This window comes from Eublepharis macularius, chromosome 9 (genome assembly GCF_028583425.1).
Source record: "Eublepharis macularius isolate TG4126 chromosome 9, MPM_Emac_v1.0, whole genome shotgun sequence".
In the NCBI taxonomy this organism is placed as follows: domain Eukaryota; kingdom Metazoa; phylum Chordata; class Lepidosauria; order Squamata; family Eublepharidae; genus Eublepharis; species Eublepharis macularius.
This window is the reverse complement of record NC_072798.1, coordinates 2,844,141-2,985,997: the sequence shown is the minus strand read 5'-3', so window position 1 is coordinate 2,985,997 and position 141,857 is coordinate 2,844,141. Positions and strand designations below refer to the sequence as shown.

Here is a 141,857-nt window from a genome sequence, read left to right as displayed (position 1 = left end):
TGTGCCAGCCTGTGGCCCACACACAGGCCTGCTGCTCTGGCTTTGGTAACCCTTTTTGGTTGCTGGCCTGGCACTCACAGTTTTGCTTCACAAACTGGAATGGTGTGGGCTTTTTTCCTGTGTCTGGTCCCCTGCTTCCAAGGCTTCCCAAGTGGGAGCAGGCTGAGCCTTGTTGGGGGGGTGGGAGGAAGGGTGGGAGAAGGGCCCCAGAGGGTTGGGGGGGATTTTGTTGCAGTGGTTCCCCCCCATTAAGTCATGTTATGGAGGGAGTGTTGTATTAGGCTGGTAGTTATGATCATCTTGTCTAGTGTGGGCTTCTGTTTCCATGCCCTGTTGTGCCCGCTTACTATGTAACCTGTGGAAATGTTCAAAACTTTACTGTTTGTCCATTTCAAAAGAAAAATTGTTTTTAAGATTCTCTGATGTGTAGTTAATTGTGTTGTGTTGTGCTGTGGGGGACAATAAGTGTAATATGTTGTGATTTGTTGACCACTTGTAATTTGAAAACTATAAAATAAAGTTTTTTTAAACTTAATCATTGTGTGTGTGTTCCCTTCTTTGATGGGAGGTTGGTTCCCAGCATAGGGAACAATGGGGCAGGCTGGCCAGCCTTCTCTGCAGGTGGGGGGGGGGGTCAGGGGGGTGGTTGTCTGTGTGCCAGGGCAGGTGCTCTTTCCCAGGGACGATTTGGCACTGCCACCATTGTGGCACCCCTTGTCTGTGCGGAATTGCCCTGGGGAAGAGAGTTTAGGGGTTCCCAAAAGGGGAGGGCAGGCCAGCCTGTTCCTGGGGTTATGGTGGGTGTGGGGCAGGTGGGGGTTGATTTGGGTCTGTGAGGGGCTACTGGGGGGATTTGGGTCTGTGTGTGGCAGCTGGGGGGGAATTGGGTTTGTGTGGGGCTGTGAGGGGTGGACTTTGGGGGCTGAGAGCACCTACTTGGGGAGGCCATGAAATGGCCCCCCAAGTGGGAGCAGTCTGAGCCTTGGTGGGGGGTGGGAGGAAAGGTGGGAGAAGGGCCCCAGAGGGTAGGGGGGCATTTTGCATGCAAAATGCCACCCCTGGCAAGACAAGCCTCCCCCAGCTGTCAGTGGTAGAGATGAGAGCACCTACTTGGGGAGGCCATGAAATGGCCCCCCCAAGTGGGAGCAGGCTGAGCCTTGGTGGGGGGTGGGAGGAAGGGTGGGAGAAGGGCCCCTGAGGGTAAGGGGGCATTTTGCATGCAAAATGCCACCCCTGGCAAAGGAAGCCTGCTTTTTCATTTTTTCCCCATAGGGTCCAATCTGTCCAATCTGTCTGAAACTTGGGTGGTTGTTAGAGAAGGGTTAGAGGAAGGTCCCCACCAATTTTGGGCTTATTCGGTGGGAAAATGCCTCCTCCAGGCGTCCTGGAAGACGGAGGCATTTTCCCATAGAAAAAGCCGAAAGAAAGCCGAAAGAAAGCCGAAAGAAAGCCGAAAGCCGAAAGAGATTCTTGTTTCGGCTTTCGGCTTTAACGATAGAGATTCTTGTTTCGGCTAATGCCGAAACAAGAAAGCTGAAAGTTTTTTCCTTGCACACCCCTAGACAGAACTAAAGAACCTCGAGCTATTACATTTTGGAGCTTTTTATAACCAAAAGACCAGGCACAAAAATCCGGAGTCAGCACAATTCAATAGTTGCCACTGATTATTTTTTTTTAAAAAAGGTTACTTCTCTTTACTGAATTACAGGGATCACTTGCTTAACTTGCTTCTAGAATCTCCTACTTTTTGCCTTTCGAAGCCACTGTAAATTCTGGAGTTGATTAGTATGAAGTTCATCCAGGAAAGTTTAAAATACTGGATTAGAATTGTTACAAAAGCCACCAAACTCACTGCCTGCGGATGCAGCGATGGCGTCAAGCTCAGATGGCTTCAAAGAAGAAGGCTTCGTCAGGTTCAAGGAGGATAGGGCCCCCAGTTGCCGGCCACTAGCCGTGGTAACTAAAGGGATCCTCCACATTTAGGTGCAGTCAGTCTTTGAATGCCAGGAGGCAGCATCAGAGGAAGAACTTGGCCTCTGTTCCTCGTTTGAGGGTCTCCCAGGGTGACTGGTTGGCCACTGTGAGAAACAGCATCCTAGATGGTCACATCCAGCAGGGCTCTTCTTACATTCCTATGTTCTGGCAGTGACGGTAGTCACTTCTCCTGCCAACGGAGCCAATGTGAGCCTCCGTTAAGGTGACCAACCCTGGAAATCTCCCAAAATTACAACTGATCTCCAGGCAACAGAGATCTGTTCCCCTGGAGAAATGGCTGCTTTGGAGGGTGGACTCTAAGGCCCCCCCCCGTGAAGGGGGGGTTAAACCATCACCCCTATGCAAACACAGAGGCATGTATGAACCACTATGCAGCATGAATTGTTATATTTAATGTTTTTAAATGTTTTTAAATGTATTATTTAATGTTTTTAAATGTTTTTAAACGTTTGTATTTGTTATCCGCCCTGAGCCTGCGAAAGTGGGGAGGGCGGAATATAAATATAATAAATTAAATTAAATTAAAATTAAATACCCAACTGAGGTCCCTCCCCTCCCCAAACTCCACCCCCAAAGCTCCAGGAACTTCACAACCTGGAGTTGGCAACTGTAGCCTCTGCGCTGCTCCAAACAGTCGCTTGACTGTCTTGGATTAGAACTGCCAGCTTTGGGCTGGGAAATTCCTGGAGATGTGGGGGAGAAACGGGGGGGGGCGGGTAGTGGGGTTTGGAGAGGGGAGGGTGTTCAGCAAGGATACGATGCCCTACAGCCCACCTCCCCCAAAGCTGCCAATTTTTTTAGGGGAATGTACTTCTGCAATCTGGAAATCAGTAGTAATTCTAGGAGAGCTCCGTGCCCCACCTCGAAGCTGGCAACCTAGCAAAGAACGGGCCTTTCTCGGCAACAGTCGGATCCAGCCATAGGGACAAATCTGGGCCCAAGAAATCTGCCGGGCATGTAGAACAAGGTGCAGACAGGACAGGAGGAGACTTCTAGAGCATGGCTAGAAATCCCCCCCCTCCCTCCACATTTACTATCCAGTCCGATGAACCATTCTGGGCAGAAACTGAAAGCCTGCCTAGTTCTGTCATCTCGGTTTTGTTTCCAGATTTTGGCTCCAGCCGGCAGAGAGAGCATCTGTCTGGCCTCCTGGAAGTTTCACTTTCCTTTCCCAAGTCAAAGGTTGAGGCAGGGAGATAAAGAGGGGCTGCAGCAGGCAAAGGAGACCCTGCCGAAAGAAGCCAGAATGGGGTGAGCAGAAGGTCCTTTTCCAGGCTGGTTTGGGGGTGCTGAGAGGGTGAACCCCGCTTTTCACATTCCAGATGGTTGCACCTCCAATGTACAAGAGGAGGAGGACACCATCACCAGACACAAAGGTGGCCAGCAGGACTTCTTCTGTGGAGAACTGGGGCAGGCATTGGGAAGGGGGGGGATAACATACACCTGCTGAAATTCTTCTGTCCCCCTTGGCATCAGGTTCACCCCTGTACTGAACTTCTCATTCATAACCATTTGCTCACTTGTTGCCGATCTGTGGGAGGTGCAGGAGTCCAACCAGGAAAAGAAGGAGCGCGGGCAGGACTCTAATCTGGAGAACTGGGTTTGATTCCCCACTCCTATGCCAGCTGGGTGACCTTGGGCCAGTCACAGCTCTCTCAGAGCTCTCTCAGCCCCACCCACCACACAGGGTGACTGTCGTGAGGATAATAGCAACACACTTTGTAAACCGCTCTGAGTGGGTGTTATGTTGTCCTGAAGGGCAGTATATAAATCAGATATTATTATGACGAGATGGCAATTCAGTGGTTCACAGTAGAGTTAGGGTTGCCATCCTCCAGGTTTGGCCTGGAGATCTAGAATTAGAAATCTCCCAAGTAGAGTTCAGTTCCCCTGGAAAATATGGCTGCTTTGGGAGGTGGATGCTATACCCCACTGAGGTCCCTCCTCTTCCCAAACCCAAATTTTGCAGGTTCCACCCCCCAAATCTCCAGGAATTTCCCAATGTGGGAGTTGGCAACCCTAATACAGCATGCATCTTGAAAAGCAACAGTTCATCTCGGCCTTATGAATTGCTGCCAGCATTTTAGAAGCCTGCGGGGAAACTAACTTATCTTCTCAGTGTCAGATTGGCAGGCGAGGATAGGAGTTTTTTTTTTTTAAAATGAAGAAGGGCTGCAGCAAGTTCCTTCCCAGCCAAACTGGTTCCCATCCTAGCATCTCTGAAGTTCATGTTTACTCAGAAGTAAGGCCCATTGTTTTAATGAGATTTACTGCTAGGTAAGCATGCATGCTTTGTTTACCCGCCTTTTGTATGGGTTCTGTGGGGCTTAGAAAGCAAACTTTCACACAAATGAAAGTTAAGAAAAAAAACTTCAAACCTTTTAACAATTAGCACAGTACATCTATTTTTTTTCTCTTTAAATAAACTCAAAAGTGCAACCATACAGAAACTTTCAACCAACAATGTCTTTGGAAACTACTCAAGGTGAACAGTTCAATTTGTCGGATCCCACCAAACGCTGGAGTCCTTTGCCACAACCCTTCCAGTTTGAATCAACTAGCCCAGGCTTCGGTCCTCTTCTTGGGGAATTACAGCCCTGCAAAAATAATATAATTCTAATAACGCCAACTACTTATAACACATATACACAGCTTTTAGTAGAGTCTGGCTTTTGCAAACCTCTGTGACCTGGGCCTTCATGTTTGGTTGTTTGGTTGTTTGGTTGTTTGTTTGCCACCTTTTCTCCAAAGGCAATCCAAGTGACTTACAATGTAAACACAAATCAAAACCAACCGTTTAAAACATAGTTAAAACAGAGATAGAAACAGAGTTAAAATCCAGCCCCCGTTTAAAAATGTTGCACACCCTTTGCCCCCTCAAATCCACGTCAGCCCCAGTGCTGTCTGTATTAGCCACAGAAAAGAAGCTCTCAGTTGCCTTCTCATGGGTATTAGGACCCCCCCCCCAAAAAAAACCCTGCCGTCTTCAATAATCCCAGCTCTGGGGATGGGGTGGGTCAGAGCAGAATACAGCCAAGAATTGTTGAGGTTCAAATAATCACCCTTGGAGACAAACTATGGTTAAGGGAAAAAATGCCATTGAGAGCTGTTGGGGAAACAAAGCTGAAACTTTAAGAAATGTGAATGTCCGACACACTTACTAGATGCCATCCATCAGTTATGTTAGCTAGGGCTCCTGTGTGTTGTGTGTGCGGAAAGGGAAACTTGCTCGCTCCTTATCTGTCTCTTGCTGTTTTGTTTATTCATGCCTCCCTGCCATGTCCAAGAAGGGATGGCCTTGAAGAACTCTTCTCACGGGACAGACTAACAATTCTCCCTCCTAGAAGCTTTGTGCCAAAACTAACAGCCCCGGCTGAGGAAAGGGGGGGGGAGAGGGGGAAAAGGGGAGTATAACTAGGGCTTTTTTTCTGGGGAAAGGGGCGGTGGAACTCAGGGGGTCGCCAGCACAGGGGGCAAATCCTGGCGGGAGGTGGTGCTCCTGGTATCACATGTGCATGCGCAAAGTGCACGCACGCTTCTGGGACCGCGCAATGACGTCACTTTGGGTCAGCTGGAACAAGGGGGGAGTTTTTAAAAGTTTAAATCGTCCTCAGTTGTTGGGACTGACCCCTGGCATTATTTACTATCCAGTCTGATGAAGAATTCTGGGCAGAAATTGAAAGCCTGCCTAGTTCTTCTGTGTGATCTCGGTTTTGTTCCCTGGTTTTGGCTCCAGCCGGCAGAGAGAACATCTCTCTCCGGCCTTCTTTGGAGTTTCACTTTCCATCTCCAAGTCAGGTTAAGGCAGGGATATGACGAGGGGCTGCAGCAGGCTTCGCCCAGCAGCTGCAGAGCCACAAGCCAAGCAAGGAGACCCCGCCCAAAGGACCCAGAATGGGGTGAGCAGAAGGTCCTTCTCCAGGCTGGTTTTGGGGGGTGGGTGGGGTGGGGGGGTGAACCCCACTTTTCACATTCCAGATTGTTGCACCTCCAGTATGCAAGGTAAGGAAGACACCATCCCCAGACACAAAGGTGGCCAGCAGGACTTCTTCTGTGGAGAATTGGGGCAGGCCTTTGGGGGGGGGCGGGGGTAACGTGCACCTGCTGAAATTCTCCCTTCTGTCCCCCTTTGCATCAGGTTTACCCCTATACGGAACTTCTCGCTCATAACCATTCGCTTGCTTGTCGCCCAGCTGTGGGAGGTGCAGGAGCCCTACTAGGAAAAGAGTTGGCAGTTCAGTGGTTTACGGTGCACTTGGGGTTACCAACCTCTTGGTGGGGCCTGGAGATCTCCTAGAATTAGCAATATCTCGAGTACAGAGATCAGTTGGCCCCGGAGACTGGCTGCTTTGGAGGGTGGACTGTATACCCCGCTGAGGTCCCTCCCCCCTCCAAGCCCTACTTTTTGCAGGTACCATCCTCAAAATCTCAAGGAATTTCCCATCCTGGAGTTGGCAATCCTAAATACAGCATGCACCTTGGGAAACAACAGTTCATTTCCATCTCAGTCCATCAATCTTTATTAAAATGGTTCTAGATCAGCATAAAATGTAACAACTTTCAGGTGTTCAAAGGTAAAAATTACAGTACACAAAACTGAGAAATGCGATGACGTTATTTATATACTTTCCTTAACTGACGAATTTTATAAGCTGTCATGAATAACGTTGCACTACGCGATGTAACCATTGGGTTTCATCCATCAGCGACATTCTGGTATACACTAATTCCAAATTCATTTTAGCCTCATGAATTGCTACAAGTATTTTAGAAGACTGTACTAAACGTGTTCGTACTTCCAGTGTCAGATTGCTGAGGGTGAGCAAGAGGGGGGGGGGTGTATGTGTGTGTGTGTGTGAAAAAAGGGCTACAGCAACTGCCTTCCCAGTCAAACTAGTTACTATCCTAGCATCTCTCAAGTGCATGTTTACTCAGAAGTAAGTCCCATTGTGTTGAGATCTCTCACTAAGTAAGCATGCATGCTTGTGTGTTTGTTGGCTAGTAAACAGGTGCTGTTCAGTCCAGAACATGGAAGGACCATAGAAAGCCGCCATAATTTATTTCACAGTGGGGAAATCATCAAAGTCCCTGGCAAGACCCACATTTCCAGAATCGATGGAGACATCTTCGTCTTGTAAATCAGCTTCACAGGAAATTAAGTCTTTCCTCCGAGAATTTCCTCCTTTTAGGATTTTTCTATTGTGATTTAGGAAAGCTTTTCTGTCTCGCACGCAATTAGAGGTTTTCATCAACTTCTCATCTTGGACAGCAGAATTTGAGTCCAGTTGCGCCTTAGAGATGCACAAGGTTTTCAGGGTATAAGCTTCTGAGAGTCAATGCTCCCTTCTTCAGATATGAAAGCTTATACCCTGAAAATCTTGTGCCATCTCTAAGGGGCATTCACTATCCTGCAAAGATTGCCAACTGACCTGGAGAAATCTGCTCTTGTGCCTTTAACAGCACCTTCATCTGCAGGAACCCGCCCCTGAATTTTTCTGTTGCATGGGGGTAGGGGTAGCCAGTTTGTAATGTCTCTGTACTGAATGGCTATGCAAAGCACAGGAGCAATCACCAAGGGGAACACTGGCGGCCTTGTTGTATGCCTGCCCTCCGTTGGGGTGTTTGCGGACAATGTAGGCTGTGCATTGCGCTTTACATTTAGGGCTGGCCTTGGAGGGGTCTGTCTTGCAAATAAAAGTTTGCTTGCTTGCTGCCTTTTCTACAAAGGCACTCGAGGCGGCTTAGGATGTAAGCACAAATAACAAACAACAGTTAAAGTTAAAACACTGTTAAAAACAGAGTTAAAATCCAGCCCACGTTTAAAAGTGCCCTGATGAGATGTTGCATACCTTTTGCCCCCTCAAATCCAGACCAGCCCCAGTGCTGTCTGCGTCAGCCTGATATAAAGAAGCTCTCAGTTGCCTTCTCATGGGTATTAGACGCTCCCCCCCACAAAAAAAACCCCTGCAGTCTTCAATAATCCTGACTGTTGGGATGGGGTGGGTCAGAGCAGAATACAGCCAAGAATGGTCTGTTCTCCAGTTCTGAGGTTCAAAAACTCCCCCTCCAAGGCAAATCATGGTTAAGGAAAGAAAAGGCCATTGAGAGCAATTGGGGAAACAAAGCTGAAACTTTAAGAAATGTGAACCTAACTGGAATCCACTTAAGACCGCCACCTCTGTTTCCTGGCATACAAAACTACAGTCGTGCTCATTCCTGATGCCAGCCCACCATAGGCATCTCTGGGCTTCCTAACTGTGCCCACAGTACCCCAGTGAGCAGAGCAGTAGGCATCTTGCTGTCTGTGAGTTTCTCATTCCGGATAGACGCTCAGTTCCAGATCGGATTTCTTCCCCACTCTGCCCCTCCAGGTGGGCCCAGACACCTAGTAGTAACGTCCCTCTTCCTCAGCTAAGGGGAGGATCCTGGGTAGCTCCTCCGTTCCTGACCCACTGGGAGTATGGAGGGGGGCTCCGTACTCCTCTGGGCTTGTTAAAGATTATTTGAGCTTTATATTCAGGGTCTTTGTCTGGGTCTCTCTTCCCTCCCCAGCACCAAACCCTTGTGGGAGAAGCTCCAGGCCCTGCAGTGCCATTTCACCTGGTGCCTCCTGGTCACGGATGAAGTGAACGTTGGTCACATCCTGCAGACACTGACTCTCAAGGAGGAGCACACGGCCTATCATAACCGCAGCATCTACGTTGCCATGAGGGCACATCTGCAGCAGCTGCAAGGGACTTACACAGAGGCTCTGGGCAGCCTCCGAGAAGCAGAGACGGTGCTCAGGCAAGAGCTTCCCACCCACTTCTCCCGCCATGCCCTGCTGATTTATGGGAACTATGCCTGGATTTATTATCACCTGGCCAATTATGAGATGGTGGAGCTCTACCTGGCCCGCATTCATGAGATCTGTCGATCCCTGTCCAGCCCCAAGCCGTACTCTGCCCAGATCCCTGAGATCCACGCACAGAAAGGCTGGTCCCTTCTGGCCTTGGGATTCCGCAACGGGGAAGAGGCCAAGAAGTGCTTCCAAATGGCACTCCGAGGGGACGAGTCCAACCAAGATTTCCAGGCAGGTCTGGCCATCTCTGTCTTTGCTTCCTGGACTCGCTCCTGGCGGACTGACCTTTGGAAAGAGGCAAAACATTTGATGGAAGCGTTTCTCTGTAGCCAGCCCCAAAACTATGAAGTCAAAGTGCATCTGGCTTCTCTCCTAGAGAAAAGAGACTGGTGGAGATCAAAAGTCCTCACAATGGAAGTTGTCCAGAACAGCCTCAGCCCCGAAGATCTGAGAAATGCTGCCAAGCTTTGCAAGAAAAACTTCCTCTCTAAGGCAATCAGCATCTTGCAACAAGCGATAGCCCTGGCTCCCAGCTACCACCTCCTGCATTATGACCTTGGCCTCTGCTACAAGCAGCAGATGGAGGGAGCCTCGCGAGAAAGGAAAGACGAAATAGTGGCAGCTGCTATTGAGAGCTTCAAAAGGGCTCTGAATGAAAACCCTCAGTCTGTCTTTTCCAGGCTGGCGTTGGCTCAAATGTATGGTGAAAAGACCCCGCTTTATGCAGAGGAGATGTACCAGAACCTGTGGGAGGAGCTGCCGAGGGTCAGCCGGCGCTGCCAGCAAGCCATCTATCTGCACTGGGGGGACTTCCTCCTCCACAAGAAGGGGCTGAAGCAGGGGGCGCTGGAGATGTACGAGGCAGGGTACTTGATCCTTGGTGGCCACTGCAAAGAGTGGCAGCAGCTGAGCGGGAGGCTGATGAAGCTGGCTGAGATGTTTGAGGAAGACTCGGACAGGAACCAAGCTGAGGCGGTCTTTGAGATCCTTCGGCTCAGACACCACTTCCAGTGAGAAGGGACTGTCTCTCCGTTTCCACCCTCCAAATGTCTCCATCATCAGTTGTTGTTTTCCTTTTGTCGTTTGGGGTTTGCTAGTAGGTGTTTGTGTGAACTTGGGGATAAGCTGAACCATCCAGTTGGCTTTTAGTGCCTGAGGAGCCTCTCCATCCGGCTCGAGATATCGGGTGTTTTGCAATGGAGAGGCTGTTGCTGTGGCTTCGTTCTCCACACTGGAAGGTGGAAGGAAGGGTGGCGAGAGGCCGGATCCTTTTCTTGAGCCCCTTGAGTGATTGTGGAGGCGAGGAGACAACGTGATGACTTCTTGACACAGGGGAATGCAGACTGATGGTCTCCTTGACCTGTATGACGGTGAGCACCAAAGGCCACACTTCACAGCATCCTTTTAGCGCAACAGAGCATCCCTGCACAGGCAGGACTGAAAGGAGATGGGTGTTTTTGTGTGTGATGGATTGGGGGTGGTTAGTCCCTTCCCTATTCTGGAAAGAGTGGGAGGGGCGGGGGAGATTGGATTGAGAAGATGTTATGTTAACAATAAATACATTTATTTTCTTCTTTAGAACCGACTCTTTTGTCTTCCTTCTTTTGACCATTTAAGGATGTATGAGGTGTCCCTATTTAGAATCCTATCTGCAGGTCTGATCTCCCCAAATATTAAAAGAAGGTGGAAGAAAAGGCAACTGCGGCGATCAAAGGTTGGAGCATTTTCATTTGGACAAAAGACAAAGTTGTAGCTTTTAAAAAAAAAATTACAAAAAAAAAGGAAGAAAAAGAAAATATGGTTGAGAGAGAGGGTAAGAGGTTTATAAAATTACCAGTAAACTTAGCTTGCATTTGCAAATGCATAGAGTCATATTCCTGCTAGCTGGACTCTTCCAAAGGGAAATTCATGTGTGTGCAGCCCCTGTGTTTGATCCTGTATGTGCTTGGGTGGCTTTTTGTGGCCTGTGGTTAAAAAGTCCCATTTGCTTCCAGACTGTCACACTTCTCCAGTGGCAGCACCAGAGACAGATCCAAAGGAACTTGGGCTTGTCACGGCCTCATGAAACGGGAACTCTTGATGGTCTGGATCCCTTGGACCCTTTTCTGTTTGCATCTCTTCCAATGCACGAGGATTATGGGTTTACTCTGGAGAAGGGAAACTAGGGGGGAGGGGGAGGGTACGGAGAAAAGGATCCTTGCCGTGAGCCACGGCCAGCCTTGCAGGCGGGTGACAAGATGGCAGCAAGGGAGCAATTTCCCCCAGGCCCGTTTGGCTGGGGACCCTGAGGGTGTTTTGCCATCTTCTGGGCATGGGTCAGGGGTCACGGGGGGTGTGGAGAGGAAGGGGAGGTAGTTGTGAATTTCCTGCATTGTGCAGGGGGTTGGACTAGATGACCCTGGAGGACCCTTCCAACCCTATGATTCTAAGGGCCCGGAGCCCCCTGCCCTCATTGTCCATCCCCCTGACTTGGCCATGCCAATTTTTTCAAAAGTCCGTAGGGACCTGATCCTGCTGGGGATTGCAGCACAGGGGGATGTGAGGCTCCCCCCCCGCCTCTGTGCCATTTCCAAGAGCCACACCAGCTGTTGGACACGGCGTCCGCTAGTTTGGCCCTTAGACCCTAGTACTCTTGACGGCTACACAACAGAGGCTCTACTGGGTCAGGGAAGTTGTTGAGCCCTTTGCTTTGTAACAGAAGGCAGATTTCCCTGCCCTCCCCATCTGTGCTGCCTGCACCTTCCTGGCTTCTCGAGAGCAAGTCTTTGCCTCCATTGCAAACAGCCGAGGGATATTCTCAGATCTAATCTGGGCCAGGCTGTTCCACGTCCCTTCTTTTTTGGCTCTGCAAGTCCCGTCCTCACCCTGAAGCCGGCAGTCGGGACTGACCCTCCTAGCCCTGTTTTCTGATAAAGGTTTCTGGGGAGCACCTGAAAGCCTGCCTAGTTCTGTGTGATCTCGGTTTTGTTCCCTGGTTTTGGCTCCAGCCGGCAGAGAGAACATCTCTCTCCGGCCTTCTTTGGAGTTTCACTTTCCATCTCCAAGTCAGGTTAAGGCAGGGATATGAAGAGGGGCTGCAGCAGGCTTCGCCCAGCAGCTGCAGAGCCACAAGCCAAGCAAGGAGACCCCGCCCAAAGGACCCAGAATGGGGTGAGCAGAAGGTCCTTCTCCAGGCTGGTTTTGGGGGGTGGGGGGTGAACCCCACTTTTCACATTCCAGATTGTTGCACCTCCAGTATGCAAGGTAAGGAAGACACCATCCCCAGACACAAAGGTGGCCAGCAGGACTTCTTCTGTGGAGAATTGGGGCAGGCCTTTGGGGGGACGGGGGTAATGTGCACCTGCTGAAATTCTCCCTTCTGTCCCCCTTTGCATCAGGTTTACCCCTATACTGAACTTCTCACTCATAACCATTCGCTTGCTTGTCGCCCAGCTGTGGCAGGTGCAGGAGCCCTACCAGGAAAAGAGTTGGCAGTTCAGTGGTTTACGGTGCACTTGGGGTTGCCATCCTGCAAGTGGGGCCTGGAGATCTCCTAGAATTAGCAATATCTCGGGTACAGAGATCAGTTGGCCCCGGAGACTGGCTGCTTTGGAGGGTGGACTGTATACCCTGCTGAGGTCCCTCCCCCCTCCAAGCCCTACTTTTTGCAGGTACCATCCTCAAAATCTCAAGGAATTTCCCATCCTGGAGTTGGCAATCCTAAATACAGCATGCGCCTTGGGAAACAGCAGTTCATTTCCGTCTCAGTCTATCAATCGTTATTAAAATGGTTCTAGATCAGCATAAAATGTAACAACTTTCAGGAATTCAAAGGTAAAAATTACAGTAAACAAAACAGAAATGCGATGACGTTATTTATATACCTTCCTTAACTGACGAATTTTATAAGCTGTCATGAAAAACGTTGCACTACGCAATGTAACCATTGGGTTTCATCCATCAGCGACATTCTGGTATACACTAATATATATAAAGAAGGGCTACAGCAAGTGCCTTCCCAGTCAAACTAGTTACTATCCTAGCATCTCTCAAGTGCATGTTTACTCAGAAGTAAGTCCCATTGTCAGCGGGAGGCTGATGAAGCTGGCCGAGATGTCTGAGGAAGACTTGGACAGGAGCCAACCTTAGGCGGTCTTTGAGATCCTTCAGCTCAGACCCCACTTCCAGTGAGGAGGGACTGTCTCTCCATTTCCACCCTCCAAATGTCTCCATCATCAGGAATTTTTTCCCTTTTGTAGTTTGGGGTTTGCTAGTTTGTGTTTGTGTGAACTTGTGGATAAGCTGCCCCATCCAGTTGGCTTTGAGTGTCTGAGGAGCCTCTCCACCCGGCTCGAGATGTCGGGTCTTTTGCATTGGAGGGGCTGTTGCTGTGGCTTCGTTCTCGATAAGCTTTTAGCCGATAAGGACCATGAAATTACATTAAAGGTGGCAAATTTTGCTGTGCAAGCCATACGGATTAGGAAGTATTTTACAGGGGGAAATATTTAAATATTTTATAATGTTAAGGATTTTAATATTTAATAATTTGGTCTTAGGCACTCAGGTTTTAAGGTTTTAAATATTTAAGACTCTGTACCCTGAAATTTTAGTGAATAGATTTGTAAATAATATGACTTACGATGTATTGTCGAAGGCTTTCACGGCCGGAGAACGATGGTTGTTGGGGGTTTTCCGGGCTGTATTGCCGTGGTCTTGGCATTGTAGTTCCTGACGTTTCGCCAGCAGCTGTGGCTGGCATCTTCAGAGGTGTAGCACCAAAAGACAGAGATCTCTCAGTGTCACAGTGTGGAAAAGATGTAGGTCATTTGTATCTACTCAGGAGGGGTGGGGTTGAGCTGAGTCATTCTGTAAGAGTTTCCCAGGGTGTGGAATGCTAATGGCGGGAGGCTTCACTGTAACCTGAGGAGGTTCTTTTGCATATGGATTGGTGCTTGATGTGCTAATCTTCTCTGCAGGGCTATTGTCGGGTGTGGAGTGTTTTGTTGGCCTGGTGTTTTTCAGAACTGGAGCCCATGCTCTGTTCATTCTTAAGGTTTCTTCTTTCCTGTTGAAGTTTTGCTTATGCTTGTGAATTTCAATGGCTTCCCTGTGCAGTCTGACAAAGTAGTTGGAAGTGTTGTCCAGTATTTTGGTGTCCTGGAATAAGATACTGTGCCCTGTTTGAGTTAGGCTATGTTCAGCCACAGCTGATTTTTCAGGCTGTCCAAGTCTGCAGTGTCTTTCATGTTCTTTTATTCTTGTCTGGATGCTACGCTTTGTGGTCCCGATGTAAACTTGTCCACAGCTGCAGGGTATACGGTATACTCCTGCAGAGGTGAGGGGGTCTCTGCTGTCTTTTGCTGATCGTAGCATCTGTTGTATTTTTCGGGTGGGTCTGAATACTGCTTGAAGGTTATGCTTTTCCATAAGCTTTCCCATCTGATCAGTAATTCCTTTGATATATGGCAAAAACACTTTTCCTGTAGGTGACTGTTTTTCCTTGGTTGTTTGATTCATCCTGGGTTTGATTGCTCTTCGGATTTCATTTCTGGAGTAGCCATTTGCCTGAAGTGCGTGGTTTAGATGATTAATTTCCTCATTGAGAAAGCGCGGCTCACATATCCGTCTTGCACGATCCACTAATGTTTTCATTATGTCTCTTTTCTGTCGGGGGTGGTGACAGAAAAGAGAAAAAGAGAATAACCAAGTTATTCAAAAAGGCTTTTTACTCAAATCGGAGGATTGTATTGTAGGGAGGGGGGTCTCAGATGCTTCGCTAATGAATTAGGGACCGTAGACTTCATCACTATATTGCTTTACATAATATCTGCTGCTTTAAATATGTGCTCCTATGTACCACCAGTGCTCCATGTTGTCTGTTAGTCCTAGAATTGGTTATGTTCTGCTTCAGTATTTTTTCTGCTCTGTATTGCATTCTTGCTAATATTATGTCTTTTAAACTTGTCTCTATTTACCCCATGGCATTGTTTATGAAACTGTCCTTGATACTGCACTGAAATGTACTTGATACTGATTGTACTAATCTCATACTGTGTAATCCGCCTTGAGTCTCAGTGAGAAAGGTGGACTATAAATATAAATAAATAAATAAATTCCTGTCAATGACCTGTTGGAGTCATCATGAACTGGCGACCCTCTAATAAATCGCTTTAACCCCTACAGCCTGGTCTGATGCAGTGAAGTATCTGGGGCGGGTGAGGGGGGGGGGCACCTGGCCAGAACCTGACAATTACAGATTCACTCTTTTAAAAAGCAGTGGCAAGTTTGTGTGGCAAGTGTCCTGCCTAAAGAAGGTTCGGCATTCTTTGGGCAAGGAAAATTATCGTGGGGAGGGGGGCAATGCCAGCCTTTCTCCGTAATCCACATATGAGCATCACTGCCAACCTTTCTTCTTCTTCACCTTCTCCGAGCAGAGGGAAAGTATTTTCTTCCACTCACGGAGAGGGGAGGGAGCTTTGTTCTGCCTATGAATCTTTCTCTCCAGGCTTTCCCCCTTAACAGAAAAGGGTGTCTTGTGGGCCTGATTCTGAATTATAGGAGCAATGGAATCGGTGCTCGACTCCGTTGGGGTCTGGCAGCCATCAAATGCCTCCCTTTTTCGAATAATCCTTTCCTCTCTGGGAAAGAAGAAAGATTGACAGGTCTGGTCAATGGCTTCTTATAGATGCGTTCCTCAGAGCCAAACTACAAGTGACGCCTGACACAGGTTGGGCACTAGTCGGCTTCCCTCAAGTTTTGATGGGATATGTAGGCACATCCTGGTCTTGCAGCTGTAATGGAGAGCCAAGCTGTAAAACCAGGGCGCCTACATTTCCCATCAAAACTTGAGGGAAGCCGACTAGTGCCCAACCTGTGTCAGGCGTCACTTGTAGTTTGGCTCTCAGTCAGCTCGCCCTCTCCAGTGAATGACTCCTACACTGTAATGGTGTCGATGGGCCTGCTTTAAACTGGAAAAATGAAACAAACCACATCCTTCTGCCTCCACAGGGACAGCGTGGCTTGCTTGCAAAGCACAGACGGACTTTGCTGCTGCCCTGCCCCCCTGTGGAATGTCTGTAGCAGCGCCAGCCGCCTGGAGAAGAAAGTCTCTTATCCCGCTCGCTGAAGTTTAGGCTGTTTCCACACCGCCGGTCCTTCCCACCCTTTTCTCGCTTTAGGCGTGTGTTTTGCTGAGTTGCTCTGACCGTTCATCGTCTTCGCTTGCTTTGCGCCGTGGGGTCGCAGGACAGCCTCGAAAGTTCCAAGCAGTCCCTAACAAAAGCGGTTTTGGAGGGGAGGTTTTGTCATTGCAGCTTGAAATCGCTCGTCTCCCTTGAATTTTTTTTAAAATTTAACTTGACACATGCATGATTGAATTCAGCTCATTTTGCAAGAAGGCGTCCCTCCCTGGCCCATTGGCAACTTGTCTGCAGCCTACCTGGTGCAAACAGTGCAGGGGGAGGGAACTTGGGGGGCACCTTGAAGCACCCCAGTTTAAGCAGAGACCCTACCCTAACAGCCAGAACAAGGGCATGTGCCCAGTACACTTAGGAGGCAGAAATCAACACGGATGCTCAAGCAGGGACCGAAGCTTGCTAATGCTATGTCTTTTGAACTTGTATCTGTTTACCTTATGGTGTTGTATTGAAATGTACTTGATACTGATTGTATTAACCTCACACTGTGTAATCCGCCTTGAGTCTCAGTGAGAAAAGTGGACTATAAATGATGCAAATAAATAAATAAATAAATAAATAAATAAATAAATAAATAAATAAATAAATAAAGCACCCAGGTCAATTGTTAAGCCCAGCTGTATTATTAGGAAAGCAGGAGACTGTGCTATCTCAGCGGCATGGAGCTCAAAAGCTTTCCTTGTAATTGTAGATGACCAATTTGGCTGCACGGATCCCTGCTACTGCAACCCAGGGGCTCCTCCATTCATATATTATTATTTATTTCATGTATACCCTGCGGTTCTCTCTAAAGGGAACCCAAAGGGGCTTACGCTGTTGTTTTTCCGCCATTTTATCTACACAACAACCTTGTGAGGTAGGTTAGGCAAAGAGCATGTGATTGTCCAAGGTCGCTCAGCGAGTTTCCGTGGCAGAGAAGGGATTTGAACCTGGGTCTTTCAGCGCCTAGTCTGAGGGCCAAGCTACAAGTGACGAATGACACTTGAATGGCAAGTGGATTGTGTGGAGGGCAAGTGAACAGGGAGAAATACACTTGCCGTTCAAGTGTCATTTGTCACTTGTAGCTTGGCCCTGACTCTAACCACTACACCACACTGGCTCTCTCGTTGCCATAACATGCTCTGTGTAGGCTGCTCTTCTCGGAAGCTGCAACTGGCACAGAATGTGGTAGCCAGCTCGCAATCAGCAGCTAACTATTGGGGAGCGTCCCCTGTTTTGCTGTCTCATCATCGGTTGCTAAGATATTCCTGGGCCTAGTCCGTCTGCTTCAAGCCTTTCATGTTTTGCCCCCTTTAATAGGGGTTTAATGTGGGGAAATGGACAGGTTTTTCACAACAAGGAGGTAAATAACATCCTCTTAAGCCTCTATTAAAGGTACAGGACATTTTTTGCCTCCAGGCACCTCTAGATGGGGCCTGGAGTCCTTTTGGAATTACAACTGATCTCTGGACTAAAGAGACCGTTTCCCTTTAGAAAATGACTGCTTCGGAGGGTGGCGTTTACAGCATCACACGCCTGATAAGCCTTCCCCGAGCTAACTCAGGCAGCATCTGCAAATCTCTAGTAGCAAAATAGAAAAGAGTCCAGTAGCACCTTTAAGACTAACCAACTTTATTGTAGCATAAGCTTTCAAGAACCACAGTTCTCTTCATGCATCTGACAAAAGAGAGCTGTGGTTCTCGAAAGCTTATGCTTCAGTAAAGTTGGTTAGTCTTAAAGGTGCTACTGGACTCCTTTCTATTTTGCAAATCTCTAGCAACTGCACAGGCTGTAGTTGGCAACCCTCACCTGAAGAATTTCTTCCCAACTGGATGGGTGCATGGGGGTTATTCGTGGAAAGCTGCTGTTTCTTCTATTATCTCTGGAAGAGGGCCGCTTTCTCCTGTCTGCCTGAAATGTCCTTGGGTGAGAGGTATGGGCCCTGGCCATTTTCTTCAAGTTGCTTTGGGGCCTAAAGAGTTACAAATGGGAATATGTTTCCTGTTGGAACCAATGTAAACAGGATCGGAATAAAATGATGGTCCCAAACCATGTGACATAAGATCACCAAAGGAAAGAGGAGAACATTTATAATCAACAAAGTAAGCGGAGCATTAAGAGAACAAACCTCTGTGCTCATCCTTTGCACCTGCCGTGTACAGCCCCTCGCCTCGGGGTGCCAGTCTGGCCTGGCCAGTGGGTTCCTACTCTTTATTGCCAGCTCTGGATTAGGAAATTCCTGGAGATTTCGGACATGGCATCTGGAGTGGGCGAGGGTGGGGCTTGGGGAGGAGAAAGATCTTAATGGGGTATAATGGCACAGGGTCCACCCTCTAGGGTGACAGATCTCCGTACTTCCGGGAGATCTCCAACCACCACCTGGAGGTTGGCAACCCTACTTCATTGTGTGGCTGTTGCAGATAAGGCATGCCCAATGCACACTGCCCAGCAGTGTTTCCCTGTCCAATGAGCTGAACTGAACGTGGGTTCTTCTTTAAAAATATATATATATATTGGATTTTTATAATATATAGGGAGGGATTACTACAGGCCATAAGCATTTATGAGATTCATATACAAGACACATAACCATCCATCTAGATATAAAAAGCCATTATATATGTTAATAGTGCCCCATATACCTTCAAGATTCCCTTTTATTAATTTCTATACTTTTTAATCCACTTACTCTGTACCTTATATTTCTAATAATTTTTTTTCTTTTGTGCATGTTACAGATAGATCACATTTCACCTCTTTTACCTTTTAATCAGGGATCTTAGATCCATAATCGTTCTAGGAGTGGGAGGTGGATATAGCAAAACATACAATATCAGCAGGACAGTAATATACATCAACATAAAGATAAGAGCAATTTTTATATTAATTTCCTCTCTTTCTTGTTTCTGTTTTGGCCATGCCTTCCAAACTTGTCTGCTTGTATTTTCATAATAATAAGGGTATAGAGGCCAAATCAATATTTAGTTTGAAAACAATTTTATATTAAATATATATATATATATCATCTATTTTGTTCTAGCCAAACTTATTTACTTGGGTTTTCATATTGATAAGATTAGGGTGATCACATAACTATATAGTTAAAACATAATTTTACCTTTTAAAAATAGTAACTCCTTCATCTCTTTTATTTTGACCATCTGGACTTATTTACTTGGGTTTTCATACTCGTAAGGTTAAGAAGAGCAGGTGGTCATTTAGCTTAGCCAGTATTTTATATTTTGAGAAGGAGTACAGTCTTAAGTACAATTAACAAACTCCAAAGACCTATTAACATATACTATATAGTGTTATATAAAAAAGATAAAATAAGGAAATAAGGGAAAAGCTATTTAAGTAAGAGGTTAAGTCTGCATTAATGAGTTCTGATGTGCCCTAAGATTTTTTCTTCTCTCTTCATAAAAAGTGGTACATCCAGTCCTTAATCCCTCTTTCCCCTTTCAGTGTTGGCATGCTTGATTCTTTCCATGCAGATCTGCTTTTTTCTTCTTCTTTCTTTGTGAAACGTAGTACATCCAATCCCTAATCCATCTCTGCCAACAAGGGTAGATTCCCTTGTCTTCCAGCCATTTCCGAAGGGGGTCAGTATGGATGTAGTTATTCCTCTGCTTGTTTTTCTGTTTTAAGATCCACAGCATTCTTTTCTCCCCTTTCTGTGTCGGGATGCCTGCTTCTCTCCGTGCAGGTCTGTTTCGTGGCCCCGCCTTTTCTTTACTAAAGTTTTGTGCCTTGAAGGGGACGTCCTGATAAGATTGTCCATTTTGCAAAGTGTGTCACAGACTGTTTTTCCCCTCATTTGGATCCATTTTTCTTTCAGTTAAGTCTGTCCCTCCAGAAATTTTTTCTGGATTGTGATTTCTTGTAATCGTTTTATCCTTTTCCACTCCAAATATCCCATCTGCTTTAATTAGTAACTCAGTCATTATTTTAGACATTTCTTGCAAATTAGCAAGTACCTCTTCTTCCCAATTAGCCATTTCAGAAGGTGGCAAAAAGCTTTGTTTTGGTTAATTATATTCAAAGATTTATAGCATTCCAACAATTGCTGAATCTCTTTAAAATTCATCTCCCGTCTCTGCCCCTCCCAGCTCGCTCGGGCAGCCGTGCGTAGTTAAGCTGGATTGCCTCCGTAAAACCATGAATTTGTCCACTTACTTGATGGAAGGCTCTGGGGTCAGTTAAGCTCTTTTAGAATTATTTTTTTACCTGTCTTGTTAAGAATCTGCTTGATTTGCTGTGGTTTCTTTCGGCCTGTTGGGCTCCTGGTTTCACAGCTAAGTAGCCATGTTGGCTCCTTCTTTGTTCCTCGCTTCAGAACCGGTATCTGGGCTTCTGGAGGTTCGCCAGTCCCCCTAAGCTCTTCCACCTTGTTCCAGCCTGCCTCCCCTCTCTGGGGGGAGGGCTTGGGGGTCCGATCTCTGGGCTTCCAAGGAACCAGGAAGGTCACTGCAGGGAGCTCATAAAACTCCCCTGTTGTGCTTTCACTGTCTCATTCCGGAAGTCCTGAACGTGGGTTCTTCTCAGGGCTTGGGTGCTGAAGGCACAAGGACAGGGGAATAGGGGTGCCATTCCCCCACTGGGGGTGAGGAACCCCCACTTCCACCCTCCCCACCCCCACTTCCTTGGCTGGTGGGGGAAAAGGTTGGGGAACAAGCCTCCTGGGATACACTCCCAGGTGGCAGGGCGTGCACCGCGCTCCACAGTGGGCCAACTTAGGCCCCAAATGGGCCTGATTCATCCCATTTGGGGCCCAAATTGGCCCTCCTGGCAGCACTCTCATGCTTCACAGCGGGCTGAATCGGGCCCATTTGTGGCTGAAATCAGCCTGCTGCAAAGCGCAAGAGCACTCCAGGGCCCATCGTGCCGCCCCCCGCAATGCTCCTGCACTCTGCAGAGGGCCAGTTGGGTCCTGATTTAGCCCACTGTGGACCGTGGGAGTGCTGCCAGGAGGGCCCTGGAGCACTCCTGCACTTTACAGTGGGCCCATTTAGCCCCTAAATGGGCCCAATTCGGCCCCAAACTGGCCTGCTGTAGAGTATGGGAGAGCTCCCAGGGGTGGCACGCCCAGTGCAATGATGTCACTGCCTGGAAGTGATGTCATCGTGCCCCCCGCATGGAGGGAGAATGCATTGAGTGTTTACGAAGGCCTCCACAAAGATGATTACCAGGCCTCCAGTGTCCCGCCCGGTGGGTGAGGGAACCTGACAACCCTACAGGGAAGAGAGGTTCGGGCCCAGTCGAGGACAGAAGGTTACCAAGACAAAAGTCCCAAATTTTCCTAGGCACTAGAATGAGGAAAAGACTAGTACAGAGAGTCACACTTTGTCCTTTCTAGCCCTCCAAGGAGCTACTGTAGCAGGAAGGAATGCAGCCTGTTTTGGAGTCTTCCTCAAACACCTCGGCCAACGCCTTCAGCCTGCTCCGCAGCTGCTGCCACTCCTTGTGGTGGCCGCCGGGAAGGGTGAAGCCTGCCTCGTACATCTCCAGCGCCTCCTGCCTCAGCCCCCTCCTTTGGAGGAGGAAGTCCCCACAGTGGAGATAGATGGCCAGCTGGCAGCGATCGCTGAATCTCGGGAGTTCGCTCTTCAGGGTGTAATAAATCTCTTCAGCATAAACTGGGTCCTTTTCAATATACAGTTGAGCCAGTTCCAGCCTGGAAAATACAGACTCAGGATCCATTTCCACAGCCCGCTTGAAGCTCTCCTTAGCAGCTGCCAAGATCTCTTCTCTCTCCCCCGGTGGTGCCTCCGCCGCCTGCTCCTTGTAGTAGACGCCCAGGTCGTACTGCAGGAGGTGGTAGCTGGGAGCTAAGGTGAGGCCATACTGCAAAACGGAGATGGCTCGAGAGACGGAGCTCTGCCCACACACCTGGGCAGCCTTCCTCAGGACCTCGGGGTCAAGGCTGCTCCGAACAACTTCCTCCACAAGTCTTTCTGCCCTCTGCCAGTCTATTTTCTCGAGCAAGCTTGCCAAATGGACTTTGAGTTCATCGTTTAGGGGATGGCGACGGTGATTTTTCTCAATCAACCTTTTCGCCTCTTCCCAGTGGTCGCTTCTCTGAGAATGTGTCCAGGTGGCAAAAATGGAGATCGCCAGACCGGCTTGGAAATCCCGGTTGGACTTGTCTCCTTGGAGTGCCATTTGAAAACACTTCTTGGCTTCTTCTCCATACTGGAAACTCACAGCCAGAAGGGACCAGCCTTTTTGAGCATAGATTTCAGGGATCTGCACAGAGTACGGCTCAGGGCTGGACAGGGATCGGCAGATCTCGTGGATCCGGCCCAGGTAGAGCTCCACCATCTCAAAATTGGACAGGTGATAATAAATCCAGGCGTAGTTCCCATAAATCAACAGGGCATGGCGGGAGAAGTTGGTGGGATGCTCTTCTCTGAGCACCGTCTCTGCTTCTCGGAGACTGCCCAGAGCCTCTGTGTAAGTCCCTTGCAGCTGCTGCAGATGTGCCCTCATGGCGAGGTAGATGCTCCGATTCCGGTATCCCGTGTGCTGCACCTTGGCATCCAGAGTCTGCAGGAAGCATGCCGCACTCATCTCCTCCTTATCCTGAATACACCAGGTGAAATGACATTGCAGCATCAGGAGTGTCTCCTCTATGGTGTGGGAGCTGCAAAGGGTAGACAGAAAAGGTGAGTGTGGCAGGAGCCCATCTGGAAAGGGGGGAGAAGGAATCAGTGCCAGGATTGAGCCATCCTGTACTTGGAGTGCATGCACACAAGAGGGAATTTGGGCTGGAGGGGGATGCATAAACTCCACCTACTGCAGTTCCTCCTCTTGCCCAAATTATTCCAAGCTCCTGAGTGCATTAGTCACCCAAGAAATCACCCACAAGAATGGCCACCCTGCCTGCCTGATCCTTCCTGTTTGGCTTAAACCTGTCTTTGGCATGCAAGCCAAGAGGTGGGGTGACCAAATACCTTGAAGTAGCCCTGCCCATTTCATGGCTCATGACATGCCAGCGCAACCGGGAAATGGCAGGGCATTACCAGCCCAACCACTCCTTTTGCCAGGTGTGTTAGGAGGAGCACTTTTCTAATTCTACTTTAGTGCTGCAGTTCGTAAAAATCACCACAAATGCTGTCTGAAAAGAGATGGGAAAACAACAGGGGAAACAACGTATCACAACACTTGGTGGAAGGAATTCAAATAAAAATAAATGTTTTATGGTGGGGGTACCAGGTGCACCCCAGGGCTCCTCGGCATGTCGTACAATGCAAAACTGAATTATTCAAAAAGGCCTTTTTTCTCAGGTATTGTAGGAAAGGGATCCCAAATGTTTCACTAATGAGTTAGAAACCATAGATTTCACCATTATGTTGCCCTACATATTATCTGTTGCTTTAAATATGTACTCCTATATCCTACCTGTGCCTTATGTTGTTCAATGTTAAGTCCTAGAATTGATTATGTTCTGTTTCAGCAATTCCTCAACCCTATACTGGATCCTTGCTAATACTATATCTTTGTAAACTTATATTCTTTTACCCTATGACATTGTTTATGGAAATGTTCTTGAAACTATATTCATTTACCCTGTGGCATTGTTTATGGAAATGCTCTTGATACTGTATGGGAATGCCTGCCCTTGTCCTTGCCACTGATTGTACTAATCTCACACTATGTAATCCGCCTTGAGTCTCAGTGAAAAAGGCGGAATATAAATAACATAAATCAATATAAATAAATAAATACCCATGTGGAAGAGAGAATACCAACAGAGTTTTTCCCCATCAAGTGCTGCTCAATCTCCCTCTTCCCCAAAAGAGGCATCTGTGTTGCCAAGAGGCAACAATTCTTTTGGATTTGCTGACTATAAACACACAAGTTTTGCAGAAAAATAGCTATTAAATGGCACACGTGGCACGGCTTTTAATACTGTGTGCATGTGTATGGTGCATGCATAAGTTGCAATTGACTTATGGCGACCCCAGCGAGGGGCTTTCAAGGCAAGTGAGCAGGGGTGGTCTGCCCGTGCCTTCCTCTGCAGAGTCTTCCTCGGTGGTCTCTCATCCAATTTCCAACCCTGCTTAGCTTCCAAGATCTGATGAGATCCAGCTATACCATGCTGCCTTCCTTCCCTATTAATAATAGAGTTATTAATTATATTAGTTATAACTAATAATAGTATTAGTTATAATAATGTGGTGAGGGAGAGTGCTGTCAAGTCATAGCTGACTTACGGCAATTTTCTGGCAAGAGACTAGCAGAGGCGGCTTGCCATTGCCTGCCTCTGCAACCTTGCTCTTCGTTGGAGGCCTCCCATCCAGTTACGAACCAAGGCTGACCCTGCTTAGCTTCTGAGATCTGATGAGATTGGACTTGCCTGGGCAGGTGAGGGCACTGTTGTAGGAATTATCCAGGTGAGGGCAGTGTCGTGGGAATTATGGAGTTGGGTTCCGAAAATCCCAGGCCATTAACAGTATTCAATCCAGACTTATGAGAAAAAACGTTTTCAAACTCCTAAAGCGGAGGCTCTTCCCCTCTGCCCTCCCTTTCTCTTAACTTACGTTTCCGCTGGCTCCCCCACAAGCAAGCTAGTGAAAGAATGTAGCACACTGGGGCCTCGTGACATCCCCCCCCCCCGCAAGGTCCTTTAGCTTCTGCCCGCAGAGCACATCAGGTCCTTTCCAGCCTGAAGCCTTTCGTTTTTTGCTGAGCACGCTAGGACGAGTGCCAAAGGCCTCTGCCCCGCAGTTAAAACTGACAAGCAGGAAGTTGGGATTCACGAAGTCCTTGGCCCGAGAACATTCTGCCAGTGACGACACAAGCGCCCGAAAGACACCTTTAAAAGAAGGTGCCTGCCATTAGAACTCGGCTGATGCCCTGGCCAAGCGGCTAGAGGGGTCCCAGCTTGGAAGCCCCTCTGCCTGGCAGAGCTCAGTCCAAGGGGACTTAGGTTAAGTATTATAGCTTTAAGTGTGCCTTAGATTCATAAGTTTAAAGTGTTAAGCTGTATTCTGACTAAGAGTATAATGTTAAGTATTCATCTTTGTATAGAACTGCTTTGTGGTCTTAGCCCCTGTCGAGAATAAACTCTGTCCTTTAAGCATCATATTAAGTGTATAATTTTAACTTTCTTAAGGGAAGGAGTGTGAAGTGCTCCCGTCCAGGGGTTGCCCGGCTGGGAAGCCACGGAACGAGCCAAGAACTGGCAAGATGCGGTTGGGAACTAGGCTATGTTCTTTTGCCCAATAGTGGTGTGGGAATCAACACTTGCCCTCAATAAAATTCATCCCAACCCGGTGGAAAAGCCTATACAAATTCCACCAACAGGCAGTTATAATATTAGTTATTAATAATATGAAATGGTTCATGCGGCACAGCGTGCCCCCCCGCCCATGTCTCTGCCCTCAACTCTCCCGCTGGTTTCCAAGCTCAGCCTGAAAACCCAACTTCTTTTGCGTTTGGTCCTTTGCATTGCCTGCTTAATGGATCTTGTAAAAAAATCTGGCATTAGAAGATCTTGCTCGGTGACATGGGACTCTCCCTCCCCCCACCCCCTAACCAGTAGCAGAGCTTGGAAGTCTGGCTCACCTCATTCTGCTTCCTTCCAAGGCCTTCTCCGAGGCTCTTGATCACAAACGGTGGCTTCTTTCCCTGGAGGCAGCCTTGTCTGATATATCATCCGGCTGCAAACCAGAATATAAGCCAGGATTTGGTTTGTGCAGTTTCATTATGTAATGGTCTTAAAGGGAAACTGAAAGTGGTCCCTGTTTCCTCCTCTCATCCAAGCCAGAAGAAACACCAACTACCCATCATTTTAGAGGCCCTTTTCAGTAATTTCTCCCTGCTCTACAGAGTCTTTTAAAAATATATACATGGAGAGACCAGAAATTCAGACAGGAATGCAAACGGCCCCCGCCCCAAATGGTGAGGTGAAAGACAAGCCACTTCTGGTCAAAGTAGACAGTCCCGGGTAGGTGAACAGGTGGTGTAATGTATGCAGTAGGGGCGCCATCCCCTTACCGAAGGTGGGCAATCGCCTGCCTCTTGCCTTCATTCAATTGGTGGGTGGGAGGGGATCATTGGTCATTCATAGAAAACGGGGGCAGAAGATTAGTATTAACAGTGAATAAAAATACGGCTAGAATATTTGCAACCAGGCTGAGACATCCTATGAATGTTGCCGTGGAAGTAAGTCCAACTGAACTGAACGAGACATATTTCCAAGAAAGAGTTCATAGGTTTTGTATCCTTAATGCAGGACTTAGGAATAACGAGGCAGCTGGAATTTTCAAGGCAAGAGACTCAGATCTGGGCTACCCAAATCAGTGTAAACTTAAGTGTTCGGGGGATATTTTTAGTAACCCCCCCCCACGGGGCAGCTTGTAGCTTCACATCTCTGGTGTGAAGAGACAGTGTGTGCACTTCAGGCACCTGGGGGGAGGCACATGCCTGAAAATATCCCCCGAACACTTAAGTTTACACTGATTTGGGTAGCCCAGATCTGCTCAGATCTTGGAGGTAAACAGGGTCAGCTTTGGTTAGTAATTGGATGGGAGGCCTCCAAGGAGAACCAGGCGAAGGCAAACCACCTCAGTTAGGGCCAAGCGACAAGTGACGAATGACACTTGAACGGCAAGTGGATCGACTGGAGGGCAAGTGAACAGGGAGAAATACACTTGCCGTTCAAGTGTCATTCGTCACTTGTAGCTTGGCTCCGAGTCTCTTGCCTTGAAAATTCCGGCTGCCTCGTTATTCCTAAGTCCTGCATTAAGGATACAAAACCTATGAACTCTTTCTTGGAAATATGTCTCGTTCAGTTCAGTTGGACTTACTTCCATGGCAACATTCATAGGATGTCTCAGCCTGGTTGCAAATATTCTAGCTGTATTTTTATTCACTGTTAATACTAATCTTCTGCCCCCGTTTTCTATGAATGACCAATGATCCCCTCTTTGAACGTTGCTCCGTCTTTGGTTCTCATACTTCCTGACATCTCTGTCAAGTGCCATCTTACCCCACCGTTCCTCCAAAGAGCTCAGGGCAGCTCTCCCAATTTTCTCCTTACTACAACCTGTGAAGTTGGTTAGGCTTAGAGAGAGTGTCTATCCCGAGGATATTTATTTTAATCAATTTCTATTCTGCTCACAAGCGGGCTCAGAGATGGTTCACAAAATGCAATAAATAAAAACGTGGTAGCATAAATTAAAACTTCAGCCAATCACTAAAATCTGTTTAAGAGAGTCATGCACATATTGCACGCCCACCATTAAAAAGATCTGTGTGGCAGTGTGGCCTGCTGCCAGAGGAAAACAGTCTGGGGGGGGGGAACACAACATATCCCCCCTGGCAGGAGGCCAGTTTGCAGGCCTGCCCGCTTCAACCACCATACACACAGCAAACATCAGGACCGAGTAGGGATTTGAACTTGGCTCTCACCGATCCTAATCTGAAGCTTCAACCATTAAAACACACCAGCCAGACACCTTTCAACGTCTTGACCCACGCGCATTGTAAGTGGAGAGAATGCAACTGGTCCAAGGTAAGCTTCATGGCAGAATAGCAGTGAGCCCAGATGCCCCATCCTAGGCTGGCGCTCTAAGCACTACTTCACATTGGTCTTAGATCCAGAGTAGTTAGCCATGTTTGTCTGTAGTTGCAAAATAGTAAAGAGTCCAGTAGCACTTTAAAAAACTAACCAATTTTATTGTAGCATAAGCTTTTGAGAACCACAGCTCTCTTTGTCAGATGCATGGCCAGCTTTCGAGAACCACAGTTCTCTTTGTCAGATGCATGGCCAGCTTTCGAGAACCACAGCTCTCTTCGTCAGATGCATCTGATGAAGAGAGCTGTGGTTCTCAAAAGCTTATGCTACAAGTAAGTTGGTTAGTCTTAAAGGTGCTACTGGACTCTTTACTACTTCACATTGGCTTTCTAATCTCGTGATCCCCTTCCCCCCAGACCAGCCCCTTGTAAAGTAGGTAGGGCTTGAAAAGAAAAAAAAATGTAAAAGCTGCAATTTCCCCTTGGTCTCTTGAACCTTGTTTTGGGCAAGCCGAAACAGGCTGTGTGTGAATTTTAAGGCCTACGAATTGTTTGAAATACATATGATAAATGAACAGATTTCAAGTTCAGTCACTTTTACCTTAATTTTCTAATATAGACACTGTGCAAAAAGCGGAAAGTTAGGTGGGTAGCCGAGCTGGTCTGCAGTAGAACAGCAGGATTGGAATCTGGTGGCAGCTTAGAGACCAACAAGATTTTCAGAGTGTGAGCTTTCGAGAGTCACAGCTCCCTTCTTCAGGCAAAAAGGGGAAAGGTATAGACGAGTTTATGTGGGCTAGATGTGAGAGTCGAGAGTAACGGCAACAGAAAATGAATGATGAACACCTTGAACTAAATGATAGAGTTTGATTTCTTTATAATTAGGGTTGCCAATGGACTTGGAGAAAATTTGCTGTCTCTACCAGTGACAGCCCCAAGTCAGTAGGGTTGAGGAAGCAGGATGAGGTGTGTATATGGAGTCATTTGACCAAAAATGCCCCCCATCTCAGAACCTCCTTCCATTTCTACTTCCGTTAGACGCCTCCTCCCCCTTGCTTCTTTGCTACGTTGTCTGATTTGCTCATATCTTCTTACACCATAGTCATCTCTTCTTTTTGCAAATTTAAAGAAGCCACAACTTTTTAATTTTGTCAAAATGAAGAGGCCTCCACCTCTGATCATCATCGTCACACCATTTCTTCTTCAACTATATCTTTTTGTTGTTGTTTAAAAAGGGGGGGGTGATACCAAAGCTGCAGGTATGATTTTAAATGTGAATAAATCATATATAGATTTAGTTTGGGGTGAAGAGAAGGGCAACAAATGGACCACTCCAAACAACTGCAGCAACCCAAATGCATTTATTAACAGAAGAACTTTCCAACCCAGTAGAAATCCAACAAGCAAAACCATGCCGGTTACCCTACATGGCTTCATTTTCTTCAAAAGTCCCAGAGGTGGGAGGACAGCTCATTCCCCCATTCTTGGGCTTCCAGATTAGGGAAGGGCCTGGCTGTCCCCAGTCCATGAGACACAGGCACACCCATCGCCTTTCAGTTCTGCCCGTGCAGGGATGCTCTGTGGTACTAAGTGGATGGAGTGAAGTGTGGCCTTTATTGCCCACCACAAGAGGCCAAGGAGACCCCCAAGATGGCAAGTCCCGGGTGTTCTGCATTCCTCTGTGAGTCAAGAAGTCAGGTCACATTGTCTCCTCGCCTCCACAATCATTCAAGGGACTCGGAAAGAAGAAAGGGGCTTCTCACCAGGGCGAAGAACCAAGCCACAGCAACAGCCTCTCCATTGCAAAAGCCCCGATATCTTGAGCCGGATGGAGAGGCTCCTCGGACACTCAAAGCCAGCTGAACAGGGCGGCTTCTCCCCACGTTCATGCAAACACAAACCAGCAAACTACAAACTACAAAGAAAAAACAGCTGCTGCAGATGGAGAAATCTGGACGGTTGAAATTTGGAGACTCTTCCTGCAGGGCTTGTCCCCCTTCCCATTGCTCATCACTTGAAAGCTTCCAACTACTTCTCAGATTTGGGTTGCAGGTGAAGAATCTCATGCACAGCGTCTGCTAGATCCCTTTCAGAGTCTTCCTCGCACATCTGGGCCAGCGCTTCCAGCCTCCCCCTGAGCTGCTGCCGCTCCTTCTCATGGCCACTGGGGATGGCGAGGCCTGCTTCGTACATCTCCAGCGCCTCCTGCCTCAGCCCCTTCTTGTAGAGGAGGAGGTCCCCCCAGTGCAGATAGATGGCCTGCTGGCCACGTTTACTGACCCTCTGCGGCTCCTCCAGCAGGTTCTGATAAATCTCTTCGGTGTAAAGTGGGGCCTTTTCTCTGTAGATTTTAGCCAGCTCCAACTTGGGAGAGACAGACTGAGGGTCCATTTCCACAGCTCGCTTGAAGCTCTTGACAGCAGCTGCCAGGATTTCTTCTTTCTCCTCTGGAGGTGCCTCTTCGGCCTGCTTCTTGTAGCAGACGCCCAGGTCGCAGTGCAACAGGTGGTAGCTGGGAGCCAGGGTGAGGCCGTGCTGCAAAACGGAGATGGCTCGAGAGAGGGAGCTCGGCTCACACACCTTAGCAGCCTTTCTCAGGACTTCGGGGTCAAGGCTGCCCTGGACAACTTCCTCCACCAGGCTCTTTGCTCTTTGCTCGTCTGTTTTCTGAAGCAGAATGGCCAAATACACTTTGGCATCACAGTTTTGAGGCTGGGCATGGAGAGTTTTTTCCATCAGTCTTACAGCCTCTTTCCAAAGGTCGCTTCTCTGAGCGTGAGCCCAGGAGGCGAAGACAGAGATGGCCAGACCTGCCTGGAAATCTTGGTTGGACTCGTCCCCTCGGAGTGCCATTTGGAAGCACTTCTTGGCCTCTTCCCCGTTGCGGAATCCCAAGGCCAGAAGGGACCAGCCTTTCTGTGCGTGGATCTCAGGGATCTGGGCAGAGTACGGCTCGGGGCTGGACAGGGATCGGCAGATCTCGTGGATCCGGCCCAGGTAGAGCTCCACCATCTCATAATTGGCCAGGTGATAATAAATCCAGGCGTAGTTCCCATAAATCAGCAGGGCATGGCGGGAGAAGTTGGTCAGGTGATCCTGTTTCAGAGTATCTTCTGCATCCCAGAGTTCATGCAAAGCCTCTTTGGGGGACCCTTGTAGGTGGTGCAAATACCCCTTCATGGCAATGTAAGTGCTACGAGCGTGGTACAAGGTGTGCTCCGCCTTGAGAGCCAGCGTCTTCAGGTGGTGGGCGACTTCTGCCTTCTCCATCACCTCGAGGTGCCAGGTGAAGTGGCACGGCAGGGCCTGCAGCTTCTCCCACAAGGGTTTGGTGCTGGAAAAAGAAAGAGACGTGGCTGAGCGATGGAAGGAGGGAACAGCATTCCTAACTCGATTGGGCCACGTGGGTCAGACCCCTTTGCATTCAGTCTCCAGCATCTCCAATTACAAGGATCAGATGGTGGGTCATGGGAAACCTTGGGGAGCCACTGCTAGTTAGAGGAGACAAGACTGACCCCATGAGGCCAACAGTCATATTCAAGAGTCTCTGTACACATTACTAAGTACCTCCGGACGCTCATGTGAACCTCATTTCATGTGTACCCCTTCCAACTTTCCATGCACTCGCTTGCACAGTTGCACTTCAGTTTGCTCTGCATGAATTCGTTTGCACTTTTGATATCCACTGATAAAAGTATCCCAGTTTCCCCCACAGCCATTCATTGAAATGCAGATCTTGACACTTTTTTACACCTTAAATAAATGCAAATTAGCAAGTCAAAGGAGCCCCCAGTACTTGTTCTTGCAGCAAAAACAGAGCAGAATTGGTATTTGTACCCTCCGGAATCACTTGCAGATGCAGTCGCACAAAGGGAGCTCCCATTCAAGCGGCATTCACACGTGCAGAGCAACAACAGCCCGTATGTCAATTGAGGATGACACATATAACCCTGCACTTGAGTGTCCCAAGTACTTAGTGATGTTCAGAGAGACTCTCTGACGAAAAGGACAGGGAGCTTGAATGTGAACCTGCAGCAAGGGCTTGCAGGGCAGAAGTGGGATGGGAGGTTGAAGGAGCAAGGGGGGGGGTTTAGGGAGGGAGCAGGTCATAAGGCCTTCGGGCACGCTTGGGAAGCTTGCTTACAATGTGAGAGAGACTGTCCAATGATATACCTTTAGGCATTGTCCTCATTTGAATGTTCGTTAAGGACGCTCTCATCTGGACTCAACCCTCCCAGTCCCTACTGGGGAACTCGTCATTATACTCTGCAAAGTTTATAATGTATAGAACAGTGTTTCATGAATTATTGTCTGTATGCAACATTGTATGATTGAATAATTGAAGATAATTGCTTTTGGAAAAGGTTTCATCCTGTATTGATTGATTAGGTTTTCACACCTGTATATTTATCATAGAGCTTGTGGTGGGTTTGTCAACCCCCCCCCCCCGTTTTCAGATCGCTATACCACGGCTGCCCCCCCTTTTTTGGTAGTACCTGAAGGTTGGCAGCCTTATTCTGGGAGACCCCCGGTCCCCACCTGTGGCTTGGCAACCATATCCCTTGGACTCTTTCCTTTTTAAAAATTCTCCTGCCTCCAAACATAGTACAGACAGGCTACTTATTTACTTAGGCGGGTAAATGTTTTGTACAGTTTTATGAAGCTGAAATGAATGGTAGCTCCCCAGATGCACCCTGAAAAGGACTGGATTGCCAACTTTTTTTTCTGACCAGGCTGCTGTGCCTTGTACAGATGGGTGGCAAGCAGCTGTTTTCTCAAGAGATTCTGTAGACCAGCTGTACTCCCTGGAGGACTCCAGCCATGGCCTGGAGGTTGGCAACCCTGTGCAGGTGACTGGCAATAAAGGAGGGCAGAAGGAAGCATTTCAACGGGTGCAACCTGCCCAAATATCCCACAGGAGAAGTCTAGGTCTCCTTTCCTGGTACAGCGAGGGTGGCCTGTAAAGAATATGGCATCTGGCATTGCTTGGGGGAGCTCTCCCAAAACAGAAACCAGACACTGGGCTGAATCCCCCTCCAGTTTTTACTCACCTCATTCTGCTTCTTTCCTGGGTCTCCTCCAAGGAGGACCTTGCCTGGTCTGTAATTTGGCAGCTTCTAGACGGAGGGTGGCGGGCTGGCGTCTCTGCAGAGGCTGTGGCAGCATTCCCCTCCTTTTATCTTGCACGAACTAAGAAATGGAAACGGAAACTGATTCCCCTTCCCCTCCTCACCTCCTTGTATCTCAGCCATACTTATGAATCTCATCACTTTTTATTTTATTTTTAAAAATTTGATCCAAGGAAGAAAACTTCCACAGGAACTGGCGGCCTGAAAATGTTGATCTAGAAGAAGTATACGAAAGTTAATTCTATTCTTTAAAATCTGGTCTCCAGCAAGACTGGAGACCAGGAAAGCTGGGTAGACCTCATTATCACCAGTTGCTGTTGTTATAGATATAGGGTTGCCAGCCTCCAGGTAGTGGCTGGAGATCTCCTGGAATGACAACTGGTCTCCAGGCCACAGAGATCAGTTCACCTGGAGAAAATGGCTACTTTGAGGGGTGGACTCCATGGAATTCTGCCATGCCAAGGTCCTTTCCCTCCCCAAACCCCACTTTCTCCAGGTTTCACCCCACCCCAGATCTCCAGGAATTTCCTGCCTTGGAGCTGGCAACCCTATATAGATAGCAGGCCATTTCTCTTGTACAAATGTGAGCTTGAACCTCTTATGCCAAGCTCAAAGCTATACAAGGTAAAAGCTGCTATTTGGAAGCTCCACACCGTGCCCAAACGTCCCTTTCATGGCCTTTTGTTTGCAATCTGTTGTGTTCGCTTCAGTAAATGAACCCCTTTGACATCTCATTGCATTGGTGAGGAGGACCTCTGAATACCACCAGAATGGGTGGGAAATGGAAAGTTCACCTGACAGAGAAGGTTGCCAGTTCTGGGGTGGGACATTCCTGGAGATTTTGAGGGAGGGGTGGAGCCTGGGGAGGGGAGGGTTTGGGGAGGGGAGAGACCTCAGCAGAGTATAATGCCAGAGTCCACCTTCCAAGGCAGCCATTTTCTCCAGGGAAACTGGCCTCTGTGGTAGGGCTGCCAGCCTCCAGGTAGTGGCTGGAGATCTCCCGGAATTACAACTGGTCTCCAGGCCACAGAGATCAGTTCACCTGGAGAAAATGGCTACAGGGGGGGGGGACTCTATGATATTATGCCATGCCAAGGTCCTTTCCCTCCCCAAACCCCACTTTCTCCAGGTTTCTCTCTCTCTCTCTCTCTCTCTCTCTCTCTCTCTCTCTCTCTCTCTCTCACACACACACACACACACACACACACACACACACACACACACACACACACACCCCCGATCTCCAGGAATTTCCCATCTTGGAGCTGGCAACCCTACTCTGCGGCCTGATGAGTTGTAATTCCAGGAGATCTCCAGCCACCGCCTGGAGACTGGAAACCCTAGAGTGCATAACAAATGCCAAGCCTTTTAATAATGAAAAGCAGCCTTCGGAGGCTGCCATTAGAAGCAGAGGTCTCTGGGGACGGGGAGTAAGGGGCTTCACATGCTTTCACTGAATACATTTGACTAGCTTGATCTTCAAGATGGGTAGCCGTGTTGGTCTGTCTGTAGCAGTGGAAAAGAGCAAGAGTCCAGTAGCAGTTAGAAGACTCACAAAATTAGTGGTAGGGTATGAGCTTTTGTGGGCCATAACTCACTTTTTCAGATACAGAGCTGTGCCTCACGAAAGCTCATACCCTACCACAAATTTAGTTAGTCTTCTAGGTGCCACTGGACTCTTGCTCTTTTCTAGCCTGATCTTGTCAAGAGCTTGAGAGCTAAGCAGAGTTGCCTGTGGTTAGTCCTTGCATGACCGGGTTGCTACTGGAAGAAGGCAATGGCAACCCGCCACTGCTCGTCTTTTGCCTGGAACGACCTGTGGATGGGGTCGCCTTGTTGTGACTCAATGGCACCTTCCTTTTCTACTTTCACTCGGATATCCTAATGCATGTCTCCAGGGCTTTTTTTTCTGGGAAAAGAGGTGGTGGAAGTGGGTTGCCAGCACAGGGGGCAACTCCTGGCAGGAGGTGGTGCCCCTGGTACCACATGCGCACACACAAAGTGTGAGCATGTTCCTGGGACTACGCACTCACGTCACTTTGAGTCAGCTGGAACAAGGGGGGAGGTTTTAAAAAAATTAAATCACCCTTGGCGAAAATGGTTGCATGGCCGGTGGCCCCACCCCCTGATCTCCAGACAGAGGGGAGTTTAGATCGCCCTCTGAACTCCCCTCTGTCTGGAGATCAGGGGGCGGGGCCACCGGCCATGTGACCGTTTTCAAGAGGGGCCGGGAACTCCGTTCCGCCACGTTCCAGCTGAAAAAAACCCCTGCATGTCTCCCGCATGATAACGCCTTTCCTGAACTTTGGTGGTGCAGGAGAAAAACAGTCTCTGCTGACCAGTTCCATTCACAGGTTTCTTTCTTCAGTGACCCCTTATGCAACCCAAGGCAGCGTGCTGCTAACTGGGCCTGGGGGCACGCAGGGAACTGAAGCTGCTGTATGGTGAGCTGCCTGGGGCTGGGCTTGCATACTTTAGCAGGTCAGAAGAGAAATGGTTGTTGGTGGTTTTCCGGGCTGTATTGCCGTGGTCTTGGCATTGTAGTTCCTGACGTTTCGCCAGCAGCTGTGGCTGGCATCTTCAGAGGTGTAGCACCAAAAGACAGAGATCTCTCAGTGTCACAGTGTGGAAAAGATGTAGGTCATTTTCCACACTGTGACACTGAGAGATCTCTGTCTTTTGGTGCTACACCTCTGAAGATGCCAGCCACAGCTGCTGGCGAAACGTCAGGAACTACAATGCCAAGACCACGGCAATACAGCCCGGAAAACCCCCAACAACCATCGTTCTCCGGCCGTGAAAGCCTTCGACAATACATCAGAAGAGAAAGTCTTTTGTCTCGTGCTCAGCAGAGCGCCACAGAGCAAACAGCATCTCCCGCTGAGAACGTCGCTCAACAGGCATCCTGAGAGAGTCGAGGTTGGGGCCCAGGGAACAACTGCAGATTCAGAAGATGGACTTTATGTCATCACATCCCGACCGTTCTCTCTCTGCTCCCATCTCTCTGCCCTCCTCAGAATCATAGAATCACAGGGTTGGAAGGGAACTCCAGGGTCATCTAGTCCAACCCCCCGGACAAGAGGACCCCTGGACAGGCTCTGCCCCAGCAACCCGAGCCCCTTGCGATGAATTCTTGCATGGCAGGAGATCAGAGTTCGTCACTGGCAGCCCCTTTAACATTTCATGTGGTCGGTGGTTTCGCTGGTGTTATAAATACATAAAAGTGTGGTTATCAAGTACCTGCCCTTGAAGAAGAGGCAGCGTGGTGCAATGGTTACAGTGTTGGACTAGCATCTGGGGGGCCAGATTCAAATACAAAATGGGTGCCTCTTCAGGAAGAATTAGTTGTAAAGAGAGGAGAGGTTGGAATAATCAGCCCCAGGGAGAATGGCTTACATGATGCTGTATAAACCCAGAGGAGATAGCCGTGTTAGCCTATAGTAACAAAATTGAAAAGAGTCCAGTAGCACCTTTAAGCATAAGCTTTCGAGAATCACAGTTCTCTTCATCAGATGCTGTATCTGACGAAGAGAGCTGTGGTTCTTGAAAGCTTATGCTACAGTAAAGTTGGTTAGTCTTAAAGGTGCTACTGGACTCTTTTCAATGATGCTGTATGTCTTCTGAAAAGTCCATTGGCTCATGGCTGTGTCAGTCAGTAGTGGGATGTGTAAGAGCACTAGTATGGTGGGGCTGTGCAGCGGCAGGTCAGTAGACGCAGATGCCACTGGGGAAGGGAGTCACTGTTTAGGGTTCATAGCCCCAACCAAGTCTTTTATAAACATCTTAAAGATATAAATTTTCTGTTCACCTAATCAGATGTGCTCTCAGAGAAAAGGGGCCAGTTGACATTTCAGGGCCCAGAGGGAGTGTTTAGATTCTTGGCCCAAAGAGAGAGAAGACACAAAGAGACACAAAGAGACACAAAGAGAGATCAAGACACACTCCAGCTTTGCAGGCAGATCGAATGATTATGCATTGCATACATTTACTTTGTTTTGTATAATTTATTCTGGCTTCATGGTTCGAGCTTTTGGCTCGTCTTGGACTTCCTTTGGCACCAAAAGAAGTGGTTTCCATATTTTCTCCCCATTCAAGAGGACTAGAACCACATTTTAAAAAGAAAGCCGAGATTCTCCGGGATGGCAAATTCCATGCCAGCGCACAACTGCTGGCCTTCCCTCAATAGAAAGGAAGAGTGTGTGTGTTTGGCAATATATAGTTCCTCCAGGAAAGAACCAAAGACGCCTCCAAAGTTCCAGGCTCCCGGGGATGACGTCAAGACTCTCTGGGGCCATTCCAGTCCGACCCTGGCTCAGAGGGAGCCATAGATGATGCGAGGACAGGCCTCGGGCAGGATACAGTGGGCTTCGTGTTCCACCAGCCCTGCCGGGCACTGGCAGCCCGCCACACAGGGCTTGAAGCAGTGGGACTCCATCACCCCCAGAGGCACGGCGTGGTTGAAGCAGGTCTTGGGGCAGGGCGGTCCGCATTCGTCGAACACATAGCCCCTGTCTTGGGGGCAGCCCACAGCTGAGGGGAGAGAAAGAAGAAGACCAAATGAGGGAGGAGAGGCAGAAAAGTTGGGGACGGAGGCGCAGCTCTTGTCGAGAGCTTGACTCTCTGTGATGTCGGAGCTCCTGATATGTTTTTTGACCCGAGAGAACAATTTGGGTGGAGGTTAGATCAGGGCTATGGCACTGGACAATGAGGGGTTAACTTATCCCCCACCCTGTGCCTGATCTAAAGCCGTAATGTGCCCCAGGAGGGAAAGAAGACCGACACCCTTTCTTTGCCTGCCTTACTTCTCTACTGGGGCTTAGAGCCGCCATGGGGGGCCTGTGGTTTGGGGAAATTGCATGGGAGGGAAAGAAGTAATCCCCTTCCCCCCCCCCCCCCCCCGCAAGTGTTGTGGCCTTGATCTGAATCTCAGGTAGGTAGCCGTGCTGGTCAGTAGTAGAAGAGCAAGATTCAGTCCCAGTAGCCCCTTAAAGACCAACTACATTTCCAGACTAGGAGTAAGGAAGCTCCAACTCTAGAAAGCTCTAGTGGATCTTTAAGGAGCTGCTGGACCCAAAGCTTGCTCTCCCTCCCTAAGCTTGGCCCTCAGCTTGGGCTGTACCACTTCCTAGATGGGGGTTTAGATGAGTACAACTTGTTAATGCACACACACACAAAAAACCCTGTCTCTCCCCCCACCCCCACGCCCAGATATAGAAAACTGGCTTGTCAGGGGGAAGATCGTAGAGCCATCTAGGAGCTTAATTTCATTGTCAGAACAGTCACTTGGACTCCAACTCTCGGAGCCTGTTCTGCGACGACAAGGACAAAGTAAGGGGGCAGTGTACAGACTTGGGAGGAGCAAAGAGCCCAGGGCGGGGGTGCTGCCCATTCTAGCCCTGGCAACGCAGCCGGCATTTCCCTGCAGCCCTCGAAGCCCTTCCGTGCAGCCCCTGCGTTGTCAGAATGGCTTTATCCAGCAGCAAAAAAATGTTTTCACAGAACTCTTTAAACTTTGGGTGGGTCCCTTGAGCCTGTCCCACTGATGGCAAAGTCCTCCTCCAGTGCAAGGAGCCAGAAGAGTGGAATGGATTCAACGGATCCAGACCACCACAAATTGCTTTGCATTTTTTTTGTGCAGCACCTAGCACCCCGTCAGCACTAGGGAATGACAATGTTATAGCAAAATTGTAGAAATGGGAATGATCGGTCTATGTGCAGCTAAGAGCAGGGGAAACTCATTTCTTCCCTGGGGGGCGGACACACACACCCCACTCCAGCATCTTCAAAACTCCCTGCCCCCTCTGCTCTGTAGCCATCTTTTCCTGCTGCTTCTTCCTTGCTCTGCCACACCATGATTTTCCACCTACCCTTCTCGCTTGAGCATTTTCTGTTTGGCCTATGAAGCTACTTTCAGCTCCGTTCAGCAGGCCCTAAGACAGAAGGGCCGTGGTCGATGGCAAGGAAGGATCCCACGGCTCATTTGCCCCTCTTCCTCCTTGCTTTGCCTCTCCACCCGAGGCCTTTCACATCTCCGCAGAATTCCCCTGTCCTCACCGCACAAAGTGGGCGACCGCCACTGCAGCACCAGCCCAGCGTGGCGGCACTGAGCGGCATAGGCTTCCAAGGCCTCGCAGAGGCAATCGTCACTGCTGGCTGTTCCACAGGCACACAGGTCGTACACGCAGGAGGCGAAGAACGGCTCCGGGGGGACGGCCGCATGGCAGCGCTCGAAGGGCTGCGACTTCAGAACCTTGCAACGGGCATTGGCATCTTTGCGAGAACGGTAGCCGGTCTCTTTGCAGGGGTCGACATCCAGCACATCGGCACAGCTGCCTCGTTCTGTGGTGTTGGCCCCGACCACCTGCCAAAGAAACAAGCATATTTTTGTATATTTTTTAAAAAAATATTTCTTGTTATGTGAAGCGCAAAGTGCTGAAATGTGCAATGTAATAATCAATGAACAGGAATACCTCTAAATATAATAACGTAATCTTATATGAGAAGACTATGTCACAATCCTTCCTGTCATCACATACAATCAATGTTACAATATTACAACAACACTACCATGAAATATATAGTCCACAAGTCCAATAGGTGAAATCTTGCAGGTAAGTATTCTTCAGCATCTTCTTATTAGTAATTTATATTCCTTCTCTTTACTGGGACAGTCACCATGCGTCAACCAGATGTTCCCACTGGAATGATATTCCAGCTCCAGAATGTAAAAATCCTGTTGCAGGGCAGAGCCTGACGGGGCTTGCTCGCATATCAACTTTCCCGTTTCATGTTTAAAACTTTTTCAGAGCTAACATATGGCGACCCCTGGTGGGGTTTTCATGGCAAGAGACTAACAGAAGTGGCTTGCCATTGCCTGCCTCTGCAACCCTGGTCTTCGCTGGAGGTCTCCCATCCAATTACTAACCAAGGCCGACCCTGCTTAGCTTCTGAAATCTGCTGAGATCAGGCTCACCTGGGCTATCCAGGTCAGGGCGGTCCCTCCCTTAAGCACCGTTCAGTCACAGAGACACACTGAGAGCCAGAGTTGTACAGTGGTTAGAGTGCTGGGCTAGCATACGGGAGACACGGGTTTGAATCTCTGCTCTGCCATGCAAGTTTACTAGGTGATTTCGGACCCGTCATACTCTGTAAGCCTAACCTACCTCTCAGGGCTGTTGTGAGAATAAAATGCAGGCGAGAAGAATGGTGTAAGCTGCTTTGGGTCCCCGCTGGGGAGAAAGGTGGGGTATAAGTGAGTTAATAAATAAATAAATATATTCCTGTCATCACATCAAGCTCTCTCCTTTCTTTCTATGTGGAAGAGGTGCTTGCTTATAGAAATGGGCTCATCATAATCATCTTTGGTATCTCTATGGGGCATTTACACTCACAGTGGAGTAATGGTTTGAGTGCCAGACTAGGAAGTGAAAGACCTTGATTCAAATCTCCACTCAGCCACAAAGCTCCCTGCGTGACCTTGGTCCGACTGCTCTCCTTCGGCCTAGCCTACCTCGCAAGGTTCTTGTGAGGATGAAATGGAGGAGAGATGAAATATGTCCACTATCCTGAGCTCCTTGGAAGAAGCGGCAAATAAACAGACAAACTGTTCCAAGGGCTTCACGTATCCTAATAAATAACAATTGTAATGTTATTATTTACCACCAGGGCTTTTTTTTCTGGGAAAAGAGGTGGTGGAACTCAGCACAAGGGGCAACTCCAGGTGGAAGGTGGTGCCCCTGGTACCACATGCACGTGCGCAAAGTGCGCGCACGCTCCCAGGACCACACAATGACGTCACTTTGGGACAGCTGGAACAAGGGGCGAGTTTTTTAAAGTTTAAATCGCCCTCGGCAAAAATGGTCACATGGCCGGTGGCCCCGCCCCCTGATCTCCAGACAGAGGGGAGCTTAGATTGCCCTCCGTGCAGTAACCATGTGACCATTTTCAAGAGGTGCCAGAACTCCGTTCCACTGCGTTCCAGCTGAAAAAAAGCCCTGCTTACCACTAACATTTAGTAATTATTTCTTTCATCAGCCCTGCAAAAGAGGCCGAAATGAATATCCTTGCCCTCCTGCAATGGCACAGCAGAAGATTAGAGATTATGGTTTCCTAAAGTGACAAGTGGTGATGTCCTATGCAAAGAAGTAACTCTGTTTGGGATGGGATGGAAGGGAGTCTGTGGCTACGTTACGTGGCTTGGCTACTTCGGCCCCAGAGGGGCTTCCTCCATTTCTCTGCCGCATGGCTGGAGAGGTAAAAGCGAGCCCTGTCACTTGCCCTGCACCTCTTTCTTTCCCCTTCCCATTGGAGGGAGACGCGCTTGAGTCCCGGTTCTGGGCTGCCGCATGCCACCTCCCTCCCTTCCAGCTTTACCTTCCAGCTGTTGCCAAAGGTAGCCTCGGACAAAGTGAGGTGCCCGGACCTGAGCCGCAGGTCATCCTGGGGGTAGCTGTTGAAGTTGCCACAGAGACCACAAGTACGGCCTTTGTATGTGCCAGGCACGCTGACCTCCAGGTGTGAGCGGCCGTTCCAGAGCACCTGGGAGAGGCAGAGAACGAGATGGACAGAAATGGGTCCCTGGTGCCCGGTTGCTTTGTTTGGGGCAGTTGCCCAAAGTGCCCCCCTATTCCTGCAGTGGCTCTACCATGGGTCAGGGTGAGGTCGCTTCTCCAAGAAGCAAACTGTGGTGAATTTTGGCAAAGTGAGAGATAGACTAACCGTAAAATCCTAAGCAGAGTTATTCTAGTCTAAGCCCATTGAAATCAATGAGCTTAGGCTGGAAATCCTCTGCTTAGGATTTCATTGTAAGTGGCAAACAGCACCAGGTGGGGGGCGGAATGACAACTATTGTGCTCCCCTGCAACTCTCACTTGTTTCAATCAGGGCTGTTTGGGAGAACTTCTCAGTGGATAATGCCCCATGTTATCTCCCCCAATTTTCTTTGTGGGACTTTGCAAGGGTGTTGCTTCTCTCAGAGGCTAGAAAAGGGGTGCCCCACTTCCCGCCAGCCCACGGTTGGCTATCCCTAGATAATTCTAGAGGGGTGGCCATGACAGTCTGGGCTAGCAAAGCAAAACAGGTCCCGTTGCACCTTTTATCCCCAGGGCCCCCCCCGCAAGCGATCCCGCCCACCTGTACCTTCAAGCCAATGTTGGTGTTCAGCAGGAGGGTGTTGGCCTTGAGCTCCACATACAGGAGAGGTTCCCTCAGGAAGGGGAGGGTTACAGTCCGGGAGTCCACCTAGGGAATGGCCAGAAGGCATTCAGACTGCTGGTTTCTGACATGCACTGGTGCCCTTCCTGCCCAGACTCCATGGAGGGGTGGAGGAGTAGGCCCCGGGAGGTCAAGCAGGGCCTTGGCCCAGGCCCTCTGCATCCCCGAGATGGTGGCCAGGTAGGGTATCCAACAGGGAGGACAAGGGGTACAAAAGGGCTGCAGATAACAGAAATGGTGAACTGACAAAGTGCCCCCAGATGATATCAGCAGCATGCCTGCTCATGCCAAGCGGCTTTCGTGCGTGCTTCAGCTCGGAAGGGGGCCCAAATAATAATAAAATAATAATAACATACCACTCTTCTAGGCAGAGCAGTGTCCCACTCAGAGCGGTGAACCAAGTCAGTGTTGTTATTATCCCCACAATACCAGCTGGGGAGCTGGGCTGACAGGAGGGGCTGACCCAAGAGGCCACTTGCTGAGCTCAGGGCAGTCGTGGGGTTCGAACAAGCAGAGTACTGATTCACAGTCCAACCACTTAGTCAGCCCAGAAGGAATCATTGCCTGGGGTAGCTCTCAGCACCTCTTCCAGGAAGCCACCCATGCCTGGGACCCCCACTCGAATCTTCCCTTGGGCAGAACCGCCGCTCCGAGTCCCCCCCCCACTCTCCTCACCATGACCACTCGGTCCTGCAGCAGCTGCACCGTGGTGTTGCCAACCAACACCGTCACTTCCTTGGTCCAGGACACGCCCTGGCGCCCACGGTCGTCATTGGTCACGTGGATGCTGCGTAGGAACAAAAGTGAGTGGAGGCGCTCAGTGGTGCTGTGCAGGGGGGCTGTGTTTGGCGAACCAAGTGGCAGTCCGGGCTCTCCGTCTCCCCACGTTCTGTGCCAATTTTGGCAAGAGGCAGACAGACAAAACCACGTGCCCCACTCTCCAAATGGTGGGACATCCCAGGCTCCTCTTAAGTTTCAGAAGAACCCAGAAGACACAGGCCCCCCTAACCCTAACCCATGAAGCCCCCTCCCTCTTCCCAAGCTGAAGTGGAGCCCAAAAGAGCTGGTTCTCTGTTTTCGCCTACTACAGCCCCCTTTTCTCCAGTCTCCACAGTGCCGCCACAGCGCCAAGATGAGCTGGGAGTGAATGGAGCTCACCTGAAGTCTCCTCCGTCACAGTCCTGGGCCATAATGTAGGTGCAGCTGCCCTGGAAGTGGATCATCTTACCGTCAAACGTGCGGTAGTGTGGGTCACCGAAGGCCACACAAGTGGCAGGGCGGGGCACACAGTGTGGGCAGCACATGCCAGGGATCAAAGCTGGCGTTTCATCCTGCCAAGCATTGGGAAGGGACAAGAGTATCAGGACGGCTTTCCTGTCCCACCTGGCTCTAGTTTCTCTCGGCTAGAGTTAGCAGAGAAGGGTTTCCCCACACAGAGAATTCAAACTTGAAAGATTCATGACAGAATTCACAGCGACCTCTCTGCCTTAACTCCTCCCCCATTTTAAATCTTTCCTATAAGGAGTCTCAGTTTGATCTCCTCATATCTGAGGAAGTGAGTGGAAATTCATAAAAACGCATCTGGAAATGCCACCTGACATCTGTTTCATCCTGCTACAAAAGATTAATGTGGCTACCCCTTTGCCAGGAATTGAACCCAAGACCTTCTGCATGCGAAGTAAATATTCCACCCCCGAGCCACAATGCTTCTAAAACAGTTGCAGCCGCTGTCTCTTGTAGCATGGCTGAGGCAGGCCTTGCTAAGAAAAACCCAAGACTACCTGAGGGCTTCTGCTGTTTGTCTCCAGGTGCCTCTGGAGGCAGGTTCCCACCGTCGAGAATGCCCCAAGAGAGGTACGTCCGCAAGGCAGAGCTGCTGCGATATAGAGGGCAATGCAGCCATGGGGGTCCTTCTCACAGTGCCTGCCCCACGGACATGGCTCAGGTGGCCTTCTGCACCTGGCCGCACCCTGGGCCTCACTTCCCGCTCCCTGCCCAGCTCCCTGCCTTCTACTCACCGCAGCGCAGGCAGCCGGAGGGCATCGCTTGCTATGGCAGTGCACCTCTCCAGAGATACAGGTGCAGGCTGTGCACTCGTCCACCTGCCAGCGCTCATTGGACTGGAAGGTGTGCCCCTGGTGGGAGCAGCTGCTGCCAGGATCTGGGAATGAGGGGAGGACACTGGGTTACCGGCGGCTCAAACACGCTACGCGGGTCTTCTCGTTGGGATTTTTGCGAGTGTCCTACATTCAGTCATGAATGAGTTAAGTTGTTTAGTTAGATATCTAGTTAGTACAGAACCACTTAGGCCTCTAGTAAAAGTTCCCGCCATAGAAAGGGAACTTAATGAAGGATTCTGGGATTTTCTACTGGAGGAACCAGTTTATGGGAGGGGGGAATTAACTAGCAACATATACTAAGGCTTTATTGCTTTGTTCAGTCTGCTGTCTAAGTCTAACCATCACAATGTAGCCACTTAGTTAGCTGTTCTTTATTTTCTTACCAAATGTGCCCTTTTTCCTGATATGTAGTAAAAGTATTTTTATAGAGATAAAACCACAGAAGTCTATCTACTTATTTCCGGGCCGTTTCCAGATGGCTTACCTTCTGCCTCTCCATGCCACAACACCACAGCTCGTGCTGTGGTGAACGCGAAATATCGCGTTTTCTTGCGCTAGTTTTGCGCAATGTTGTGCAAAACTCACGCGAGAAAACATGCTATTCCGCGTTTTCTCCGGCATGAGCCGCGACGTTGCGGCACGGAGCGGCAGAAGGTAAGCCGTCTGGAAACGGCCCTGTTGTGCTAATATTAAACTTTGCAGCTCTTTCAATCCCCCAATACGTTTGCAATGGAAGAATTGCTGGGTGGTGGGAATAAGGATACCTTTGGTACGCATTTATTTAAGAAAGAGAGAACTCAGTAGGTTGCGATTGTCCAGAAGTCACCCTCCTTCTCTGGAGAGTTCAGGAAGGGCTTTGCCAAGCAACCTGCAAGCTCCCTCTCCCACAGCCTTGAAGATGAAATTAACAAACCCTCTGAGGAGTGATCTCCCCCAGGTCTGTCATTTTAGACTACGCATCCCGGCTAACATTGCATCTCCCTACACTTGAGCGTCCCCGTGTAAGATGTCTCGTGTAGACAGACTCTGTCTCTCTTGCCATGAAAACGCCACTAGGAGTCGTCATAAGTCAACTATGACTTGATGGCATTCTCCAAACAGATAACTAAACACACATCAATTTAGCTCATGTCTGGTTCATGGCAGTGAAACCAAATCCTATTAATTGTGTTGTGGGGTAAAATGAAGCTGGAGAGGAGAATTACTCATTGGAGCCTACCAACTTGGGTCCTGTCTCCATTGGAGGAGATTCCACATCCCCTTGTGGTGAAACGAGGTGTTGGGGGGCGGATTTGCCACAATATTCAGCCCTATAACTTCCCCCACCTCCATGACAAGAAAATGACAAACATTCAATTAAAGCTGAGCACGGAAAGTGGGGAAAGTAAAAAGAGTTGTAAAAATCCATGAATTATAAAAGCAGGAACCTGCAAAAATCACATGCATCCATTTGGAATTTGGTTGCCAACAGGCCTGGAGGGAGGAAATGTCCTGTCGCTTTAATAGAGAGTTTTAATGACACATTAGTTGCCAGGTGATGTTGATAACCTTGATGCTACGAAAAGCTTTAGGTGCTGGTTTCTACACAAGAAGCTTCATGAAAAGGTGAGATGTTTTTCTCCAGACCTGTTGGCCACTGTTCTTGGAACACAGTTATCAAATCTGGAATGAGCAGCAGGTAAAATAGGAAGTCTATCTGCCTAATGCATTCTTACCCCGTCCTTCCTCCAAAGAGTTCATGGCAGCTTTCCCCTCTTCCATTTTATTTATTTATTATTTATTTATTTCATTGGGCTTCTATTCTGCCCTCCCCACGAGCAGGCTCAGGGCGGATCACATCATTTAAAAAATAATAACACGACTACACGCATTTTCCATAAAATCAATAAGAAACATCATAAAAATCCAGTCAACTTTCGTAGAAAAATATAAGATAGAATTTTCAAGATGGCAACAGTCAACGCTCAGCTAATTAAAAAACGGATGATGGACAAACCTGGTAGAGGAGGTTTGGATCATTCATCTCCTCCTCTTCTCCACCCACCAGGCCAGCGGTGGCCTGGCCCAGCCTCAACCATAGGCCTGGTGGAACATCTCTGTCTTACAGGCTTGGTAGAAAGATAACAGGTCCTGCTGGGCCCTGGTCTCAACGGTCAGTGAATTCCACCAGGTTGGGGCCAAGACTGAAAAGGCCCTGGCTCTGGTTGAGGCCATGCGTGCCTCCCTGGGGCCAGGGGCCACCATTTTATCCTCACAACAACATTGTGAGGTAGGTCAGGTTGAGAGACAACCTTGGAACTTGAACCTGGGCCTCATCGGTCCTCATCCAGCGCTTTGGCCATGAGGTGGGTGGGCCACACAACAGAGAAACTGCTTCTCCTGTCCTTTATGCCCAGATAGGTTTGTGTCATGTGGCCAGCAGAGTGACTGGGTTTCTGCTCCTACCTTGGCATTCAGCACAGCAGCGTCCTGGAGTCTGAACTTTTAGTAGCCCATCCTGGCACACCACCGGCACGCATTCCTCGATGTGGCACTCAATGTGGCCCAACTGAGACAGAGAGGGAGACGTCAGAACTGGGCTGTGTGTTAATGGAACCAGAGGACTGGGCTGGGCCAGTCACCCCCTCTTCCTTTCCTTCTACCTGGTAGTCCCAAACTACAAGAAACAAATTTGTACACCCTCTTCCACCATTTCATTTTTTCCGTTTGTTGTGGGCAGAAGTGAAGAGCAGATCTGTAAAGTGTCGTCTACAAAAGGAATTGATACCCCACTAACCTATTTCTATACAAGCATAACCTGTGGAGTCAACGCACATTCTTGTACATTAAAATTAGACCTAATCCTTGCAATGCCAGAATTTTCCTGCAAACAACCACCTTTCAGCTTCAGACATCTGCAAAACGGCATCAGCAGGCACCACCAGTGACCCCATATGGACTAGAAGCTTTGTAAAACAGAGAAAGGTACAGTCCTGCAGACAATGGCTCCTTCCCTATTGCTCAGCTACCAGGGAAACGTCCCTCTTCTGGCATGGGGCAGGTGTGAGCAGCTGACCCGGCCTCCGCCATGTTTAATAGCCATTTAATATAGCTACTTGTGATATAAAAATCACAAGGCCCTTGGATTAAATGCAGTTTGAATTGCAAACAGGGGAATTCCACCTAGCAGTTGCTGAGCCCTGCCCGGAAGATCCAGGCATGAATGGAATGCTGAATGTAAAGGGAGAGTGACCAGCGGTGATTAGTTTACAGTCCTTCTCAGCTCCGGGTGGAGCCACAGCGAGAAAGGCCTCGCAATGTCATCCCACTTATGACATTCCTTTCCCCTTCTTCTTCCCCAGGCCATGATTGAGAAGAACTCAATTAGCACCCATAAGTTCTTATAATTAATTCCTGGGAAAGGTACATTCCCCAACTAAATTAATCAATTTAACTTGGATCCAAAGCATGGTTCCCTTGGGGTCACCTTCCCTAAGCCTCTCTATCTCAGCCGAGAACGCTGGCATTTGAAGCTTTTCCTCCATGGACTTCCCTGCTCTCTGGATAGGTAATTATCCCCCTGCAATTATCCTGCAATTATCCCCCTCCACTTTCATAACTGCTTTTCCTAGGCATCTTGTGTGCTTGTATGCAATCTTGTGTGTGTGTATTTTCCCCTGAAATAAAATCACTCTTTGATTAAGAACACCAGCTTCGTTGGTCTCCTTAATAATAATAATAAATAACAATAACAACAACATTTGATTTATATACCGCCCTTCAGGACAACTTAATGCCCACTCTGAGCGGTTTACAAAGAATGTTATTATTATCCCCACAACAACATTACCCTGTGAGGTGGGTGGGGCTGAGAGAGCTCTGAGAGAACTGTGACTCGCCCAAGGTCACCCAGCTGGCTTCTTGGAGGAGTGGGGAATCAAAGTGGGCTCTCCAGATTAGAGTCCCGTGCTCTTAACCACTACACCAAACTGGCTCTCTTGGGAAAGGACTCCGTAAAAATTGGTGTAAGATCCCGTTGTTACCCCTCTCGCATAGCCGTCTTCCTTGCCGCTAATTCCCCCACACTCTCTTACTTGCAAGGAGACCCATTCCTGGTAACAAAAGGGGGCCTGATAGGCAATACCACCAAGCCTTACACTGCACGAGCAGGTGACGCAGTCATCAACGCTGTCCCTCCAGGTTTCCCCGTCAGACACACGCCGCCCCTCAACTTCGATCACACATTCTGCAAGAAGGAACATACAAGTTCATTAGTTCATCAGTACTATGGAAAAAATGCTTCTGGGGAAAGATCTCCCCCTTCTCTTAAGATGGCAATCCAATTCACATTGACTTGGGAGTGCGTGGAATGGGATCTACTTCCACGTAAACATGACCGGAACTGGGCTGCAGTGGTGAAGTTGACTGGACATGAAGCAGAGAGAGTCTCCGGACTGGAAAGAGCAGGCTGGAGGGTGGTCTTTGGGGAGCGAAGGCCGGGGGGGGGGGGCGTGTCCGAGGAGTTTGCTGCTTGAAACTGCAGGCTAGTCTGAGATGATTGACGAGCCAGTCAGCTGTCTAACCAGGCATTTCAAGCGGCAAGGTAGTGTTGGTGGAAAGTGCCGTCAAAGCATAGCTGATTTAATGCCGACCCCTTTTGGGGTTTTCGAGGCAGGAGACTAACAGAGGTGGCTTGCCATTGCCTGCCTCTGCGATCCTGGTCTTTGCTGGAGGCCTCCCATCCAATTGCTAACCAAGGCTGACCCTGCTTAGCTTCCGAGATCTGACGAGATCGGGCTTGCCTGGCTCAGAGTGGCAAACTGTTGCTGGGGTAATATTGCATGGATAGTGAGTTCCTCTTTCTCCTGGCTGCTGCTCTCGCATGTACGGGCTGCTCTGTGGGGACTTATGGATGGACAGTCCTGTCTGCCTCATGGCAACGGGACGGAGTTGGAGTAGATGGCCTCTGTGGTCCCTTCTGAACCAGGGACGATTCTGTATGACCGGGCCACGTCTATCTAGCCATTCTGGAGTGATATTTGCAAAAAAAAGGAACGTATGAAAACAGTAGGTAGAGTTTACTGGCTTGGTGCATGGGTGCAGGAAGATATTCTCATCTGAAGATTTAACAGCAGCAGGAGCTACCCTCTCTGTTAAAGGGTGTCTCAACCACTGCTTAGATCCAGAGGAATTAGCCATGTTAGTCTGTAGTTGCAAAATAATAAAGAATCCAGTAGCACCTTTAAGACGAACCAACTTCATTGGAGCAAAAGCTTTCGAGAACCACAGCTCTCTTCGTCAGATGCATTGTCAGCTTTCGAGAACCACAGCTCTCTTTGTCAGATGCATTGTCAGCTTTCGAGATCCACAGCTCTCTTTGTCAGATGCATTGTCAGCTTTCGAGAACCACAGCTCTCTTCGTCAGATGCACCGTCAGCTTTCGAGAACCACAGCTCTCTTCGTCAGATGCATCTGACAGTTCTCGAATGCTTACGCTCCAATAAAGTTGGTTCGTCTTAAAGGTGCTACTGGACTCTCAACCAGTGCAGAATTGGGTGGTCTGCTGGGAGTCTTTGTTCCTGCTTGGGAGTGTGAGGAAAGCCTGGCCTTCTTTGGGAGCCTGCCATGGTACAGAGGCAGGGCACTTGCCGCGCATCCCAAAATCCAGCTCTGGGCTCTCAGATGCCAGGAAAGACCCTTGTGTGCCAACGACCCCCAAATTGCTGCTGGACTTTGCTGAGCTCGAATGGACACAAGTGGCTGCCGAAGGAAGTAGAAAGAGCAATAAAGGGCAGAGGGGCAGGATACATCACCGTCACAGATTGGGCAGCAGGCGCCGTGAGGGGTGAACTGCTCGGCAATGGGGCAACTCAAGAGCGGGCATCCTTGGTGCACACAAACCCAGGTCAGATCCTGCAAGGAAACAGATGTGTCTGGGCTGGGACAGCCTTGGAAGAGGGTGGGAGGAGGAAGCGCATCCCAGGGGAACTTTCCTTTGAGGCTGCAATTCACCGGCTCCGCTTGCAGCCCACTGAGGCTGGCAGGGTGTGTGTGTGTGTTTGTGTGTGTGTGTTCCTTCTGACCTTGAAAGGGAGATGGGGGAGGTTGGAATTTGGAGTGTTTTGCTGGGCAAATGTTAATACCATGGAAAGAGAGGGCTTGGAGTGGCAGCTGAGCACTTTGGTGCCTCAAGCAGGTTCTCCGGAGAGGCGGCACAGATAACTTTCTAAATCATAGGATCATAGGGTTGGAAGGGACAACCAGGGTCATCTAGTCCAACCCCATCAATCAATCAAAATCAATTAATCAATCCATCAAATAAATTTTGCCAACCCGTGCCTTTTCAGGACGATAACAAGGGGACTTGAGGCACGGATTCAGAGAGGGTACTCCACAAATCAGGGGTAACCAAGACTGAGGTCTGGGTTCTGGAGAAGGCTAGACAGGCAAAATGAGGGGAAGGAACGGCCCGCAGGGCATTTGGGCAGGCCTAGGAAGGTGCGAGCAGGGCTGGTGGCAGGAAAGGTGGGCCTTAACTCACACCTCTTGCAGCACGGGAAGAAGAGATGGCAGCAGGAATTAGTCATCGGCCTCACCCCCTGCCAGGCGTGGCTTGCTGGGCAGGGGGAGGCACTAGGGTTGCCAACTCTGTTTGGGAAATTCCTGGAGATTTGAAGGCAGTCCTGGGGAGGGAACTTCCATTCCACCTAGACTCTCCGGATTCTACGGAGTCCACCCCCTGAAGCTGCCGTGTTCTCCAGGGGAACTCACCTCCGTTACCTGGAGATCGGTTGTAATCCCAGAAGAACTCCAGCCCCCACCTGGAAGCTGCCAGCCCTAGGGGAAGCTCACCTTGCATTGGCAAGTGTAGCACGGCTCGTCTGTAGCGTGGACCTCGTTGCCCACCAGGCCGGATGTGCAGTTGCTCAGGGCTTCTGCAAGAAGAGATCAGCAGGTCTTTAGATGGCCACGGAAGAGTACGAGGCACAGGGGAATGGTGGTGCCTCCCTGCCTCACTTTGGCTGGCATTTGGCCGGCTACTGTTGGAAAGAGCATCTTTGGTGTGATCCACAGGACTTCTGTTCTTTAAAGTTTCAAGGGGCCCCAGACCATTCACTGGTCCCAAATGCAGGGGCACGGCTGTGCTGCTAAACCTCTCACCCACAGAACTTGGAAGGGCGAGTTTGTGCCTTCATTTTCCATTAGGGACTGCAAACCGCCAACTTACAACTGTGTGCAAATACTTCTGGGGACTGAATTTGTACACTGGAGCAAAAGGTGAGAGAGTCCCAGGTGCAGCCGTGGTATCAGGCGGGACTCTGTGCGTTGAGCCTTCCCAGGGCGTGCCGGGTGAGGGGGGGGTGGGCAACTCACGAGCGCAGGTGGGGCAGCAGTGCCCGGGGCCAGGCGGCTGGATCAGTTCCCGGGGGCAGTCCACCAGGCTGGGACACTGCTTCCGGTAGCACTGCAGGTGCTGTTCACCATCCAACATCAGCTGGGAAAGGAAACGCAGGACAGTCCGTCAGGTTTCACCCTCCTTTCCATTGGTGACTGCCCCGAACCACTTAGCTGGGGTGGGGTTGAGATACCAAGATGAGGTCTTAGATCCAGAGGAGTTACCTCGGTAAGTCTGCAGTTGCAAAACTGTAAAAAGTCCAGTAATACTTCAAGACTCACCAACTTTATTGGGGCATATGCTTTCGAGAACCACAGCTCTCTTCATCAGATGCATTGTCAGCTTTCGAGAACCACCGCTCTCTTCGTCAGATGCATTGTCAGCTTTCGAGAACCACAGCTCTCTTCATCAGATGCATTGTCAGCTTTCGAGAACCACAGCTCTCTTCATCAGATGCATTGTCAGCTTTCGAGAACCACAGCTCTCTTTGTCAGATGCATTGTCAGCTTTCGAGAACCACAGCTCTCTTCATCAGATGCGTCTGACGAAGAGATCTGTGGTTCTCAAAAGCTGTTGATGCATCTGACAAAGAGAACTGGGGTTCTTGAAAGCTGTCGATGCATCTGAGGAAGAGAGCTGTGGTTCTCGAAAGCTTATGCCTCAATAAAGTTGGTTAATCTTAAAGGTGCTATTGGACTTTTTACTAAAATGAGGTCTGTGATGGAATAATTGGACCCAAATGCCCAAACCCCTGGATCCCGCTTCCTTTCCTTTTTCTCTCAGGCACAGCTGCCCCCCCCGCTTACTCTCAAGTCCCCCACCCTTGTGCCTTTCCGTGCACCGCCCGTTTCTTTTCCTAGAAGAGGAGGGAGAAACTATCGGTCCCAATTCCATTCACCCCCAAAATCTGGCTGCTGGTCTTTGTGATGTGCTTTTTCCATCAGCATCTGCAAAGAGCTACAGCACAGTCACTAGAGAGCTTACTCGTGAGGTGGGGTAGGATCCAGCCAGCTGCTTTTGTAACAGCACAGCTGCTTGGGACTTTCAGGCCCAGTTCAGCGAGAAAAACAAAGTTCCTTACTAACAAAGGACCCGTTGTTTAGAAGAGCCTCCTTAATGAGAAACGAAACTCACTGCCTGGGTGATTCACGCTGGAGGAACGGAATTGCCAGACTGGGGAAACAGAAAGCTTGACCGCTGCTTAGAGCGTTGCTGTTGATTCTAACAATGGCACGTCGCTTTGGGATTTTTTCTGTGACTCAATGTGGTATTTTGGAGAGCACTGAAAGTAGTCATTCAAGAATAGGGGTGGGAGGGATCCCAGATCTGGAGGAATGTGGCCTTCTTCAGGTATCTAATGACAACACCTGGGGAAGGTGTGTGTTATGTGCCGTCAAATCCCCTCCGACCTATGGCGACCTATGAAGGAAGGGCCTCCAAAACGTCCCATCATTAACAGACTTGGGGTCAAGCTACAAGTGACGAATGACACTTGCCTGGCAAGTGAACAGACTCACGTGTATTCCTCCCTGGTCACTTGCCGTTCACTGCAAGTGGAGAGCAAGTGAACAGCAACTGACCAGGGAGGAATACACGTGAGTCTGTTCACTTGCCAGGCAAGTGTCATTTGTCACTTGTAGCTTGACCCTTGCTCAGAGCCAAGCTACAAGTGACGCCTGACACAGGTTGGACACTTGTCAGCTTCCCTCAAGTTCTGATGGGAAATGTAGGCATCCTGGTCTTGCAGCTTGGCTCTCCATTTAATTGAAGTTTACAGAGCAGCAGTCTATGGGAGGGAGAACATGTGTTTGAGAGGGGAGTGCAGATGTCGGGCTCTCGCCGGGCGCCCCCCTTCCCTTCCGCTGGGTGGGGGGGGAGGGGGTTCTGTAAACTTCAATTAAATGGAGACCCAAGCTGTAAGACCAGGATGCCTACATTTCCCATCAAAACCTGAGGTAAACGGACAAGTGTCCAACCTGTGTCAGGCGTCACTTGTAGCTTGGCTCTCAGATCCTGCAAACTAGAGGACGTGGCTTCTTTTATTGTGTCCAGCCATCTCGTTTTAGGTCTTCCTCTTTTCCTAGCAGCAGGGGAAGGTGGCAATACTACTCCTCTTAAGTCTATACTTCCTGCACTGTCTAAAAATTAATTTGCAGCTTTTCCAAGATCAGAGCTGCCACTCTTTAAAAAAACAACAACAACCTTCTGCTCCTTGTTGCACAAGGGAGTTGTGTGTTCTGATGAGCATCAAAGGCAGGTCCAAGTCCGTGGCTCCTGGGTGCAACTGCTGAGTTTGCTAGCCTGCAAAGAGCTTGCAGAGTTGCCCTCTCGAGACCCCCACACATTGCATGCAGGCCTCCCTCATGACTAATTTCGGAAGCTTCCTTCTCTCTTCTCTCCGTCCATCCCCTCCACATTTTATTTAACTTCCAGCTTCAGGTAGAAGCCTGTGGAACTCAAGAGGCTGTTCACTGTCAGCTGACTGTCAGCTGAGCGTAAGAAAGAGACTTAAACTCCCCTTTCTGCCTAGTGCTTCGCATGAAGACTTGCACCTTTGTCTTTTTTGCTGCAGGTTTCCCTAGAGCCGGGGAGGTGTTGTCATCCCCCAGCCCCCCAAGCTTTCCCAATGAGGATTCCCTTGCAACGGTCCTGGCTGCAGCTAGGAATGCCAAAATGCCTGGAGGAAAACATTCCGTCCTGTTGACAGGGGCTTAATTCTTTTCTTCACTTATAGCCCACCTTCCCCCCCCCCCCGCAGTGGGAACTCTTCTTAAGGTTGCCAACCTCTAGCTGCAGAGGGGTTAGCCATGTTAGTCTGTAGTGGCAAAATAGTAAAGAGCCCAGTAGCACCTTAAAGACTAACCAACTGCATCTGACAAAGAGAGTGGTGGTTCTCGAAAGCTTATGCTACAATAAAGTTGGTTAGTCTTAAAGGTGCTACTGGACTCTAACCTGTAGATGGAGCCTGGAGGTCTCCTGGAATTATAACTGATCTCCAGTCTGCAAAGATCAGTTCCCCCGGAGAAAATGGCTGCTTTGAAGGGTGGGGTCTATGACATTACATTCCACTAAGTTCCCTCCCCTCCCCAAGATTCACCCCCAAATCTCCAGGAATTTCCCAAACTGGAATTGGCAACCCTACTTCTCCTCTCCTCCATCCCCCCCCCTCTCATATTAACTCTGCGAAGTAAGTTAAGGTGTCTAGACAACTAGCTCAAGGTCACCAACTGAGTTTTCACAGCAGAGTGAAGATTCGAACCTGGGTGTCACAGATCCTAGTTTGACATTCTAACACTAGTTCTCAATAGATGGAGGGTTAACGTGTGGAAATGGGAACTTGGAGTTTGCATTGAGATAAATAACATGCCCTGGTAAATAATATCTAGGCTCCTATTAACTGCAAAGGATATTTTTCTCCAAACCTCTTGGCAACCACAGCCGCAGTGCACATTTTTCTGGCAATAGTGAGTTGGCAAGTCAAACACTGTCATCTAGTGGCCAAACCAGGAACTGCATGTAACTGTTTTTATCATAAAAATAAAAGAGTATTTCGTGACCCTTTCCAGATTACCAGCATTTTATTCCATCAGAAGCTTCTACAGACAAGAAACCCTTTTACCAGATGCCATGAGAGGCTTTTTACAAGGCAGGCATTTTTATGTAGGATATATGAAAAATAGTTTCCAAAAGGTATGCTTGGATGCAGGAATAAGAACTGTCTGTATATACTACTCTTCTGGACAGATTAGTGCCCCACTCAGAGCAGTGAACAAGGTTAGTGTTATTATTATCCCCACAATACAGCTGGGGAGCTGGGCTGAGAGGAGTGATCCACCAGCTGAGCTCTTGGCAGCAGTGGGATTCAAACCAGCAGAGTGCTGGCTCACAACCCGACCACTTAACTACTATGCTGCATCCACTCCCCATTATAGGACAGTAAATATTCAGCACCAGCCAATTAGGATGTCCTGCCAATGGGCTTTGCCCTCCGTTGTATGTAGGAAATGCCAGGAGCAGGGCTGGTGGATGTAGGATGGGGCTCAGGTCTCTTGGGACAGCTGTGGAGAGGGGTGGGTTGGATGAGATGGTTTCAAGGAACTCAGGGAGCTTTCAGGAAGTGGAGGGGGGGCTCACCTCACAGGTACAGATTTCACAGGGGTCCTGTCCCGGCTGGAAACTCTCTCCCGGTCCATAGATGTGGCCATCATAACTGCAGTCTGGGAGGAGAGAGGCCAAGACAAAGGTGTGCATTTGGGCAGGTAGTTGCATATATGAATCTGCAGGTGGTTCCAGACAAACCCCTTCCAACTGAAGGAGGGCTGAGAGAGGGAAACTGAGGCACAACCAGACAAAGGGTCTGCTCTGAAGCTTTGGTGTAGAAGATCAGAGGCCCTAGCCTCCGTCCAGAGATGGAGAAGAAACTCGGGAGTCTTGCCTCCTCTGCCCCCATCTAAAGCAGTGAATGCAATGAGAAATATAAAATTTCCAGATATTTTGAAGAGGGGGGGGGATTTTATCCCCCTGATTTTATAAATCATATATTTTGAGAAGGACAGAATAAAATCTTCAGGCCGGAAATAACAGCTTTTTGAGAGACCCAAAACTGAATTGAGAGAAGCATCCCTGATTTTCCATATTGCTTTCGTCTTGTTGTGGCGGCTGGCCAAACAAGGTCTGCATGTTTCAGAGAGAACAGAAAACCTGCCCAAACTGTTTACCAGAGGCAAAGTGCGACCAGTGCAAACCCCTGAGACAAAAACTTTCTTTCAAACTTCTTTCAAGTCTCCTTCCCCTTTGGCCCTGCAAAGAACCAGTTGGGAAAATGGCACATACAGCCCTTCAGGGGGCAATCAAGTCACCTTTTTTCATTATTCCTACAGAGTAAAGGGTCTCCTAGATTTCCTGCAATTTATCCCCTGGTGCCCCTGGTCAGGCCTGGCTACGTAGAGGATATGATGTGGCTGGGGGCGGGGCTCACCAGTTGTGCAAGGTACAGCCCCAAAGAACCTGAAGCAGCTGCTCTGCTGATGCTAAGCAGATCTGGGGCTGGTTGGGGAGGCCTCTGGGAGCCCCCCCCCCCCATGCCTCTTGGATTTCCAGGATGGGAGAAGGGCTGGCGGTCAGGCCAGTCAATCCATAACCTGCCTTGAGTCTCAGTGGGAAAGGTGCACTATAGATACAGCGAGGAAATAAATAATTCCTCCCTCTGCCCATCTATGACTTGACTGCCCACCACTCCACCTCCTAGGGAAGACCTCTGTCTGGCTCAATGTACAATGACATAATATTCTCCTCCCCACCACCCACAAGAAGATCAAGAATCCAGGCTTCTTGGCTCCCAGGCCCGCCCATATCCCAGTGCTTCCAGTCCCCCCACCCTTCCTGCTTCCCAAATCTGCATCGCCACCTCCCTGACCCCCACTGGCCCCTTCCATGGCGCCACGGCATACCTGCACACAGGGGGCAGCACTCTCCAGGGACTTGGATCTGATGCAGGCAGGAGCTGATGCAGACAATGTCAGCGCAGGTAGCCACACCGTCCACACACATGCAGGCCATGCAGGGCACAGAGGAGGAAAGCCAGCGGCTGCCGTCCATGCGCTCCTGGCCCTCGTACATGCAGCCTGCAGGGAGAGATGCGAGACCCTTATGCGCACACGTGGCGCACCCCTGGCCCTGCATGGGCCGTGGCAGCTCTTCCAGGGCCACTTCTGTGGACCAAAACGCACTGGATTCCAGAGTTTAAGAAGATGGGAGTCTTTCTAGTGGGAAACTTGCTGCTCTGGCATAGGGAGGTTCATTCCAGGCAGGGCGTTTTCTGGCATCTGCAGCTGGGATGAGGCTCTTTTAGCCTCTTACACCTCTGTCGCAGTTACTGGACCTGAGAGTCACAGGGCTGGGAACAGAGAAATGCCTTCCCCGGCCAGCTCTGGGAAGAGCAGAGGAGCCCTCTTCCATACAGAAAACCCCAACTGTTGAGATCTTCATCCCAAGCCCCGCTCCAGGTATTCCAACCTTTAGGAGAGGCAGGGCCTTTTCTGTAGTGGCCCCTTGATTGTGGAACTGACTGTCCCTCAGTACACTTACCTGGCCCAAAACTGCTGTGTTCTATCATGATTTCGATTGCAAATAATGTACAATATGAGGGGTTTTTTATTGCCCTTTTTAATAGGTGTTTCATTTGTTTGGAGATTGCGGTTAACTGGTTTTAAGTTAGTCGTAATGCATAGCTTCATACTGCTTAAAATGAAAGAATTGGTGGGGAGATGGGATAGAAAAGTCTTTAGCACAAAGTGTGAAATACATCAGCAGGCGGATACCTTTACAGCGGGGGCAACAGACGCCAGGCTCCGTCACTGGGTGGGAGCAGCTGGCCGGAGGACACTGGATCATCGCGCAGCGGACGTTCCCATCCTGCAAAGGGAAAAGGCAAGGAGATCCGCTCGCAGCCCGTCTCCGCTGGCACTCCCCTGTCCCCTTCCAGGGGAGGTCTTTTCATGTCTCCCAGGGCCAGCCTCTGGCTGAGCAGGGACTCGATGCTTCCGTGCTGAAATAGCCTTCCACAAAGCATTTGTTTCCTTACTGAATGTCTATCCCAGTTAGAAGCCGGATAGTAGCTCACAACGGAACTGTAACAGGCCGTTTATTGATAATATTTGAATGCCCATCAAGGCAAAACTTGCCCAGTTCTGAGCAGAGAAGTCCTTCCTTCCTTGCCTAAGGTTCTAGGATAACTGGCCCACGTCTTTGCTTGAGGAAGGTACCTATCCCACTGTGCCTGCCGCCTTCTAGCCCCCAAAGGGGATGTCACCAGAGGCTGATCCTGGGCCAGTCCAAGGTATTTTGACATCCCAAGGAAACTGCACCCATCATCTCCTGTGTTCCGAGCACCCCATGGACAAGGTCTAGGTTTGGGCCTGGCTGGCAGTGCTGTGGGGGTCAACTACAACTAAAGAGGTAAAGTGGGGGGACACCGAGGAAGCAACAACAACAAAAGTTCCCCTCTGTACGGTACTCAAAATGTAAAGACGTTCAACAAGCACAGAATGAACTATGAATCAAAAACTATATGTATTAAAGTCTCACACCTGTAATAAAGCAGTATATCAATAGAAAATAATTAACAAATAACAGGAACACCAGTCAATAATATCACATCAGCTGTAATACAACCAAGAGCAAATGTAAGAACGTAACAACCAAGAGTCTTGAGTAGTAGAAGTCAATCAAAATTGCTCCGTCAAGAAGTCCAAAGGCTCAATGAGATGAATGGAATGGATGTCAGCCGTTCGTCCCACCTGTATCCAAACCGGGAGGTCCATCGTGAAGTTAAGGTAAGGTCCAGTAACTCCCAGAGGTGGCTGGCGACAAAATCAGCCCGACACACTGCCAGCAAGGGAGTGTTTCGCCTCGTGGGCTTTCTCAGGGGCTACAAATATATAATGCAATCTCAAGCTCAAAGAAATGTGCAGACTGGTCTGGTACCTGTGGCAACAATTGCCGAAGGGTGTGAGACTTTAATATATATAGTTTTTGATTCATAGTTCATTCTGTGCTTGTTGAACGTCTTTACATTTTGAGTACTGTACAGAGGGGAACTTTTGTTGCTGTTATTGCTGTGGGGATGCCCGTCCCCCCCCCCTTCCCGGTCACATGCCATCGAAGGCTGGGAGTGAGGCCCGGGCAGCTTCAGTTCCCTCTCTACGGTGCTGCCGCAAGCAGTCATTTGGGCAGCTTGGATGGAGAACCAGCCCTGGGCTGGCCACCCTAAAACAGAAGGCAGGGGAGATCATGCAACCATCGTGGAACTGCAAGATTGATGAGCAAATCTCAGGTCCAGCATTTCTTACATGCCACAGGCCATCACACACACACACACACACATCCCCCCCCCAAAAAAACCTGGGCTTCCCCCCTGGAAGCAGCACATTGCAAGAGAGGAGGCAGACGGAGGCTCACCTGGCAGTTGCACTGGAGACAAGACTCGGGGTTGAAGGCCTGCCCGTGGGGGTAGAGCTGGCCTTCAAAGAGGCAGTCGTGGCAGAGAGGGCAGCACTGCCCGGGGTGCAGAGCCGGGTGGGAGCAGAGCATTTCTTCGCAAGGCACCGGCCCACAGGAGGGCTCCCCATTCTGCAAAGAGATCAGAGATGGGCCAGGCCTGGAGGGGTGGGGGGGACCACAGCACTGGCAGGGCTCTTGCTAGGGCCTCTGCTTGTAGAAAAGAAGTCACACCTGAAACTTGAAAGCATTTTGAAAATCGCCCTCACGAGAACATGATCCGACCACCAGTGTTTGCATTACAAAGAGACAAGGCCATCCCCCCTTACTGCTCTTTTAGGGGGGTTGGTGGTTTCGAGGATGGGGGCTCACGAGGGCTCGTTAAGGGCCCCCTTCCATCATCCGAACTCTGCATACAGCTGGGGCACTGAGGCACAGACTGCTTTCCAGTCCAAAGGCTGGCTGGTTGCAAGCAGGGAAGAGGCACCTCTGAGGAAGAGTGTTTCCAGCGGCAGGCTGGACACGGCGGATCCGGGCCTCTGGGACATGGATGAGGCATTCACGTGACACACGGAAGGGATTTTCGGAGATAACATGTACTGCACTAGGTCAGTACAGACCAAGCGGAAACCAACACGGGTTGACGTAGAGGGCAAAAAGCCATAACTCAGGCGAGGAAGTCAGTGTGGGGAAGAGGGGGGGGCATCTTACCATGCAGGAACATTGCTGGCAGGGGTCCAAGGGCGAGAGCCACTGGGCGCCTTCGGGATACTCCTGGCCCGCATGCTGGCACACTAGGGGTGGGTGGGGGAAAGACAGAAGGATCAGCAGGATTGGAGTCCAGAGGCACCTTAGAGACCAGCAAGATTTTCAGGGTGTGCGCTTTCAAGAGGCAGAGCTCCCTTCATCAGATACAGGGAGGAGTGGAGATCCTGTTATATCCCAGTCAGGGGGTGGGAGGGGAAGAACCAGGAGTCCCAAAAGCACCCCCTTCCCAACATCTTGATCTTGGCTACACCTAAGTGGAAAGAGGAGGGGCTGCGACTCAAGCAGAAGGTCTTGGGGCCAATCTCCCGGTTTGGGGTAGGAGGTCTTGCAAAAGACCTTTCACTACCTAAGACCCCAGAGAGTTCCTGTGAGGCAGAGGAGACGACTGAGCTACACAGAGCCCTGGTCTGACCGAGTCCAAGGCCACTCCCATCGGGCAAAGGAGGGGGATTAATAAAATAAAACCATAATGTTTTATTGATGTAGGTCAATCTCTCACGCTTCAAACTGCCTCTTCCCTTAATTAGATTATTTACCCTGTGTTGTTGCACTTCTGTTTATTGTCACCACAAGTGTGAAAGGCCAACACGGAGAATCTCATTTGATTAACTGTACTACTCCTCTTTCTGCTCAACTCTTCCTTTCTTCCCTTTCCCCCTTTCCCCTCCCGTAGCTTTCTGGGAAAAGGAGGTAAATGTTTTTGCTTCTTCCCATTGTAAGTGAGCTCTGACTCACAGAAGCTCCTACTGCACTAACAGTGAAATCCTACAGTGAGTTACTCCATTCTAAGCTCATTGATTCTAACGGGTTTAGACTGGACTCACTCTGCTTAGGATTTCACTGTAAATGTTGTTAGTTTTCAAAGTACCACTGGACTATTTTGTTTTATTACAGTAAAGTAACACAGCTACCCCAATACAACTAGAGTAGCCAGACTCCAGGTGGTGGCTGGAGATCTCCTGAGATTGCAACTGATCTCCAGGCCATGGAGATCAGTTCCCCTGGAGAAAATGGTGGCTTTGGAGGGTGGGTCTTACGGCGTTATACCCTAATTAGGCCCTTCCCCTCCCCAAACCCCACCCTCTCTAGGCTCCCCCCCCCCCCAAATCTCCAGGAATGTCCCAGTTTGGAGTTGGCCACCCTAACTAGAACACGATCATGCATTGAAGAACGCATATTAAATAGTTCTTAACACGAATGTCCAGTTCGTTTACTTTTTGTTACAATCTTTCGCCACCAAATATTAACAGGAATTTCAACCCACATTTCTGAGTATAGAGCTGGGGTGTGTGTGTGTGCATGCTGTACTCCAAAGTAATCAGTCCAGAGCTCAAGGGTGCACCTGTGGCTAAAACAGCAAGTGGCCATGCTCCCCAAAGGAAGCTGGCAATGCTACTGCGCTCGGCTTGCACACCTTTGGACATCCCTCGTTCCACCACTTCCAGCACCTGCCCTATGAACTTCCAACTCCAACCTGTTTCCCTGCCAGGCCTTCCTGACCTAAAGGACATGGGGACTGTCGCTCAGTGAAGAGGCTTTCGACAGCTTCTGCCAAGCTACACGTCCCAGGGGGCTGCGTGGGCCAGGCCTGCATCACCGTGCCTGTACACAGCAGTTCTGCCCGTTGCACCGGCACCCGACCTGACACAGGAGCTCCGCCGTTTCCCTGCCAGGCCCCAGAAGTGCCAGTTATGCTCTCACCAGGGCACTCTGGACAGCACTGGCCTGGCCTGCGGATGGGGCTGGCACACGGCACCTGGGGACAAACGAGAGGGACGCAGGCCACGTTGCCATGCAGACAGCTGCAGCGCTGGCAGGGCTCTGAGAGCAGGGTGAAGGTTTGTCTGCTGGCGTGCTTCTGGCCCTCAAAGAGGCAGCCATCGCAGGTCGGGCAGCAGGCAGGGGCAGTGGGGGGCACGGGGTGGGTGCACTGCTGCGGACAGAGCTTCGGCTGGCACATCACCACTTCCGCCTGTTGAGAAAGGAGAAAGAGAGAGAGGAGCCCAGAGAGGATAAATGGGACGGCGGCTAGTTTCCAACCAAGAATGCAAGTTTGGGTTGGGGGGGGAGCCAGTTTGGTCGTGTGGGGATTTGAGCCCCGGTATTCTGGGTCCTTGTTCAGCTCTAACCACTACCCCACACTGTCACTCAATCCCCCATAGTGGCCAGTCAGGTGGTGGCTGGAGATCTCCCAGAATTAGATTGATCTCCAGGTGTCAGAGATTAATTCCTCTGAAGAATATGGCTAATTTGGTGTGTGTGTGTGTGTGTGGACCCTATGGCATTATACCCCACCTAGGCCCCTCCCCTCCAAAAATCCTGCCCCCTCTAGGCTCCACCCCCAAATCTCCATGAATTTCCCAACCTGGACCTGGCAACCCTAGTCAGCCTGCCCCACTAACCCCCCCCTGCCCTGCACTAACCAGGCATACGCAGGTGTGGCATGCCTCTTGCAGTGAAGCGAAGGTCTCCCCGCTCTGGTAGAGCCGCCCCTGGTAATGGCAGGCCCCCGTGCATTGTGGGCAGCACTGGCCAGGCAGAGCGACCGGGTTCTTGCACGATGTTGGGGGGCATGGGGTGGGCAAGCATGTCACGGTGCCACCCTGTGGGGGAGGGACAGGCCCTGATGTAGATTTATTTGCAACATTTCAATCTGTAGGTATTTAAGGTGCCTCAGAAGTGTAAAATATGATAACATGAAAGAGGCAAAGCATTAAGCAACAATAAACTCCCAGGCAGAAAAGGAAAACATGGTGGTTACTCAGCAGCAATCAACACAAATGGCACAAATATTTTAAGGCCCGTTTGCAGCATTCAGCAAGAAAATCATTTTATGTAACAGCAAGGACTTTAAATGGAGCGTAAAAGATCAGTTCACAGTCGATTTTATTACATAAGGCCAGCATGAAAATATCAAAGCAGAGGGTGACTGAAGCTAGAGCACGGCTGTGCCAAATATATTATCCTAAGACACGTTCTTGATTGTAATTTCCAACATGATTTTGATCAGAATCAAGGCCTTTAAAGTTAATATAGCCAGGTCCCTCCTTTGGAGATGTCAACTTTAAAAAAAAACCCACACACAGTGTGATGTCACTTCCAGGGAAAACCTGGAAGTGATGTCATATCGCTATAGGAATTTCTGGAAACTCTATGATTTTCCATAGAGTTTCCATAGATTCCTAATGACATGCTGTCACCACCCCCAGAAGAGCTGCTGGCACATCTCCCATCCCTGCTCCCCAGTCCCTTGATAAAATAACAAGGCTAGTTCAATAGATTATGGATATTAGCGTCTTTTTACTCATTTTCATGCAGTTGTACAAGAAGTAACTTTATGTTTGTTTATTAGTCTGAAACGAAAATAAAAAGGACAGGGCTGTCAACTACTCCAAGAAAGAGTAAAATTAAAAAAAAAAGTGAATTAATTCACTGAGCATTAAGTTTGTACATGTCACCCTTCAAATGCTCTGCATGTGCCCGCTCAGCAACCACTGATGCCGGGAGTCTGCAGAATGCCAACCGTCTGCAGAATGCCAACCGTCTGCAGAAAAAAAGGTCGCATTTCTTTAATGGAGGCTTAATGGCATGTTATTTACCGCCATGCCAGGACAGAGTTCAGCTCCCCTAAAGCCGCTATTAAAGGGACAGGACTTTTTTCTTCAGGCCTCTGGGCAGCCCTGACGTCTGCTTGGACAGGGTGACTGGATCCTCCGGTCCCACTGGGCAACACTGTCTCCTGCTTCAAGAGGCTGGAGAGTGCCGGAGGCCCCTGGCGCAGGCTGCTGCCACTGCCTCCTGCCTATTTTTATCAGTCATCAGGTGCACGGGGCTTTTGTGCATATCAGAAAGACGGTCCCCTGCCCTGCTACAAGGCGCTTCCCACCCGCATTTCAACAGAAGGACGGCAACAAGGGGCGAGGAAAAGGTGTGCTTTGAGATGGGCAGACACTGGCGCCAATGCCCTGTTCTTGTGCCAGGAGGTGGAGCGGCTGGGCAGGGGTCTTGGAGGGCACATCACTGGGTGGAGGACAGAAGGTGGTGAGGGCTGGCCATGTGCCCTGGTAAGTGCTGTCCTCCCCCGCCCCCCCCCCCAGCACCCCTTCCTTACCGAGCACGTGCACTGGCGGCAGGCGTCCTGGGGATCGGGGAAGCGCTCGCTGTCTCTGCAGTCTCGGCCGTGGAAGCTGCAGCCGTCACACGTGGGGCAGCCGCAGGGCCCGCGGGATGGATGGGGGCAGGGGGGCACTGGGCACAGGCGGGCCCCACAGGACACGTCTCCTTTCTGGGAAGCGAGGAGGCAGTGCCAAGGAAAGAGGGAGGCAAGCAGACAAGTTGGAGAGGGCTGAGGTTCAGGATTTCTTTTGAAGCTCAGAGCGGAACCGCAAGTGACAAAAGGCACAGGTTGGACACTTGCCAGCTTCCCTCAAGTTTTGGTGGGAAATGTAGGCAGCTTGGCGGAATGTTGGACAAGTGCCAGATGAAAAGTCCATCGGACAGCAGTCGGAGAGCCAAACTGCAAGACCAGGACGCCTACATTTCCCATCAAAACTTGAGGGAAGCTGACAAGGGTCCAATCTCTGCCTTTTGTCACTTGTGGTTCCGCTCTCAACGGGCCAGAAGGGAGCCAGGGATCTTAGCCCTCTTCACCTTTTGCCAAGCTCATTTTAAAACATTTTTTTCCAGGTTCAGGACAGACCAGTGGACTCGGGGGAAGAGAAGACGCAATCCAAGGGTGATGTTTCAGCCCCAAAGGGAACGACTCATCCCAGAGCTGCAGCACCTGATAGGTCCCCATCTGTGTAAGAAGCCACTCTGGGGGTCTGGGTGGCAGTCGGGGCTTGGACTCACCACTCTGGTACATGCCTCGCACTCCCAGCCCTGCCAGGTAGCCTTCCTGACTACCACTCCTGCCTTTGTCCAAAGCCAATCTGCCCCCACCCGGCACTTACCCGGCACCGGCAGTCCTCACAGGCCTTGTTGGGGGCAGCAAAGATCTGTCCATCCTCATATTCACGCCCTTGGAAGTAACACCCTAGGGGCAAGGAAGCAGGTACAGTGAGCAGGCCCTCTAGGGTTGCCAGCTCCAGGTTGGGAAATTCCTGGAGATTTGGGGGTGGGTGGCGCCTGGAGAGGGCGGAGTTTGGGGAGGGGTCTCAGTGTAGTTCAATGCCATAGACCCCACCCTCCAAAGCAGCCATTTTCTCCAGCTGAACTGCTGTCTGGAGATCAGCTGTAATTCTGGGAGCTCTCCAGGCACTACCTGGAGGCTGGCAACCCTTCCCTACACCAGTCTCATGCCCCATAGTCACCCCATCTCAAGCCAGGTGTTCCTTACAGAACAGCCTCCCTGCACATCTCATACACAACCCAAAATATCATATAGTACATAGAGTGCAGGTGGACGACTGTGCATTTTAACTCTCGCCCATAAAAACATTCTCTGCAAATGGCACATTAGCACGTCAAGGAGGAAGAGCTCAGCTGGTTGCGCCCATCACCGAGACCCCAAATGAAACCCATCTCTCCATCCCTCGGGCTCACTCACCTTGGCACAGGGAGCAGGCACACGGACCGGGCACTGGATGGGCACAGGGTGCGGGAGGACAGAGCTTCCGTAGGCACTGAACCGAACCAGCCTGCAGAAGGTGAAATGTAATTGCTTTGCTTTGCCACAGGCCGCTGCAGCCTGTTTCATGCTCATCTCAGGGAGGGAAATTCTCATCGTTGTTCATCCTGGACCTCAGATTCTAAAATACACTGAATTAACTTGAATGTCCTCTGTCCCACTTTGCAACATTCATGAAGACAGGTGGCACTTCAAAAACTTCACAAAACCTGAATCCAGGACAAGTTTTCCTGGACCGGGTGCCACTTTGTCAGAGGCACTCAATGTAGACTGTCCGAAAGGTTTCTGAATTGTAACACAATTCCTTCCCCAACCAGAGGCATGTACTACCTGCAACTCCTTGGGTTACCCAAGGGGAGGAGAGGTCCCCCCACTCCTAGTTCTTTTCTGTGCAGTTTGTCCCACCAGCATCACTTCTGTCCTCAGTTGGCCACACTTGAGCACAGTATAGTTTATGCCTGGCACAGTCTCTCCGGGATCTCAGATAAAGAAAGCTCTCTTCCTAGCCCCTTAAGTGCCAGGTACCATACTTGGGCTCTTCTACAAGCCAAGCCAGCCGTCTGCTCTGCACCTTCTCCTAGGACAATCAAAGTACCTCTGGACTGAGCATGTTTCTATTCATGTAGAAAGTCCTTCAGTTTGTGAAAGAAGATGCAGTCTGTCATGTCTGCACCCCTACATCCATTCCATCGTTCTCTGTGTGGAACCATTGCAAATGCTGTACCTTGATTTCATTTTGCAAATGCTCTAACCATAGCTTTCGTTTCTCCAGCAGCCTGAGAACACAGCTGCCTTATCTCTTTTCTTTGAAGCTTACAGGGGTGACCTTGTATGGTCTGAAATGTTATAGCTTACTCTCATGTATTCTCAGACCATTTCCTGCATTAATCTGCGCTAATCTGTGGAGGGGGGAAATGAGTGGGTATTTAGAATTTGTATTTTCTTGAGATAGTTAAAACACAAATGGTGAAATGGGCTATAAACTTTAATAAAGAAATAACAATGGAGGCATGGGAATACTTGTGGAAAACTACAATGAAGACAACGACATGTATTAATATCAAAGAGAACATTTATAAAATGATCTATCGTTGGTACATGACACCAAAGAAGATTGCGCTAGGGAATTTGAATACTTCTAATAAATGCTGGAAATGTAAGAAGCATGAGGGCTCCCTCTATCATATGTGGTGGTCGTGTGAGGTAGCCAGGCAGTACTGGGGTGAAATAATAAGAGAAATGAGTGAAATTTTACAATTTCAAATTAATAAGAACCCAGAACTCCTGCTACTGAACTTGGGAATGGAGGGAATTCCAGCCCAACACAGGACGTTGATATTTTATATGACAGCAGCAGCTAGACTTTTGTATGCGCAAAAATGGAAAGTACAAGAAGTGCCAACTATTGAAGATTGGACTTACAAATTGCTGTATATGGCTGAAATGGACAAGATGACAAGAAAATTGAGAGATCTGGACTCAGGGCAGTTCAACACAGACTGGGAGAAGCTGAAACAATACCTGGAGAAGAAATGGGAGGTGGGAGGAAAACTGTGGCAGTTTGAGAACTACTGAAGTATTGAAGTAGAGGGGGGAGACTTTACCGGGGGGAGAAGAGATAAATGTGAATTAATAAGCAGTCAGATTAATAGATTGACATATATATAGATATATATAGGTTAACAAACAGAACATAGAGAAAATAATTAATTATAAGGACTAAATATAAGGAGCGATTAACTAACAATATTTTCTTTTTTTTCTGACAAGTTTTGTACCAAACTGAATGTCTGAAGATATAGATGGGTCAAATTGATTGACTACGTGAGGAGAGATATATAGAACTATTATAAAAAGATAGAATGAGTAATATATATAGAGAATAAGTCAAATTGTTTGATATAAACGAATGTATGATCTATATGGTTTATGATATATAGAAATACCTGAAATTGAAAAATTGGGATAAATTGTTTATCTAAGATGGAAACAAAGGCTTACAGTTTGGGCATATAATGTTAAAAATAGTTAAGGATGTACTGCTTAGAATAATGGAAAATATATATTTGTTTTAGATAGAGGAAGCTAATAAAAGTAAGGGAAAGGGGACAAAGGGTTGGAAAGCTGTTGGAAGTCAACAAAAAGGGGGGGGGAAAGGGAGGGGGTTAGAGATGAAAAAATTGGGGAAAATTGAATGTAAATGTGGAAATAATGGATTCTAACCCAATAAAAATTTTTCAAAAAAAAAAAAAAGAATTTGTATTTTCTTCAAGTTGCTATTCCTATCAAGGAACATGTACTACTGAGATGCTTTCTTGCTTCTGAGTAATTCTATGGACATATATATGGAAAGATTGGATTTCTAAATAAAACCATTTGACCAAGAGCTTGGATTTCTTGCTGCAATGGTACAGAGACCTGTCTACCATATCCTGCCATCCATAGCCTGACACAGTCGATTCATCAGCATTTCTGATGTAGAGGGGGAACCCCACGGCTGATGGACATCTCCGCTCCGTATCCTGACCCCAGGCTCCTCAGCCATCCTCCTACCTCATTCCCGACCGACCACTGGCTGCTGTGCACTCACCCTGCATGTACACTGCGAGCAGAGGGAGTCTCCGGGGTCAGCAAAGGTCTGTCCATTGCTAACGGTGATCCCCTTATAGGAGCATCCTGTGTGAGATTCAGGGAGAGGAAAACAAGCCATTACTTCCAGCCAAACAGCCGTGGGGTTGGGGCCTCTCAAAGGCACTTTGCCGCTTGCTCCATTGGGCCTCTTGTAAGCCAGAAAAACCATCTGCCAGCACAGACAGAAGAGCACACCAGGCTACCCCCTTCATGGAGGAAACCCTTTTGGACATTCCTGATGGAATTCTGTGCCCCTTTTTCCTTAATTTGGGCTTCATCAAGGCTCACCAGCATGCCCTGGCAGGATCTGCATTAGGTTCCAGGGCTTTGGCACTTCAAAAGAAGGCGGCATTCCTGAGCACGTGAAGAATGCCCCCCCCCCCCCAGTCTTCAGTGCTGGAAGGGAACGTTCCATTTCCTTGCGGCCATTAGTGCGGCTGTCGTACCGTTTATTTATTCACAACATTTCCGTCCCCTCTTTCTGCCCCATGACTAAGCCCCTTCTCCTTACTCCCCCTGCCCAAACTTCTTGCCATCTTGGCACTCTGACCTCACCGTGGCACACGGGGCAGCACTGCCCGGGCACGTTGGCAGGGTGGCTGCAGCCCGCCTGGTAGCAGGGCTTTTTGGTGCAGGTGACAAATCCGCTCAGACAGGAGCAGAGGCTGCAGGCGTCCCGGGGGTCTGGGAATTCCTGGCCATCCAGGTAGCTCTCCAAGAGGTACTCACAACCTGGAGGGAGGCAGGACAAAAACAGCTGCAGGGAAGAATCTCTGTCCTTCCCCGGTGGCACCAGATTACTCCATCTGGATTCCACCATAGACTGAGGCTCTCAGTTGAAAGCATCCAAGTGGTGCTACTGGGGGGAGGGGCATTTTAACCCCCCTTTTTCCAGATGCCAGCCCCACCCCCCACCCCGAGCTGCTATCTGCCCCACAGGGGAACACAGTGCTCATTCTTGGAGAAAACAGGTTGCCCTGTTTTTTCTATGCTGCTCCCTCCCCTACATTGCTCTTTACCCAACAAGGATTTCTCTCCTCTTGAAGGAAAGCTGCCATTGTGGCGAGGGGCATTCTTGGAATACTTCTAAAGCCCCCCTGGGGTTAACCCTCTGCCCCTGCCTGCCTGTGATGACTAAGAGAACAGTCAGGCAATGAACTCTTCAGGAGGTGCCTTGGCCCCGAAGGGAAAGCAGTTTCCTTTAGCCCTATGTGCACAGGTGCACGCACACACACACTGCTCACCTTCGCAGTTCTTGCAGCATGGCCCGGAGATCGGGAAAGGGCACTCCAGTGGGGGGCAGGCCTTGGGTTCACAGGAGACACTCCCCTCCCAGCAGGAGCAGATGCCACAGGGGTCCTTGGGGTCAGCAAACTGCTCTCCGTTGGGGAGCTCCTTCCCATGGTAGAGGCACCCTGGGGAGGGGGGACAAACAGAAGAGTCAGAGAGGGGGTAGCTAAGGGCCACGGCTCAGGAGCTCAGAGAGAGGAGAGGGGGCATTCCCGCACATCCACGCCATCACTCCCAAACAGGTTAGGGCAGCTAATAGGGGGCGGGGGAGGGGGGAGAGAATGAATTGCTTGTACTGCAGAAGAGGAGAAAACCGCCCAGCCAGTCACGCTGGAAAAAGTTACATTTCCAATTCCACCTCGACGAGGGCCTGTGAGCAGACTGCTGCATTGGCCTCAGGTCTCCCAGTGTGTAAAATGGAAATATTAATGGTCTTTTATGAAAATGGACGACAGCATTGGAATCTTTTGCCCAGGAGATGGTAAGCTTGTGGCTTGATGAAAGGCGGAGAGCTTTAAACCAGGCTTTAAATCCATGCCAATGGCTGACTGCCAATGCCCCTGGATTTTACTCTGGCTCTGAAATTTGGAGCATTGGGCAAGCAGCCAGGACTCTCGGGCTCTGTTCCTGTTATGGGCAGACCCTGAGATTTCCCTTGAGGGAGCGGAGAACGACACAGGCTGCCTGTTACCATCGCAGGAACGGCAGCAGTCCTGCTTCAGCGGGTGGGAGCACTGGACCGGCGCACAGGGCTGGCGTTGGCAGGTGACAGTCCCGTTGCTGCAGATGCAGTCCCGGCATTTGTCCGACGGGTCATAGAAACGTTCCGTGTGCTGATAGGAGACGCCCAGGTAAAGGCAGCTGGCTGGAGGGGCTACAGGAGGGAGCAGAAGGTATCTAAATAGACGCCCAGGTTTCTCACCCCCCCCCCACTTAAAAGAGGCCAGAGATGTGATGCCGGCTGAAGCAGTGGGACTTGGCACCTGTTTTGCCCAGGTGGCTACTTCAGCCAGATGCCAGTCTCGCTGAAGTTGCCCACCTGGGTAAAGCAGCAATGTACGCCACTGTGCATTTGGACCACGGGGTGGTCCCATTTCCCTGGGAGTGTCAAGACTTTTGAAGCTTTTGCTCCAACCAGCATCACCTTTCCATCAAGCTGCAGGCTACAGATCCTGGGAATGCCCTTTCTCAATCCACGATAGCCACCACCAGTCAGTACAGAGAACACTAAGCCAGATGGACCCCGGGCCTGATTCGATATAGGGCCGCTTCAGATATTCACAGTGTGTGAACACAGGTGAACTCACAAAGGTGCCTTATACTGAACCAGACCATCACAGAATCAGAGGGTTGGAAGGTACCTCTAGGGTCATCTAGTCCAACCCCCTGCACAATGCAGGAAATTCACAAATACACCCCCCCACACACACACACACTCATGCTCCATGCCCAGAAGATGGCAGTATTGTCTCCTGTAAGGCCAATATTGTCTACTCTGACTGGCAGCAGCTCTCCGGGGTCTCAAGCGGAGGTCTTCCACATCTCCTACTGCCAGATCCTTTAAACTGGAGAGGCTGGGAATCAAACTGGGACCTTCTACATGCAAAGAAGAGGCTCTTCTACTGAGCCACAGCCCGTGTCCAAAGACAAAGGGGTGCCCACTTGCTGAATTCACCTCTGGATTTCTCACATGCTGGCCGCCTCCCTAGGAGCCCACCCCTCAACTCTGGATCCCATTCAGGGATCACAAGCCCTGCGAGGGAACAGAGAAGGCCCCGCCAGTCTGTCTCCCCAGTTCCAACTTTGGGAAGTGCAGTTCCATACCTGGGCACTGGGGGCAGCATTCTCCGGGCCTCAGGAAGGGCTCTGGGCAGGCCAGAGGGCCACAGCGGGCGGAGTGGCATTGCACGTTGCCGTTCTGCAGAGGGGAGGTGTGCGATGAAAGGAAAGCTTTGCAATGTTGTCAGCCTCCACCCCCCCCCCCCCAAGATGCAAGCGGGAGCTTCATTTGATAAAACCACAGAGCTGAAAAGAGCACCCTGAGGTCACATAGCCCAGCTCATGCACTTCCTCTCCTCATAGCTTCAGTTTTCACAGTTCAGCCCTGCCCACCGTATCCATGGGTCTGCAGCTGTGGCACTCACAATGCAGTGACATTGCCGGCACTTGTCCGTGGGGTGGGGGAATTCGGCTCCGTTGGGGTACTCCTTCCCAGCATAGTTGCAGCCTGTGCAGGAAATCCAAATATTGCAATTGGAAGACTGGGCTTGAGGGGGTTTAATTTGTTTAATAATAATAAATAATAAAATTCGATTTATATACCTCCCTTCTGGACAACTTAACATGTACAAAGTGTGCAAAGTGTGTTATTATTATCCTCATGACCAGGGGTCATTTCATAGAAAAAAAGCTGGAGGAACTCATTAGCATAACTCATTAGCATATGCCATGCCCCTTGCCATCACCGGAAATGTGTCATTGGCATAACTGATTTGCATATGCCACGCCCCCTGACATCACCTATCCTGGCTGTTTTGGACCTAATCCTGACCATTCAGGACCGAAATTGGGCCCAAAATGGCAAAAAGGGGCTGAAAATGGCCAAAAAGGGGCCCCAAATGGTCAGGATCAGGCCGCTACTGAGTCGGAGAGGGATGCACCACCTGTCAGAGGCCTGATCCAGGCTGTTTCGGCCCCAATCCAGGACGAAACGGGCCCAAAATGGCCGAGAGTCAGGTGGGCAGGGCCATCTGACATGTGACCTCTTTGGGGAACTGCCAGAACTGTGTTCCTGCGCGTTCCCTCTCGAAATGAGCCCTGCTCATGACAATCACCCTGTGAGGTGGGTGGGGCTGAGAGAGCTCTGAGAGAGCTGTGACTGACCCAAGGTCACCCAGCTGGCTTCAAGCGGAGGAGCGGGGAATCAAACATGGCTCTCCAGATCAGAGTCCCGTGCTCTTAACCACTACACCAAACTGGCCATTTTTAAATAAAAAAATAGACCAAAAAAGGAAGGGGGAAAATGGGTAGCATTATATGTCAAGGATGTATGCACTTGTGAGGAAATCTATGAATCTGAGCAAGAAAGGTCAGTTGAGAGCTTCTGGGTAAAAATAAAAGGAGAATGAAATTATAGTGATAACGTTGTGGGGAGGTGCTATAGGCCACCAAGCCAGGCAGAAGACATTCCTAGACCAGGTTACAAAACTTCCAAAGAGATGTGACATACTGGTAATGGAAGATTTCAATTGCCCTGATTTCTGTTGGAAGTCAAGCTTTGCTAAAAATGGAAACAAAGTTCGACTTCCAACAGATATCAGAGTAATTGGCTGGCTGTTGGTGGATCTCTAGACAGAGGGGAGTTGAGATTGCCCTCATCTCAACTCCCCTCTGTCTGGAGATCAGGGGGCGGGGCCACCAGCCATGTGACCATTTTCAAGAGGTGCCAGAACTCCGTTCCACCACGTGCCAGCTGAAAAAAAGCCCTGGATGTGAGTGACATGGAATTATTAATGTAATTGGACTAGGATTACAAAAATTTGAAACAGCAGGATTTGAGTCCAGTGGCACCTTTGAGACCCACAAGATTTTCAAGCTTTCGAGAGTCAAAGCTCCTTCAGACATTTGAGACAAAGTAAAACAAAGAAATTTGGAACAAAACAAAGCAAATTTGAAACAAAAGCAAAATAAGGAAATTCAAAACAAAGCAGAGCAAAGACATTCGAAACAAAGCAAAACAAAGAAACCTGAAACAAAGCAAAATGTATTAGACATCATGGCGGGACTCGTCAATTCTTACCGTTGCAGTTGTTCTGGCAGCAGGATCCTGGCAAGGGGTGGGCACAGAGGGCGCCAGGGCAGTGTCGATCAGTGCAGTAGAGGTCTCCGCTGGTGCACAAACAGGCCTGGCAGGGATTCTGTGGGTGTGGGAACTCCTCTCCATCCAGCACTACACGGTTGTCAAGAGTGCAGTCTAAAGGAGGGAGACAAGTCAGCTGACAGCTGCAGCCCCCTCCTGCTCTCAGCCAGCTGAGATTTCTGAAGACAGAGAGATCAAAGGAAACGAGAGAACCTGGGTACACTGGGGGTGGGGGACACGTTCTATGCTCAATTCCCAGGACCCTCCTCAAAATCCTAGCTCCTCTCTGCAGACTTCAGCCACCCCACTTCAGTTCCACAGCCCCAATATTATAGAGGTTCAGCCTATAAGTAGCAGTGGTGTGTGCCCTTGCTCGCGAAGGGTTTGCAGGGGAAGGGCAGCGCTGCACGTGCAAAGGGCTCAGGGCAAGGAGCTCTGCGCTCAAGGTCTCTTATCATTTGGTTTTAGTCAAAGTTGTCCATCACCCCTCTGTGCTTGCGTTCACTGGCCAGACAGCTGGAAGGCAGGAGTAGGTGGGCTTTGTACCGGGCACCGGCGTAGGCTCGGCCCATCCATTCCACCTCAGACCTCGGCTCAGCAGGCAGGGCAGCCTCTTGCTTTGCTTTTCTTTCAAAACGGAAGCTGGAACCCGAAGGAATCGGATGGTCCCTTTCTGCATCCCCTTTGCTTTGAGTTTCAGCTTTCATTTCAAAGCAAAGCAAAGCTCTGTGCACACTTTTCAGTTTGTTTCTTTCTTGGAGCAAAATCTGAGATTTTTTAAAAAGAAGAAACGAGAGAAGAGATCCCCTTTTGGCTAACTTCCTTCTAGTTCAAAGACTCACCGGGACATTTGGGGCAGCACAGTCCAGGCCTTCTCTCTGGATGGGGGCAAACCACGGGAGGGCACACAGTGGGGGAGCACAGCACCGTGCCGTCCTGCAGGGGAGGAAGGGGTAGGCAGTTCCACATACTCTCTGCCGTGGTCTGGATCACACCTCTCTCCCCCCCCCCAATCTGAGACCCCTGCTCTTAAAGGTCTGCAAACGCAGGGACAGACTCTGGGATGCTTCTGTTGAACCTGGGCTTGCCACGGAACGCATTCAAAAGCATATTCTGCTCCTGAAAACCGTAGTGAATGTGATTTATTTATTTCATTTCCATTACAGCCCACCTTTCTCCCTTACGTCATTCTCCTCTCCCCCAGTTTATTCTCCCAACACCTCTGTGAAGGAAGTTAAGATAAGAGCGCGTGACTGACCCAAGGTCCTCCAATGAGCTTCCATGGCAGAGCGGCAAATCAAATCCGGCTCTCCCAGATCCTAGCCCGACACTCTAACCGCTATTCCATGCTGGCTCTCAGCACTCACAGAACACCATACGGAGGAACTTCTGGTCTCTCACTTTGACCGCCAGAGAACCAAACCTTTAACGTCTTCCCCTCCCTCCCGCTTTCTTGCTTTGCCACCCGACCTTTTAACATTGCTGGAATTCTCTCCTTTGTTTCATTATCCCTAAATGTTTCATAAGTAATGGCGCTAGCAATTTAGATAAGGACCATTTCCACATGTCTTACCTGCCTGTGGAACACTGCATGAAAGACCCGGAAGACAGCGTCTTCTCGCGCAAAATCGTGCCAGCAAGACGCTGTTATCGTGCAAAACTCCCGGAAAACAGCGTCTTCCTGGCGCGATTTCGCGCGAGAAGACGTTGTCTTCTGGGTCTTTTGCGCGATGTTCCACAGGCAGGTAAGACATGTGGAAACGGCCAAGGGGTACCAGAGTGCAGCTGGAACATTTTGCAAGGTACTTAAAATAAACCTCGCACAATGTCAAGGGCTGTGAACAACCCAAAGAGTTCAGTATTATCTGGCTGCAGTCCTTACAACGAGCCCGTAAGGTAGTATTTATCTGCACACGGCAGCTGAGAGAGACTTCACGAATGAGACTCGTGGAGTTCATGGCAGAGGTGAGGTGTGGGAGATTTCCAGACCATAGCACTATTCCTTAGTAACTAAACAGCACTTGTTCTCAAGATAGCCTTTGCCAAACCTGAGTTACTACACAGCCCACACTTTGGGCAGCCAAACATGCCTTGAAAAATCTTAGCTATCAAAATTTACCAGGTCAGTAAGGTCTTGCAACATCAGATTCCTTACTTGGCTTTAAAGCAACTCAGGTCTGGCAAAGTTGCTTTTGTGTGCAAACGTCATGCAATGAGGTTTTGATTCTCACTGGTTCTCACCGTACACCGACAGCTTTGGCAAGGGCTGTCTGGGTCAACAAACTCTTGCCCATTGCTGTAGAGTTGCTGCTTGTAGGAACACTGCTGGCAGGTTGGGCAGCAGGAGCCTGTGGAGAAGGAAGACGAGAGATGGAGGCGAGAGACAGAGTGACTACCAAATAGGTACTTGGCAGAAGCAGTATCCTAGGCGCCGCACAGAACGTGCAGTTCTGCCTCCAGTACCCTTTACCCGTTCCAAGCCCAGTCCTGCAAACTCTCTGGAGAGTGGGCCAAGTCATTTCTGGGTTCTGTGCAGCACCAACACCCCAGGCTGCAAAATAGATTTGAATGTTAATCAGCACGACAGTGGAACTCCTTCCCAATGGAGTATTGCTCTCTCTTTTCTCACTCTTATCCAGGAGGCCTGGGAACTAAGCCCTAACCCCACACTGTGCAGTGCAGCCTTCTACAAAGACTACTCAAAAGCAAGCCCCATTTTCCTCAGTGGGGCTTCCCCCACGTAAGCACACATGGGACTGAAGGCTTATCTACACCCAGAACAAGTTTATTTATTTACGTCATTTATACCCCAACTTTCTCCCCAATAGGGACCTAAGGCAGCTTAGATTGCTTTCCTCTCCTTTTTTATATCCTTACAACAACTTTGTGAGGTCGATTAGGTTGAGAGAGAGTGATTGGCCCAAGGCCACCCAGAAAGCTTCCGTGGCAGAATGGGGATTCGAACTCAGGCCTCTCAGATCCTAGACTGACACTCTAACCACTACACCACTCTCCTGCATTCCTCCTCTTGTCGGGTCACCTTTTCTCTCCCTCACAATCTCTCCCATGGCTGAAATGTAGACAGACTGTAAGCTCCTTGGGGCAGAGACCCGTTTCTTTTATGATATGCCAGAATGAGCCATGTTGGTCACTGCGGCTCTGCAGCTAAGCTAACAGGGCAGGTAAAAAGAATCTTTGCCAGGTTAGCAGAACACTGTCTAGAAAGATGGTTCTGGAGGGGAGCCCAGCCTTTCTCTGGGACCTCTTTTCAAAAAATGAGTAAAGTTCTCTCCTGTAAGGCTAGCAACAGGGGTCAGCATCACCCAGCATCTGCCAAGCCCTGGAGCCCTAGGAGAGAGAATCGCTGAGCCGGTACTGCTGGGAAGGAGGTCTTTTTGCAGCGCACCCTGCTCTGCTTCCTCTTGGGAGCTATCTCATCCGCAAATAGGAGATGGTCCCAAAGAACTCTATGGAGATAGATCAGGACGGGTAGCCGTGTTAGTCTGTCTGTAGCAGTAGAAAAGAGCTAGAGTCCAGTAGCACCTATAAGGCAAACAAAATTTGTGGTAAGGTATGAGCTTTCATGAGTCACAGCTCACAGTATCTGAAGAAGTGAGCTGTGGCTCACAAAAATTCATACCCCACCACAAATTTTGTTAGTCTTATAGGTGCTACCGGACTCTTGCTCTTTTCTACTGTCAAAGGACTCTTTGCAACAGCTCTAGGGCAATCTCCCCTTGCAGGTTAGGAGGAGTACAACTTGGGTTGCCAACATCCAGGCGGGGCCTGGAGTTCTCCCAGAATTACAACTGGAGGGTACAGCCCCTTCCAGAAGCCAGGCTTCCACTACCAAATCTCTCCCCGTCTCCTGTTGGTGGATTTGAAACTCTTGGGGAAAGCAGGGTCACTGGGAGTATATGGGGGGGGGCATGTTGTTGTGAATTTCCAGCATTCCGCAGGGGGTTGGACTAGATGACCCTGGAGTACCCTTCCAATCCTTAGATTTTAGGATTCTATGAATCCTGATGCCCTGGTGAAGACGCAGGTGCTCAGAGAAGAGGCAGAGCGTGGCCTTCAGAGTGGCGCTTAGTTGTTGCACCTGCCTTCTTGCCCTTTCGATGGGAGGGGGAGGAAAAAACGTGCGTCAGCTCAGGATGGATCTGGATGCACAAACAGTGAGGGGGGAAAAGACGTCATGAGATCTGTCTCCTTCCTGGCCCACCACAGAGGATCGCTGCACCAGCTCCACCTTCTGCACACCTTCTGGTCGACGGCAGGCTCAAGGAAAGGCCGCGCTCCTTAGCCCCGCTCAAGCTTCTGCGGGGGGTTAAACAGTCGGAGGCACTCACCTTGCAGCTGGGCGGGGTGTTGGCAGGGGGCAGGTGGGCACTGGGTGGCGCTGCACACTGGCTCCCCCTGGAGGCAGATGCAGGTGCTGCAGGGATCCCCTTCCGGCTCCCACTCGGTGCCCTCTTCAAACTCCACACTGTCAAGGACGCAGACTGGCAGGGAGGGAGGAAACGGGCTCCATGAGAGAGCGGCCACAGGTCAGGTCAGGAGCTGGGGCAGGCTGCTCAGAAGACTGGGAGGCGGCCTTTGCTCGTCCTCCCACCCTAGGAATCCTCCATTTCTCCCCGTTGTGATAGAGGTTGCTTCACCTTGGAGCGCACCTGTGTTTGGGACGATGCTTAGGCCTCCTTGTATGGCTGAGGGTCCCTGAATGTCTGTGGCCACAATCTGGGCAGAAAATGACTCGCAACTGACCTAGTCTGTTAGTCCTTTCAAGCAAAGATCAAGACCCCAGCAGCCATGCAGGATCAAGACATCAAAAAGCACAAACCAGCGAAGGAGGGTATCTTGTATGGGAGCAATTTACATTCAAAGTGTTGGAAGCAAACCTGTGGCTTACACAGAACTCTTCTTCAGATTCAAATCCAAATGTGGAAGATGAATTTCCTTTGTATATATTTTTTAAAAAAATTGTCAGATACAGCAGTAGATTGGGCATCGTTTTCCTCAATACATCATTTCAGGTGGGTAGTAGAAGAGTACAACTTGGGTCCAGCAGCACCTTAAAGACCAACAAGATTTCCAGGGTAGGAGCTTTCGAGAGTCAAAGCTCCCTTCATCGGATATGTCAGATTTGTCAGATATCTGACAAAGAGAGCTCTGACTCTGGAAAGCTCATACCCTGGAAATCTCGTTGGTCTTTAAGGCACTCCTGGGCCGTTTCCACACGGCTTACCTGAAGCCGGGCCATGGCACAACGTTGCGGATCATGCCGGGGAAAATGCGAAATATCGCATTTTCTCGCGCGAGTTTTGCGTGGCGTCGCGTTTTCCCCAGCATGATCCGCAACGTTGCACCATGGGCCAGCTTTAGGTAAGCTGTGTGGAAACAGCCTTGGACCTGAGTCTTGCTCAATACATCGTTTGTGTTTAGCACACCAGCATCTAAAGCAGAGCTCATTTTCACTCAAAAGATGACCTCTAGTTTTTGATACATGAGTTACTGTCATAAAGGCAATGAGTGAAGGCCTCCAAAATCCAAGGAAATCTTCAAAATAAAGCAATGGAAAGATTTTGAATTAATTCACAAAGTCAGAGCATCATTAAGTGCCTGACTGAAGACCCCAAATGATGCCCCAATTCTCCCACCCTCGAGAAAATCGATCAGGAAAGGCAAAAATTAGAGCCAGCTCCCAACGGGCGTTCTGCACTTGGGGTAGTCGGATCTTTACCATTGCCAAACAGCAGCTCAAGGTGGCTCAGAGAAGCAAGCCAAGCTGCGTGCTCTGGGGAAAGGGGGGGATGCCCCCTCACAGTCTGATCCGGTGGAAGCTGCGCTTGCACTGTATCCAGCTCCTTCCTTAGGAACAGAGAAGGGTGACTGGTTCAGTAATGCCTGGGAATGGATGAGGCCCTCCCTGCCTCGGGAAGTGCACCAGGTTCAAGAATCACCTCTGCAAAGTGGGCAGCAGCGCTCTGGATCTTGGACGGGCTGGGGGCACGGCGCGGCGGGGCAGACCTCCTCCTGGCACTGGATATGCCCACCCTGAGCGGGACACAAAGAAGGAAGACATGAAAGAATCGGGTGGCATCTTAAAATCCCCGAGCAAGTTCATTGACCAGATGAGCACCCATGAAGCCCACGGGGAGCTGCCTCGTCTTTTAGTGCACCCACTGCCCTCCCCTGTCATTCATGCCCAGCCCACTCACTGCGCATGTGCACTGCAGGCAGGGGCTGCTACCTCCAGGTGTGAAGGTCTCTCCGTTCTGGTACAGGCGGGCTTCAAATTCACACACTGGCAAGCAGGATGTGGGAAAGGAAAGAAAAAACAGTGTCATAGATGCAGAGGAGTTAGCCGTGTTAGTTTGTAGTAGCAAAATCAAAAGGAGTCCAGTAGCACCTTTAAGACTAACCAACTTTATTGTAGCATAAGCTTTCGAGAACCACAGATCTCTTCTGTGAAGAGATCTGTGGTTCTTGAAAGCTTATGCTACAATAAAGTTGCATCTGATGAAGAGAACTGTGATTCTCGAAAGCTTATGCTACAATAAAGTTGGTTAGTCTTAAAGGTGCTACTGGACTCTTTTTGAAAAAACAGTGTATGTGTGTGTGGGGGTCAATACTGTGAATAGAGGCCCCTCCCCAAATCCATCTTAGGTCCAGAGCTGGGCAGAGGCTTCCAGCCAGTCCTCCCTGGTTCCTGCCCTCTCCTCCCCCTGTGCACGTTTGGATCTGCGCATGTTTGAAGAAGCTGAAGGGCTTCACCAGTTGCAGGTACTCAGCGTGGTGTAGCGGTGAGAGTGTTGGACTAGGATTTGGGAGATCCGGTTTTTAATTGCCACTCTGCCACGGAAGCTTTCTGGATGACACACTCTCAGCCCACCCTACCTTACAGGGTTGTTGTGAGGATAAAACGGCCCCCACCGGGGATAAATGCAGGTATCAATGAAGCCGACACAAATCAGGGTGATTGCTCCCCTCTGCTCCCTGCTTTGTCCACACACATGAGAGCAGCTCCTTTTTGAGGGCTGGCCCCTTTGGTGGTGGGAATGGTCTTGGGACGCAAAACAGGAGTCAGCTCTTGGGGCGACAACAAGCCAGGACAGCCCAAGGAGGGAGAAGCTGCCACAGTGGGCTGAGAGAGAGGGATTCCCAAGCCAGGGCGAGCGTGGTTTGTGCCTCCCCTGCCACGTAGCCCAGGGAGAGGGGCGTGGCTGATTCCAGACTGGCGAGATCAAACGGAGGAGGGGAGGGGGGGGTCAACCATCCTTCCCACACTGTGTCCCATTCCGTTCCTCCCCACCCCGGCATCTCCGGACGGTGCATCCTACCTCCACGCACTCACTCTGTGAAGGGCAGCAATCGGCCAAAGGTCATGCAGCAAACTGCATGGCACAGTGGAGCTGGGATCTCCCACCTTCTGGACCAGCACTCTAACTGCTACACCACACAGCTCCTTGGGGGTCCTCGCCACTCCTCCCAAGGAGCGCCAGTTCTCTGAGCCCCGGCCCAGCCCAGCTGCATCCAGGAACGGCTCTGGGCTCTCACCCTCCCTGCCTCTCCCTGGTGAAGGCTGCCTTGCCCTTGGAATGGGCTAAGACAGCCTGGGATCCCAGGAACCACAAGTGGGCATGCTCACCATCACAGGAGGGGCAGCACTGGCCCGGCACTTTGCCAGGGTGGCTGCAGGGGGCTGGAGGGCAGTCCACATCCAGCCGCTCGCAGGTGACCTCCCCGGCCTGTGGGAAGAAGCAGAGCGTCAGCGTGCTTGTTCCATACAATCCCACGTTGCTTCGGTATTTCCATGTTACACAGCGTGGCCCTGCCACTCCCGTGACAGAAGAATTGGCCGAGCCCTGAAGGAGGCTGGACTCACCCTGCATCTGCACCGCTCACATGAGTCCCCGTTCTGCACCAGCTCTCCGCTGCGGTACTCTCGCCCTTCCCACAGGCAACCTGCAGGCAAGTCGAACCCCTGTTCAGAAGCTCAGCAGCCGAGAGCGCTGGCTGCACTCTCCCCGGGCACCAGCAGGGGGCAGCTCTGAATTGGCTCTTTGAATAAGCCAGATTCAATATCCCATGGAGCCGGGAAGAAACAGCGGCCACAGTCCATGTGGGTTCTCTGCCCCGGGTTCCATGCTGTTGGGAAACGGGATTTTCTCCTGCGTCTCCACTGCATGATGATGCATTCATGCACCTCCAAGGGTTTTACCGTTGCACCCTCCAAGTGGGGCCTGGAGATTTCCTGGAATCACAACTGGTCTCCAGTCCAGGCCACAGAGATCAGTTCCCCTGGAGAAAATGGCTGTTTTGGAGGGTGAACTCTAGGGCATTATACCCCTTTGCGCAGGGCTTTTTTTCTGGGGAAAGAGGTGGTGGAACTCAGTGGGCTGCCCTCGGAGAAAATGGTCACATGGCTGGTGGCCCCGCCCCCTGATCTCCAGGCAGAGGGGAGTTTAGCTTGCCCTCCGAATCTAAGCTCCCCTCTGTCTGGAGATCAGGGGGCGGGGCCACCAGCCATGTGACCATTCTCAAGAGGTGCCGGAACTCCGTTCCCCCGCATTCCCCCTGAAAAAAAAACCCTGCCTTTGCGGCTCCTCCACCCCCCAAACTCCAACCCCCAAATCTCCAGGAATTTCCCAAGCCAGAGCTGGCAACCCCACTGGGTGTCCCCAACTTTTCTCCTGTCTTTCTTAGACCTGCTTTATTTGTTTGTTCACAGTTCACCTTTCTCACTGCGACTCAAGGCAGATCACACAGCGTAAGCCAATAGGATCAAGAGCTGGGAGATCCAATAAACGATGCAATATGGTGAACATTGCAGAAATTTGAAACCATGTTAAGGCAAAACAAGCAATTTGACAAATGACAGTGACGACCATTATGGAAGCATCTCTTCGAACCATTGCCTTATGGCGCAGCTCTGTTACCTGTGTATGAAAGCCCTTCTGAAGAATTCAGTTTTGTACATTTTGTGGAAAGCCAGGAGACCTGGGAGCGTTCCTGACCTCGAGTGATTCCGCACACGTTGGATAATGCACTTCCAATCCTCTTTATAGATCATTTGGAATGGTTTTTTTTTTGTGTGCGGAACAAATAATCCACCTCAAACGATTGATAAAGTGCATTGAAAGTGCATTATCCAACGTGTGCGGAATCAGCCCTCTTCAGGCAGGCCGTTCCAACAGGCGGCTGGGATGGCTGCCGTGTGGGTGGGGAAATTCAGATTGCCCCCTCCATATGGCAACCATTCCCCCGGCCCCAGTCTCCATGGCGGCCACTTCTTCCATCATCAAAGTAGCTTTTTTTTAAAAAAAACAAAGCAGCTTGATATAATTATATAGATATATCGTCATAGTAGTTTCAGGCAGAGATTTTTTAACAGGATATTTTTTAAATGAACATATTGTTTAAAGTATTTTTCTTGCATACACCAGCATTGCCAGGCCCCCCCCCCCCCGCCCGGGGGGGGTTTCCCCACTACCCCAGCTGCCACCCTACCCCACTACTCACCTGGCTGGTGGGGGGGGGAGGTGGGGGAGCAGTCCAACCATGTGTACTACATGCAGCAGGCATGCAGCTGAAATGGGCACACGTGCTCTGGCATTGCCAGAAAATGGTTTTGTTCCTGGCACAACATGGAAGCGATGAGTTGGGCTGGGGCTGAGTCCCTGGGACTTGACCCAAAACATAGAGAAAAAACATTATACCATAAGCCTCAAAACCTTTAAAAGCGGCACCTGGCCCTCTGCCCATTTCTAAAAAAACACTTGTTGCGCATCAGAAAAGGGACTGGCAAGTGCCATGGCGCCCAGGGCACCACGTTGGGGATGCCTACTCTAGCCCCCTCCATTGAGGAGATGGGATTCTTCCTTAATTTTTTAAAAGGAAGCTGGGAATTCACAGAACCTGTTATTGTTATAATGGTATATCCATATAATGATATGAAATGGAAGATTTTTTTTTTAAGTAAAAAGTCCCAGCCAGCGGACTGGGTAGGAACGACCACTACTGGAAGACTGGAGCCAGGAAACCTGCCATGTGGAAGCCCCCGGGTCACTGCAAAGTATCAGCCGCTGCGCTAGCAACGGGGGGGGGGGAGTATTCCAAGAGACCCCCCGCTTCCTCCATGTTACTCACCATCACAGATGGGGCAGCAGGATCCCCAACGAGGGCGGGCTGGGTGGCGGCAGAGACTGGCACACTGCCTCCGTTTGCACGCGGCCTTGCCTTCCTGGGGAGCGGGGAGAGAACAGCTATGAGATCGGAACCTTCCAAGAGGGCAGCTTAGATGGCCCCCCTCTAATGGTGACTTTGCTACACGATCCTTCCCGTTTTAGTTGGATGGTGAAGTTTCAGGCACAGAAGAAGCAGCAATGAGAGAGAGAGAGAGAGAGAGAGAGAGAGATCCTATAAGATGGCAGCCCCATCTGTACCCCATCTGTGCCCCCTTCTGTCCTTACCAGGCACCTACACTTCAGGCAAGGTTCTGCGGTGGGCGTCCACTCTTCGCCATGTTCATATCGGCTGGTTCCATCCACACAACCTTCAGTAGTGGCCGGGGGGGTGGGGGGGAGAGAGACAAAATAAGATTGTTACTAACCAGGACTGACCTGGGAAGGTGCCTCCAGGAGGCGTGGAACAGCAGCACGGATTCCGGGCTAGGAAACCAGGGACGGCTGCCTCCAACAGCCGAGGCAGATCCTCTCCCTTTCCTTCTCGCACATCTCCCGTGCCTTTTAGGAGATCTTCTCACAGGGTTGCTTTCTAGGTGGTGCCTTCCCATGCGCAGTGCCAGCACAGGGAAGCTCACTTGCCTTGTACAGCTCAAGTGGCAAAGTTCACAGCTTTGGGAAAGACATGGGACAAGCCCCTGCAGAAAAAACCCTTGCAGTTCTGCAGGTTTTTTTTAAAAGGTCCAATCTGGATGCGTGCCTCCCTGTAGAACATGGACTATTTTTCTTTGAAGGGAGTCAGACTTCAAACAGAACCAACCCCCGCAACCAACAAGACCCCCTCCAAGACTCATGCATGACATACAGATTAGAAGTGAAACTAATCCTGGCTAGTTTTACCTTCTAATGTGACATTTTACCTTAAAATTTTAGATCAGAGTGGGTTAGTCTCTCTGTATTTCTCAATTGTCATTGCAGGTGTCACTATTTATTTATTTCATTTTACTTCATTTATACCCCACCTTTCTCTCCAATGGGCCCCCAAAGCAGCTTACATCATTCATTCATTCATTCATTCATTCATTCATTCAAATTCTAAGCTGCCCTCCTCACAAGCAGGCTCAGGGTGGGTTGCAACAATTTCAATATATATTAAAATTACAATAAAAACAACAATTCTCCTGTCGTCCAATTTCCCTCTCACGACAAGCCTTGCAAGGTAGGTAATGGTTGAGAGTGTGTGACGGGCCCAAGGTCACGCAGCGTGGTTCCATAGCAGAGCAGAGAATCGGACCTGCATCACCCAGATCCTAGTCCCTCCCTCTAGCCACTACACCACACTACTTCTCACTATGCCATGAGACTGATGTCAGATATCAAGTGCTAATCACGGCAGGTCAACTACCAGATACAACATCAAATAGGGAATATCTGGAAAATCTCCTGTGCTAGAATTTGCAGAGGGCCGGGGGCTGGAGGACAAATTGAGGTTAGCTCTAATATAGATGGCCAGCTTGCTGTTGTTACCGGACAGGAAGGGAAGGGTACTGAGCAAAGGCTCAGGATGGGTTGGGGCAGAAAATCACTAAATTGGAGGGGGGGCACGTTCTTCTCACCTTGGCACCGCGGGCAACATTGCCCAGTAACTTCCTCTGTCGTGGTACAGTCCAGCTTTGGGCAAGTGACCTGGGAGCAGACAACATTCCCGCCCTGGAGAAGGGAAACATAAAGGATCTTTCTTTCTTTCTTTCTTTCTTTCTTTCTTTCTTTCTTTCTTTCTTTCTTTCTTTCTTTCTTTCTTTCTTTCTTTCTTTCTTTCTTTCTTTCTTTCTTTCTTTCTTTCCTTCCTTCCTTCCTTCCTTCCTTCCTTCCTTCCCTCCCTCCCTCCCTCCCTCCCTCCCTCCCTCCTTCCTTCTATAGTCCCCCTTTCTCACAGGGACTCAAGGCAGATTATGATTGAATTAGTCAGACAATCAGTTACCAGGTTAGAAAATATAGTAACACATTTCAATGATATCAATGCTTGAATCTAACAACAAATATTTCAAATAAAACAGAGCTATTCTGCAACTAGCATCTCATGGATGTTTTGGGGACATGAGGCAAAAGGCCTCTCAAAAGGCCTCCCCTTCCTCGGGTCAACATGGTGAGCTTTAAGCAGAGGACAGGTGACCTGCAGATCGCTCCAGGTGACTCAAGCCATTGAGTCAAGCTGCATTCTGTAAGTTAACAGCCAGTCGGTGCTGGAAGACCATGCTCTCTGGCCTTGCCAATCATCTGTCCCCTGAGCATGAACAAAATGCAGTCACCGAATCTTCCCAGAACACTGCCCTCTGGGAACCCGGCGACTGGCGTCCAAGCCCCACCCCTCCAGCCACCCACCTTGCAAACGCAGCGCTCACATGGGTCGTGGCCCATGAACTCCACACCGCTGGGAATGAGCTTTCCTTGGAAAAGGCAGCGGGTACAATCCGGGCAGCAAGAGCCAACATCAGGCGGCGCTCCGTGGGTGCAAGTCTTGGGGCACTGCTGAGCTGGAATGCAGAGCAGCTTTCCCTCCTAGAAACAGACCGAACTGTCAAGTGGATGCGTTCTGTCTGGCTCTCACCACGCGGTTTAAAGCAAACAGACAAACTGAAAAAGGAAACAGATTCTGGGCTGGGCTGGGCTGGGGATCCTTCATCCTAGATCTGAAAGGTGTCCCGTGTTTAATTCACAACGAAAACATACAAGGCACCCCTTTGCAAGCCCTGCAGTCTGAGATCCGGCTGGACAGGCACGGGATCGATGCTGGATCGTCCCTAAGCTGAGCTTCCTTCTTGGCTGGAACTCCCCAAAGACATCCAACTCTTTCGTTTCTAATTATTTTTATTTTGTAAGCCACCTCAGGCGGGTTCCTGGAGAGGCAGCGAGCGCATTTTCTAAATAAATAAATGAACTGGATACCACCGGGGACAGGACGCGGCACAATCTGGCAGGGTGATGCTGAAGTGCACTGGGAGCAGTGGAATAGTGGCGCCCAGCATCAACTGCTCTCCTCCCTTGCGAAGGAGCAGCATTCAAAAGTGCCTGTGTATGGAGAAGAGCCAGGGATGCCGCTAACCCCGCTAAGGATCCAGGAAGAGAGGTCCAGAGAGACCAAGCTCCCTTCTGCTGCTCCTTGCCAGGCCAAAGGGCGTCAGATGGCTCTCAGCCGTGCCCATTACTCACAGAACAGGAACAACGCCGGCATCCATCCGCCGAGAGGCTCTTCTGCCCGGGTTCCAAGGGATGTCCATCCAGCTCACAAGCTAACAGGAGCACAGAATGGGAGCCCATAAGGAGGGCTAAACCTTCAGCTTCCAGGGGCTGGTCCCAGTCTCACCCCCTCCACCTTCTTGCAGGTGTGAGGAAGGGCTCATGAGGGGCACTGCATGCAGGCCCCACAGACTGGGGGCTCCAAGGAAGTCCTAGCATGGATCTCTGGGAAAACTTGCACGGGGCACCGAACACAGGACTGACATCGGTGCCCATTTCTTTCGCTCTAGCTATGGAAATGATCTCCCTGAGCCAGCTGAGCAAGAAAGCTCTTTTCTCCCTCTGGGGAATACTTGCAGAGCAGACAGATTCTGTTCAATATTCCTATCCACACAATGGGAGAAGCAACAGGGACTAACAGTTGAAATCCTAAGCTAAGTTACTCCAGTCTCAGCCCATTGAAATCAATGGGCTTCGACTGGCGTAACTCTGCTTTGGATTTCACTGTAAGACACCCCAGGGGCCAAGAAAGGCATAGTGCCCGAGGCTCAGTTCTGGCTTAAACCAGTCCCATTCTTTGGTTCCTTGCACACTCCGGTCTAAGCATCGGGGTCCCATCAGTTCTTCCTGCTTAGCGACTCACCTGGGCAGGTGGGGCAGCACTGGCCTGGCTGAGGGATGGGCTTGGCACAGCGGATGGAGGGACACTGTCTCGGGTGGCATCGGACTAGGCTTCTCTATAGGGGACAACAGCACTGGGTGGGTATGGGCTTTTACCGCAGTCAAGATAGATATATTACACCTACAGCATTCCCTGGGTCTATTAAACCAGTCAATTGGTCAAAAAGAAAAAGAAAAAAGATTAAACTGGCACGACTTCTTGACAAATCCATGCCGTCTCCTACTAATCACTGTTTTGTTTTCTTTCTTTGTTTTAATTAATTTTTATTAGTTTTTCATAAAAAAGAAAGAGAGAAGGGAAGTAGATTTGAAGAAGGGGGGATGGAAGAGGAAAGAACGAAAAACACTATATAGGCTGATTCCGCACATGGTGGATAATGCACTTTCAGTGCACATTATCAATCGTTTGAGGTGTTTTTTTTGTTCCGCATACAAAAAAACCCCATTCCAAATGACTTATAAAGAGGATTGGAAGTGCATTATCCAACGTGTGCGGAATCACTCATAGTCTGCTTGTAGCAGGACTCCACACATCTACATATCATTTCATACTACGGTTCGGTTGACTGTGATAGTAGAAAACAAGTTACATCAGAGCCTTCATATCCTTAAAACATTTAAGTCCTTATATTTATTTTAACCCAATTATAAAATAGAGTCCATGGTCTAGCAAAGTCCTCTTCTATTTGTCCTTTCAATAATGAAGTTAATTTGTCCATTTCTGCACTTTCCATTATCTTCACTACTAATTCTTCTTGCAAAGGTATTACTTGACATTTCCAGTAATACACTAATAGAATTCTAGCCGCTGTTACGGCGTGTGTTTATGAAGTATTTCTGGTTCTGTTTTGTTTTCAAGATGCTTCCAGATTGCTTATTTTGCCTTTCACATTCAAGGAAGCCGTTCAGCTGGCTCTGGAGACCTGAAAGACACTTGAAGGAGCTCAGTTTTCCCTGTTCGCTTATCTTACTACAGCTCCAGATACCTTCCCCTTAACACCAGAAGCCACATGGGAATTAAATGGTGCCCCCCTTTCCTTCAAACACTCATGAACAGGGGACTGTCTTCACCAAGTAACAGACCTGCACCTCTCTGGTTATTCTTTTTCTTGCTAGCTTCTCTTAAAAGCAAACCCTGATGATGTATCTGACAAAGAGAGCTGTGGTTCTCAAAAGCTGATGATGCATCTGACAAAGAGAGCTGTGGTTCTCGAAAGCTTATGCTACAATAAAGTTGGTTCATCTTAAAGGTGCTACTGGACTCTTTACTATTTTGCAACTACAGACTAACACGGCTAACCCCTCTGGATTTAGAGAAATGGCCATTCTTAGATCTTGGGGGAGGGAGTTCCACAGTGTGTGTGTATAGGGGATAAAAGCCGACAAAGCTCTTCCCACTGTTCTTGCCATTTGAACCTCCATCCCTGCCTGCTGTTTCTCCATTGCCTGGCATGTTGTGAGTGCTGAATCCACCAGCCTCCTTGCCGAAGCTGTACCCACCAGACAGGAGCAATTCATACAGGGGTTGGATGCAGCCACAAAGACCTCTCCCTCTTGGTATCGCTGCCCTTCATACTCACAACCTGTACAAAATGAGGAAAGCCGTAACGTGGCGAACTTTGCTCCCTTCCCTGCATTCATTCTGGTGCCAGAATTTGGGGGGCTCAAGACTGGCACCTATAAATCCATACAGCATAAATTAAGGTATTTATGCATTTATTTAAACAATTGTTTAGCTGCCTTTCTACCTTGCAAGAACTCAAGGCGGCTTACAATATGAATTAAACAATCATAAAATGAATAAAACATGGTTTAAAAGCACAGTTTAGAAGTGCACATAAGCATAAAAGCAAAGTTAATTAAAAGCAGTGCTAAATAAAAACGTCTTCAGCTGCCTGGAAGATCGGCAGTGGGGGACTGGGTGCAATTTCTGGGGATGCTGTTCTTTAATTCCTCAGCCACGCAAGAGTTCAAGAACTGAGTACGCCTCAATCCTATGCAGTCATATTTCTTAAAAGTAAAACTGGCTGAATTCTGCAGGGCCAGCTTCCAGTCATATTATATGGGTCGTGCTCTGCATTGCCTTCAGCCAGACCTGGCAGTCGGTCTCCCTTCCCTTTCCTCGCACAGCATTAACCCCACCTCTTACCTGGACGGCAAACTGGACAGCACTCGCCAGGCGGCACGTGATGCTCCCGGCACGCCAGCTCTGGGCACTGGGCACCTTGGCATTGCACAGTGCCTGCCTAGGATAGTTACACAGACAGGAGAAATATGACCATCAGTTTTAGAGCCAAAAACGACACAGGATCGTACATGCATAGGGAGGCCTTGCTCTTCAGTAATGATTCCACCTCACAGGTACTGTCCAATAGGGGCTTACTGCAGAGCTCCATTTCAAACAATACTGGCAGTTACACAACATATGACATTAGGGTGCGTATGGGGCAAGGGGAAGAATCGTGCTCTGACAGGGAGAAAATGTTATGGTTTGATTGCTCAGAAAAGGCGATATTCCTGAAATGAGAATATCACGATGGAAGCAAACATCCGGGTTCCCCACAACTGTTGCACATCAGCTGCATGCCTTATCATGTTCAAAATAAAATAACTACCCATGTGCTGACTGAAAAGAAGTATTGTTGTTCCAGGGATTAGAGATGCCTGACCAAGCAGAGTTTCAATACAACGACCTGTCTAACACTGTGTTTCTCTGACAAAGAGAGCTGTGGTTCTTGAAAGCTGACGATGCATCTGACGAAGAGAGCTGCAGTTCTTGAAAGCTTACACTACAATAAAGTGGGTTGGTCTTAAAGGTGCTACTGGACTCTTTACTATTGCATGTGACGAAGAGAGCTGTGGTTCTTGAAAGCTGATGATGCATCTGACGAAGAGAGCTGCAGTTCTTGAAAGCTTATGCTACAATAAAGTTGGTTCGTCTTAAAGGTGCTAATGGACACTTTACTATTCTGGGAAGAGTGGATCCCAGCAAAGAAATCTGTTGTAAAAAGGGATCTTTGAAAACAGGGGGCTTGCAATTCAAAAAAGCCAGTTTGGTGTTAAGAGTGGTAGGACTCTAATCTGGAGAACCGGGTTTGATTCCCCACTCCTCCGCTTGAAGCCAGCTGGGTGACCTTGGCTCTCTCAGCTCCACAGGGTGTCTGTTTGTGGGGATAATAATGACATTGACTTTGTAAACTACTCTGAGAATGGCATTAAGTTGTCCTGAAGAGTGGTATATAAGCACAAGGTTAAAAAAAAACGCAGCCCTGCCACTGTCTGTCTGGGTGGTCTTTGTCAAGTTCCCTAACCTTCATCAGCTGTGTAAGAATACTATTTGACCATAAAGGGTTATAAAATGAAAAATGTGAAGTGCTTTGAACCCACTCAAAAGTACGGTATACATGCTGGTCTGATGTTATGAGAGGGTGTTTAGGGGTGTCAGCCATCGGTCGTAGCACATGACTCCGTAGACACCCTCAGTCTTCACTGGCCTCCCCCAACACTCACCCCCTTTCCCCGTCGCAGCAGCCTTCACCCCGGCCTCACCTTGCAGACACACTGGATGCAAGACGCCTCCTGGTAGTTCTGTCCATCTCTCAGGAGGTGGCCCTTGTACAGGCAGCTGCCACACTCCGGGCAGCATTTCCCCTCTGGCGTGCTGGGGTGTTGGCACGGAGCTGGGGGGCAGTCCTCCATCTTGCAGGACACTGTGCCAGCCTGGGCAGAGAAGCACAAAACATACGGGCGGTGGGGGCGGGCCGTTCTTTATGCTCATGTTCTTTGTATTGCTTGTGTTCCGTTCCAGCATTTCTTCAACTCTGTGTTGGATTCCTGCTAATGCTCTGTGTCTTTGTGAACTTGTATCTATTTACGCTGCGGCATTGTTTATGGAAATGTCCTTGATACCGACTGTACTAATCTCATACTGTGTAATTCACCTCAAGTCTCAGTGAGAAAGGCAGACTATAAATGACATAAATAAATAAAAATAAATAAATTGTTCTTGCAGTTTTAGATGTGAGAGTTCATTGAGCAGGACTGGGTGGTTACCGCCAACCACCAGGTGGGCCTTGAAGTTCCCTGGTATGACCGCCGATCTCCAGGATACAGACGCCTCAAAGAGCAGAGCGGAGGCCCAGGAGGCTGACTGCAGGGGCAGAGAGAAAAGCTTCCCCCTGCTCCTGCCCCTCCAGTACTGCTATTTGGAGGTACACTGCCTCTGAACATGGAGGTTCAAATGAGCCGTCCTTGCTAACAGGCACTGGTGGACCTGTCCTCCATAAAACTGTCCCTGTCACTTCTAAAGCTGTCTAAGATCATGGCCGTTACTGCAACGGTGAGTTCCACAAGTGAATTACCCTTTGAATGAAGTGCTCTCTTTGGCCTCCTGGATCTATTGCCCATCAACTTCACAGGGTGCCCGAGAGCTCTATTATTTTGGGAGGGGGGGAGTTCCCGCTATCCCTATTCTTATGATCAGCTCAGCATTGGAGAAGGAGGAATTCATTTTCAAATCAATAAAAAGGGAATGCGTCCTCTTGACTCCTGTTGTGCTGTGGAGCAGCTGACATGATGCGGGTGGGGGATGAACCCCTTCTCTTGGGAACAGGATTCGAATCCCTGCTTTTGCCCAGGAAGAAGCAGTCTTTGCACGGGAAGAGCTGGCTTTAATGTGGTCAAGACTGCGCCGAGTGACAAAGACCGGCAGGTTTCTCTCTTGCTACAAGTCACAGACATGTTGCTCTCTCTCTCTCTCTCTCTCTCTCTCACACACACACACACACACACACATACACACACACACACATTCACACATCTGTGACTTCCCCACCTTACAGGGCAGTAGGGCTGACTGTGGAGGTAATATACATGAAGACCTCACAACACTGAAAGAATAGAAGAAATGCTAAGAGGACGGGCCTGTGGGTTGTTCATGTGAGTGGCGAGGAGATAGTGAATAAGGGAAGGATCATTCACACTCTCAAAAACATTTTCAAGATCCATTAATTATATCATCTTGCAAGCATACGCCAGCGCAATACAAGAGGCGGAGCTCAGTTGCTTCCCTTTCCTGCTGATGAAGAGTCCTGTGTAACTCAATAGCGGACATCACTGAATCAGCAGCAAGGTATCCTTTTTGAAAATAGTCCCGGAGAGTAAAGTGCCGCAGTCCACAATCCCAGTGGCCAAGTCCACCCCCAGCCCCCATTTGAGGGCATTTTAAGTGACCAGTCAGATCAGGGCACTTGGCACAGAGTGGTGCACCGGACCAGGCTTTGAATGCCCAGGAGTGGGTAGGGTCCAGGGCAGGCCCCCTCCTCACCTCACACCGGCATGTCTGACACGGCTCGAGCTTCCAGGTCTCACCCTCCTTCCGGCCATCTGCACAACCTACAGGGAAGAAGGAGAGTGGTCAGTGCAGGGAGTGGTCAGTGCAGGGAGAGCCAGAGCGGCTAGAGTGTTGGGCTAGAATCTGGGGGACCCAGGTTTGAATTCTCACTGGGGCACAGAAGCTTGCAGTGTAGCCTCAGGCCAGTTACTCTCTCTCAGCCTAGCCTACCTCACAAGATTGCTGTGAGGGTAAAAAAAACAGAGGCGTATATGCCTCCCCAAGCTCCTTGGAGGGAAGGTGGGCAGGGCTGTGGCTCAGTGGCAGAGCATCTGCTCGGCGTGCACAAGGTCTCAGGTTCAGTCCCCAGCACTTAAATGGAACAGGCAATAGTTGATGCTGAAACATCCGTCTCGGACCTTGGAGAGCAGCTGCCAGCCTGAGTAGACAATGCTGACCTTGATGGACCCAGCTCAGTCTGAGAAGCATCATTTGAGTTCAGACTGTCAGATGCATTCATATAAAACTCCCCAGGAGATACGCCTGTCTCTCTTTATTGTTGTCTTCTGCAAGCGGGCAAAGACTTTTGTTTCATTTGGAATACCCTCAACGGTTATTGGCCCTTTCCCCTGGTTTTGGAGTTGAGTGCCTATATGTTTTTATTGGATGATTTTACATAAGATCCATGTATGATCTGCCTGTGTGCAACAAACAGCTTTAGAGCAGCTGTAGCATAGCAGTTAAATGGTTGGGCTGCAACTCAGCACTCTGCTGGTTAAAATCCCACTTCTGCCATGAGCACAGCAGGCGGCCTCGGGCAAGCCACTCCTCTCAGCCCACTCCCCAGCTGTATTGTGAGAATAACAATAACACTGACTTTGTTCACTGCTCGGAGTGGGTACTACTAACCTGTCTAGAAGAGCTGTATACATGCTCAGTTATTATATATAATTTTTAAGTGCTCTCTTAATGTTGAAATGCTTTTGTGATTTCATGTTTGCTGCCTGGGGAATCCTATTTGTGTGGAAATTCGGCATTAAAATGTTGTAAACAATCAAACATGCACTAGACAGACAGAGGAAGCTGCCTCTATTGAATTTCTCCCTGTTGGGTTGCCTTTAAAACTTACTGGAGATTTACCAGAGAAAAGAGCAACCAAGATGCATGCAGGGAAACACTGCTCACACGTCCAGGGGCTCTAGCAGAGTAAAGGGGAAGTGTATGTAGACTGGTGTGATATGATTTGAGGGGGGGCAGAAATAGGTTTTTCTTTCCTTTGCCCCGCCTGCACCCCCAGAGCAACAGTGGGGGAGCTTGCTTGGGGTCTCTGCTAGAGTTCCCATCCCTGGCCCTATTTGCAAGAGCTTCTGTCCTTCTTCCACCCCGCCCCCCATCTCGGGCTCAATACACCTGGAAGTTCTCCTGCACTGGCCGCAATGAAGGGAAGATGTGCAAGATGTGGCTCGTGCCCCTTGCCTTGACTCACCCAGGCAATGCGGCAGGTCGTGTCTCAGCGAACACTCTGGCTTGCCTCGCACACACAGGCAGGTGGTGCACAGGTCTTGATCCCAGGAAGCGCCGTCATCATAGCGCCGTCCTTCCCAAAAGCAGGTCAGTCGCCGGCACTCACATTCCTCCAGGGACTTCACACGTCCCAGAAGGTTGGAATTCTGGGGACGGAGGAGGCAGCGGTTATTCCGGAAAGCTGATCATAGAATCACAGGGTAGGAAGGTGCCTCTAAGGTCATCTAGTCCAACCCCCTGCAAAATGTAGGGAATTCCCAAATACCGCCCCCCCAGTGACCCTTACTTCCTTTGAAGTTCTCATTCACAAGTTTATGGGGATAATCAGCCTATTCAAACAACTAAGTTGGTATGTGAAGATTAACAGCCAGGCATCTGTAGGTCAGCAAGGTATACGGGTTAGTGTCAGTCTACGATCTGGGAGATCCAGGTTCAGTTCCCTGCTCTGCCTTGGCAGCTTGCTGGGTGACCTTAGGCCAGTCATGTACTCTTAGCCTAACTGACCTCGCTGGGTTTTTGTGAGGATAAAATAGAGGACAGAAGAATGATGCTTTGTGTCCCCATTGGGGAGCATGGCTAGGCACGAATGAGGGTTTTTTTTAAAAAAAAATTAAAATGCTGAGGTGGTAGAATGGGCTGATCTGAACGGTCCCTTGCATTAAAAAAAAAACCTCTATGCAAGAAGAAAACTAGGACAACAGTGTGAATGCTTCTGCCTCCTCTCTTCTTTGCTGTCTTGGGTTTTCTATTTGCAGAGAGTTTTTAACACAGGAAACATTCCAACATTCAGTCCTCCACCGGGCGCAGATAGAAAAGGGCCACATGGTACCGCCTCAGCATTTTTACCACATCGTTTGCACACGTGTGTATTCAGCCCCCCCCCCCCCAAGGAAGAGAAGGTACAGGATAGTGGCTGGCTAGATCGCGAGGGCAACGAAGAGGGCTCAGTAGACTCTGGACAAGGAAGGGTGGGATTTGCAGTGGAGTGTGAACAATCCGTATTATGGAAAGGAAGCTCCAAGTTCCCCTCCTTGTGCCCTTTGCCAGATCCACCCCCCCCCCCCCCCCCGGGAGATCCAGCCACTCTTACACCCACATATATTTGGGGCTGATACTCAGGCAAGGTCCCTCGGATGACTCCTTGGGGTGGGGCAACAAAGAGGGAGCTGGTGCACCCAGGGGCTCAGTTGGCATAAGAAGTGACCTGGCATAAGAAGTGAGACTGCCAGGCGCAGCTGCAGTTTCTGTTCCCATCATTTCCAGTTCTCTCCTAAATCCCGCACGAAGGATAAGTCTAATGGAAGCTTGAAATGCTCCCTTACTGACCAGAGGAGATCATCTGGAATCTTCCTGGATAGAACTGGAGACCCAAAAGAAAGACCAAACCACTGCTGACATTAAATAGCGTTCCCTTTTGCTTGCAAGACAGGATTAGATATTCAGTCAGGTTCCTGTTCTCAGGTTCATACAGCAGAGGTGGCTTTCCTCAAAATAACATCCATAGTGTTTAAGTGGCTGGACTGTGAATCAGCACTCTGCTGGTTCGACTTCCACTCCTGCCATGAGCTCAGCAAGTGACCTTGGGTCAACTCAGCCCCACCTCCCCGGCTGTATTGTGGGGATAATAATAACACTGACTTTTATCACCGCTCTGTGGTGGTGGCGGCGGAAAGTGCACTCAAGTCAGATTTGATTTATGGTGACCACTGCTCTGAGTAGGGCACTAATCTGTCTAGAAGAGCAGCATATATGTGCACTGTTATGTGAGCTGCCATAGCATAGTGGTTAAGTGGCTGGGCTGTGAATCAGCACTCTGCTGGTTCGACTTCCCCTCCTGCCATGAGCTCAGCAGGTGGCCTTGGGTCAGCCCCTCCTCTCAGTCCAGCTCCCCAGCTGGATTGTGGGGATAACAACATCACTGACTTTGTTCAGCGATCTGAGTTGGGCACTAATCCGTCTAGAAGGGTGGTATATAAGCACACTGTTATTATTATTCTCAACAAGGCAATCCAGGGATGGGAGCAACAGGTTTCAGAATAAGCGAGGTGCAGCAGTCTACAGTTCTAACCAACAAACAGAACTAAGGAGCAGGGACTCCACCTGATGAGACTGAGGGGCCAAGCTAGACATGGCGGCATCCTCATGACTGTCCGTGACACAGGAAGCGACTGCCATGCCTACCTGGCTGTGTGGCACTGCTAGGGTTGCCAGTCTCCAGGTGGAGAAAAAGGCTGCTTTGGAGGGTGAACTCCATGGCATTACACCCTGCTGAGGCCCCTCACTCCCCCAAACCCCACCGTCCCCAGGCTCCACCCCCAAAATCTCCAGGAATTTTCCAACCTGGAGTTGGTAACCCTTGCTGCACCAGATGTCTGACCCAGCAGGGTCTTCTGATGTTCTTACTTCTGATCTTTCTTTCCCACTTTATAGTCCTGCCTTCCATCCTACTCTTTCCTCCATATCTGCTTGATAAACTTGTCCCCCGCACACTGTGGGTTTGGGGTGGGTGGGAAGTGTGAGCTTGGGACAGCCAGAGACGCGCCTCACCTGCTCTTTCACCATGTCCAACATGCTCCCAAGCCCATCCACCAGTTCCTCCAGCCTCCGGATCCTCTCTTCCGGGCTGGCCAGGCTGGACTGTGCTGCCCCTGGGGGCGGGAAATCAGACTGGCTGGGCTCCCGCTGGTAATGGCGGATGTCCGTGAGGGCCAGCGGCTCGAGGGGTGGCGGAGAGTCCGGTTCCATGTAGTGCTCTTCAGCCATGGTGTAGGGCAGCGGCAGCAGATCGGGCTCTGTGGGTCAAGAGATGATGAGATTCTCAAAGCCAGGAAATATCCCTGCAATGAAGCTGCTGTGGCTGTCTCTCCCCATTTGCTGCCCAATAAATGCGATACCCCAAATGCGACCAATAAATGCGATGCCCCAGCAACGATCCTGGAGGTCCCAGGCAATGTGCCACCAAACCCAGCAGCAGCCTACGGGATCCGAGATGGAAAACCCAAACTGCATTCCCCCCCTCTGGCTGCTGAATCCTCCTATGCCAGCCCCCACTGGAAAGAACAGGAGCGGCACAAGGACCAAACTCCCTTGCAAGATTCTGCCCGCCTTGAATTGCAGGACTTCTGCGGCCCTCAAGGCTTACAGCATCCGCCCAAAAGCAACGCACACACAAAGCTGATGAGCAGAACTTCCTCTGGTCTCCTCTTATTGGCCTTCCAGGCCTGCCTGTTGCTGCTGCCGCCCTGGCGGTTGTTTCTCTGTGCTCTGCGGAAGCCACTAAAAATGCTCCCTTCTCTTCAGAACTATGTGAGCGTGTGGTGCAGCGGTAGAGCATCAGCTTGGCATGCAGAAGGTACCAAGTTCCATCCCCAGCATTTTCAGTTAAGAAGGATCGGGTGATTTGGAAGACTTTGACCTGAGACCCTGGAGAGCACCTGCCAGTCTGGTGCAGACCATACCGGCCTGGATGGACCGAGGGTCGGACTCGGTATAAGGCAGCTTCATGGGTTTGTGTGTTTGGAAACAGGCCACCAAGCCGGCACTCAGCCCCCTGTCCGGTCAGTCTTTTCTGGATGCAGCTTCTTTCTCCCCCCCCTTTTCTTTTTCTTTTAATTAAAAGTTTTATTTAATTAAAAACAATCCCCCAAAAACTACAATTACACATACACTAATAAAACAAAAGCAAAAACAACAAATCAACATACAAAATACAGAAAAAGGCAACAAAAACAATCTAAACCAAAAGGTTTCCAATTTTCTCCAAACAAATATTTGTATCATGTCAAATCTACACTTTCTCTAATGAATGATTAAAAGCTCTCTTTTTTCTAATGTCAAAATCCCTTAACCCATAAATCCGCAAATCATTGTTATCTATTTCATATAAATAGTCGATGAAGGGATTCCATGAATCAACAAACGAACTTTCTCAAATAGAAACTAGTCTGGAGAGGAAAGGTTTGTTAATGATGATGAGCCTCAATGACTAAATGGAGCCTCCACGTTCAGAGGCAGCGTACTGCTGAATATCGGCACTGAAAAAGGTAACAGAAGGAGACAGCTTTGACCAGTTTGGCTAGGGATCCAGTTTGGCTGGGGATCCTTTGATCAGTTTGGCTCGGGATCCTGACAGTGTTTTGCCATCTTCTGGGCATGCAGTAAGGGTCACTGTGTGTGGGGGGGGGGGGGAGGGGAGGTAACTCTGTATTTCTTGCATTGTGCAGGGGGTTGGACTAGATGACCCTAGAGGTCCCTTCCAACCCTACGATTCTATGACCTCTGTCCCCTACTTGCAGGCCTTCCAAGGCTGGCTGCTTTGGGGAAGAGGTTGCTGGATTAGAAAGAGCGTTTATCTTATCCAGCTGGGCTGTTCTGATGTTCCTACAAAGGCAGAGTTCTGGCTGCTGCCTCTCCTCCGGACAGGGGCTAGCTACAGAGAGGGGGCTCCCGCTGGCCTATGGGTCACATGGTCTTGCCCCCAGTCCCCTATGCCAAGCCTGCTTTCGGAGGCAGCCGCCTCTGCTGAAGTGCAGCAAAAAGACTAGTTGCTGCTTACGGTCTGACTTCTTGAGCAGCTCACCCACATGTATTCTCATGCGTGCCAGATCCGTTAATTTGTTAATCTTCCCTCCACGGTACAAGGACAGATCCCCGGTGTGTTCTTTCATTACTCACTGTCTAGTGCATTTCTTTCCCATTCTTCTTCCAAGGAGCTTCTCCTCTGTCCATGGTCAAATCCACATTACTCATTCTAAGTCGCATGTTCCCCGCATTCCCCACGCAATCCCGAGTGCCGGTCACATTACCTCCTTAAACAGACGCATTTCATTCGCATTTCTCCCGAATATGTGGTCACAGGTTTTCAACGGGAGTTTCACGGTGGCCGTGAACGGGCCAATGCGCAATTTACGCGGTTTTTTTAAAAACCACCCCCCTTCCTGTCTCTCCGGCCGTTCCGAGAGTTCCTATTGGCTGATTCAACTTGCAAGTGCTCCGTAGTCTGCAAAAGACTGTTTTTGACTTCATAGCATTGGATTTATTGATTATGCTGTTTCTGAATCAAATCTGGTAGATTGAAAAATCATTTTGGGGTGAATCCATCCTCAGAATGGACTGGCGAAACTTCCTTTTTAACTGTTTTTTATTTTTTTTATTTTATATTACTGTAATATCGAAATTATGAAATATCAAAATAATGACACTCCAAGGAAGTGAAACTTCAGTAAAATTCAGGCACTGAACTGTCCTGCATGGGAAATGCCCACAAAAGCTTCCCACATGCTTCCAAATTTCCAAAAAAGAAATGGGAGAGAGCCATCAGTGCTGTCAGTGGGGGAAAGAGAGGCATCATTATCTTCAGTGATGTTGCTTTATAAGGCAAGATCGAAATAACGGAAAAGTGCGCTCAAAAAAATAAAAAAAAATGGGCGGGGAAAAAAAGTCCCGCCCAAAAAAGTGGTCTTCGAGCGGCCGTGTGACCGGAGGGACGCGCGAGAAAGACGGATTGGAAGCAGGGATGTGAACGAAGAGGAAAAAATCACGGATTGGAGGCAAACGGAAGATATCCGATAAACATGCGGGTAATGGGTGAATGTGGATTCGACCCATTTTACTCTCGCAACACCGCTGTGAGATAAGTTAGGCTGAGACAGACCTGCTTGAACCCACGTCTTTCAGATCCTAGTTCCACATTGGGTCTCCTGGTCCAGTCCCTCTCCCTCCATCCCCTTCTCTCTGCCTCCTGCCACTCCTGCAGCCTTCACTCTGAACAGCACCCGACGTTATATAATTGATGGTTTAAGTGAAAGTCTAAATTGAATGGAGGGAACGTCGGAGTTTATATACCATCTTTGAAAAAGGGACTCCAGAAACGGGACCCCCCACCGGTCCTCCCGTCAGATGGATATTTCTTGCTACGTGCCTCTTGACCTATAGTGCCTCTGTGGCCATTAATATTGACATATTGGACGGAATTATCTTGTTCACTGATTTATGACTGGCAGCTATATGGCGATGGACAAATAACATCCTTTCGCACTCAGCACTTAGCACTTAATAGGCCTTGCAATGAAGACTGTATAAATGTATTGAAACTGCATTTAGTAATGAATGAATAAGTACACTGTATGAATTGTCCAAATACTGGCAATTGACTTATACTGTATTAATTATATGAATGTTTATATAAGATTGTGTTGAAGTGGTTTGTTGTTAGGTGGTCTTGATTTTTCTTGTTTGTTAATTCCTGCACACAGTGCAGAAGAAGCCATGCCTTTAAAGACCAGGCTCGCGTCAAGGAACCTTGAAAAGCTGGGGTGTATTCCACGACTCCGCATCAAACCGTTTTAGGACTGGGGACAAAGTCGAGCATCTGGAAAGGGTTCTAGTCCTTCTGACAGCAAGTAGAGCCGGTGTGGTGTAATATTGGACTACATCCTGGGACAACAGGGTTGGAAGCTCTGCTCTGCCACGGAAGCGAGCCAGGTGACCCTCTGCCTAATCTACCTTACAAGGCTGTAGTTGTGAGGCTAGAGGGGGGAGGGGAGATTAGTGGGGCTCTGGCTGGGGAGAAAAGCGAGGTATTATCATTTTATTTTAAAGGAAAACCTTGCAAATGAACTGGTAATTCCTGGTGAGATTTCAAAAGCCACCTCCAAGTTAAAGGGTTAAATTAGATTTAGGAAAGGTTAGGGGGATTTCATGCCCTGCCCCCTCCCATGCTAATTTATTTTCATAGAAATAAGCGTTAAGCAGAGAAATAGGCATTAAGAATGAACTGTATGAAAGCAACAACTGAAATGTCCATGAATGACAGCAAGTGTAAATTGTGTGATAAAGCGGATGAAACAGTTGACCTTCTCATCTGCGGTGCAGTAAGGTCACACAAACTGATGATAAAAACCAGCATAATAAAGTAGTTGCAATGCTGCGCTGGAATTTTTGCAAAAAGTATCAACTGCAAAATATTGGTGGGAACATAAGCCCGAGAAAGTTGTTGAAAATGAGAAAGTTAAGATCTTGTGGGATTTCAAAATCCAAATGGATAAGAACCTAGAACATAATACTCCGGATATTACTGTGGTTGAAAGTAAGAAGGTCAAACTAATCGATGTGGTACTCCCAGGTGATGTTTGAATTGAGGAAAAAGAGATTGAAAAGATAACAAAAGCTCAAAAGCTAAGATTTGCAGTCCAGCATCTCTGGAAGTAGCATACAACAGATCTTCCAGTAGTGATAGGAGAGCTAGGGGCCATTCCAGAAGGACTAATTAGACATCTAGGCGATATTGGCATAGATAGGATAACAACTGGACTGTTGTAAACAGCTGCAGTACTTGGAACATGCCATATACCCCTCACTGACTCCTAGATTCTTGGCTAAAATCTGAATCGGTGAAGGACCCAAAAAATTCCAGCACAAACATCGGGTGGACTGTGAGAACCGCACCTAATTCATCAATCATTTGTAGTCCTCTTTCTCACTGGAACCCAAAGCAGATTACAAGTATGAAAAAACCCTTTATGTCAATCAGAAAGTGGATTATGAGCTTTGATAACATTTGAAACAAAGATACCCAGTAAGACAAAACGAAGCATACGGGCTGAGATGGAGGAACAGTAGAAGATGCAAAAAGTGATTAATTTGGTGCACGTCAGTAATGTCCCTCCTTTATCCTTTTTTTAAAGTCCGGGGAAATCCCGAGTGAGAGATCCAGAGGCGTTAGCCATGTTAGTCCAGTAGCACCTTGAAGACTAACCAAGAGAGCTGTGGTTCTCGAAAGCTTATGCTACAGTAAAGTTGGTTAGTCTCCAAGGTGCTACTGATCCAGAGGAGTTAGCCGTGTTAGTCTGTAGTAGCAAAATCAAAAAGAGTCCAGTAGCACCTTTAAGACTAACCAATTTTATTTTATTGTAGCATAAGCTTTCGAGAATCAAGTTCTCTTCATCAGATGCCTGATCCGAACTGGTCAAATACAGAAGAGGAGGGGAGGGGAAAGAAGGGGACATATATCACAATTGCATCCTGTCGTCTTGTGATATATGTCCCCTTCTTTCCCCTCCCCTCCTCTTCTGTATTTGACCAGTTCGGATCAGGCATCTGATGAAGAGAACTTGATTCTCGAAAGCTTATGCTACAATAAAATAAAATTGGTTAGTCTTAAAGGTGCTACTGGACTCTTTTTGAAGGTGCTACTGGACTCTTTACTGAATGAGAGAGGGTCACACGTACTAAGGACAGGCAGGCGCTGCGGGCCAGGCAAGAAGGGGTCTCGGCTGATGTAGTCCCTCCAGCGGGAATCCCCTCCTGGAGCCTGGCCTCAGTCCAGTGCCTGACCTGTCAGCAGCTCCCAGCAGCAGGAGGCATCCGCCTGGGGCAGGAGGCCGTGACCCCTCTGGTGGGGGGGGGCAACTGGCAGACCCTTAGCTGATCCAGCTGAGGACAACGGGGGAGCCCTTCCCGCTGCAGGAGCCCAGAGACAAGCGGCCTGCCAAGAGCACAAAGGGCCAGCCGGGGCCAGCGGGAGCTCATTAGCAGCTGCAGCATCTGGAGAGACCTTGCCAGGAAAAGGGGGCAGAGGTGATGGAGGCTGAAGAGCAAAATGGATCCCCAAGCGAAAAGAGTGAGAGGTGGGCACCACCTGGCCTGATCTGCGGCTGCTTGGGAAATTCCTGGGATTTGGCGTCAGGCAGCGCCTGGGAAGGGGAGAGTTTGGAGAGAGGGGATGCTCGGAGGGGATATGATGCTGTATGGCACCCATGCTCTCAGGCGGCCATTTCCCCCAGGGGAACTGACTTCTGTAGTCTGGAGATCAGCTCGAATTCTGGGAGAACTCCAGCCCCCAACTGCAAGTTCACATCAAGGGAAGAACGGCGGAACCTTCTCAACAGCAACAATTCAAGCCCCGGATATTCTCCCCAGCAAGACCCCCACCCCCAACTCAAGCAAACAGGGAGAGACTTTGCTTTGCAGTACCCCCCCCCCCCACACACACACCCAGGAGTTTGCAAGGGATGCAGGGAGTCGGGGGGGGGGTTGCTGGAATTGTTCGTTCTTTTTGTTCATTCCACCGAATTGCTCATTCTTTTTCTTTCCAACACGCACGTTTCTTTCTCTGGGTCTCAGCTTGCAAGTTTGTAAATAATCATTCTTTAAAATATACACAGCTTGTTTGGAACTTTGAAGCTTGGGAGGAGGGGGGGCGGCGAGTCGCCCACCCCAAGCATCTCCTGCCTGGTGGCCCCGGCTGGCAGCGGCATCCCAGGCCTTCCCTCCTCCCTTCTAGTATGCACACCCCATGGTTGGATCCAAATCCTGGAACTGGCTTTGCTAATGTATGGAATGAACTCTACCAGAGTAGAGAAAGGAAAGCAAGGATGAGCCTCTGATGGTTTGGGGTTTGTCCAGCCTGCTAGCTGAGGATCACCTTCCTTCATGGTTCAGAAAAGTCCAGCTGGTTTGGAGGGGTGGGGCCAGAGTTTGCAGCCGGAGATCAATACCAGACTTGATAAGGGAGGGCAAACCTGTGAAGTCAGCTTGGGCGAATCTGCAACAGGGAAGGAACAATCTCTTGCAGATAAGAGTTCAGTGCTTACACGACACACGACATTCAGAAAGCTCCTGCAAATGGAAAGAATACAGATTCTCCCCCTCTTTAACTCCCCCCCACAGCCAACCCCCTGCTCTTGCTGTAGGCCTTTGGGGCAGGGACCTGCCCTCTTGCATTCTGCAAAATGACAGATGGAGTTATACAAAGGAAGGAAGAACATTTTGCTTGTCTTCATGGTGCTTATCATCAGTATGGGGTTGGACAGACACAGGGCTTTTTTTCTGGGGAAAGAGGTGGTGGAACTCAGTGGGTTGCCCTCGGAGAAAATGGTCACATGGCTGGTGGCCCCGCCCCCTGATCGCCAGACAGAGGGGAGTTTAGATTGCCCTCCGCGTTGCTTGTGCTTGGCGGCACGTAGGGCAATCTCAACTCCCCTCTGTCTGGAGATCAGGGCCACCAGCCATGTGACCATTTTCAAGAGCTTCCAGAACTCCGTTCCCCCGCGTTCCCCCTGAAAAAAAGCCCTGGACAGACAGCATGGCATAGCAGTTAGAGTACTGGACCTGGCATTCACATTCAAACACCTGTTCTGCCAGGAAGCTCTTTGGGTGCCCTAGTCCCAGTCTCTGTCAGCCCACCTACCTCACAAGGTTGTTGTGAGAATGAAACAGAAGAGGAGAGAAATGGCTGTACCCACAGACTCCTTGGAGAACAGGTGAGGTCAAAAATATAAGAAACATAAGACATAACTCCTGTAGATCCAAGGAATGTCACCATCCCTGGGCCCTCCAAAATTGTCATCCAGCACCTTCAGGGTAGAATTATATGACCCATCATTCACAGAAGATTTTTTAAAAAATCAACAGTGCTCTCTGCCACCCAGGACAAGATCCCTATGGAAGTGGCCGTATCGCTATAGCAAGATCCCACTCGAACAAAGCAATCCGATTCAGGGAAGAGCTGGTTTTCAGCAGATGGTTGCTTAAAAGATCACATTCAGTCTTCCAAGCTGAAAGCCACTGAAGGTCTGCCCAAAATATCTTAGGGACACCCAAGAAGGAAAGAGACCCTCTTTCTCATGAACCTTGATGAACAAAATTGCCCACACATTTTATAGAGTGCAAAGAGGAAGGGTTACAGTATCTCTTCTTCAAAGCTTCAGGCTGACCTAGGCCAGCTGCCAGTCCAAAGGACAGCTGCTTTGGATATTTCCAATTCTTGGCTTCAAATGTGAGGCATGAAGGGGAAGAAGACGGCCAAAAAGATGTCACCAGGAACAGCCCTCGCATTGGCCCCAAGAGCGGGACACCTGGCTGCAAAGGATTCTTCAACTGCTGGGTTCCCTCCAGCCTATTTTCCTAGGTCCAGCTCGTGGCTGTTAAATTTCAGCATAGGCAAAAAGGATATTTTCAGGATATTTTCACTCAGTAGGATCTGTCCTCATTGCCCCACGTGAGGCTGTTCCATGGTACCATCTAATACAATTTGGTCCTGGCTTTCCGAACGCACAAAGGAGCCTACAAGTCAGTCGTGCCCTCCGATCCTATTCCATTTCAGAGAACAATGAGGCCACTTCAAAAAAAATAGTTTCATCTAAGTCAGCAGCAGAAAGCTTGAGGGAAAATCAAACGGACGCTCATGTGGGGTGTGAGTTAACACGAACAGATAGTACCCTCATAGAACACATGGTTCCTCCCGGCAAAGCCAAGGTGCAGGCATTCTTTCCTATTGCAATGCCCTGGAGAATTCAGAGCGAGCCCACAGGACGCACACAGGTGAAAGGGGACAGAGGAAGAAGAAAGTGGAAAGCAAGGAGCCGGAAGGAGAAATTCTGGGCTTCTGCCCAGGACCTGGTGATAACAAAAAATGGGGGGGGGGGATCCATCAAAGCAACCATTGGGGTGAAGCTAGTCTACTCCATCCCCTTCTGGGAGCAAATCTGCACAACTGAAGTTGTGGAAGAAGGAAGGGGGCAGGACTTCTGCCTGGTTACCACAGAGGGCCTTAGCTGTGGGGCAACTGCAGCAGAGGTGACAGCAAGAGGCTGAGGCTGGGGGGGGCGGGGGTGCTGAACAGTGGGGGTGGGGGGCCATATAGCCTGGCTGTGCAGTGCAGGCACGCTGTCCTTCAGCCAGCCAGTGCCAAGCGGGAGGGAGGGACGGATGGAGGGGCACTGCACCCAGCCACTCTTTCACTTGCTGGCCAGCTCCACCCAAGCAGCTGAGACAGACAGCATGCTGCCCTTTCCCTCTCCCTGCTGGCCAGCGCCTGCAGACTCACATGCAAAGCACGAGGGAAGGATGGGGCACTTGTGCGGATCCTGACATTGCTTCTATCCCCCACTCTTCTTTTGGGTGATGGAGGCTGGGCCAGGAGAGCAGGTGGGCTGGTGTGAGCTACCACAGCCTGCAGTAAGGCATTCCTGTTATTCTTGTTCAGTGGGTTGGGTGAGAATAGGGCTCCATTCCTGTCTTTTGCTCAAGGCCCCCAGCATCACTCAGACTGCCCGTGCCGGTGAGGAACCTAAAGCCAGAATGTCATCTCCCTATAAGAGAAGTACAACCAAGAAGACATCTCGACCTTGGAAAGCCCTGCAGATATTTAAGAGCTCAGCAGAAGAATCGCCTAGAAACACTCACCAACTTTACTGTAGCATAAGCTTTCAAGAACCACAGCTCTCTTCATGCATCTGACGAAGAGACTAAGCAGACTCAGGGCCAAGCTACAAGTGACGAATGACACTTGAACTGCAAGTGGATTGAGTGGAGGGCAAGTGAACAGGGAGGAATACACTTGCCGTTCAAGTGTCGTTTGTCACTTGTAGCTTGGCCCTAAGAGACTAAGAGACTAAGAGAATAAGTTGGTTAGTCTTAAACGTGCTACTGGACTCTTTTCTATTTTGCTACTACAGACTAACACGGCTGGATCTAGAAAGGCTCAGTTTGTGAGTGCTTCAAAACGTCATGTGGCTGGCCTAGAAGCAGCTGGGAATGTGAAGTTGTGTTGTCCCCTCCAGCCAGCCCGCCCGCCAGCCCTGCCATGCAGCATGGATCCCGGAGGCCAGCCCTGGTCCCTTCCCTCCTCCTGCGTGCTGCTGGATCTTCTCCAAGACCCTGGATTCTTAGCTGCCTCTGACAGGGAACATCTGGTCCAGCTGCGTTTGATCTCAGCACAGATGCCAAAAGCTTCACGGGAGAAAAGTCCCCCAGTCTGCTTTGCCCGCCAATTTGGGGTCCCTTCAACTTGATTCCAAGGGGGTGAGCTTGCCCTAAATTACATGGCCTTCCCACTTGGGGCTGTGCATGGACTCCTGTTCATCTGACCCAACAGAAATACATATGCCCCACCCACCCTTTCCTGTCATTCATAGAATCATAGGGTCGGAAGGGACCATTAGGGTCATCTGGTCCACCCCCCTGCACAGTGCAGGAAATTCACTACTCCCTCCCCCCTCCGGCCACACACACCCAGTGACCTCTGCTCCATGCCCAGAAGTTGGCAAAAACTGTTGGTCTCCCCAGGCAAACTAGTTTGGGGGAAATTGCTTCCTGACCCCAAAGTGGTGATCGGCATTACCTGGGCATATAAGAAGGAGCCATGAGAACTAAGCGCTGATGTACCCCTTCCTGCCCTCCCCCTCAAGATCTGCCCAGGTTCACAGAATCAGCATTGCTGTCAGGTGGCCACCTAGCCTCTGCTTAAAAACCTCCCAAGAAGGAGAGCCCACCACCTCCCGAGGAAGCCTGTTCCACTGAGGGACCGCTCTAACTGTCAGGAAGTTCTTCCTCATGTTTAGCTGAAAACTCTTTTAATTTAATTTCAGCCCATTGGTTCTGATCCGACCTTCTGGGGAAGCGGAAAACAACTCCGTGCCATCCTCTATATGACAGCCCTTCAGGTACTTGAAGATGGTTATTGCATCACCATTGCTGCCTCCCACCCCCTACAACTCCCAAGCACTTACCTGGCAGGTTCTCACAGTGCCAGGGGCGGTGTGGGAATCCACTGGGCGAGATCTCTGCCGTCTGCCAGTAGCCCTACAGAAGCAGGCAGAAGCAGTTACCCAAAAATGACACAGGAGCACAACCTTGTTGGGGGTGGGTGGGTGGTCAGGTGGGAAATGTAGGAAGGGTCTCTCCATTGTGGAGGCTGGTGCAAGTCAGGAGCCAGGGCCCTTGCAAAGAGTTCCACAAGCCAGTATTTGATTTGGAAAGATGGGATTTGGTTGCAAGATCAGTGTGTAATTCTGCTTATTTGGGGTGGTGGTGGGGGGGGGGAAATCTATGTCAAGGCATTCCCTTTTCACTTTACCGTTCTTGGATGCTAAGCCAGCCAGCCAGGCAGCAGAATAACAGCCAAAGAGCCAGATGTTTCTAAGTATTAACAACTGGTTTCTTTTCCAGTTTGGAGTGGATATATTAAAGGGAGGGAATTCAGTCCAAGTTCTGATCAGTTAGAGTCCAAGGGCTCATTCTTCACAAGCACAGCACAACGGTATGGCCCAGAGCAAACGGCGGCTGGGATGTGTGGCAGAACAGTCTCCTGGGAGCAGCTCCAGGAGTAGCCAAGTAAGGCGCAATGAACAGAGTCTCCAGTCAGCCGCGCTGCTGGCTCGTTTCTAGGGCTGCTCTAAGCAAGCCTTGAAGATGCAGGGCTGGCAATGGAGTTAAGGTTCTCCGATAAAGCCACACTCAATGTTGCCACATCATCTTCCAGAATGCTGCAAGGGAGGCTGCGAAGCATCTTCTAATCCGTCTTTTGGAGGCGCAGCGGGTCTGAGGCCAGACCGGATCACCATATTTAAATAGTTGCATGAACTGGCATGATCATTTTATGCTTCCATTGCAGGGAAGAGGAATCCAAAGGATCGTGTTAGTCTGTAGTAGCAAAATAGTAAAGAGTCCAGTAGCACCTTTAAGACTAACCAACTTTATTGTAGCATAAGCTTTCGAGAGCCACAGCTCTCTTGGTCAGATGCATCATCAGCTTTCGAGAGCCACAGCTCTCTTCATCAGATGCATCATCAGCTTTCGAGAGCCACAGCTCTCTTCATCAGATGCATCATCAGCTTTCGAGAGCCACAGCTCTCTTCGTCAGATGCATGCATGCTACTGGACTCTTTACTATTTTCCAAAGGACCATGTGTTTGGAGCACCTTTCTGTGAAGAAAGGCTAAAGAGTTTGGGGATTTATAGTTGTGGGGGTGGGGCGGGGGCAGAGATTATTAAGGGAGGCATGACAAAGGATGATACAATTATACGTGGAAATTGGATAGAGATAACATTTTCCTTCTACTACCATGCAAAAACACAAACTCAGCAGGAGATTCAGAAAACACAAAATAAGGTGCTCTGTCATACAGTTATTAACTTATGGAACTCACTGCCACAAGAGCAGTGATAGAATGCCAGCAGGTGTGGAGGAAAATGTCCTTTTCCTTTTATATAGCTGCTGCTGTTAAGTGGCTGGGTTGCGAATCAGCACTCTGCTGGTTCGACTACCACTCTTGCCAAGAGCTCAGCAGGTGGTCTTGGGCAAGCCCTTCCTCTCATCCCCAGATCCCCAGCCACATTGTGGGGATAATGATAACGCTGACTTTGTTCACTGCTCTGAGTGGGTCACTAATCTATCTAGAAGACCAATATATGAGAGGAGTTATTATCTGGGCTTTTTTTCAGCTGGAATGCAGTGGAACGGCGTTCTGGAACCTCTTGAAAATGGTCACATGGCTGGTGGCCCCGCCCCCTGATTGCCAGACAGAGGGGAGTTGAGATTGCCCTCCGGTGGAGGGCAATCTCAACTCCACTCTGCCTGGAGATCAGGGGGCGGGGCCACCAGCCATGTGACCATTTTCACCAACAGCGATTTAAACTTTTAAAAACTCCCCCCTTGTTCCAGCTGACCCAAAGTGACATCATTGGCCCTGGGAACGTGCGTGCTCTTTGCGCGCGCACATGTGGTACCAGAGCCACCACCTCCCGCCAAGAGTTGCCCCCTGTGCTGGCAACCCACTGAGTTCCACCACCTTTTCCCCCAGAAAAAAAGCCCTGCTGGTTATTATGATTAAATGTGTGGAAAAGGTCTGCAGCAGCTTTTCATGGCATGGAGGTAAATAGCGTCACGTTAAGCCTCTGTTGAAAGATGGGGCCTTTTTCACCAGGCGGTTGGCAACCCTGTGTGGTGATGGACCCCAACAAATGCGCGTCAGAAGCAGATGGTTGACTCTTCCATTCCAAGAAATTTGCCCGTGTTTAAGGTGCCCTGTGAATCATTTTTGTTTTCAAAGATGCTCCGGGAGCCGTTCATTCAAAATCATCACAAGAACAACACGGACAGATTTCAAAACCTGAGTTTGTGAATACGAGTACGCATTCAGGTGGAAAACATAAAGGCTTCTGGGGGACCTTGAAAACCTATCGGGCCTCTCTTATATTATCCTCCTCTTTCTCCAAAAAGTCCCGTAGTGTTGAGATATTTGCGCTCAGCTTTTATCCCCAAAGCAGCTTGCAACCCTCTTCTCCTGTGAATTAGGGAAGGCTCAGAAACAGTGACTGGTCCAAGGTCACCCAGGCTGAGGCGGGATTTGAACCCAGGCCTCTTCAACTTAGGTCATTTCCACAGGGGTTGTTTGTCATTGCATCCCCCCCACCCCACCCCAACATGCACTGCTCAGGTTTCCCCGTCTTTTCAGAAATCTTTCCCAAATCTGCTTTGCTGTGATATTTTTGAAGATAGCAGCAAATGTGAGCTGTCACTCACATCAACAGGAAAACCCAGATCGTCCTGGTCCCAACCACTTTGGCACCATTTTCTTTTCCCTGGTTCCCCATGGTGGCCATTTCCCCCTTTCGTTTTTTTTTTTTTAATCTCTTGCTCCTTTCGATGTGGAGGTATAAAGGAAAAGGCCTACCTCTGCCACGAAAGGGGCTGGAGACTTTGTTTTTAAAAAGCTCAGAATTCAAGGAATCCGATAAATAGATTGCTATAACACTATGTTAATTGCCAACTGTAAAAAAAATCCCAAAAGCTCTACTGGGGAGGGGGGAAAGCTGCCAGGAAGGACACGGGGAAAGAGAAAATGCAGGGGAACCTGTGATGTGAAAGTCCCATCACTGCTATACTGTATCAGCAGCAACAATAAAACCCCATGAGCCCTTCCTTGGGCGGAAAACACCTTAGCCTGACAGTTAAAAGCACACACTGGCTATTTGGAGGTATACCGCTCCTGAACATGGAAGTTTCATTTAGCTGTCTGACTGAGTGTGCTGAGACCATCAGAGTTAGCAGCCATTCATGTCCTATCTTGTGGCAATGAGTCCTGTAAGCTCATTATGGCCAAGCCGCTACAGAGTGAAGCGGAGCGTCTTACCAAGAATTTGCTGGCTTTGTCTCCAGGCAGGCTGGCAAAGGTGATGTGCAGATCCAGGGGCAGGATGAGGCTCAGGACCGCCTCCCCACCCTCCTTTTCGAAGACGATGGGCTCCCGGCAGTCCACGAAGAGGGAGATGCGATGGGGCTCCAGGTTGAGGGCGAGCCGTGCCCAGCGGCCGTGGGCCAAGGGGGTGCCGCCTGGAAAGACCAAGGAGGCAGGCTCGAGGTTGTGCACGGTGCGGTACTCCAGCCGGAGCTGGTCAGCCTGCGTGCTGGACACCAGCTGCAGCAGGGGCCGCCCGTCCCGCTTGGTGGCAGCCGGAGACGCCAGGGAGATGAGGGTCCCCTCTGAGCCACCGCTCTGGCGGGCCACAAAGTGGAATCCCAGGGCAGCCTGCACCGTGGACAACAGGTAGACCGAGTAGTCCCAGGGAAGCGTCAGGTGGGGCACCCGCTGGCGGAACTTCCAGGCTGGCACTCCCGGATCGGGCCCCTTGGCCTTGGTGATGCCCACGACGGAGCGGGTGATGTTGAGGGCTTCCAGCAGATCAATGACTGCAAAGCAATTGCAGCACATTAGCAACGTTGAAAGACTGCGTGGGATAGTGGTTAGAGGGCGGGAGCTGAAATCCCCATTTGCCATGGAACAAGCAGAACAACCATTCTATTGACTCTTGGCCTAGCCTACCTGGCAGGGTTGTTGTGCAGATCAAATGGAGGAGAGGAGAAGCATGCAGGTCACTCCCTGAGCTCCTTGGAGTACGTGCAAGATAAAAATGCAGCACATGAAACTAAGACACAAATTGCTCCTACAGGACATTCCAGAATGCCAGAGAAGGTGGACGTTGCAGTTGCTTTGGCTGGGGGGGGGGGCTGGTAAGAGGCCCTGCAATTTCCCAGGCCGAGGTTGCCAACTGACCTGGAGAAAAAGATGCCTTGTCCTTTAATAGAGGCTTAATCAGATGTTATTTATTTGATGATATTATTTATCCCCCATGCCACAAACTGCTGCTCACTTCCACGTGTTATGTCCCTAGGAAAATGGCAGGGCATTTTTCTCCAGGGCATTGGTAACCATCATTATTGCATAAAACCATGGTTGTTGATTTACTTGTCATCTCAGATGCATACCTTTCCTGGATGATGTTGTAGCCTTTTTCCCCTCCCTGTGGGAGGTTCTATGCTTTAAACAGCTGTATAAGCAGTGATCCAACAGGTAAAGTTTCTGCCTGTATTGCAAATAAATTTACCTGTTGAATTTCTGCCTATCAGACAACTTTGAAAGGTATCAATAAAAAGAAGGAAGTGGGGACCTCAGAGATTCTCTTTGTTCCACTGGCCAGAATCTTTTGGTAGCAAGGCTTTTTTTTGATAAGGAGGGCCTGTCTTTTCTGCAGTAGCTCTGATCGGAGGGGCCAAGCTACAAGTGATGAATGACACTTGCCTGGCAAATGAACAGACTCACGTGTATTCCTCCTCCCTGTTCACTTGTGCTCCACTTGCACTCCTTTGTCCCCCCCCCCCACTTACCCTTTGCTAATGCATGCACGGAATCTAACAACGTGCAACGTAGGTCCAAAACAGTTTTGAACCCAAATCTGGACTGGAGCTGAGCGCCTCTCCCCTCTGCCCCGCCTCCCTCCCCCTCCTCTCAAGGAGCTTGCAAGCAACCCCCCACTCCCCCCCACATTCCTCCTCTGCCTCTCTCCCCCTCTTGTTGGAGCAGCACCAGCTGGACTTAATTAAACTGGATTTCAGAGGGATTTGCTGGGAAAGCAGCCCAGACAGCGGCTTGGCTGGGTCTCCGGCTCTGAAAACAAAGGGAGTGTCCCATTTGCATGGATTTACATGAATGAGTAAAGCCAATTGCCTGCAAAGGATGGACAGCAACAAACCTTGGCCTGGTTTGACTTGCGAAGTTGTGAATTAAAAGGAAGGGAACAATAAATGTTCATTTATGCTCAGCATATCCACAGCTGGATTTTGAGCACCCCACCCTTGCACACCGCTGGATGTAAACCAGCTTTATGGTTTACGCAGCAAGCGTGTCTGTTACACATACTCTGCTGACACACCAGTTGTGTCTTGTCAAAAATATAGCAAGGGTGTAGGACAGGAACAGGCTTAACCACTCAGGCCTGGAAGCTGGAGAAGTGTAATTAAGCCAGGCTGTGAGTGTTTCTGGATGCACAAGCGTGTGTGTGAATGTTACCCGCAAAGTGTGAAACTGCCCTCCACGGCCACATTTAACATGTTTTCAAACATGGCACCTGAAATCAAATATGGACTAATTGTAGATTTTTTTTTTGCTCTGCAGCAAAAGAATTTAGGGAATGCAAGTGACAAATTGCCATCTAACCCTCGAGAAATGGAACCCGTACAGATGAATGGAAGGGGGCATAACCCTTTCCGTGTCCTCTTCAGAAAGCGCACCTTTCGAGGCTGTTCTGCACACACACACACACACACACACACACACACACACACACACACACACACACCCAGCTGGGCTCAGGCATGATCTTAGAGGCAGTTGTGCAAAAGATGCTGAAAGGGAGAAATTTGTAAAGAAGACCCAGTTGCGAGTAAGGTTGCCAACTGCCTGGAGAAAAAGTGCCTGCCCCTTTAATAGAGGCTTAATGGGACATGGTTTTCCAGGTGATGCTATTTATCTTCATGACATGAAAAGTGTCTCTTGTCCATCCCCATCCACGAAGCCTCTATTAAAGGGACGGGACATTTTTCTCCAGGCCTGATGGCAACCTTAGTGTGTGCGTGCGTGTGTGGGAAGGGAGGCTAACAACCTCTCCCTCTCCGCTCCGGCAGCCTACAAGAAGCTGTGCAGCTGCACCTTACAATTTGTGTCAGTGCTTTGTGTTCCATTTAAATGACTTTCTCTTGCGAAGGACCTGCTTTTTCAAGGGAGAGATTGAGGGCAGGGGATAGGGGGGGCGTTATCCCTTCCCTCCCCTATCATTTTCTTGCTGATAAAAGCCACTCCTGAAACTGATAGGTACATTTCCCTCAGCTGGAGACAGACATCAGCATCGGGAAGAAAAGGTTACGACTCCCCTCTTTCTCCCCCCCTTTGATAAGGCACTCCCAGAGGTTGCATTTGCAAAAATATGGAAGAAGCCATCCCATTCAGCTGAGGACTGCATTGGAAACCTCTTGCCCCCCTGATAACGTCTAGTCCGGCCCCAATTGACTGGCTTCTTAAAAAAATAGTATTAGCCCCAACCTCCATACGAAATAGAACCTCCAAGTACAGGGGACGTTTTTCACAGGCTATAGCACACTAAAGCATGCAGAGAAGTAACAATTCACGCCTTTTCCTTCACTACTCATCTGTTAAAGGGTCTTTGTTACCCTTAGATTGTGCCTTTATTGGTGGTGGTGTCGGGGAGAGCAGCGGTGGGGGGAAGCTTTTCCTGCTATTTGTAAACGGAGTAACTCTGGACTGAAAGCATTTATTTCTCCCTCCTGACCCTACACTTGGGTCTGCCAGTTCCTGAACACCTCTTGATAAATCCTCCACAGTTATTTGTGTTCCTTGCTGCTGATGAAGAATTGTGTGAATTTCCTGCATTGTGCATGGGGGTTGGACTAGATGACCCTTAGGACCCCATCCAGCTCTGTGTGATTGCAAAGCCTGTACATTTTAATACCAACAGAAGCAAGCTGTATGAAGATAATCAATTGACTCTAGAAGTCTTGCTCCCTGCATCTGGAAAGCAGTAACCAAACTAACACTTAAAAATAAATAAGAGTCCAGCGGCACTTTAAAGACTAACAAAATTTCGCTCCAATAGGACACTGATGGGATCCAGTTGACTTGGTTAAGGGTCCAGGAGTTACGCTGGATTCAAAATCAGTGCTGAAGAAGCAAATTAATACAACTGCCCCCCAAAGCATTTTCCCAGCTTCGTTTAGCCACGAGGATGCCCCTTCCCCATCTCGATTCAGCTGATCTGGGCACATGGATCCATGTGAAGGTTACCTCAAAGCTAGACTATTACAATGCACTGTACATGGGTCTGCCCCTTGATGACAAGCCAGAAACTCCACTTGGTACAGAATGCTGTAGCTCAGTTATTACCAGGTACTAGGCAGAAGGTGCATGTCACATCCATTCTGCAGACAGTCTACTGGTTACTTATCAGTAACGAGGTTCAGTTCAAAGTTCTAGTTATCGTAAGCCCTTCCTTGATTGCCTCAGGCCCACATACCTGCTGGGTCATCTCTCCTGCTAAGTTCTAATGTGGTGGTAGAGAGTGCCCTCAAGTCATAGCTGACTTACAGCAACCCCTGGTGGAGTTTTCATGGCAAGAGACGAACAGAGGTGGTTTGCCATTGCCTGCATCTGCAGCCCTGGTCTTTGTTGGAGGTCTCCCATCCAAGTCCTGACCCAGGCTGACCCTGCTTAGCTTCTGAGATCTGATGAGATCAGGCTCACCTGGGCTGTCCAGGTCAGGGGTTCTACAGCCACACCTCTATTTATCTAAACACAACCTTCTGAAGGTGCCACTCTGAAAACAGGTAGGATTGGCGACCGCCCGCTCACATGCATTCTCTGTGGTGGCTCCTACCTTCATCTTCTAAATAAAAATTTCAATTAATTGAAATCTCATTATTGCTTTATTTACATCAAATTATACAACTTCTTCTGTATTCATCTAAACTTCATCCACAGCTTATCTAAATTATTATAGTATGCATAATACTTTCCCCATTTTTCTTGAAATTCTGATATGAGCCTTTTATTAATATAGTTTGTTAGTTTGGCCTTTGTAGCATAATCTACTAGTCAGAAACTTTTTAAATGTCTTGTAGACTGCCTTGAGTCTCAGTAGGAAAGGCAGACTAGAAATGGAGTAAATCAAATTAAACCAATAGATGTTTCCAGTGATGCAGAAGTAAAGGCATAGGGACTATAGACTTCACTCCTGAGTACTGTCTGTTGCTGTAAGTGTGATCCTACTGGATAGTTTTTATGTCGTTTAATATGTCAGTCTTAGAATTGCTTATACTCTGTTTAGCATTCCTTCAACTCTGTATTAGATCCCTGTCAGTTTTAAAGCTTTACAAATTTGCATTTATATACCCTGTTACATTTAGGTGGATAGCTGTGTTGGTTTGCAATAGAACAGCAAGATTTGAGTCCAGTGGCACCTTGGAGTCTGACAAGATTTTCAGAGTGTAGAAGGGAGCTCTGACTCTTGGAAGCTTACGCTCTGAAAATCTTGTCGGTCTCTTAGGTGCCACTGGACTCAAAGCCTGCTATACCCTGTTACACTGTTTATGGAAATGTCTTTAAGTGAGGAAGGCAGACAACCAACAAACCAACAAACAAACGTTCTAAACCTTTCAGCACAAATCTGGCAAAGGAAAGCATTTTGCTACGGAGAGGCAGTTCTTGGCAACACCCCTGATTTCCTCCAAGTTACTTCCACTCTAATCATTCCCTATACACACATGCTTCCTGGTGAGCCCAAGCCAGAGCTCTGTGCCACCCAAAGGTCTGCATACATTTTCCCCAACCAGCCCAACCATCTCTTTTTCTACACACTGAACAAGGAGCACAAATGCATCTGTGCCTTCTTGTGAGGCTCACTCACCATTGTCACCATAATAGTGTAGCTCTGTGTCGTCTCCGGGGATGCTCTGCCCTGCGCACTGAAGGGTGAGGGCGGCCCACTGCGCCACGTACAGCTGCCAGCACCTCAGCATGACCCTGGAGCCCCACAGCCGCCCAACTCATTGGAAACCCAGTGCTGGAGAGGAAGGAGAGAAGCTCTTCTCCAGCTTCCGCGAGTTTGCACAGCAAGAAGAGTGGGAGGGGGCCGATCTTGGAAACATCCAAGAGGGGCAGTCAAGTCTAGCCAGATGTGGGGGTCTGGGCAAAGGAGGACGAGGCGGCCTTTTGTCAAGCCCACATTAGCATCTCTTCTGCCCCATCAGAGAAGGGAAGGGAAGGGCTGGGGAGAGTCCAAGCCAGTCCTTTTCTCCTGGGCTCTGCCCCACTTTGATGCAAGCTGGAGGCCGCCCCCCACTCAAAAAGTACAAGGGGGAGATACTGTGGCTGGATCCACCTCTGGAAGGGTCTGAGCAAAAACCAGAGGCGGATCCAGGCTGCGGATTAGATGCAGCAGAGGGGAAAAGGAGAAGTTTATTCTCTGTCTGGGATGGAGACGGGTCAGAAAACAATCTCTCTCACCTGGTGCAAACAGGCTTAACATGGTGCCTCGTTCAAGGTGGAAGGACAGACAGGAGAAAGAGTCTGATGGCAACCTGGGAACCCTACAAACAGCCTGCTTGGAAAGAGCAGAGTGCAGTGTGGCTTTCTACCACCTAGAAGGAAATCAAGGGGAATTACTTCGACTGCAGGGAAACAGCCCTACATTCAGAAGCAGCCAAGGGTCACTTTTCTGCCTCAAATAATGGGGCATGGGAGGCCAAAGTAAACCCAAACCTGCATGAATGGAGCTCTTGAACATGGCACATGGCACGTGGCACATGGCACGTGGCACATGGCACGTGGCACGTGGCACATGGATGGCTGCTCTCAGGTCCCACCCAGGAAGAGGTAGATGTGAGCTCAGTACAGAAAGTCATTGTTCTGCATGGAGGTGGTTCCGCTCCACCCGGAGACGGGTCTCTGTGTAGCTCTCATTGCTGCTGTGCATACAGTGACAATGGAACATCTACGCGGAGGTTTCCCTTCATTTTTCTTGCCCCAGACTTCCATGGCTGCCATGTTGTCCCTACGATTGGAAAGATTTTTCCAAGCTTAAGAAAATTAAATATAGCATTATATAGCATTATAATGTGATAATCATAGAATCATAGATTTGGAAGGGATCCCCAGGGTCATCTAGTCCAACCCCACGCACAATGCAGGACATTTACAACTGCCCCCTACACCCCAGTGACCCTCTGTTCCATGCCCAGAAGATAGCAAAGAACCTCCAGGATCCTTGGCCAAACTGGCCCGGAGAAAATTGCTTCCTGATCTCAAAGTGGCAATCGGCATGTAAGAAAAGGCCATGATGACTAAGCACTGATGTAACCCTTCCTGCTCTCCTTCTCATGATCTGCCAAATCGATTGCAACAATATTCAGGTTCCCAGCTTTTGATTTTTAAAAAAGCATCTCTAGCCCTTTTCATTGCAGAGTTATATGGGGAAATGTATTGCCTGCTCTGTTTTTCATAACTCTGCAGCCCAAAGGGCTAGAAACTTACTTTTATAAAGAATAAAAGCTAGGATTTAGTACATTGTTGCAAAAGTTTGTTTTAATGCTTTAATGCTAACAATATATTACTGATCTGAAAAACCCCTGACAAATCCCTCCAGTGGTGGTGGAGAGGAACAGGGGACGTGGGGTCAGGAGTAATGAAAATGGCACTGCCATGAGCAGGACCTTTTCCGCACTGAATCCAAGGGGGCTTTGAACACAGTCTTTCCAAACAGGCTTGGGAACGATTGCAGAACGATTGTGGAAAAAAATCAGGAGGAAACGAGGGCGTCACGCGGAGGCTTCTGAAAGCAGGGTTTCAGGAATCCAGGTGGAACAAAACACGTGTGTGGAAACACCCTGTGTGTGTTTGCTGTAACAGAAGTACACACGGACTAAGTACTTAAAGAACATGCTTTTAGTCCAACAGAAGTCATCGCGGACTAGACCAGCCCAGTTGGTCAGACGCATGCATGCAGTTGGTCTTCACTCGGCATGCACTTTAAGGTGCCACAGCAGGACTCTAGCCTAGGGAAGTATTTGCTGGAATAAATCCATCTTTGTCTCTAAAGGCCGACAAGAGTTCTCTGAGTACTTTGTTTTTCCGCAAAAGACTAATGGAGCCTCCCAGCGGGAAGGCAGCAAGATCGAGCTTGTCTCCTGCTGGTGAAGATAATTTGTGGCTGTTGCTGCCATCTAGTGGATAGAAATGGCACCGCCCAGACTGGGATCTCTTGTTATATTTAAACAGCTTCACAGATAGTTTTTAGGAACAATTGTTCAATACATCGGAACAGGAAGCTGTTGGTTTTCTGGTATTCTGAGAAAGAATCTCTCCATGTCTTAACAAGGACTGCGGGAGGGCACAAAAACCAGGGACATTTACAACTCCCCAAGTCCCATCGATTGTGCTGTGTGCAATTTTTTAGCATGCATAATATTTTGGCCGCCTGCTCCTCCTTTTCTTGGCACGTTGCAGATTGCAAACTTTCCTGCAAGCTGCTGTCATTTTCATTGATGTTGTGCAGCATCTAGATTGTTTGATACCGAATAAATCACAAGCTGTAATAATCATTATTTCCAATGGCCAAAATCAAAGAGGAAAATCACGTCCAATCCTCTCTGAAGTCGTGTCTTGTGCCCCGAATCATGCAAGAAAATTCAGAATTTGGAAGATGGAATTCCATGATGTTCAAGGCATGTGAGCTTGACTACTGCAAAATGTCATTGGGTGTCAGCGGTTATGACCCTGGACTGGATTTTTGCATAACCAGTTCACCTATGGCCGTCATTTCCTCTGGACTGTCTCATGCATCCACCGTTTGGGGTTCTGTGTGTCCTGTTTAACAGAGGAGCCTGTTCCCCTAAGCACTGCATAAGGTGCTAATGACCCAGCCAGGCCCTCTCCACAGCCCCCATATGTCAGGTCCAGTGTATATCTAAACTGTACTGACTCCATTTTCTAATGCTTCTAGTGTTTAAGTGCTTTCTTCCCAGGTGCACCAGTTCCCAGCCAGCATTCCCACCGGAGGAGACTGTTTTGTCTAACACCGTTCCACCAAGCATTGGCCTTGAAGGAGAGCAGCTTCCCAGGACTGAGCGATGTTGTTTTGAGAACTGTGGGGGGAGGCTAATCCAGATGGGTATTGTTACTCTGTACCTTATGCTTTGCCCTTCATTGGTAACAATGATCATGTACCATCCTGAGTCTCCTATTCAGGACAGTGGACTATAATGGACCTTTTCTGCAGTAAAGTTTCCTTTTTCAAACAATGGACTTGTGTTTGCTTCTAAAGGGAATCCTGTAGTGAGAGCCTTATTTAGCCACAGTCTGACATTTTGTTACCAGACCCCGGGAAACCGCCACCCCAAATTCCCTCTCGGTGGAATTTCGTGCTGTTTGGGAAATTCCTTGGGTTGTTCTCCTGATTCGCCAGGGCAGGCGTCCCCCTCTCCCATAGGTGACGACTGTTGCTGGACTCCCTCCACCGGATAGGAGATGACACTTTGGAGGGTAGCTATCTGCACCGCCATCTCTTCAGGGGACAGTCTCTCTCCTGCTCCCATTGCAGAGATTAGATGAATGGCATGAGCCAAACTTTCTTCCATATCCATCAGTTTAGCTTCTAACTGTTGCATTCGACTTGGCCCCGGTGGCTCCCTCATGGAACCTCCATTCGTTGCACTCACCGGGGAAAAGGGGCCCCAAGGCGGAGGGTCTCCTTGAATGACTCGCGATCTCGCTGCTAGAATTCCCTTGGCCAGGCCCGTCACTGTCTTCTCGCCTACGCAACTTGGGGGCGTGGTGACTACTCGCAGTCGGGCCAAGCAGCCCCTCCCGGCCAACCAGGAGTGGAAATCGAAACTTAAAACTGAAGTGGAAAAGGAGGGGGATAAAGCTCCGCGAAACAAACTGATCCAATCCCCACAAGGGGATTGGCTAGCTGGGAGCAAGTTTTATGTCCCAGACAGCCTCAGGCTGGAGGTCCTGCAGCGCTGTCATGATGCTCCCACTGCTGGTCATTATGGGTATCTGAAAACATTGCATCTAATCCAAAGGCAATTCTGGTGGCCAGGCATGCGCAAAGACATTTCCCAATATGTTAGTTCCTGCCCTGTTTGCCTCAGCGCCAAAACCAGAAAAGGAAAACCTCCGGGTCTCCTGCAACCATTAGAAACACCGAACAGACCTTGGGAAATAATTTCTATGGACTTTATTACTGATCTACCTATTTCAAAAGGACATAATTGTATTTTAGTCGTGGTAGATCTGTTCTCCAAACAAGCTCATTTTATTCCCTGTACTGCTATACCCACCGCTCGAAAACTAGCCGATTTGTTTTTAAAGCACATCGTAAAATTACATTCTTTTCCGTCCAAGGTGATTTCGGATCGCGGCGGACAGTTCGTTGCCAAGTTCTGGCGGGAGCTTTTGAGAATGTTGAATATTGAGCAAGGCATCAGCTCAAGCCACCACCCACAAACCGACGGACAATCCGAAAAAACAAACCAGATACTAGAACAGTTTCTTCGTTGCTACATTAATTTCCAACAAGATAATTGGGTGGACCTTCTCCCTCTAGCCGAATTCTCATATAACAACAGTGTACACGCTTCAACCGGAGAGGCCCCTTTCAAAATTGTCTATGGAGCTCACTTCAATCCCTTCCCGTTGGACGCTCCCCCTCTCCATTCCTCTAAATTGCCAGATGTATCTTCGTGGTGGGGGGAGGCGGCGCAACAATGGACTCTTATTAAGAAACACCTTGAAAAAGCCAAACTGGATTACAAAAAATACGCAGACCGCCATCGTGTGGCCGAATGGGATTTACAACCTGGAGATCATGTGTATATTTCCACCAAGAACCTGAAACTAGCTCAGACAAGCCGCAAACTCGCTCTGAAATTTCTGGGACCTTTTCCTGTGCGCAAAATAATAAATAAAGTGACTGTTGCTGTAACTTTGCCCAAAAACTTACGCCATGTTCATGATACGTTCCATGTCAGTCTTTTAAAGAGAGCTCCTACCGATGACAAGTGGCACATCAAAGCTCCACCCATTCCAACTTTAATTGACGACCAAATACACTATGAGGTACAACAAATTTTGGACTCTAAACTCAAGCGAAATCAGCTTTTTTACCTCATTAGATGGAAGGACTTTGATTCTGGGTACGATGAGTGGGTGAATTCTGTACATGTTCATGCTCCTAGACTAACCAAAGCTTTCCATACTCGCTACCCATATAAACCCGGGGGGGATCTGTTTTAAGGGGGGCAGAATGTCAGGTCCAGTGTATATCTAAACTGTACTGACTCCATTTTCTAATGCTTCTAGTGTTTAAGTGCTTTCTTCCCAGGTGCACCAGTTCCCAGGCAGCATTCCCACCGGAGGAGACTGTTTTGTCTAACACCGTTCCACCAAGCATTGGCCTTGAAGGAGAGCAGCTTCCCAGGACTGAGAGATGTTGTTTTGAGAACTGTGGGGGGAGGCTAATCCAGATGGGTATTGTTACTCTGTACCTTATGCTTTGCCCTTCATTGGTAACAATGATCATGTACCATCCTGAGTCTCCTATTCAGGACAGTGGACTATAATGGACCTTTTCTGCAGTAAAGTTTCCTTTTTCAAACAATGGACTTGTGTTTGCTTCTAAAGGGAATCCTGTAGTGAGAGCCTTATTTAGCCACAGTCTGACACCATACACACTATCTTTCCAGAAGCGAGAGTGCCGAACCTGCCCTCTGTTCATCTTGTTTGCAGCCGAGATTTGTTTGTGGGCTGAGCTGGCTGCTTTGGATCAGTGATGTAAATGGAGAAAAAAGTTTCTTGAAGAAAATATGTGGTCTAATGGTTAGAGTGGCCGTTTTCACACTGCTTACTGGCCATGGAACTTTGCACCAAGCTCCTGGAATGACAACATCTTCCTGGAGCGATTTCGCGCTAGGAAGATGCTGTTGTTCCAGGAGCTTGGCGCGATGTTCCATGGCCGGTAAGCAGTGTGAAAACAGCCAGTGTTGATCTAGGCTGGGGAGGCCCTCTGGTTCAAATCCCCAGTCTGCCATGGAGCTTGGGCCAGTCACACACTCTCAACCTAACCTACCTCACAGGGTTGTTGTGAGGATAAAATGGAGGAGAAGAGAGTGATGTAAACTGCTTTGGGTCCTCATTGGGGAGGGCAGGGTGCAAATGAAATATTTGGAGCTAACTACGAGGAGCACATGACCCCGATATTACGGCAACGACACTGAATGCCAGTCAACGCTCCCAGTCCAATTCACGGTGCTGGTTCGCACCAGGGCTTTTTTTCTGGGAAAAGAGGTGGTGGAACTCAGTGGGTTGCCCTCGGAGAAAATGGTCACATGGCTGGTGGCTCCGCCCCCTGATCTCCAGGCAGAGGGGAGTTGAGATTGCCCTCAGCGCCGCTAATTGGCACGGAGGTCAATCTCAACTCCCCTCTGTCTGGAGATCAGGGGGCGGGGCCACCAGCCATGTGACCATTTTCAAGAGGTTCCGGAACTCCGTTCCCTGCGTTCCCCCTGAAAAAAAGCCCTGGTTCTCACATTCATAGTGATACATGGCTTCGTATAGGAGCACCTGAAGGACCCTCTTCTTGCATACATTCCTGCCTGGAATTAGATCACAGGGGGAGGCCCTCAGAAGCTCGGTTGGTGGGTACACGAGCGAGGGCTTTTCAGTGGTGGCCCCGTGACTGTGGAACCACCTCCCAAGGGAAGTGTCCCTGCCCCCTCACTCTCGATCTTTAGGAGGCAGTGGAAGATGGTTTTATTTAGGGCTGCATTCAATTAATTGTATTGTTTATTGATAGTATCATATAGTGATTTTAAGTTGAGATTTTTCTGTATTTTTATGTCTATGGCAAGCTGCCATCAGTGTCATAATGTAGAAAGGATCCAAAGGAGTTAGCCGTGTTAGTCTGTAGTCGCAAAATAGTAAAGAGTCCAGTAGCACCTTTAAGATGAACCAACTTTATTGTAGCATAAGCTTTTGAGAACCACAGCTCTCTTCATCAGATGCATCGTCAGCTTTAGAGAACCACAGCTCCCTTTGTCAGATGCATCATGAGCTTTTGAGAACCACAGCTCCCTTTGTCAGATGCATCGTCAGCTTTTGAGAACCACAGCTCTCTTCATCAGATGCATCGTCAGCTTGTGAGAACCACAGCTCTTTTTGTCAGATGCATCTAATGATGCATCTCATGAAGAGAGCTGTGGTTCTCGAAACATGACAATGCATCTGACGAAGAGAGCTGTGGTTCTTGAAAGCTTATGCTACAATAAAGTTGGTTAGTCTTAAAGGTGAGACTGGACTCTTTACTGTAATGTAGAAAGGTGGCTAACAAATGTTTTGAATGAATGAATTTGCAAAGGGTGGATAGACAGCTAGAATTAATGGATGGAATGTTTTCCTATCAGAGAAAATTGAAATAAATGGGGAAAAAATCCCTACAAGATATTTTCATTCCACACACTGGGTGATGTATTGGATAGATTCTTCCCTGGGTCATGCAGTACATAATCCCTTCTAGCCATTTCCCCCCCAAGCACGGGGCAGTAGGCAATTGTGCAGCCTGTCTCATGGACAAGATTGCCCCAGAGAAGGGGCCACGGCTGAAATCTATCCCAACGCATCCCTTCCTTCCCTCCCTCCCTCCCTCCCTCTCCTGCCTGCCTGGCCCCTGCTCGGCCCCTCTCCTAACATTTCTAACCCCTCCATCTCTCCAGCAGCTGGACGTCTCTAATCCTCTTTGTCAGCAAAGCCTATTAGACGAGATCAGGGCTAGTTAGAATGGGCACAGCCACTAACGCTCCAGCCCCCGCCCCGCGTTTGCCTCCCCACCATTGCTCCCTATACACCTGGCTTCCTCTCCCCACCCCGCTGCCATCTCTTCAAGACCGACCCTCATGCTTTTGCAACAGATCAGGCCTAACAGAAAGTGTACACTGACCTACCACATGCCTGCTTCTCCCATGGCATTGTTGGCACCCTGTCAGGGGCACATACCCTGGCTGGCAGGGAATGCCCCAAGGACAGGTCATAAGAACCCACTTCCAAGAAAGCTGCAAGCCGTTAGCCGGGTGCCAAGCATGGCAGAGACCCTGTGCCCTCCCCACGCTGTTTTGTGTGCAAATCTAACACGCCCCAGCAGGCAGTGAGGAATTGTGCCCATTCAGTGGAGGGGTTATGCAATACAGAGAGCAGGCGAAGATGGCTGTCTGTCTGTGCTGTTGGCAAGAGCAGAACATTAAGACAAGCTTGCTAAAGCTGAGCTGCTCCAAAACACAGAGCTAAGGTCTTGCAAGGATGTTTTCTATCCAGCTGCTGGAAGTGAGGAGAATCCCCTGCCCAGTTAATTGCTAATTCTCTCCCTTGCCAGCAAATCAATCAGGAGATGCCAAGATGAGACACTTCACCAACAACTTCATGTCCATGCTGGCACACTGCCAGGGCTGACCCAAGACATCTCAGTGCTGGAGGAAGGAAACCCAGTTCCCTCCCTTAAGAGCTGTCCTGCTGGCTGGGACCCCAAATTCCCCCAGGCCTGTATCCCTCTGCAGCCAGTGAACACCTCTGAATAGCTGGCCAACAGGACAAAGCGATGGCCTTCTTCTGCCCCCCCCCCCACCAAATTGTGAATTCAGGAGGAAGTTGCACAGAGGCAGACGCTCCGCTAAGCTGTCACAGCCCACAGCCATGTGGGAGCCTGTCCTCCATGAACGGGCCTCAGCCTTTGAAAAAGCAGCCTTAGCTGATGGCACATGCTACATCCTGGAGCAGTGAGTCCCGAAGATCAGTCACCTGCTCTGCAAAAGAACTTCTCTTTTGTTGTCTGTCCAGGTCAGTTTCATGGGAGGATCTCACTTCTAGGAGAGAGGACGATGAACTTCATCCTCCCCACTTTTGCTGCCGCATCCAGCGACACGGTCAGTGATTTATCCGCCATGGGCTTGGGGCATCGTGGACTATTGTGAGGCTGTTCCTGTCGCTGGGGCCTGCACAAGGGAGCTTCCTATGGATCGTGGCCCGTGGAGGGCTAGTTCTGCCCCAGAGCCCTGCCTGAGTTGGTGCGGCAAAAAGCTGTGAGCTTCTGGTTCCCAGAACCGGCTTAGAGGCAGCTGCCCTTGGGGATTTGGCAGGGCCCCCGCTTGACGTTCTGCAATGCCTGTGAACAGAGCAATGGGTGGAGACCTTGGGACAAGGCAGCAATGAGGGGCGGTGTGTGTGTGTGTGTGTGTGTGTGTGTCTCAGTTCTCCCTCTACAGATGAATCTCAACAACAACAAGACATCCACACATGAAGAAATCCACCCTTGCTGCTCTCCAGCCGCCAATCTTTAGAAGAAGGTAGTAGGCATGGGTGTAGACTTTGCAGTTTCCGGGGGCGGGGGCTGGGGCCGGGCTAGAGGCATCGCTGCATCCAGTCCTTAAAAGAACTGGGGCCCTGTGACATCACAGGGAGGACCCAATGACATCACAGGGAGGGGCTTTCATTGCCGCCATCTATGGAGGTGGGGCAATAGGGGATTTAGGGAGGGGCTCCCCACAAATTTAGGGGGGCCCAAGCACCCATTGGACTCCCTCCACAATAGGCTGGGCCAAACCTAGGAAAAGGTGGGAATTGGCCAGTGGTTATAGTGGTATCTACAAAGGCATGAGAATGACCTTTCTGAGGTGCAGGAGGAGACAGGTATGGCAAGGCCTCTTCTGAAATGGTAGCAGCTGGTAGTAATTCTGGTAGTAGCTGATGCAGAAATTTTCCTTGTCTGAATATTCTGGCCTGTACACATTAGATGGACTGTTTTGGTCCTTGGCAAATATGTGTGAATGTCTGCTGGGACAGGCTTACCTGGGTTCTGCAGGCAGGGTGGAATCCCTGCAGCTTCTGACTTCTTGTAATAGCATTTCAAATTTACCAAAGTGTTTTATAGCTTGTTATCCAAACAACCACCATGCAAAGGAAGCCACAGTGCAATCATACTGTTATACGCTTGAAACCAGTTCATGTTAGCTGTAGGTGCCTAGTTGGTGAACAACTGTCAATACACACCTACTTGACCAACTCTTTAGAGTGTAGACATTTTAAAAAGAATGCTTAACAGGTTTGCTGAGGCCATTAGTTAACTTTGAAAAGGATCTGGTTCTGCATCCACTTCAGCAAACATAGAAAATCACAGGCTTGAAGAAGACACAAAATATCTATCTACCAAAAGAATCCCCAAATCCTATAGCAATACATTTGCTGTAGTTTTGAAAGTGCTACTCAACTGGTTTTTTCAATTTCTTCTCTAAGCGTTAGCTAGTTGGTCACTCCTTTGAAACTGTAGCACACCATTTTAGGTACCCGAAAAATGCAGAGCATGAACATGTGCAGAGTGCACATTCCTTGCCAATGTTCTCTCCGGGCTGCACACACGGAAAAAAATAAATTTTAAAAAGGCCTCTGATCTGCATTCCTCCCCATGCTCAGATCTTGTTCATGCGGATGGGGTTTCTCATTGCTTCAGAGAGGCAGCACTCAATTTTAGGAATTGTCCTTTTCTGCAATAGATATCTCCTCTCCATTTAAAAATGGAATGGAAATTAAAAGAGGAGCTTAGGAGTGGCTGAAGCAGCCCCCCCCCCGCACACACTACCTCGAAAAAATTAACTGTTCTCTCACACCCAGTAGAAAAGCAACAAACAAACAAACAAACAAACAAACAAACAAACAAACAAACAAACAAACAAACAAACAAACAAACAAACAAAGGGCCTACCCTTTCCCAGTGTTCCATTTCCAAAATACAATGTAATGATAATGTAACTGAAACATAAAATAAAATAGAGACTCACTTCCCCCCCTTATTAAAAGGAACAGAAACCGGTCCTTAACAGAGTAGCACTGATTGCAGAGAAAACGTGATGATGGGTGGATGGAGCGTGCTGCTGGCTGGTGTGAGTGTGAAAGAGAAAATAACAAACCTACACTTGCCTTAGTTCTAGAAATGAAGTAAGAGATCTTTATAATAGGAACCCCAAACTTTGTTAGGAAAGTGGAGATAGAGTCCTATCTACTGATCTATTCCTGAGGAGCAAGTCCTGAGATTAGCAATCTACACATCAAAGGGTAGTTCAGGGCAGTAAAGGAGTAATCAGTAAACAGAGGCCATAACCTGTCTATCTTTCTTTGGTTTCCCCCCTCTGAAACTTGAGGAAAGGGACAGCATTAGAAGTGGAGTCTTTTAATATTCTTCGAATGTAAATTGTAGCCAAGAAATTATATTGCAATTATGTCCAACATTGCTACATTGAAAGTGGGTGGAGCCAGCCAGGGTTAAGGATTAAGCTGCTCCTGTGTGGGCCATAGCCGTAGGTATTTTAAGGCAGTGTATAATTTTTTATATAAAATTCATTTTTATAAATATAAGCAGAACAGAAAAAAGAAAATAAAAACGATAGCACAATTATAATTACATCAAAAGAAAAATAAAAGAAAGAGTATAATATAATAAACAATATAAATAACCCAGTTTTTTTATATGCTATTGTGTAAACTACATTTCCCTTGCTTCCAAGCTTGCACGGCTGAAAATCCCAGCTGAATTTGTGCCTCTTCAAGAACTCCCCGCTGGCTTTTGCTGAGGGGTCCTGTTTGCTCTACAAACACATACTCCCCCCTTCCTCTGCCCCCCCTTGCCAGATTCCAGGAGCAGCTGGTATCACTTAAGCCCACGGGGTCAAGTCGGAACAGGCAGACCCCTCAACCCCCCCCCACTTAAATCTTACGTGTTTTGCATGCTTATCTGATTACATTATGTTTCTCACACAAACACACACGTACTCTTTAAATGCTTTTTAATGTCTGAAACGTTTTAATGGCTGGAAAGGTGGCATAAAAATGTTTTAAATCAAGTAAATAAATCCTCTCCAGCATCTGGGGGGCGGGGAGGAGGACAGAACGTTGCTCCTCCTTCGCCAAATGTTTTCCTGGCATCTCTCAATTCTTAACAAGAAAGCCCAACCCTGAATTACATGTAGGAAAAGCTGCTGGATGCTGGGCGGGGGGAGTGACTTTCATCAGAGAAATACTAAAGACTCCAGTAGCACCTTTAAGACTAACCAACTTTATTGTAGCATAAGCTTTCGAGAACCACAGCTCTCTTCATCAGATCTGATGAAGAGAGCTGTTGTTGTTGAAAGCTTATGCTACAGTAAGGTTAGTCTTAAAGGTGCTACTGGACTCTTTACTATTTTGCAACTACAGACTAACACAGATAACTCCTCTGGATCTTTCATCACAGAGGCACTGGCAGAGAGGGGTGCTTCATACTCACCCCCCCCCCAATTCTAATACCGCTTCCTTCTCATCCCAGAAGCTTTTTTCTCTCTCTGAAGTGTTCTATTTATTTATTTATTTATTTATTTATTTATTTATTTGTCATTTATAGTCCGCCTTTCTCACTGAGCCTCAAGGCAGATTACACGAGTTTAGCTGTGTAAGTGCTGGGGGAGGGGGAGGGGTGACAGCAGAAAGGGTTGTGATGATGCGGTGTGTGGAGTTACTGTGACAGCTCGGCCTGTGGAGCCCCAGGTGCAAATCTCCTTCCAGACTTGTAGGCGGGCGACCTTGGGCCCGTCAGAATGCACCTGGCCTGAAGTCACGCAGCTTCATGGCTGAGCAAAGACTGGTGCCTAACCTACTTCGGAGGGTTGTCGTGAGGATAAAATTAATGCCAGTCCGAGCGCCATAAATAAGAATAGAATAATAGTAAACAGTTCAGTAGCACCTTTAAGCAACTTTTTATTGTAGCATAAGCTTTCAAGAACTCGAAGGCTTTGAAGCATTCTCAAAGGCTTATGCAACAATAAAGTTGCTTAGTCCTAAAGGTGTTGCTGGACTCTTTACCATTTACAGACTAACACTCCTCTGGATCTATGACCAAGAGTAGAATAAAAACATATGTACAAACAGGTTCCCCTGCGGCTACCAAAGTGCCCTCGCATCAAGCTCACATCTTCTTCAAGCATTACGGCACCTCCTGCTTTACAACCAAGTTTCGCTTTGGAGTCAGACATTTGCCAGGTGGATGTAACGGACACAGTATAATGCATTTGAAGATGTACTTCTAGTGGACCTGGAGTTCTAGCTGGTTCTGTGTGTTATAATTGGACTGGCCTGCAAAGGCGGGGGGGTGCATCTCTCCTCTTCTTGAGATAAGAGGCAAATTGTTTTGGATTCCAATTGTTCTGAATAGGGGTGTGCAAGGAAAAAACTTTCGGCTTTCTTGTTTCGGGATTACCCGAAACAAGATTCTCTACCGGCATTAGCCGAATGCCGAAACAAGAATCTCTTTCGGGATTCGGGATTCGGCATTATTTCGGCATTCTTTCGGGATTCTTTCGGGTTATTTTGCTGGGAAAATGCCTCCGTCTTTCAGGACGCCTGGAGGAGGCATTTTCCCACCAAATAAGCCCAAAATTGGTGGGGACCTTCCTCTAACCCTTCTCTAACACCCACCCAAGTTTCAGACAGATTGGACTTTGGGGGGCCATGTTATGGCCCCCCAAAGCAGGTCCCCCCATCCTCCCATAAAGGAGCATCTTCTTCATTATTTCCTATGGGGAAAAAATGAAGAAGCAGGCTTCCTTTGCCAGGGGTGGCATTTTGCATGCAAAATGCCCCCCAGCCCTCAGGGGCCCTTCTCCCACCCCTCCTCCCACCCCCCACCGAGGCTCAGCCTGCTCCCACTTGGGGGGGCCATTTCATGGCCTCCCCAAGTAGGTGCTCTAATCTCTACCACTGACAGCTGGGGGAGGCTTGTGTTGCCAGGGGTGGCATTTTGCATGCAAAATGCCCCCCAACCCTCTGGGGCCCTTCTCCCACCCCTCCTCCCACCCCCCACCAAGGCTCAGCCTGCTCCCACTTGGGGGGGCCATTTCATGGCCTCCCCAAGTAGGTGCTCTCAGCCCCTAAAGTCCACCCTTCACAGCCCCACACAAACCCAATTCCCCCCCAGCTGCCACACACAGACCCAAATCCCCCCAGTAGCCCCTCACAGACCCAAATCAACCCCCACCTGCCCCACACCCACCATAACCCCAGGAACAGGCTGGCCTGCCCTCCCCTTTTGGGAACCCCTAAACTCTCTTTCCCAGGGCAGTTCTGCACAGACAAGGGGTGCCACAATGGTGGCAGTGCCAAATCGTCCCTGGGAAAGAGCACCTGCCCTGGCACACAGACAACCACCCCCCTGACCCCCCCACCACCCGCAGAGAAGGCTGGCCAGCCTGCCCCATTGTTCCCTATGCTGGGAACCAACCTCCCATCAAAGAAGGGAACACAGACACACAATCATTAAGTTTAAAAAACCTTTATTTTCTCATTTTCAAATTACAAGTGGTCAACAAATCACAACATATTACACTTATTGTCCCTCATAGCACAACACAACACAATTAACTACACATCAGAGAATCTTAAACACATTTTTTTTTTTGAAATGGACAAACAGTAAAGTTTTGAACATTACAACAGGTCACATAGTGAGCGGGCACAACAGGGCATGGAAACAGAAGATGATCATAATAACTACCAGCCTAATACAACTCTCCCTCCATAAAACGACTTAATGGGGGGGAACCACTGCAACAAAATCCCCCCCCCAACCCTCTGGGGCCCTTCTCCCACCCTTCCTCCCATCCCCCCACCAAGGCTCAGCCTGCTCCCACTTGGGGGGGCCATTTCATGGCCTCCCCAAGTAGGTGCTCTGCTCTCATCTCTACCACTGACAGCTGGGAGAGGCTTGTCTTGCCAGGGGTGGCATTTTGCATGCCAAATGCCACCCTCACCCTCAGGGGCCCTTCTCCCACCCTTCCCCCCACCCCCCACCACATGCATTCCTTGACAATCAAGAAATCTGGAGTTAAATATAATGTGCATGTAAGTCCCTCAAAGACAGAAGCAATATGACCCATTTGATTTCCACAACCTCAGACACAATTAGTGATCCGTTTCCCCTTGGTGGGGGATCCCCCACTCTCACCTATCACCCCGAAGGGGGAAAGTCAGTGAATGAGCCTTCAAGGTACGCTCCAGGGGCTGCTGCCGTGATGTCACTGATGTCATCTGGCTGCCCTGAGAGTATGCCTGTGCTTTGCAGTGGGCTGATTTGGGCCCTGCAGGCCAAAGCAGGATCCCTTGTGGCCCAAATCTGCCTGCTGTGAATTGTGCGTGCTCCCCAGCCTTGTGTGATGATCACATCACTTCCTAGAACAGACATCATCATGCCAGAGCATTGCCATTAAATGATCATGCGTGTGTGAACAGACCCTATGTATCCTGTAGGCTTCAGTGATGGTATAGTAATGTTTTCACTCACATTATAGAGAGAGAGAGAGAGAGAGAGAAGGGGGGGAGGCACTGAAGCTAGATTATTTCTTCTATTTTACTGTCCCCTTCCAAAGCCAGGGTGGCATTGGCACAATGCCCCCCTCCCCCCGGCCAGAGCCTTAGTACCAGTATGCATTGACAGGCCCATGCATCATAGTCCTTTTTGAGACCCAGCCAAGTTGTGTGCCTTTTGGAGAAAAATGTTCAAGTTGCTGGTGGGGGTATGAACAATTTTTAGATATCCACTGTAGTGCAATGGCTAGAGAGTTGGTCTAGAATCTGGCAGACTCTGATTCTGTGCCTTGTAGGCTTGATGGATGTTCTTGGCTCAGCCTAAGTAAACAATTGTGTTGTGTTTTCCAGAGGCAGTCTAGGTGATTTTGGGGCCCTGGACAAATGTTCTTGACGGGGCCCCAGAACCAGTGCCGCCCCACCACTGGCTCCTTGCCAAGGCCAAGCAATTTGGCAACCTAGGCCCCAGATAGAGTGGGCAGGAGTGCGTTGTTTCCTTCCTCCCCCCCCCTCCACCCCCTCATACAACTAAGAAGGCCATCGGTGGAGTCACTCCAATGTGAGGCATGGAGCAGCTGTCTATTGTTAGCCTGGTTGTGATGAGGGTGAAACAAATCAAGGGAGAACAGCAATGTGTAAACCACTCTAGGTTCCCATGGGGGAGAAAACCGGGGCATAAGATAAACCTTTAATTTGGTGGGGAGGGGGTATATACATTTTATGTGTATGTGTCTGTATGTTTTATGCATTCAAATCACTTGTGGTGTACTTTAGAATTATATTGAGCTCCACAGTATCCCAAAAACCTTGTCCATGTATTGCAAACCGAAGTCAATCTACCACATCTAGGGTATTCTTCTTTTCCCTACTGCCTTCAATTTTTCTTAGCATTATTGTCTTTTCTAGTGAACCTTGTCTTCTCATGATGTGACATAAGCACTATCATCAATTGATATCTTCAAGGGAGAAAGCAGGCCTGATTTGGTCTGGACATGTCTTTTTCGGAGTCCATGGTACATGTAAATTGAAACTTTCTTCCCACTTCACAGTGTGAATGTTTTTTCCTCCTATGAGCTTTGTCTAAATTTTACTGTACTGATACTGCTCATTTGGCCAAAAGGCCTGCCCTTGATCAATGCCACATTAAATACTTCATAATAAAAATATGTTTTTAGAACCATTTAAAAGTGTCCTTAAGTGCCATACGCCGATTTAAAAAACCATAAGCTAAATGTTTGGGAACACAACCAGATATGTGAATGACTGAAATGCAGCCCAATCCCACTGCTACTTAAAATCCATTTTTGATGGAGGTCTGGATTGTCTTACATTGGTGTCATTGGGCTTGGAATCAGGAACCTGGAAGCGTTCCATGGTGGCTACAACTTTCATGCCAAGGCTAAGAGGGTGGGAACGGGATCTCTCTGGGGTGGCAAACTCTGGCCTTGGAAGTTACTGGCAATTTGGGGGTGGGACTTGTGCAAAGGAAAATCTGAGTAGGGATCTCCCCCAGAATCCATGGTCCGCATTTGCCCTCTAAAGAGATTGCCCTTGGAAGCAGCCAGTTTATCTGTAGGGAACTACTCTCTCTAACCTGAACTCAAGCCCAACCAGGAGTTTGGCAGCCCTAGGAAAATTTCTGAAAAAGATGGCAAAGGAGGGCCAGCAACTGATAGAGGCATGGAAGCCCACACCAGGACAGTAGCAGGGGCCTACTTGGGCAAAAGGGACGACCAGTGCTCTCATCCCCCATAGTCCACTCCTTTCAGCCCCACACAAACCCAGTTCCCCCACCCCAGCTGCCACACACAGACCCAAATCCTCCACTCAGCCCCTCTCAGAACCAAAACCACCCTCAGCTGCCCCACACCGAGTACCCCAGGAACAGGCTGGCCAGCCTGCCCCATTGTTCCCCATGCTGGGAACCAACCTCCCATCAAAGAAGGGAACACAGACACAAAATCATTAAGTTTAAAAAACCTTTATTTTCTCATTTTCAAATTACAAGTGGTCAACAAATCACAACATATTACACTTATTGTCCCTCATAGCACAACACAACACAATTAACTACACATCAGAGAATCTTAAACACAATTTTTTTTTTGAAATGGACAAACAGTAAAGTTTTGAACATTACAACAGGTTACATAGTGAGCGGGCACAACAGGGCATGGAAACAGAAGATGATCATAATAACTACCAGCCTAATACAACTCTCCCTCCATAAAACGACTTAATGGGGGGGAACCACTGCAACAGGGTCCAGCAGAACCTATGTCATTTCCTGTGGCTGTGCTTTCAGTTCAGACACACAAAGCTGAACTGGGCACTTCCAAGGCACTGGACAATGGTATTTCTGGAGCAGTTCTGCAGAGGTCTCCCCCCACCCCCACACCAGCCTCAGAATTTACCTGGGAACATCTGTGAGAGATCATCATTGGCCGGTGCCCATCCACCACTCTTCCCGCATCCCCCAACCATGCAAACCCAACATTAACATCAAATTTTTTTTTTTAAACATGAACTGAACATCAACTTTTAAAAAACATAAGCACAACATTTTTTTTTGGGTTTTTTTCCTTTTTTTTACATGAACAGAACATCAACTTTTAAAAAACATAATCACAACATTTTTTTGGGGTTTTTTTCCTTTTTTTTACATGAACAGAACATCAACTTTTAAAAAACATAAGCACAACATTTTTTTTTGGGTTTTTTTCCTTTTTTTTACATGAACAGAACATCAACTTTTAAAAAACATAATCACAACATTTTTTTGGGTTTTTTTTCCTTTTTTTTACATGAACAGAACATCAACTTTTAAAAAACATAATCACAACATTTTTTTTTGGTTTTTTTTTCCTTTTTTTTACATGAACAGAACATCAACTTTCAAAAAACAGTACAACAATTCTTCTACAATTTTTTTTACAATGATTTCATCTGATAAAAACACCTAAGCAATCCCTATCTAACCTGTTTCTCCCTCCAGTAGCAATCCATGTTTCTGGGGCATTATTTTTCATAATAAATTTGGTCCCACAGGGTATGTCTCAGTGATGGGAGATGTTTTGAATACCCTGGGGGGGGGGCTTTCAAATTGCTGGGTGTTTTCCCTTTGCCACTGGTTCCTAACCACCCTCCCTCTACTGGCCGGTTTTAACTGTATATACAGGGTTTTATACAGGGGAGAGCGCGATTCCAAAGGATTGGACTCATAGAGGATGCAGGCCACAAGTTGGGCTCACCTCAGTCACTCTGGAAGTCCAGTCCTGAGAAATCGAAGAGGCGAGAGTTGACCTTCAGGAAGGTCAACTGCTCGACTCTCCATGGGAGAAGGCGAGTGCGATGTGGGCCGACAATGTCGCCCGCATGTGAAAAGACGCGCTCGCTCTCCACGCTCGTCGGAGGGCATGAGAGCAGCCGCTGCGCCTCGAGGGAGAGGTCCGGCCAGACCGACTCCTTCCTGGCCCAGTAGCTGAGCGGATCGGTGGAGAGCGACTCGCAGGGCTCCGCGAGGTAGTCCCTGACCATCGCCTCCGCCGGATCCTCTCTCACGGTCCTCACGACCCCAGAGGGGACGAGGGCCCACCGGAGCATCTCCATCTCCATCGGCACTCCGGTGGTGGCCTCGGGGGGGGCCTGCGCAGAGGGGGCGTCAGAGGGACCCGCACGGCAGGGCCCCTCTTGCGTCCCCCCTGTCGACAGGCGTCCCCTCTTGGCCTGCCTGCGCCTCACCCAAGAGCAGAGCCCGTCTCTGGCTTGGGTGAGGTTCCCGTCCCGCTCGGCGAAAGTGCCCTTTATGCGCGGGTCACACATGGTCGCCAACATGTATGACTCTTCCTTAGTGAGAGGAGTTAGCCTGGCAGCTATGCCCTGCTGCAGCCTTCTCACTAATGCGCGCACCGCTGGAACAAGGTCAGCACGGGGCGCGACCCGGTCTGCAAGGGTGGCCAGATTCCTCTGGAGCGTGTGCACCAGGGGAATGACCAGACCGAGGGTCGCCGTGTCTGACGAGACCGCCACAGTGAAGTCCTTGAAGGGCTTCAGGACCTCCACTGTCTGGGTGATGGTGAGCCAATCCTCCCGGTTGAACTCACCCACCTGACTCGCACCGCGGTGCTCGGAGAGCCACGCGTGGAGTGCGGCCTGCTGCTCCACCAAGCGCTCAAGCATGGCGCAGGTGGAGTTCCAGCGAGTGCTGACGTCAGTGATCAGAGCGTGCTCTGGCACACCTGTCCTGACCTGTGTCTGGCGCAGTTCGTGCGTGGCCTTCACGCTGCGCGAGAAGTGACCCGTGAGCCTCCGACATTTCTGGACAAGTAACTGGAGTTCACGGGTCCGGGTATCCACGGGTTCCTTCGAGGAGCCCAACCCCAGCGCATCTCTCACCACTAGGTGAAGCTTGTGAGCGGCACAGTAGACGCTCTCTCGGCTCACTAGATGCGCCGCTGCCCTCATGTTCTTGCCACCGTCCGTCACCATGCATCCCACGGTGGCGGGTCCCTGGCCTATCCACTCGTCCAACTGTCTCCTTAAGGTGGCAGCGATGTTCTCCGCCGTGTGGGACACGTCGAGCACCTCGGCGTGAAGCAAGGCCTTGCAGTAGCCGGCCTGGCGGTCTCGCATCCTTCCCTGTCTAGCTGTGCTAGGCACCTCCCCCCGGCCCCCACCCAGAACCGACTCGGGTTCCCACCAGTGAGCAGTAAGCGAGAGGTACGCTTGCTGCACACTTGGGCAGGTCCAGATGTCCGATGTGAAGTGCACAGTTCTCCCGGCAACCCGGGACAGCTGTGCCTTCACATGATCCCTGGCAGCCCTGTAAAACGAGGGCACCACCGATCTGCTCAACGACGTGCGAGCAGGGACGGCGTACCAGGGAAAGCAATCTTGGAGCAGCCCTGAGAAGCCGAAGTCTTCAACTACGGAATACGGTTGCCCATCCACTGCTATCATGTTGACGATGTGGCGCGTGATGCGCCTGCTCGCCCTCCGGATCCCCTCTCTGGGCACACTAGCGCCCTGCATACCAAGCATCTCCGGGAGAGAGGCTTGGCGTCCCTTTCCTGCAGGTACCCTTGGGGGGAGAGCACCAGAGGAGCCTGCCTCCTTCTGGCTAGCTGGCGGCCGTGCGGCGCCACTCGAACCCTCCTCCCGAAGAAGCACCGCCTGGTGGTGCCTCTTCATATGGTACCTCATCCCAGACGTGGAGAGATGCCACACATCTTTGCCACGGCTGACGCGCTGCCTACAATGCAGGCACAGGGCTGCTCGGGGATCCTCCGTTGTCTGGAAGTGCTTCCAGATTTCGGAGGAAAAGGGCATCCCACGCTTCCCAGGAGAAGCGCGTTCGGGACCACCCTGCGGCACCTCCTGTGAGGTGCTCTGGCCGGACACACCGTGTCCCACTCTCGGCCGGGCAGGTGGGGATGGACGAGGCTGAAGGGGCAGAGATGTGGGCTCTTCCACCACAGTCTCTGCCTCTTCCTCCCGCGTCCTCTCCTCCTGCACAGCCGCGAGAGGCCTGCTGCTGGCCTCAGAGGAAACTGGGGTGGACCGCCCCAGGGGGGGTCTCACGGGCAGTTCCTCCAACATCCTCCGGGTTCCTGGGGTGAGCGGGAGCGCAGGGAAAGTCATGTGCTCCGCGCCCATCCCAGGAGACACCACATGCTGCCCCTCCTCCAGCAGCTGGCTCGCAACCACTGGAGGAGGAGGAGCCTCAGCAGCAGGCCCCTGCCCAGTGCCAGCCCCTGCCTCACGCACCCGGGTTGGGGGTGGCCCTCCAGCAGCTGCCTCAGGAAAGAGAGTCTTGCGAACCCTCTTCCTGTCACCAGAAGCCAGGCTGGTGAACGGCAGCAGCGCAGGGGAGGGCCTCCTCCGCTCAGATGGAGGGGCTGCCGCAGCAGTCCCCCTCCCCCTCCCCTCCTCCCCTCTAGATTTCTCCCTAGCCTTTCCCCCGGGGCCCCTCTCTGCTTTCCTCTCCGACATACTTTCCCCTCCCAAATTCAACCCTAACTAATCAGAAAAGATTTAGAAAACAAAGGTCAACTTTGTTTTCAAGACCTAACTAACCTGCTCTAAATCTGTGCTTCTAGTGGCTCTGTGACTTGGAGATGAACAATCAAGTGCCTTTTTAAGCAACCCTATTTATGTCAGGGAACCTGAGCCTGCCAATCAGCTGAATTCCTCTGGAATTGAGCTGGCCCTAAACCCCAATAACAGGTGACAAAGCCTTAAACACTCACACACTAGTATGCCCGGGCCGGCCTGGCACCACCACGGGTGCCAGAGATGGGCAGTGGAACCCTAGTTATGGGGGCACTAATGGGAAGCCTATTGACAGCTATTACAAATTTTTATATATATATATATATATATAGAATTCAAACCTAACACTCACTCACTAATGCTTTCCCTGCTGAGTCCCTATTTAGTTTTTTAAAAAAAACTAGGCTCGGTTTCCCTAATAATTATGTTGAGGGCAATTATCCACTGATCACCTACCAACTGGCCTACCTACCTAAGAGACACTATTTAGCGGGACCGATGTATCTGTGGTATGTCGGTGTGGGGTGTGGATGTGGTGTTTTGAAGATGAGCCTCCCCCCTCCCAAGCTAGCAAGAACCCACCCCCAAGGCCACCCAAATGTCAACCCGGACTCGCTCACACTAACACCAGTCCTGCAGTCCAGCGATGTTCAGGCGGTCTTGCAGCTGGTCCTCCTCTCCTCCACGATGCTGTCAAGAAAATTGGAAATGTTAGCAGAGTCAACACCACACGCCGCACACGCAACCCCAAAATTCAAGGCCCCGTTGCACAAGCCAAGTCAGCCCCCCCCCCTTAAAGGCTAGGGCCAACCAGCAGCAAAACAAAACACATCCACCCAGCAGAGCTTCTGGCCTGTGCAGGCCAGAAGCTGGCACACTCATTTTTTAGTCCTGTGAAACAGCAGTTCATGCCCACCCCACACTCAAACTTGAAAAATGAAACATGAAAGAAAGCTGGCACTGCGATCAATGCTGGCCCCCCTAACCCCCAAACAATATCCTCTTGCCCAACCAGAAAATGCCCCCCCCCCCCGGCCCAAGCCATAAAGACAGAGCCAAAGCATATGCTCGCAGGTAGGCACAGCAGCAGACATAAGCTCAAAAACCAAATTTAACAACAACCCTACCAGTCCACCAGTGCAGATGTCCAGCAATGTTGATCCTCCACGCAGAGATCTGCAGGCCGATGTCCACCAAGTGCAGTCCAGTCCAGAAGAGGTCCACCAACGATAAACAACCTGAATGTGAAGCAAAACAGTGAGTGCCAGGCCAGCAAACGGGAAGGGTTACCAAAGCCGGAGCAGCAGGCCTGTGTGTGGGCCGAAGGCTGGCACAGTTGATCAGGACGGAGCCTGTTGGGAATCCTTGCAAGCAGGGGACCAGACACAGAAACGCAAGCCACACCATTCCAGATTGTGGAGCACAACTGTGAGTGCCAGGCCAGCAACCAAAAAGGGTTACCTTGGCCAAAGCAGCATACCTGTGTGTGGCCCACAGGCTGGCACAGTTGATCAGGACGGAGCCTGTTGGGAATCCTTGCTAGCAGGGGACCAGACACAGAACAGCAAGCCACACCATTCCAGATTGTGAAGCACAACTGTGAGAGCCAGCCAGAAGAAAGGCTTCTGGCCTGTGTAGGCCCGAAGCTGGCACACTCTGGTTTTAATCTTCAAACAGTGGATCAAGCTTAAAGAAGGCAAGCACAACAACCAATGCTGAACCCCCCCCCCCCCCACCATCAAACATTGTCTGCCCAACCTGTCCCCCAGGCCATACCTGTGTGTGGCCCACAGGCTGGCACAGTTGATCAGGACGGAGCCTGTTGGGAATCCTTGCTAGCAGGGGACCAGACACAGAAAGGCAAGCCACACCATTCCAGATTGTGAAGCACAACTGTGAGAGCCAGCCAGAAGAAAGGCTTCTGGCCTGTGTAGGCCCGAAGCTGGCACACTCTGGTTTTAATCTTCAAACAGTGGATCAAGCTTAAAGAAGGCAAGCACAACAACCAATGCTGAAACCCCCCCCCCACCATCAAACATTGTCTGCCCAACCTGTCCCCCAGGCCATACCTGTGTGTGGCCCACAGGCTGGCACAGTTGATCAGGACGGAGCCTGTTGGGAATCCTTGCTAGCAGGGGACCAGACACAGAACAGCAAGCCACACCATTCCAGATTGTGAAGCACAACTGTGAGAGCCAGCCAGAAGAAAGGCTTCTGGCCTGTGTAGGCCCGAAGCTGGCACGCTCTGGTTTTAATCTTCAAACAGTGGATCAAGCTTAAAGAAGGCAAGCACAACAACCAATGCTGAACCCCCCCCCCCACCATCAAACATTGTCTGCCCAACCTGTCCCCCAGGCCATACCTGTGTGTGGCCCACAGGCTGGCACAGTTGATCAGGACGGAGCCTGTTGGGAATCCTTGCTAGCAGGGGACCAGACACAGAAAGGCAAGCCACACCATTCCAGATTGTGAAGCACAACTGTGAGAGCCAGCCAGAAGAAAGGCTTCTGGCCTGTGTAGGCCCGAAGCTGGCACACTCTGGTTTTAATCTTAAAACAGTGGATCAAGCTTAAAGAAGGCAAGCACAACAACCAATGCTGAAACCCCCCCCCCCCACCATCAAAGATTGTCTGCCCAACCTGTCCCCCAGGCCATACCTGTGTGTGGCCCACAGGCTGGCACAGTTGATCAGGACGGAGCCTGTTGGGAATCCTTGCTAGCAGGGGACCAGACACAGAAAGGCAAGCCACACCATTCCAGATTGTGAAGCACAACTGTGAGAGCCAGCCAGAAGAAAGGCTTCTGGCCTGTGTAGGCCCGAAGCTGGCACACTCTGGTTTTAATCTTAAAACAGTGGATCAAGCTTAAAGAAGGCAAGCACAGCAACCAATGCTGAAACCCCCCCCCCCACCATCAAAGATTGTCTGCCCAACCTGTCCCCCAGGCCATACCTGTGTGTGGCCCACAGGCTGGCACAGTTGATCAGGACGGAGCCTGTTGGGAATCCTTGCAAGCAGGGGACCAGACACAGAAAGGCAAGCCACACCATTCCAGATTGTGAAGCACAACTGTGAGAGCCAGCCAGAAGAAAGGCTTCTGGCCTGTGTAGGCCCAAAGCTGGCACACTCTTGTTTTAATCTTAAAACAGTGGATCAAGCTTAAAGAAGGCAAGCACAACAACCAATGCTGAACCCCCCCCCCCCCCACCATCAAACATTGTCTGCCCAACCTGTCCCCCAGGCCATACCTGTGTGTGGCCCACAGGC

At 49.5% G+C, this 141,857-nt stretch overlaps 4 protein-coding genes across 4 annotated transcripts; 1 reads left to right on the top strand and 3 right to left on the bottom strand.

Annotated features, from left to right (window-relative positions):
• Positions 1–8,545: 8,545 nt before the first annotated feature.
• On the top strand, positions 8,546–9,850 carry LOC129335775 (interferon-induced protein with tetratricopeptide repeats 1-like). The gene has a single exon (XM_054988566.1). It carries the CDS (start codon positions 8,702–8,704, stop codon positions 9,848–9,850), a length of 1,149 nt encoding a protein of 382 aa, XP_054844541.1. The 5' UTR covers positions 8,546–8,701.
• An 11,492-nt stretch (positions 9,851–21,342) lies between these two features.
• Positions 21,343–22,596, bottom strand: LOC129335773 (interferon-induced protein with tetratricopeptide repeats 5-like). The gene has a single exon (XM_054988565.1). The coding sequence runs from the start codon at positions 22,558–22,560 to the stop codon at positions 21,343–21,345; it is 1,218 nt and encodes a 405-aa protein (XP_054844540.1). The 5' UTR covers positions 22,561–22,596.
• A 6,945-nt stretch (positions 22,597–29,541) lies between these two features.
• On the bottom strand, positions 29,542–30,834 carry LOC129335772 (interferon-induced protein with tetratricopeptide repeats 5-like). Its single transcript, XM_054988564.1, has one exon. The coding sequence runs from the start codon at positions 30,781–30,783 to the stop codon at positions 29,542–29,544; it is 1,242 nt and encodes a 413-aa protein (XP_054844539.1). The 5' UTR covers positions 30,784–30,834.
• A 5,822-nt stretch (positions 30,835–36,656) lies between these two features.
• On the bottom strand, positions 36,657–117,131 carry KCP (kielin cysteine rich BMP regulator). Its single transcript, XM_054988561.1, has 51 exons — positions 117,020–117,131; positions 111,400–111,956; positions 107,995–108,067; positions 97,031–97,275; positions 94,446–94,629; positions 92,954–93,021; positions 91,177–91,347; positions 89,777–89,873; positions 89,128–89,210; positions 87,590–87,683; positions 86,920–86,999; positions 86,092–86,268; positions 85,326–85,419; positions 83,998–84,080; positions 83,675–83,768; positions 81,411–81,490; positions 81,174–81,273; positions 79,744–79,829; positions 79,486–79,579; positions 77,875–78,027; positions 75,767–75,873; positions 74,368–74,461; positions 73,466–73,639; positions 71,811–71,893; positions 71,491–71,584; positions 70,358–70,540; positions 69,621–69,791; positions 68,932–69,108; positions 68,336–68,421; positions 65,665–65,755; positions 65,069–65,151; positions 64,228–64,401; positions 62,540–62,719; positions 61,818–62,088; positions 60,060–60,142; positions 59,310–59,480; positions 57,671–57,764; positions 56,801–56,974; positions 55,485–55,567; positions 51,329–51,449; positions 50,807–50,889; positions 49,768–49,867; positions 48,112–48,200; positions 46,421–46,523; positions 43,874–44,016; positions 43,014–43,186; positions 42,531–42,642; positions 41,781–41,882; positions 41,016–41,180; positions 38,697–39,003; positions 36,657–37,172 (listed from the first exon to the last, which is right to left on the bottom strand). Exons 1-51 carry the CDS (start codon positions 117,129–117,131, stop codon positions 36,955–36,957), a joined length of 7,014 nt encoding a protein of 2,337 aa, XP_054844536.1. The 3' UTR covers positions 36,657–36,954.
• Positions 117,132–141,857: the final 24,726 nt, after the last annotated feature.

Bases quoted from the DNA above. Each gene is read 5' to 3' on its own strand.
- LOC129335772 (XM_054988564.1), bottom strand. From the start codon at position 30,783: ATGGAGAAGGCAGAAGTCGCCCACCACCTGAAGACGCTGGCTCTCAAG.
- LOC129335775 (XM_054988566.1), top strand. From the start codon at position 8,702: ATGAGGGCACATCTGCAGCAGCTGCAAGGGACTTACACAGAGGCTCTG.
- KCP (XM_054988561.1), bottom strand. From the start codon at position 117,131: ATGCTGAGGTGCTGGCAGCTGTACGTGGCGCAGTGGGCCGCCCTCACC. The intron at 78,028-79,485 runs GTGATTCTTGAA...CCTCCCTGCCAG, and splicing joins CTGCTGCCCACTTTGCAGAG to TCTGCGTCCTTGACAGTGTG. The intron at 51,450-55,484 runs GTGAGCCCCCCC...TTCCTTTCCCAG, and splicing joins GTGAAATCTGTACCTGTGAG to CTGATGTTGGATGGTGAACA.
- LOC129335773 (XM_054988565.1), bottom strand. From the start codon at position 22,560: ATGAGTGCGGCATGCTTCCTGCAGACTCTGGATGCCAAGGTGCAGCAC.